This window comes from Cavia porcellus, unplaced genomic scaffold (genome assembly GCF_034190915.1).
Source record: "Cavia porcellus strain 051 isolate PalLab524CR breed Dunkin Hartley unplaced genomic scaffold, mCavPor4.1 scaffold_5, whole genome shotgun sequence".
Taxonomy (NCBI): Eukaryota; Metazoa; Chordata; class Mammalia; order Rodentia; family Caviidae; genus Cavia; species Cavia porcellus.
The window spans coordinates 74553167-74697345 of record NW_026947488.1 but is presented as its reverse complement, the minus strand read 5'-3'; the positions used below and the strand labels follow the sequence as shown (position 1 = coordinate 74697345).

At 38.5% G+C, this 144179-nt stretch overlaps 2 protein-coding genes, 1 non-coding gene and 1 pseudogene across 4 annotated transcripts; all 4 read left to right on the top strand.

Annotated features, from left to right (window-relative positions):
• The first annotated feature begins 34487 nt into the window (after positions 1-34487).
• On the top strand, positions 34488-69401 carry Ankub1 (ankyrin repeat and ubiquitin domain containing 1). The gene is made up of 6 exons (XM_003476771.4): positions 34488-34779; positions 36081-36224; positions 48419-48635; positions 61507-61621; positions 63378-64313; positions 68363-69401. The coding sequence occupies exons 1-6, from the start codon at positions 34687-34689 to the stop codon at positions 68490-68492; spliced, it is 1635 nt and encodes a 544-aa protein (XP_003476819.2). The 5' UTR covers positions 34488-34686; the 3' UTR covers positions 68493-69401.
• A 13529-nt stretch (positions 69402-82930) lies between these two features.
• On the top strand, positions 82931-97367 carry Commd2 (COMM domain containing 2). Of its 2 annotated transcripts, XM_003476770.5 has the most exons (5): positions 82931-83087; positions 83177-83254; positions 83899-83981; positions 84615-84788; positions 96955-97367. In XM_003476770.5, exons 1-5 carry the CDS (start codon positions 83021-83023, stop codon positions 97150-97152), a joined length of 600 nt encoding a protein of 199 aa, XP_003476818.1. In that variant the 5' UTR covers positions 82931-83020; the 3' UTR covers positions 97153-97367. The 2 variants fall into 2 exon arrangements, with proteins under 2 accessions (XP_003476818.1, XP_023415834.1); XM_023560066.2 differs by lacking the exon at positions 83177-83254 and having other exon boundaries at positions 82953-83087.
• Positions 97368-133558: 36191 nt separating this feature from the next.
• On the top strand, positions 133559-133662 carry LOC111753535 (U6 spliceosomal RNA). Its single transcript, XR_002788315.1, has one exon. It is a non-coding gene; the product is annotated as a U6 spliceosomal RNA (small nuclear RNA).
• A 488-nt stretch (positions 133663-134150) lies between these two features.
• On the top strand, positions 134151-134269 carry LOC111753526 (5S ribosomal RNA; annotated as a pseudogene).
• Positions 134270-144179: the final 9910 nt, after the last annotated feature.

Sequence of the window (144179 nt, the reverse complement as noted above, 5' to 3'; positions counted from 1 at the left end):
GTATGAGGCAGACAGAACTCCAGCCAACTACAATGAAAACAGATCTACACTGAAACATATAATAATCAAGAGCACCAAAACTCATCACAAGAACAGAATATTAAAAACTGTCAGAGAAAAGAAACAGATCACCTATAAAGGAAAACCCAGTAAAATCACAACAGACTTCTCAACACAGAACATCAAATAAAGAAGAGCAAGGAGCAAAGTATTCCTGAAATACTTTTCATAGCTAGACTTGCATGCTTTCCCTATGGATAAGTATTCCTGAAATACTTTGCCCTGAAAGAAAATAACCTCCAACCCAGATTCACATTCCCATCAAAACTATCTCTCAAAATTAATGGAGAAACAAGATGTTTCCATGACAAAGAGGAACTGAGGGAGTTTGTGACCACAAATCCAACCCTACAAAAAAAAAAGAAGGACATTCTAGAGAGAGAAAAATCATACCAGGATTTCAGAAACAGTGGCAGAGAGGCCTCAATGAATGGGGCAGACAGTGGAATGAAGGAGAAAAGTAGAAACCAATGGCAGAAAAATAGCATAGCAGAAATGAGGCACAGAAGGTTGGCTCTAGTCTCTAACATAGATGGCCTTGATACACTAACAAAAAGAAACACAGGCAGAGTAAATCAGGAGATGAAGTCCAAGAAGATGCTCTTTATAGGAAATACAATTAACCTAAAAGAGCGTTTATGGGATGAAAGTCAAACATGAGAAAACAATGCTCTATGTGACAGGGAACCAGAGCGTAATAGGGGCACCTAATCCAGCACCTGCAGATAGGTTGGAAAGACATGGTACTTTGTGCAGTAGGGAACTATTCAGCTATAATGAAGGAAAATTTTGAGGCCTTTGTAGATAAAGGAATACAACTTAAGATCAAGCCCAGAGGTAAAAATGTTCAGAACCACTTAGGTAAATAGCAGGTTGCCCCCCTAATCTAAAAACTAAAGGAATTAGTGGGACCCAAAATGTACAATGCACCCTATGAAAGTGAAAGGGAAGAAACTGTCTAAAACTGGAAGGCAGAGTATATTATTAATAGTGTATCAGGATTTAAAATCCACATTAGTCTCACCACTCTGTTTAGCTGGATTATATTCTGTTCCAGTTTGTCTACCTGTACTAGATTTGGGGACACAGACAGCTGTCCCAAACATAGCAGGATATATTTTGGTAACCATTCTCAATTTCCTATTAACTTAATCTGAAGCCCTGTATAACTTACACTGTTTTATCATAACTGATCTTATTTAAATCTGGTTTGTTAGATCATTGCTTTGTATTGACTGATTTTATTTGAATCTCTTATGATTGATAGTATCAAGTCTGAAATATAGGCAACTACACTGAAGATGACAAGATTCACTAGGATACCCACTCTGGTTTGACTATTACCTGCTTTTGAAGTCTCATAATACCTCTAATGTTTTGTTTTTATTAATATTGTTATGTACTGCTATGTTCAGTTATACCATCCCTGATGATATAGACAATTTTATTGAAGATAACAAGAGACAACACAGTAACCATTGTAGAGCACCTTGTACTGTGGTTTTATATGACTTTTTTGTTTCATGTTTTTATAGGAATTTGTTTTGTTTTGTCTTGCTTTGTTTTGTTTTTCCCTCTAATACAGAAAGGATAAAAATACATGTAGATACTCACGCATGTGTAGAACTTATAAATGGGTTATGAATTAAGCAATGCATAATGAAATGAACAACCATTTTGAAGAAAAAAAAACACTAAGGTACCCAGTGCTGATCCTATAGTGTCATAAATCCAGCAATATATTATTCTTCGTTTAGAGTGATTTTATCCTGTTTTGTTTTGTTTTGTTTTGTTTTGTTTAATTTCAACATACATGAAGGTATGGATAGCTATTTTGAAGAGAATGAGAGACACTATGATAGCTATTGTTGACTTTTCTATTGTCTGGTCATGAAGACCTAAAATACCTTCCTCATCCTTTTTAGATCAGTTTTATACTATGTTGCTTTATATAAATTCTCTATATGTGAAGACATGGACAACTATTTGGAAGAAAACAAGAGACAATATGATAGTGAAGATCTCTTGTCTTGCTTTGAAATTTATGTCTCTTACATTGCTTTCTTATGATCTGTTTTGTTGTGTTTAATTTTACCCTCTTTAAAATAAAAAATAAATAAAATAAATTAAAAACAGAAAGCAAGGCCTCAAGATAAAGTTGCATAGCTAGACTTGCATGCTTTCCCTATGGATAAGCAGATCATGAGATTTCAATGAGATTATAGTATTATGGGTACTACCCAGTCCCTTAAACTGTGAAATGCATGAGACACTTGGGAGAGAGACCAAGATCCAAGCATTTTTCAAAGGTTCCTATTTTAGAAGTCACAGATCAGCCAAAGTTAATGATGTTACCATATACCCTTGTTACACGACCCCCTTCCCAAGGGCATCTGTGTTAGCTAAGTAGCTATACTTGCAATCTTATAGGTTGATTTAGTTTGACTCCTGTGGTACCCACATCATGACTTTGCTGTCAAAAGCACCCCAATAAGATTTGGGATGTAACTCAGTTCTTGCTTAGCATGCACAAAGTCCTAAGTTTAATCCCCAATATCCAATAAAATAATAATAATAATAATAATAATAATAATAATAATAATAAACAGTACCCCTGACAAAGGGCTTCTGTGGAAACCAATGTGGGACACTTGCTGTCTCCCATGATCTATCTCTCAATAAACTTTTAGTATTTATAATCTCCTTTGTCCTTGGAATTCACTCTTTGATTTCAGGAGACATGGTATCATCGACACATTGAGAGTTTCATTTCTCCTACCTCATTTTGCATCCCACCACTGTAACTGTAAGGAGGTAAGAGTTTGGTTCTATTTTATGACACCCCTAAATATTTTGACTGCATTATAGACTGTGTTCATTTCAGTTATCAAAGCATGTCATGCATTGTTTGCTGGTTGCTGCTGCCTTGTTTAGTTGTTTGAGCCATGTTAAAAGTTGAGAGCAGGTGGGCCAAAAGGAGAACGAAACACTAGCCCTTTATAGTGTGTGAGCTGAAAGACAAGAAGAGCCAAGGTCCCTTCCCTGCCTCATGTAAGTGACTGGCTGACCCTCAGAAGCACAGGCAGAGAGGAGAGCTATTGAGGTAAACTACTACTTAATGCTTATAGTGTCTAATGTTTTACTGACTTCACAGGCCTAACGCTGGTACTCTGAGCATCTATTTAGAGGATAACCATATGTAATATACCATCTGTGGGGGATCTACTTTTGAAGGTGGTAGTAATAGTTAATTCCCTATTACCTTTTTTTGAAGTTCTTTATAATTTTCATTGTTTTATTTGGTTGGGTTTTTTTTTCTGTTTTGTCTTGTTTGATTTTATTAAATCTGATGGCCTGGGCAGCTATTTCAAAGATAGCAACATATATTATGGTAGCCATTTTCAATTTACTATTGTCTTGTTTTGAAGTCCTGTATTGCTTTCTTTGTTTTCTTTGTATTGGTTCTATTCTGTTGAGTTTTGCTTGATTTTACTATGTATGAAGGTATGGGTAGCTGTTTTGAAAACAAGAGGCATTATGGTAACTACTGTTGAATTGCGAATAACTTGTTTTGAAATCCTGTGTCATACTGTTTTGTTTTGATTGGCTTTATTCTGTCTTATTTTGCTTGGTTTTATTCTTTACAAAATAAAACTTACAATAGAAATTTGGCAAAAGGGAAGATTGTGATATGTTTATATTTAGGTTTCCTTGACAGGACACTATGACAGCCATTTTTGACTTCTCTATTGTTTACTTTTTATTTTTGCAGGCAAGTCCTTACACTGCTATTTGTATATGTTGCATTTAGACTTGTTTTTATACCAACTACTGGGTTTGCCTCTATCCCTTTCTTCACACCTTTGGTGGTAATGAGATGGCTTGTTCTACTTTAGATGGTTTTGAGAAATGGCTTTTTAAATTTCTAATTGTTTTTGCAACTTGCAAAAGTGTGTCTGAGAATTCACCTAGAAGTTATGGGACGGGTTTTAGAGGTTCCTTCTCTTGGAGATGATTGTTAGTAGTGTATCAGGATATGCTAATGTGCTTCCCTCTGGAATTCAGAATCTCTATGTTTCATTTCCAGTTTGAAACTCCTGAATCCCCAGAAAACAAATGCTCATCTATAAGACAAGCAAAGATAGGCATTCCTTTACATAGACTACATAACCCCAACCCCTCAGTTTGAAAGCAAACATAATGCATGTTCATCCAAAAGGCAAACAGGAGAGTTTAGCTTGAGCTGCTTGCTACCTGGGCATTAGCCTGTCCTGTGACAGGCCAGAGAGAACCTCATTCAGATTCTTTGAATGTTAATCTAATTTTCAGCTTGGTAATATACTAGGGACCTGGCCAAGAGCCCTGACTGCCTGTGCTAAGGATATAGCAAGAGGATAAAATAAGAAACAGAGACAAATTTAGTAATATTTGAGTGACTGGAAAGTTAACATCTCCAGATGGGCCATGAGTGACTCTCTAAAACACATGCAAATACCATGTTGTTTTTCTGCTGTGAGTAACTAAAAGTGTAAATAAAGATGAAGGAGGATAAGAGATGTTATGTAATAGGAAGAAAGTGTCCAGATAGGGAGAGGAAAAGAAGAGGAGCAGGGGAAAGAAAAGAAGATAAATATAAAAATAATGGGAAAAGAAGAAAAACATGGAGGCAAATCTTTATAAATGGGGAAAGGAAGAGACATTAAGGGGAAGGTATATGAATGGATAAAAGAGCAACACGTTTTACCATGTACAGGTACAAATTCTGTACGATGAATGTGATCACTGTGTACATATAAAACATACAAAAAATTCTGACTGAAAAAAATTTAAAGATAATATGAAAAGTGTTTAAATGGTATTATTTGATTCTCATGAGTTATCTAAAGCAATTATTAGGATACACTGAAGTTAGCTATAATTAAAATGTTCAGCACTCCATGTCTAAAGCAATAAGGTTTTCTTAACATAGTGAAATGCTCTCATTATGCTTACGAAGCTAGATTTAAAAGCAAAGGTTATATACTGTAGAAAAGTAAATTTCTTGTGTTCTCATTGTTGGGCTTTTGGTTACTAAAGCGTGATCTTTAAAGAGTTAAAGAGTTCCCTGAAATACAGGGTTTTTTTAAAATTTTATTTAAGGAGAAAAGAAAAAAAAACAGAGAAAGGGTACAAGTTATACAGATTTGCAGAAAAAAAATGAACAGTAGGAAATCACTAGTTAATGGATTACATATTGTCATCTTAGAAATAATTGTTCAAGTCACACAATTAAAGCTTGTAAAGTGGACATTCCATCAATGATACTGCAAACAGTTCTGTTCAATGATCCAATAAAACTCTGTGATATCATTTTCTATCTTATACACTTAAATATACATGCAGTTATATAGTATAGAGCACTTTCTTTTCCTCTCTTTTGTACAATGACTATTACACATTTTGGGTTTCATTGCTCCCATGGTTCTTATTACTTTTTTGGAAGAGAGTAAAACCAAATATGACATAACAGAACAGAATCGGTCAAGTCAAAAGGGTGGACATAATAGATAATGTGAAAACATAATACAAGGTGATCAACAATGGTTACCATAATGCCTCCCGCTATCTCTAATAGAATTGCCTATATCGTTAGTTACAATACAATTGAACAAAACAGTAAAGAATAAAACCGACAAAACCAAAACATTGGAGACATTGTAGGTCTTCAAAAATAGATAAAAGTCAACGAGAATGGGCGTTATAATGAATCTCATTATCTTCACAGCTGATGCCTAAATTTTCGAACCTGATACTATCCAGCAAAACAGAATAGGGGAACATCAGTTAAAAACCAGATGGTGAGAGCAATACAGGGCTTTAAATCGAGGTAATGGAAAGTCAAAGTGGGTTACTATAATATATCCTGCTATTTTTTTCCTTTAATTAAAAGGATAAAAATAAAAAAGTAAATAATGGAGTGGAGATTGAGATAAAAGAGGGCATAACAATGAAACAGCACAGATCAAAACATAACCATTTAAACAGAATAGTGTTTCACCACCAGATAATCCTGACCTAAAAGTAGTTACCATATTATCTCTTTCCTTGAAATCCTTGAGTACAACTTCGTATACTGTAGCATTAAGTATATCAAAACAATGTAAAACCATTTAAGAGAATGACAGCATTACAGAGTATTTAGAATCGACTAACAGAAAATGAACAATGGTTTCTGTATAATCTCCTTGTCTTTAAAAGGTTTTTGCTTATACTATCATACATAATAAAATCCAGTAAGATACAACCTATTTGGACCATTGGAGACAGAAGGACAAAAGCTAGATGAGACTTCAAAACAAGATGATACTAAATCAGTATTACCTATTAAGATGTCATTTTCTCCAAAATAGCTGTTCCTATCATCCAATCTTCTCTGCCTCGTTTCTGTTGAGCTCTTATTCTGTCAGTAGCTGTCAGTTTGTCTTCTTCACTTTGTTCTCTGCTCCATTCGTTGTGGCCTCCCCGCCACTATTTCTGGATTCTTTGTATTTTTCTTTTTTTAGAATATCCTGCAATATTCTCTGTAGAGTTGAATTGGTGGTTGCAAATTCCCCCAGTTCCTCTTTATCCTGGAAGCACCTTGTTTTTCCATCAATTTCCAGGGACAGTTGTGCAGGATATCTCAATCTTGGCTGGAGATTATTATCTTTCAAAGCTTGAATTATTTCCCCCCACGCTCTTCGTGATTTGATGGTTTGTGCAGAGAAATCTGCTGTAATTCTGATGGATGCTCCCTTGTAAGTGGTCTGTTTCTTGTCTCTGACAGCTTTTAATATTCTGTTCTTGTATTGAATTTCTGGAATTTTTATTATTATATGCCTGGGTGTTGCTCTGTTTGGGTTGTAGGTAGCTGGGGTCCTGTATGCCTCATACATCTGAGTATCTTTACCTTTTGCTAAATTAGGAAAATTCTCCTGGATTATTTCTGTGAGTAGCTTTTGTAGTTCATTTGTTTGTGTCCCTACTTCTTCTTTTATGTTCTTAATCCTTAAGTTATGGATCCTCTTATCATCTTCTTGTCTTTGTATTATTGCTGTTTGTTTCTTTGTTATTTTTAAGAAGTTTTTCATTTCATTCTCCCATATTACAAGTCTGCCCTCCAGTTCAGATAGTCTGTCCTTAGTTTCTTTCAAGCTGCTATGCCAGTCTTCGATAGACTTCTTAGTTTCTTGGTAGTCCCTTTGAACCTGCTTCACGTATTCTATGCTTTCCCTGTTTTCTCCATCAAACAATTCTCCCCTCTTTTTCTGTTCTTCCATTCCACCATCTGTTTTTTCTTGGGTGGTGCTTAGCATTTCTCTAACTATTTTGCATACTTCTAGCTTCAGGTCGTTGATAACTTCATTCCTGAATTGGTCTATGAGGCTCTCTATATGGCACCTTATGTGTAATGGTGCGGTGTCTGCTATTGCCTGTTTCTCAGAATTGGGGGCCGAGGAGCCTTTCTTGTTGCTGCCTCTTCCCATATTCTCTGTTCCTTATATATGCAAGCTTATATTAGAGGCCCAGCTTCTCTCCCTGTCAGCCACAGCCTGATCGAATTTCGCCGGTTAGGTGTTCCCACTCACCGCTGCACACCAGGCAGCCTACGTGGGGCCCGCCCCTCCCGGCCTCCGTCGGGCTCTGGGATCTGGGTTGGGCCAGCCTACGGGGTCCGCCGGCAGCGACACGCAGGCCAGGCACTTTTCACCAATCCCGCCCGAGAGGGGAATGTGTGGCTGGAGTCGCCACCGCACCCTGCTCCCGCAGGACTGCCCGGGCCCAGAAAGTCCGCTGGAGTCAAACTGTGGTGGAGTGTCAGTTTCTCTCACTCACCTCGCCACAAGTCAGAACATGCCTCCCTGCCCGTCCTGTTTTCGACTCCGTTCGCAGACTCCCGTTCTCAGAGTTTCCGTGCGTCTCTCTCCTTGCCGAGCCGATGTAGAGGCAGCCAGCCACCGCACAGCGGGAAACCCAAATCGCAGCTTCCAATGGCGTGGGGTCCAGCCTCAGCAGCGAGGCTTTTCTGTTCCTGTTTTAGCACCAGGACTGCATTCCAAGTTGGTTTCTCTCAGCCGAGTTCGTTCCTGAGTCAGCAGAGCATAACTCCACCTGCTTATGTCTCTTTAGTCCGCACCATACCTGGCTTCTGAGCCTCGTTTTCAGAGAGCCTCCGGTAGTTGCTGTTATCTGTCCGCCATGTTCTCCTGGAAGTCTGAAATACAGTTTTTTAAATATGAGCCAAAAATGAGTTTTCAGAGAAAAATCTCATTTTCATACTCAGACTTTCTGTCATCTCTCATCTGTATAAGTGTGCTTGATGCCACACAGATGCTGGCCCCATGAAGTGGAAGTGTCACACAGCACCTGTACAGACAGCCTGGCAAACCCCTTTCCTATGACCCAGAACTCTCCAAACATCCTAATGCTTATTAATGTATGAAAGTGTTTTTCCAACACAGGTATTTTTTTGTGCCCATTAGATTACAAAGTTTATTAAAATATACAAAACAAGAGTTAAAGTGTACTGGAATTGTAGCCTATAGAATGATTTCAGTAATCAGTTCATAATTGGTTAAACAAACAACTATTTCCTTAGTTGATGACAGAACATATATTTGGAAATATATGTAGACATCTAAAAACAAGCAACGTGACGAGTCTGAGATTTAAATTAAAGGTTATAGAGCTAACACTACATAAGTTAATAAATACAAAGTAACTAATAGGTACTCTATTAATGCAATAAATGTTTAGCCCATAAACATATAAAATGATCAAAATTTGATGACTCTTTAAACTAACATTTAACATGATCTACATCTTTTGGTTTTGATAAACAAACATTCTGTGATTGTATAAATGATACCACTACGTTGGGTAATAAATGTACTTGTGATCATTAACACTGTTTTCTAAATTTATGATCTATAAAATATTCTCAACCTTATCAATACAGTTATGTCTTATAAAAGTTGTCTGAAACTTTTTCTTAAGAGTAAAAACTACATATATGTGAATATTTCTGTATGGCTGTGATAGAAACTATTTCTGCCTCATGGTATATCAAGTAGTATAGAGTAATACCTCAATTCACAAACTCTTCTGTGTGTGAAAAATTAGACTCACAAATAGAAGCAATCAACAAACATTTGCTTCCATTCATGAACACAGCATTAGATGGCAATCACAATTGAAGACATCTTTCCTGCATGAACATTAGTGCAGCCACATTCCCCAGAATCAGAAAATGAATTAAGTTCATGAGACATGGTAACACCCTACTTGTGTTTCCAAAGTGCTCAGACCTTCAAAGATACAGAACTGATAAAACATCTTATCACATCATGACTCCTAGCTAAAGTTATTTATGATGATAATGTTTTTGAACTGAAGTATCTGACTATCCCTTAATCATATTTCAGTTATTTGGGATGAAATGTGCATGTCTCTCCAGAAGGAGACAGCTAAATACATGATGGGGGCACTGTTTCAAGGCTTGTGATGTACAATTGTTATATGTATATCATGTATGTATTGAAGCACTAGAGATGCATAAGCATGCTTTCATCCAGGCCACATCACTCTGAAAATTAGAAGTTAGACAGTAATAACATACCAAGTACATCTCAAGACAGGGTTGTTTTGAGACAGGAGCTCATAGTATAGTTTATACTGACCTTGAACTCACGATGTAGCCCAGCCTGGCCTGGAAGTGCTAACAATTATCCACCTTTCATCTCCAGAGTGCTGAGGTTACTTCCAAGAACCAAACACCCAGTTTAAGTGGATTCTTCCTCAATAGCACTCTATCATAGAATAACAAATTTAGGTAAAATTTCTTTATGTCATTTAATAGATCATAATTAGATGAAGACAACTGAATTAAAAGTTATTGACTCTAACATGAACAGTTAAGTCTAGTTCAGAGTTAAAAACAAAACCTAAAAGTTATATTAATGTAACCATGATTGCCATGCCAAAATTTTATCTTGCATTTAATCTCATGTTTTCTTCATAAATCTTTGTCATTGTTGTGTTTAACATAGTACACAGATTAAACATCTAGGACAGGGCCAGAGGTTTAGCTCAGCAGCATAAGTGCCTGCGTGGCAAACACAAAGTTGTGAGTTGGATCCCTGGTACCAAAAAAAATCTAGGACAACCATGACTAAAACATAACAGTTCCTTGACTATATTGTATTTTTAAACTATTATTCTGGGTGCTCAAGGTGTTTCAAACCAGAGCTAATAAGCTAACTGGACTAAGAGGAAAACCAATATTTTTCTGCTTACCCTCAATGTCAACAGGGACCCTGGACATAAGGGGACCATTCCTCCAAGATCCAACAATTTTGATGAGATATCCAACTTTCTGAACTGAGAGATTGTAGGCACCTGGGAGACAGGAGTCAACCAAGGTACGTGGGCCAGAAAAGAGGTCATCAAAGAGAGAAATGCCCCCCAGAGTTCCATGAGAAACCACATAGTCAAGCAAAATCATGACCTATGTTGGAAACTAACACTGACAGAGGAGCTTAGAGATTCTGTAGATGGTTCCAAAAGTAATGCCTTGATAGAATGACCTTGGTAGAGATCCAGAGGTTAATTTTGATGAATGCAGGTCTCAGTTTGACTTGGTCTTGAACATCCAGCTAATAAGGTATAACTAAAGATATACAAAAGTTTTGGTATAAAAATAAATACTATATATAAAAAGGGAGCTCTAGTCAGTTACCCCTGCTGGCAGTTTTCAGCTACACCTGTATCTGATCACTATTATGGTTCAATGAGGCTAAAAAGCTAGAGTGGAAGCTGTAGAGCTTAGTAAAAGTCTCATAAATTTCTTAGGTAAAATTGTCTTTCAAAGCTACTAAACTCTTAACTTTCTTACACATAAAACTGTAGGTACTTATGACAAAGAAATGTCAGACTTATAGAGCACCTCAATCAGTACAGATAGACAGATCTAGGAGATTACAACTAGATCTAGAAGGTTACAACTGCTACTTCAACTCTTTAGTTTAGTGTCAGGACAAGGCTGGTTTTCCCAGTCTTCCTTTCCATACTACTACCCACTCTTTGGTCATACAAATTTTAACTTCTTGAAAAATCTGTTTATTCTCACCTAGACCTGCCAAACTCCACTCCTTCATGCTGATGAGCCAATGCTATGTGTGATGAACTTGTGTTATTGAGCTCTACTAGATGCATCCTCTGAAGACACTCCATAAGCCACAATATGGCTTCTATCCAATACCTACTAGGTTAGTTGTCTGTAGAGAGCTATTGATTATAATCTCCCTTGCACCAGCCCTAATCAGCTCCAACCAGCTAAATTGAAACAGTATCCATTCTCCACTAAATGCACTTAAGGAAATCTCTTGGTGGGGGTATGGGCAGTTATTAGATAGAAACTGATAAATAGTTACAGAGAGGTTGGGCTCTCAAGGAAATCAGTGAAAAATAAAGACACAAGAGTTGTGACTGGAGGTACAGCTAAAGAATGCAAAGCCTCAGAGTCAAAATGGCCAGACTTGCATATTTCCCTAAATGATTATCAGAACATATGACTATAGTGGGACCATGGAGTAATGAGAACTGCTCAGACCCTTAAACCTCGATAGGCATGAGACACCCAGATGAGGGACCAGTGTCCAACCCTTCCCTCAAATGTTCCTGTTTTGGAAGTCATAGATATGCCAAGGCGAATGTTGCCAGATGTACACCCTTGCTACATGCCCCACTTCCCAAATGATCACTAGTAGCCATGTGGCTATACTTGCAGGCCTAAAGGTTGATTACAGTATGACCCATGTTGTAACCACATCATGACAGTTCTGAGTAAAATAACCCTGACCTAAGGTCTCTTTGGCAATCCACTTAGGACCCATCCTGTCTCTCAGGATCTATTGCTCAAGAAACCTTTCCTAGTCTTTACCTCCTCTGTCCCTTGGGATACACACTCGGCATATCTGATATATGCAGACATTCACTATAAGTACTGAGATCAGTCAGAAATGTTAAATTATTAAAGAAAATAGCATCACAAAGATAATGCAAACCCATAAATGTATGGAATAGACTAATTATTAAAAGCACCAAGTAGAAATTCTGGAAATGGCTTTAGAGAATTTTGGCCAAAGAGGAAGAGTCTGTTTCTTTGCTGAGTTCCAAATTAATGAATAGATTCATTTTCATCAGACAGTAAGTGAAAAGTTCAGAACACAAAAGTTTATTTTCAAGCAGTGGAGAAATAGTAAACAAAAAGTCTGTCAAAATGCAAAACAAAAGTTCTGTTTTGTTTGATTTTATTATGTCTGATGGTTTGGGCAGCTATTCTGAAGATAGCAAGATGCATTGTGGTAGCCATTGTTGATTTTTTTTTAAATTTTATTTCAAGAAAGAATGAACAAAACAGAAAATGTGTAGAAATAATACATACTTTCAAAGAAAAAATAAATAGTAAGAAATCACTAGTTGATGATTACAGATTGTCCTCTTACAAATAGTTTTCAAGATACTAAAGTGGAGCATATAAAGTGGGGATTCAAACAGTGAGACTGCAACCAGTTCTGTTCAACAAAAACTTTAAAATATGGTTATCACTCCTATACACCCAAACATACATGTAGTTATCTATATCTTCAATTATGTTGATATTGAAAAAACCCAAGCAGACTAATATCACTCCGAACAAAGAATAATACTATTGCTGGGTATCACATTATGACATTCCAGGATCAGCACTGTACTGGGTACTGTAGTGTCTCTTTTTCTTCAAAGTAGCTGTTCATTTCATCATGTGTCATAATATCAGTTCTCATGCACACATGCACGAGACTTAACATGTATTTCTATCCTTTCTATGTTAGAGAGAGAAACAAAACAAAGCAAGACAAAACAAAACACATTCCTATAAATACATGAAATGAAAAAGATGTATAAGACCATTGTACAAGAAGCTCTACCATAGTTCCTGTGTTGTCTCTTGTTATCTTCAATAAAATTGGTTATATCATCAGACATAGTATAATTGAATATATCAGTACATAACACTATTAATAAAAACACAACTTTGTATATAGTATAAGACTTCAAAATCAGGAAATTATCAAAGCTGAATATATATTGTAGAGTCTTGTCATCTTCAGTGTAGTTGCCTATACTCTCAGACTTGATACTATCAAACATATCAGTTTTGAATAAAATCTGTCGATACCAAACAGCAATCAAAAAAACAGATTTAACTAAGATCAGAAAAAACAGTGTAAGCCATACAGGGCTCCAGATAAAGACCATAGGAAATTACATATGATTATGTGCTATATTCTGATGTTTTTGGGACAGCTGTCTGTGCCCTCAAATCTAATGCAAGTAGACAACTGGGACAGAATAAAATCTATCTAAGCATGGTGGAGCAAAAAATGTGGGTTTTAAATCCTGATACACTATTAACAATATCTTCTGCCATCTTTTTTAAGTCTCTCCCTCCCCTTTCACTTCGCCAGGGTACACTGTGTATTTTTGGGTCTGCCCAAGACCCTTGGTTTTAAATTGGGAGCGGTGGGCAACCTGCTATTTACGTAAGTGGTTCAGAACCTTCTCTCTCCTGGACTTGATCTCTAATTGTATTCCTTTACCTATTAAAGCCTGTCTTTCCAACCTATCCACAAATACTGGTCTAGTTGCCACTATTACTCTCTGGTTCTCTGTCACATAGAACATTGTTTTTTCATATTTGATTTTCAGTCCATGTACTCTTTTTCATGTTAATTATATTTCCTATAAATAGCATCTCGGTGGACCTGGCTTCCTGATCTACTCCACATGTGGTTGTTTTTTTAATTTAGTGTATCAAGGCCATCTATATTAGAGGTTATAACCAAAGTTCTCTGCCTCATTTCTGTTATGCTCTTTTTTGCCATCAGTTGTCTGCTTATCTTCTTCATTCTGTTTTCTGCTCCATTCATTGAGGCCTCTCTGCCACTGTTCCTGGAATCCTAGTACTTTTCTCTTTCTCTAGAATGCCCTGCAATATTCTCTGTAGAGTTGGATTGGTGCTTGTGAATTTCCCAAGTTCCTCTTTGTCTTAGAAGCATCTTGTTTCTCCATTAATTTCTAGAGACAGTTTATCAGGGTATATCAATCTGGGCTGGAGGTTATTTTCTTGCAGGGCTTGGAATATTTCACTCCAGGCTCTTCTTGACTTGATGGCTTATGTCGAGAAGTCTGCTGTTATTCTGATGGGCCTTCCTTTATAGGTTACCTGTTTCTTGTCTCTAACAGCTTTTAATATTCTGTTCTTATATTGAATTTCTGGGATCTTGATTATTATATGCCTGGGTGTAGCTCTGTTTTGGTTGTAGGTGACTGGAGTTCTGTATGCCTCATACATCTGCATATCATTTCCTTTTCCTGTGTTTGGGATGTTTTCCTTAATTATTTCTGTGAATAACCTTTGTAGTTCCTTTGTTTGCACCCCTGCTTCTTCATTCACATTCTTTATTCTCAAGTTGTAGACCCTATTTTCATCTTCTAGCCTTTGTATTGTTACTTTTGTTTCCTTGTTATTTTTAAAAAGTTTTTCCTTTCAGAATCCCACATTGCAAAACTGTCCTGCAGTTAGGATAATCTATCCTTAGTTTCTTTCAAGCAGATTTGCCATTTTTCCATAGAGTTTTTAATTTCCTGGTAATCTCTTTGAATCTGCTTCATGTATTTTATATTTTCTTTATATTCTTCATCAAATGGTTCTCTCCTTTGTTTGAGATCCTCCTTTCTTCCATCTGTGTCTGCTTGAAGGGTGCTTAGCATTTCTGTTATTAATCTTCTTACATCTTGCTTTACTTGGCTAAATATTTAACTTTTGAATTCATCTATGAAGTCCTGGAGATATCTCTTCATGTCCACTGGTGCCATATCTGATATTGCTTGTTTGCTGTTCTCATTCTCTTTTGCCTGTCCTGAGTCAATGTTCTCAGGGTTGGCCCCTGGGGACTTTTTGTTGTTACTTCCTCTTCCCATCTTTTTTTGCTCCTTCCAGGAGGCCCCAGTTTCTTTCTTTGTTGGCTACAATTCTTCTGAAGCACACTGGCTAGGTGACCCTTCCCACTGCCATGTGCTAGTGAGTTGCAAACAGGGGCAGCATATGCTGGCCCCTCCCCCCTGGATCAGTCAAGCTGTTAAGGCCTGCACTGTCTTACTGTGCACCACCTCCCCTCCAGGTCAGTCAAACTTCTGAGGCTTCACTGTGTTAGTTTGCACTGCCACCATTGGGAATTGACTTTGGATAAGCTATTGGGTCTCAGCCAGGTCACATGACCCAGGCCAAGCTTACTCTACCAGTCCCATTCAGGAAGGGAACAACTGACTGAAGGCACTGCTGCCCCTTGTACTTGCCAGTCCTGTCCAGTCCCAGAATATCCTACAGGAGCCCCCCTTTCTGTGGAATGGCTCCACTCCCATCACTCATCACAGGTTGATGCTGGCTCCCCATCAGCTCAGCTCTCCATTCAGCTCGCTGACCCCCTATCTCAGTGTAACTGCACCTCCAATGAGTCAAAATGGTGGGACCTTGGACGGTTCAGCAAGTTGCCCGATGCAGCGGGAGCACTGCACATTTAGCTGTTCCAATAATAGCACTGGGACTGTATGCTTGATTGGTTCTTCTCACCTTAGTTTCTTCTTAGGATGAGAGAATTCATCTTCCTCTGTTCAGGGCTCCCCACACTATATTATGTTGAATTCTAAGTTGACTATCTCAGGGAGCCTCTGTTGCAAGTTGTTATCTATCCACCATCTTTGCTCCACCCCATAACAACCTAGAAGAAAAGAGGCTTATTTTATCTCATGGGTTCTTCAGTCTGTGGTCATTTGTTTCCCTTTGTGTCTGAAGATGTGGTGAAGCAGAAACTTGTGCTAGAAGGTCATGAGGAGACAAGCTGCTTGTCTCAAGGTAACTAGAAAGTAGAGAGAATGAGAGCCTGTCCATTGTTGATCTCTTAATACCTTGCTTTGAAGTCTTATATCACTTTCACTGTTTATTTTTGATTGTCTTTAATCTGTTTTATTTTACTTGGTGTGATTATCTTTAAAATAAAGCAAGAAAAAAGATGAATGCAAAAAGTGCACTAATTATTGTTTTACATGTGGAGATGACATGCTTCTGTCACTTTATTTGAAAATTACAGATGTGATTTCAACTGTTTTCTTTTTTTATTTAGGGCACTGAGAGGCAGTGTTTCTCCATTTCCAAACAAATATGTAAAATTATCACACCAAAATATATATGATAGGATGGAAGAAATCATAAGAGAGCCAACTGATACAATCACTTTGCACAACAATTTGCCATTATCTAGTAAGACTAAAAGAAAATTTTATATGACACAGAGAAAATAATGCTAAAAATACAAAATACACCCATACTTAAGCATGTCACAGTTCAATTAAAAGGGAATGTCCTTTAGTAAGTGAGACTTAATTCAACAAGATGGGTCACTGGGATCATCTAGGGAACACTACATTCTTCTGTACCTCTCTGCTGCCTTTATGCACCTCTCTGGTTCCTGGCAGTTTTCCCCTCTTGTGCCCTTTTGTCATACTATTTTTATCCAGAACCAGACAACAATAGTGGAGGTCTCTGAAGCCATGAGCCAAAATAAATCTCTCCTCCACAGATAGTGCATGCCAAGGGTCTACTTACAGCCACAGGAAAGTACCCAATACCATTTCCAGTCACCATACCACACTGATAGTCCTAGTCAGAAAACCCAGATAAGAAAAAGAATACGAGGCCCTTACATCAGAAACAAATAAGAAAACTTGCTTCAGTTTGCAGAGAGCATGAGTCCCCATTAGAAAGCCTAGAGAATCTACTGAGAAACTTGTAACTAATAAACAAAATCAGTTAAGTTGTAGGACACATACAAAATGTTTCATGTCTACACACTAACAATTTACCACCCCCAAACAACAACAACAAAAATCCTATATATAATAGCATCACAAAGAAAAAATTGTCAGGAATAAATTTAACCAAAAATTTAAAAGATCTGCACACTAAGTATTTTAAGAACCCAGTATACAAAGAGCTATTCATGTTCAAACACTAGAAGAATCAATATTGTCAAAACACCCATCCAACCCAAAGCAATCTACAATTTCAATGCAATTGCTCAACATTGCAATAGAATTTTCCACATGAAAATATGAAAGTTCTAAATGATCATGGAATCCTTGGATACTTTGAATAGCTAAAAGAATCATAAGCAGGAACAAAGATGGAGGTCTAACACTCCTGGTACTAACTTACACTACAAAGCTTCAGCAATTAAAGCTTTTCCATTGTGGCCAAAAATGACACCTATGGTTCAATGCAACAGAACAAGAACCCAGAAATAAACATATTCTTGCATCAGCAACTATTATGTTTGATACATTGTGTCAACTTGATCAGTTTAGAAGTTTAACTGAGAGACTCAACAGGGAACCAGGGTTCTTACATTGTAAATATCTTCATCCTGTGCAAAGGGGAGCAAGGAAATTTTGTGAGTGCTACACCCATCCTGGAGGGGTCTAGGGGTGGCCTGTGTACAATATTAAGCAGAAGAAGAGGTTTTGATTTTGTTCTGGCTGCTTCCTTGAAGTGTTGCCTGTGACATGTTAAACTGCCTTGGGACAAGCTGATTATGGACTGGTGCCTCCAAAACAATGAGCTAAATAGATCTGTCTTCCTTCATTTTGAGTACTTGGTATTCTGTCCCAGCAATGAGAACAAAGTAACGAAGATAGATTCTGGTACCTGAGGAGTGGGGTCATTGCTAAGGACTACACCTGACCATATGGTTCAAAAGCCTTTGGAAATGGCTATGGGAAAAGTTTGGAAAGGTTCAAAGATGTCACCTGAAAGAGTGGTGCTGGAACAGATTAGCCTGTTGTGTAGAGGAGATTCTCATCAGAGCACAGGAGACCAGATGGCTGATAAAAAGTCTGCCAGTAAAAACCAGGATTAGGAGGTTTCAGCTGAAAGAAGAACTGCTTTGATTGTTGGACTCCACACGATGTATGTTATGGGTAGGCAGAAAGTCTGTCTGCATTTTGCTCATGTCAAGACACTTTTCCTAAGACTAAGATTAAGAATAGTGGACTGATTAATCTGGCAGAAGAAATTTCAAGGCATTCAAATGTTGATACTGTTGCATGGCTATTGTTGGGGGCTTTTAGCCAGATTTATGTTTCAAGTCAAAAACAAGGAGTCCAGTAGGATGATTTAAAACATTGTGAGTTTGGCCAGAAATCTATTAACTCCTGTAAAGATAGAGCTAAAATCTCCATTGCTGAGAAGGAACAGAAGATAAAAGGTGACCTTGAGACATCCTAGGAAGCAATGGGTCTCCACCCTTTACAGCCTCAAAACTGCAAAAGCAAAAAAAACTTTTCCCAAAGCAGAAAACCGTAGATCACCAGGTTCCAGAGAGGTGATGGAGGCTACAGGAGGTCCCAAAATGGCAGTGCACCAGACTTCAGAATGGCAGCAACATAGAGAATCTGTTCCTCACAATCAAGTTCAGAGAGCTCAGTGATCTAGGCACTCCATCCCTACAGCCAAGAAAGAGGAGAGCCTGGTTACTTCAGCTAGCAGTAGACCTCAGCATCATTCATATGGTACTAGTTTTAGATGCATATGGAATGCAAGGGTTCTGAGGTTCTACCCCAATTCCAGAAGGCATGGGATGCCAAGCGGTGTGCTACTGAGAGGGCAGTATATAAAGCTGTGAGTATGAAGCCAAAAGTGTATATTCTCTTTTTCCAATATATATTCACTTACAAAACCATATAAATGTATGTAGTTCCTGGCCACAGTGCACATGTTTCTCTTCAGAACCTGTACTCTATTCTCTTTGAATGTGTACTTTTAAACCAGTGCCTAATAGACCTCCCTTTGTGCCTTTTATGGATGTACCTTCAAACCATGGTACTATATTTCTGTGACAAAAGGCATCAAGCCATAACTTATTATTTTGGGCACTCAATATGAAGTGATGCACAGAAAATGAGAGAGATAAGAAGGAGACAAAAAGAGGAGGCCTTTAATGTGGGCATGGGATTTTATTATATGTGATAGTATAAACAAAATTTTTTATGAACCATTGTTCATTTTCTGTTAGTTGGTTCTGAATACCCTGTAATACTTTCATTCTCTTGAATGGTTTTACACTGTCTTGTTATGTTTGATACTATAGTGTATGAAGGTATACTCAAATATTTCAAGGAAAGAGACACTATGATAGCTACTGTTATGTTGGTTTGTCTTGTAATAAAACACTATGTTGCTTAAATTGTTCTGTTCTGTCCTGTTTTGTTATGTCCTCTTTTATCTTAATCTTTTTTTAAATAAAAATTTTTTAAAAGTCAACAGCCTTCTTGTACACGAATAAGAAACTCATTAGAGACAAATCAGGAAAACAATACTTTCACAATTGCATCCAAAAAGTGAAATACCTAGGAGTCAGTCTAACAAAGCATGTTAAAAACCTTGGCATTAGAAACTATAGTAGTCTGAAAAAGGATATTGAAGAGGATATTGAAAAATAGAGAAATATCCCATGTTTGTGGGTTTGAAGAATCAATATAGTGAAAATGACCATACTTCCAAAATTGTTATACAGATTCAATACAATTCCAATCAAAATTCTAATAGCATATCTCACAGTACTAGAGGAACCAATCCTACAATTCATTTGGAACCTGATTAGGCCTAGAATAGGAAAGGCAATTCTGGGCAACAAAGGGAATATCACAATTTCTGACTTGAAATTATACTACAGGACTTCTGGAAGAACATGGCAGATAGATAGCAGCAGCTATGGAGGCTCTCTGAGATACCCTGCTTAGAATCCAAGAATGCTATGGTACGAGGAGTTCTAAGCAAGGGGAGATACAACCTGCCGACCCAGGGATGAACTAAGCTAAGAGAAACCAACTGGAAATCCAATCCTGGTGCTATAACAGGAACAGATAAAAATCTCAGCACTGAAGCTAGAACCCATGCCACTGGAAGCCACGATTTGAATTTCCTGCTGCCACTGCTGCATCCAAATCTGCAGGGCAGGGAGAGAGATGCGCAAAAGCTCTGAGAGCAGGGAATCTGCAAATAGAGTTGAGAGTGGGACTAGCAGGGAGCCCTACATCGACTTGCAGTGAGTGAGCTGAACAGGGATCCTTTCATAGAGTAGGAGGCTCCAGCAAAGGACATACTGGGACTGGGCAGACTTGCCGGAACAGGGCGCTGCAGTGACTTCAGGCGCATATTCCCCTCTCAAGCAGGATTGGTGGGGAGTGCCTGGCCTGTGTGACGCCACTGACTAAGACCCAGTAGACTAGCCCAAACAGGTCCCAGCACTTGGAGGTGCACCCTAGCAGTGAAGCCTTCAGTAGGTTTACCTGGAGGGGTGGGCCCAGCAGAGGCTGCCCAGGTCTGTGTCTCCCTAGTATACTGCAGTGGGCAGGAACACCTAGCCAGCACAATTCAAACAAACTGTAACCAAAAAAGAGAAAAAAAATTGAGCCTCCTACATTCACTTGTATGGAAGGAACAAAAAGTATGGAAAGAGGAAGCAACAAGAAAAGGTCTTCAGTCCCCAATCCTGAGAACACTGATCCAGTAAAGGGAAATGCAAAGGAAGACAGAAAACATGCAATATCAGACACAGCACCAATAGACATAAAGCGATATCTCCAGAGCCTCATAGACGAGTTTAAAAATGAAGTATTTAATGAAATAAAGCAAGATATAAGTAGAATAGTTATAGAAATGCTAAGCACTGCCCAAGAAAAAAACAGATGGTGGAATGGAAGAACAGAAAAAAAGGGGAGAATTGTTTGATGGAGAAAATAGAGAAAACATAGAATACCTGAAACAGGTTCAAAGAGATTACCAGGAAACTAAAAACTCTATCAAAGCTGGCATAACAGCTTGAAAGAAACTAAGAATAGATTATCTGAATTGGAGGGCAGATTTGTAATATGGGAGCATGAAATGAAAAACTTCTTAAAAATAACAAGAAAACAAACAGCAATAATACAAAGGCTAGAAGACGATAAGAGATCTATAACTTAAGAATTAAAAACATAAAAGAAGAAGTAGGGACACAAACAAATGGACTACAAAATTTAGTATCATCTTGCTTTGCAGTCCTATCAAGCTTTTATTCTTTTGTCTCCATCAGTCTTAACAGGTTGTATCTTATTGGATTTTATTATATGTGATAATATAAGCAAAAACTTTTAGAGACAAGGAGATTATACAGAAACCATTGTTCATTTTCTGATAGTTGGTTCTAAATACCCTGTAATACTGTCATTCTCTTGAATGGTTTTACATTGTCTTGATATGTTTGGTGCTACCATATACAAAGTTATACTCAAAGATTTCAAGGAAAGAGACACTATGGTAACTACTTTTATGTGAGGATGTCTTGTGGTGAAGCACTGTTTTGCTTAAATAGTTATGCTTTGACATGCGCTGTTTTGTTGTTATGCCCTCTTTTATCTCAGTCTCCTTTTTTTAATTATTTACTTTTTTATTTTTTTATTTTTAATTAAGGGAAAAATTAAAAATAGCAGGATGCATTATAGTAATTTGATTTCCTATTAACTTGATTTGAAACCCTGTATAGCCCTCACCATCTTGCTTTGACTGATTTTCCTCTATTCTGCTTTGCTTGATAGTACCAAGTTCGAAAGTATAGGCAACAACTGTAAAGACAATAAATAAGATTCATTATGACACCCATTCCAGTTGACTATTATCTTCTTTTAAAGCCCTATAATGTCTCCAATGTTTTGGTTTTATTCTTTACTGTTTTATTCAATTTTATTATAACTGATGATATAGGCAATTCTTTTTAAGATAGCAAGAGGCAGTATGGTAACTGATCACCTAGTATTTTGTTTTTACATTATCTATTATGTCCATCCTTTTGATTTGACTGACTCTGTTCTGTTATGTCACATTTGGTTTTACTCTCTTCAAAAAAAAGTAATAAGAACTGTGGGAGTAATAAAACCCAAAATGTGTAATTGTCATTGTACAAAAGAAAGTTCTCTAAAAAAAACTGCATATACATTTAAGTGTATAAGATAGATAACCATATTACTGAGTTTTGTTGGATCATTGAACAAAACTGTTTCCAGTCTCACTGTTTCAAAGTCCACTTTAGATGCTTTAATTTTGTAACTTGAACAACTATTTCTAAGATAACAATATGTAATCTATTAACTAATGATTTCCTATTCTTTATTTTTTCTGAAATTCTGTATAACTTGTACCCTTTTCTGTTTTTTTTTTCTCCTTAAATTAAAAAAAAAAAAGAAATTATACTACAAAGCTACTGTGATAGAAACAGTTGGTACTGGCAAGAAAACAGACCTACAGATCAATGGAACTGATTAGAAGGTGCAGAAACAACTCCAGACACACTAAACCACCTTATCTTTGACAAATTTGCCAAACACATTCACTGGAAGAAAGATAGCCTCTTTCATAAATGGTACTACAAAAACAGGCTTTGCACATGACAAAGAGTACAGTTTGTCCCGTATCTTTCACCATTAACTAAATTAAATTCTGAATTAATCAAGCGTCTAAATATTAAAACAGAAACATTAAATGTTCTGGAAGATAGATTAGGTAAAACTCTTGAAGACATTGGTGCGGGTAAAGGCTTTATGAACACAATGCTGATTGCACAGGAACTGTCACAAAGATTCAAAAACTGGGATCTGATGTTATTGAAAAGTTTTTTGCACAGGAAGAGAAACCACCAACATAATAAAGACACAGTCCACAATGTGAGAGAAAATGTTTGCCAGCTGTTCCTCAGACACAAATTTACTATCTATCCATCTTCCCAGATTTAAAGGCCCAAGCCAAAAAATGGGCATCTAAGATGCATATACAATTCTCAGATGAAGAAATACAAACAGCAAATACATATATGAAAAAATGTTCAGCATCACTGGTCATTCAAAAGATGCAAATTAGAACAACACTGAGATTCCACCTCACTCCACAAAGAATGACAGTCATCAAGAAATCAAGCATTAACAAATGCTGGAGAGGCTGTGGGGAAAAAGGGTCACTTCTCCAACAGTAGGAAGAGTGTAGACTGGTGCAACCACCGTGGAGATCAGTGTAGAAATGCCTCAAAAACTAGGATCATAGGTCCTATGTTACCCAGCTATTCCCCTTCTGAATATATTCCCAGATGTTGTTGCATGCCATTGTTCAATATTCCACTGACTATCATTTAAAAAGCTTTTCAATAGCAAACCCAAGAATATTAGCCTCACTAAAGGTATGTATGGCATAGAGTACCTTCAGAAGCCACAATATCTTCAGGAAAAGTGGCAGTTTAGAGACAAATAAGTGAAAAAATTTGGCAGTCAAGATAAATCATTCTAGTATTCCTAAACTATGATATCACACAGATCAGTGCTTCTCACTCTTCATTATGGCCAGAGCCAATAATTTCCATAAAGCTAATAGCTCCTTCCTAGTCAAAGTATAGACAAGGAGTTTGTTAGAATTGAATATATCGGCTCCATAAATCTACCTAATTCGAAGTCACGTGTAAAAAGGTCATCAAGTAATTCAAATGCCCATTGCAACAAATTTTTAAACTTATGAAAATAAAGCACAATTGTACATTTTAAAGGGATGTTTCAATTCTTTCCCATTACAGTAACACTGAGCTGTTTTTTTGTATCTAAAGATTGCATTTAAATTGTAAGTTTCCTTTGAGAACACAGACATTTTAATTATTAAAGCTGATACACCTAATGTAAGCATTATTGTAAAGGACTGAAAATCAGGAGACATTTCATGATGACACTCTTTACCATGTGACATAAACTTATTACTGTTTTGTACTTACCATATTATGCCATATGTCATAGAACATAAATCAGGAAATACATTTAAATTAATTTTTAAAATTTTATTTAAAGCAGAAAAAACAAAACAGTAAAAGGGTACAAGTAATACAGAATTTCAAAAAAACAGTAAGAAATCATTAGCTAACAGATTACATATTGTCATCTTAGAAATAGTTGTTCAAGTTACAGGATTAAAGCATACAAAGTGGACATTCAAACAGTGAGACTGAAAACAGTTGTGTTCAGCAATCCAACAAAAACTTAGTAATATGGTCACCTATCTTAACACACCTAAACACACTTGCAGTTGTATCCTTTAGAGCACTTTTTTTCCCTCTGTTTTTTACAACAAAATTTACACATTTTGGGTTTTATTACTCCCATAGTTCTTATTACCTATTTTTGGAAAAGAATAAAACCAAATATGACAAAACAAAGCAGTCAGTCAAAACAAAGGATGGACATGATGTAAAGACAGAATACAAGGTAATCGACAATGGTTACCATAATTCTTGCTACCTTAAAAAGAATTCCCCATATCATTAGGTATAATAAAATTGAACAAAACAGGACAGAACAAGACTAATAAAATCTAAACTTTGGAGACATTACAGGACTTCAAAAGAAGATAATAGTCAAACCAGAATGGGTGTCATAGTGAATCTTTTGCCTTCAAAGTGGTTGGCTATACCCTCAGACTTGATACTATCAAACAGAACAGAGTAAAATCAGTCAAAATAAGATGGTGGGAGCAATACAGGGCTTCAAATCAAGTTAATAGGAAATCAAAAATGTTACTACAATATATCCTGTTTTTTTATTTTTCCCTTAATTAAAAAATAATAATAATAAAATGAATAAATTTTTTAAAAAGAGGAGATTGAGATAAAAGAGGACATAACAATACAGGTCAAAGCATAACAATTGAGCAACATAGTGCTTCACCACAAGATAACCCGACTTCAGAGTAGTTACCATAGTGTCTCTTTCCTTGAAATATTAGAGTATAACTTTGTATACTACAGCATCAAACATATCAAGGCAGTGTGAAACTTCAAGAGGATAAAATTATTACAGGGTATTTAGAACCAGCTAACGGAAAACAAACAATGGTTTCTATATTATCTCTTTGCCCATAAAAATTTTTGTTTACACTGTCACATATAATAAAATCCAGTAAGATACAACATGATAAAACCAATAGAGACAAAAGAACAACAGTTTGGTGGGACTTCAAAACAAGATGATATTAAATCAGCACTAGCTATTATGATGTCATGTTTTCTTCAAAATAACTGTTCATATCATCACAGGCAATAATATCAAACAGCCCAGATTAAAACCATTCAAATTAATAGGTGAAAACTTTATAAGGCTTCAAAGCCACATAATGGGGAATCATGATTACCACATACTTTTATATATTTGAATCATTACTTACAATAGGGAAACTATTTGGCATTTATACATGTGAGTTTGATTTATTTCATTTATGAGTATGGACTCAAGCTGCATCCATTTATTTTTAAATATCTCAGTGTAATCATTCTTTATAGCTGAGTAGTACTCCACTGTATAAAAATACCACAACATTTTATATCCATTCCTCAGATGATGGACACTTAGGTTGTTTCCAAGATCTGGCTATTACAAATTGTATTGCTATAAACATGGGTGCACATATATCCCTGTGGTATGATGCTTTCATTTCTTCTGGAAATATGCCTAGAAGTGGGAAAGCTGGAACAAATGGGACTTCCAATCCCAGCTTTTTGAGAAATCTCCAAACTGACCTCCACAATGGTTGTACCAGTCTACATTCCCACAAACAGTGTAGGAGAGTTTCTTTTTCCCCCACAACCTCTCCAGCATTTGTTGTTGATGGTTTTCTTGATCCTGGCCATTCTTTCAGGAGTGAGATGGAATCTCAGTGGGATTTTAATTTGCATTTCTCTAATGATTAATGATGATGAACATTTTTTCATGTATTTATTTGCCATTTGTGTTTCTTCATTTGAGAACTGTGTATTCATCTCAGATGCCCATTTTTGGATTGGATCTTTGAATTTTGGGGGTCTGATTTTTTATATTCTTATATAAATATATGTAAATATGTTATATAAATATATGTAAATATGTTCTAGACAGAAGTCCTTTGTCTGAGGGACAGTTCACTAAGATTTTTTTCCAGATTGTGGGTTTTCTTTTCACTATGCTGGAGATTTCTTTAGACATGCAGAAATCTTTTAATAAGAGGTGATCCCAGTTATTGTTTCTAGGAAGTATTTCCCGTGCAGTTTGAGTCCTGTTCATGAATTCTCTACCTACCCCTGTGTTTTCAAGGTTTCTACCCAATTTGTCTTCCAATAGACTTAGTGTTTCCATTTTAATATTCAGATCTTTGATCCATTCAGATTTTAATTTAGTACATGGTGATAGGCATGGGTCTAGTTTTAGTTTTTGGCATATGGAGAGCCAGTTTGTCCAACACCACTTATTAAAGAGACTGTTGTACTTACTTCCAGTGAAACTGTTTGGCTCCTTTATCAAAGATAAGGTGGTCCAGTGTGTTTGTAGTTGTGGTTGTATCTTCTAATCTATTCCATTGATCTTCGGCTCTGTTTTGATTCCAGTACCATATTGATTTTACTCCAGTACCAGTATAACTTCAAGTCAGGAATTGTGATGACTTCAGCCTTGCCTTTGCTGCTTAGAACTGTCTTTGATATTACAGGTCTCTTGTTCCAGATGAATTTTAGGAGTGATTTCTCAAGATCTATGAGGAATGCTGATGGTATTTTTATTGGGATTGCATTGAATCTGTATAACAGTCTTGGGAGAATGGCCATTTTCACAATATTTATTCTTGATATCCATGAGCAAGGGATGTCTTTCCATTTTCTGAGATCCTCTTCAATTTCTTTTTTCAGTGTATTATAATTTTCCCTGCATAGGTCTTTCACTTCTTTCATGAGGATAATTCCTAAGTATTTCTTTTTTTTTTTTTTTGGTTGCTAGTTTGAAGGGTGTGGCTTTTCTTATTTCTCTCTCTGTGAATTTGTTGTTAGTGTAGAGGAATACTATTGATGTTTGAGTACTGATTTTGCATCCAGCTACATTACTGAATTTATTTATTATATCTAAGAGTCTTTCAATGGAGTTTAGGGGGTATTCTATGTAAAGTATCATGTCATCTGCAAACAATGATAATTTAATTTCCTCTTTTTCTATCTTTACCCTTTATTTCTCTCTGTTGTCTAATTGCTCTGCTAGTATTTCTAGTACTATATTAAATAGGAGTGGTGACAAAGGACATCCTTATCTTGTGCCTAATTTTAAAATAAAGACCTTCAATTTTTGGCCATTTAGTATGACACTGGCTGTTGGTTTGTCATAGATGCTCTTTATTATATTGAGGTAAAGACCATCTATTCCAATTTTCTATAAAGTTCTTATCATGAATGCATGTTGGACCTTATCAAAAGCTTTATCTGCATCTGTAGAAATGATCATTTGATTCTTACTTTTGGCTTTATTGATATTGTGGATTACATTTATTGATTTACGTATGTTGAACCATCCCTGCATTCCTGGGATGAATCCCACTCGGTCATGGTATATAATCTTCTTGATGATTTGTTGCATCCTATTTGCCAAGATTTTATTGAGGATTTTTGCATCTGTGTTCATTAGGGAGATTGGTGTATAGTTCTCTTTTTTAGTTGGGTCTTTCTCAGCTTTTGGTACTAGAGTAATATTTGCTTCTGGGAATGACTTAGGAAAGGTTGCTTCCCTTTCAATTTCATTGAAGAGCTTGAGAAGTGTCAACATTAGGTCTTCTTTGTATTTCCTGTAGAATTCTGCAGTGAACCCATCTGGGCGTGGGCTCTTCTTTGTAGGTAAGGATTTAATTACATTTTCAATTTCATTAATAGAAATTGGGTTATTCCGTAGTTTTACATCTTCTTGACCTAACTTTGGTACTTCATGTGTTTCTAGGAACCTGTCTATTTTTTCTGTGTTATCAAACCTATGAAAGCAGAGGTTTTCAAACTGGGTGTTGATGATCTTCTGCAGTTCTACAAAGTCTGCAGTGATTTCTCCTCTTTCATTCCTTATTGTATGAATTTGAGCTTTTTCTTCTCTTTTTTAAATAAGGTTGGCTAGGGGCTTATCAATTTTATTTATTCATTCAAAGAACCAACTCTTTGATTCATTGATTCTTTGGATTGTTTGCTTAGGCTCTATTGCATTAATTTCTGCTCCAATTTTTATTATTTCCTCCTTTCATTGGGCTTTGGGCTTGACTTGCTCTTCTTTTTCTAGATGTTTGAGGTGTAGCATCAGGTTATTTCTTTGTATTCATTCTGTTTTCCTGATGTGGGAACTCAGTGCAATAAATTTTCCCCTGAGGACAGCTTTCATTGCATCCCACAGATTCTGGTAAGTTGTATTTATATTTTCCTTTGCTTATAGGTATTGTTTAATTTCTTCTTTAATTTCCCGTGTGACCCACTGATTACTCAAGAGTGTGTTATTCAGTTTCCATGTGTTTGTGGGATTTTTGCAGTATCTTTTATCGTTAATTTCTAATTTCATGGTGCTATGATCCGATAACATGCATGGGATAATTTCAACTCTTTTGCATTTGTTTAAGTATGTTCTATGGGCTAATATATGATCTATTTTAGAGAATGTGTCATGTACTGCTGAGAAGAATGTGTATTCTGATGTTGTTGAATGAAACACTCTGTATATGTCTATCAAGTCCATTTGTTCACATGTGTGATTCAGTTCTGTTATTTCTTTGCTGATTTTCTGTCTGGTTGATCTGTCCCTTGGTGTCAATGGTGTATTAAGGTCTCCTGTTATAATTGTGTTACTGCTAACTTGGTTTTTCATTTCTGTTAATACTTGCTTTATGCAACTGGGTGCTCTGGAATTTGGTGCATATATATTTAAGATTGTTATCTCTTTTTCTTGAAGTTTTCCCCTAGCCAGTATGTAATGACCTTCTGTATCTCTTCTGATCATTGTTGATTTAAAGTTCAAATGTCTGCGAACAGAATAGCTACCCTTGCTTTTTTTTGGGGGGGGGGGTCTGTTGCATGTAGTATTGTTTTCCAACCTTTGACTTTCAGTCTGTGAGTATCCTTTTGGGTTAAATGGGTTTCTTGTAGACTGCATATGGTTGGATGTTGTTTCTTGATCTATTCTGCCAGTCTGTTTCTTTTAATTGGTGCATTGAGACAATTTACATTAATGGTTATAACTGTTATATGTTGGTTTATTGTTGACATGTTATCTTTCTGCTGTTTCATCTTTATCTTTCCATTCTGTTTGTCTGCTCTGCTTAGTGGTTTTTTCCTAAGTGTATCTAATCTGTCTTTCAGTATTCTTTGCAGGGTCAGCTTGGTGATCATGAAGTTCTTTGGTTGTTCTTTGTCAGAGAAGTATCCTATATCTCCATCCATTTTGAAGGAAAGTTTTGCAGGGTACAGTTTTACAGTCTAGGTTGGAAATCATTTTCCTTTAGCATCTGGAATACTTCACTCTTCTTGACTTTATTGTTTGTGCTGAGAAGTCTGCTGTGATTCTGATAGCTTTTCCTTTATAAGTGACCTGTCTTTTGTCTCTGACAGCTTTTAACATTCTATTCTTATTTTGGATTTCTGGGATGGTGATTACTATATGTCTGGGTGTACTTTTATTTTGGTTATGGCTATTTGGAGTTCTATATGCTTCACTAATCCTGATGTCAGTTTCTGATTTCATGCTTAGGAAATTTTCAGCTATTATTTCTCTAAATATCCTCTTGATGTCTTTTATGTCATCCCCTTCTTTTTCATTAATCCCTATCAATCTTATGTTGTTTTTCTTTGCATCATTTTGCAGTTGTTGAATTGTTATTTCCTGATTCCTTGTTATTTTTAAAAGATCTTTCCTTTCCTGTTCACTAGCTGCAATCTTGTCTTCAAGGTCTGAAATTCTATCTTCACTTTCATTGAGGTGGTTTTTACAGCTTTCAGTGGAATTTTTTATTTCCTGTATATGTCTGTGCACCTGCTTTATATATAATCTGTTTGTTTCTTATATTGCTCATCCAGGGATTCTATCTTTTTGTTTAGTTCCTCCAATTTTTTAAACTGTGTCTTCTTTAGATATATGCAGCATCTGTTTCATTTCTTTTATCATTTCTTCTTTTACCTGGGAGATTATTTCTAGTTTGAATTCCTTTAAAGCTTCCCAAAGTTGCTTGTTTATTTCAGTTGCTGTTATGTCTGATATTTGAGGTGTATGGCATATATTTTCTTCTATGTACATCGCACCTAAGGTTTCTTTGGATGTGCTGGAGGTTTGAGATTTTAATTTGGTCTTTTGTTTTGTCATTTTCCTATATTTCTGTGTTTCAAGTGTTTTGAGTATTATTCTAAGGCTTCCTCAGGATCTGTTGAAAATATCTTCTATGCCCTCAGCTCCTGGGACTCTGGCACCCAGTTCTCCCTTGATTGATAGAGGGTCACTGGGGGTGGAGCAGGCTGGCTCAAGCCCAGCCTCTGGAACCGATGGTGCCTGCCTGCTTGCTTAGCATTCCATAGCCTGCCAAACACAGCCAGGAGAAGCGAGACTGATGCCAGCTCCCTGGACCTGCAGTACTGCTCCATTGTAACTGGAAGCCAAGAGGTTCCCTGGCCAGGGCCGAGAGAGGGTCTCAAACTAGCTGGGCTCAGAGGAAAGTGCATGGGACACTTACGCCAGGCCGCCAGGCCTGTGGAACCGGTGGCGTCCCCCTGCTTGCTTAGAACTCCACAGTCCACCCAAACTCATGACCTCTTGCTTGCCAGACAGGTGCTTTCACCACCCTTAAATTAATTTGAGCTTGTAATTATTTCAGTCTTTTAGAGGAAACTAAAGGATTAAGCAATAATGGGGAGAATGCCATACTTAGGCAAAGAAATAAGACTTGAATAAATATTTTCCATCTTTGAAAGCCAGGAGAGATTAGACAGCAATAATATTAGTCACTGATTGTACCATCCAAATTTTTCTACGCCTTTTATAAAGCTTATACACATGTCTTGCTTATTCCTAATATCTTATTTATAAGTGTAGTATTTTCTCTTTTTTAGTTAACTGCTAATTTCCGACTTTGAATGCTTGTGTTTCTTTATTTTGCTTTGTAGTGACAGGGCCTTATTTTGTAGTTCAGGCTGAGTTGGATGCACTATATACCCCAGGCTAGCCTCAAACCCACAGCAATCTTCCTGTCTCAGCCTGTTGAATACTGGAATTACAGGCATGCACTACCTCACCTGGCCTACAAATATAGTATTTTCTTTCTTTGTTCTTTATATCAGTTCCTTAAAATTTTCTTTACAATACCTACTTAGATTACTTCATTATTCATAGTCACAAGAACTTCATTGCCATAATTTTCTTTATCATCACATCTCCTATATTGAAGATAATTTTCCTTATTCTTCCAACTTTTATCTCTCATCAAAAATTTTTTGAGAACATATGCTTAAGCAAAATTAAAGTAATTTATCAAGTAGAGATAGAATAGCTCAAAAAATTCAAGAACAGTAGAAACCAGGGGATGTTGTCTCTTTGTTCCTTGTCTTTTATTTTGTTGTTGTTGTGGTGGTGGTGGTGGTGGTTAGCTTTTGCTGCCTCTCAGTCATGGGAGAAAGCTGACTGAGTCACAATCTCTAACTTCCCTCTTACAGTTCAAATCACAAAATCATGTTTTCCTTCAGTCCAAAAAAGAAGGATTAAAAAAAAAACCAATAAAAGGATTTGCCGGGCATGGCGGTGCACTCCCGTAATTCCAGCACTCAAGAGGTCATTGCAAATTTGAGACCAGTTTAGGCCACAAAGTGAGCCCAAGACCAGTCTGAACTGCATAGCAAGTGAGACCCTATCTCAAAAAGACAAAACAAAACAAAAAAAAAAGTATTTGATTGCTTAGTTCTTTGAGTGGAACAGTTGCTCAAAAGGGAAGTCTACAATAGTGTACAAAAATGCAGGTATAGTGCTTAAGATATAGCTCAGCAGTAGAGCAGTTGCCTAGCATGCATGAAGCCCTGGGTCTAATCCCTGCACACCAAAACAAAACAAAACAAAACACCCCACAAGTTTCTCAATAAACCTGCAGAGGACAAGGGATTTAGCCCAGCAGCACAAGCAACTGCCTGGCATGTATGAGGTCATGAGTTTGATCCCCAGTACCAAAAAGAAAGAAAGAAAGAAAAAGAGAGAGAGAGAGAGAGAGAGAGAGAGAGAGAGAGAGAGAGAGAGAGAAAGAAAGAAAGAAAACAAAAAAAAGAAAAAGAAAAAGAAAAGAAATAAATATGAAGGGCTCGGTGTGAGACCTGAGTTCAATCCCCACTGCCACATAAATAAATAAATAAATAAATAAATAAATAAATATGCAGTTTGGAAAGCTACAAATCTGTTAGTTATCATTTGTTAAAACATACAAGCTTCTTTAAAATAAGCTTCTTTAAGATAAAGATGTAAGATGAAGCTATCCGGTGGGAGAGCCTGAGACAAAGGTTTGGATCCATGTCAGTTACATGTCAATACTGTTTTGGAACAACTAGAAATGGAGAGAGGTAATCAGGCTTAAGAAAGAAAAAGAGCTGGCAGAAGATGCAGCTAAAGTCCAACTGTAGCCAAATGTAAGAGGATAATCAGCTGAGTTGTTGTAACGTAAGATAATAGGGTGGACCTTTGGCAGTCATTTAGCACACAGTCAGATAGAAGGTCCCTAAAGTTTCTGGCAAGGTGGCTCTCATTAACTGAGGCCAGTTTTTTGGAAAATAGGTTGTGAGTGTGAGCCTTTAGCAGTCGACAGCTACAACAGCAGCAGAAGGTAGGTAAGAAAATGTGTTGTCAAGGCAACAAAACATCAACTACATCCTGCATCACTACACTTTCTATCAAAATGAGGCAGCATAAGAAGTCATGATGATGTTGCAAGGCATGTGAAAATATGAGACAAAGAAGAGTAATCGCTATAAAGAACTCCTTTTACCTTCTGTCTGCTTCACATTTGCTCAAAATTTTTACTGTTGAAACTCAGGCTGGGAATCAGAAGAGAATCAATCAACCAGTTATCATTTACTGAACATGTCTTACGTATCTCACATGACATTAACAGCTAATTGCTGTTAAGGATAAAAATAAAAATAAACAAAACCCACATAACAAACAAGCACTAATTTTAAAAATGTTTTTAAAGAATAAAAAGGAAGGCAAGAGGACAGTTCTGTCCTAGGTCAGGACATATTTCAGAAAGAAAGCAAGATTTACACGTATGAAAAGATAATCCAACATAAGTACATTAAATCAAGAATATCTGTTAGGGTAAACCAAGGCACAGTTGAGGCCACTGAGACAGGCAGAGTTTAAGCAATGTGTGAGGATTTATTGCAGATCCTGTCATTAGCTGAGCCAATGACAAAAAGACCATTGAGCCTGAGCAAGGTGTAAGAGCACATTTTATAGAGAAGCTTATAGGGGAAGGAGGCATTGCTGAGAGGGATGCAAAATTGTGAGTCTCTGAGTAGGAGGGCTAAGGCTAGCTGATGAAGAGTGCAGTGCTGTATACAAGGTTTGCTGGCAGGCACAGCATGTGTCTTGTTTCGTAGGTTGAGCTCTTTGCAGGCTGGGCTGCTTGGGGAAACTGCTGGATTACTGTTGTTGCTGTGCTCCTGCAGGTGTAAACAACACATCCGCTTCAGTTTATCTCTCTTGGCTGGGTTGGAGTCTACTCCAAGACCTGACAGTATCCTCTGAGGATTTCAAAAGAGAATATTTTGATTTCTACTAAAGTGCTTACTCTATAAGCTTGAGTGATAGTCTTTAATATCTTTATTCTCATATTGACGTGGGTTTGAAATACTACTTAACAACACCAAAGAAATAATATATGTGTATTACTGTTTAGCTATTCAGCAGGTTCCATTACACAGGGATGAGAAGAGAAAACTATATTTGCTATTTGCCTACACATTCATCTCTCTGGACATGTGAGTATTGTATCCCACGGAAGGATTAGAAACACTGCCAGAGAATAAGTACACAAAGTCGTTATGGAAACCAGAATACTTCAGCTCAGAGCTATTTACAGAAAACTTTCAGGCTTAAATCATTCCATGTAATCAACTCTGCTTTGCTTCACCCTATGTCAGTACACACAAACAAAGGTCTATTTTTAAGGGTTCTCCAACCAGCTGTATGTGAGGACACATAAATTCAAGAGTAAGGGGATGGTGCTCACACCACCAAAGTGTTATTTATGTGTAGCATTTTTATATCACACATTTGAGGCTTGCTCACACTTGCCTCAACCATTGTCAAGTATGCAGTTTCCGTAATACAAACAGCACGGCTGTTGACTGTTGCCTTCAGCAGAGAAACGTTTCCTCCAACACAGCTGCTGCCTGTGCTGCCCAACACTATGACGGTGTGGAACTGGGTCTTCAGAATCCCCCAACTCACCTTTGAGGTTAGACAGTGACAGCAACCTCTGGCTGTTTGTCCTTAATTGCATATGGGAACTTTTTCCAGCTCCCTGGCAGGATCTTTCATAAAGGAGATTTTTTCTTTCTTTTTTTTTTTATTTTGGTTCTGTTTTGTTTTTGATGAGGTAATTACATGATGAGGATTTTCATAGCTTTTGAAGGATCATTTGAACCATTTGATGTTTCAGCCAATGAAACTGTGGAAGCTCTCAAGCTGAAGATAAAGGTATGTACTTTGTTCTTGCACCACTGAAATGTGTATTAACTCTCATTACTCACTGTACTTTAGAATGTACATAGAATAGAGATACTATGTATGCACAGGTAACCAACATGATTTGAAAAATAGGACTATTTGTTTATACAATAGATTGATAAGAATAGAAAAACATTGGAGGGGTTAGACCAGAAACCAAACTGAACCAGTGAAGTCTTAAGGAGTAAAACATTTTGCTTCTTTTTAGGAATTTGTAGGATGCTCATGGGCCATATAATATTACTACAATTTTTTATAAGAGGATAAAAACGTGACTCTAACTTTAGGCCACGCAAGTGGAGTGTGCCTGTTGTCCAGTGGATACCTTATTTGATAAGCAAATGAATATAAAGAACCAAAGGGTTCTGGAGGCAGAGAGCACTTTACCAAACTTGTAGGCTATTCCAGAGAAAGTGGTAACTCAAAGAAGTTGCCTTGCCTAGAATCATAGCCCCAGAATATAAAACAACTTGGGAGCATTCATTACCCTTATCAATTTCTTAAAATCATATCCACCATAAAATAAAAAATGAAGCACAGTATTTACCTTCCAACTACAAGTTACTAAACTTGGAGTTTGTCATTCCCGTTTACTGAGGAGCATATATTGAGTCATAGTTACATGACATTTTGTAGATTGCTACAATTTTGATCCAACACAAGGAATCTTAATTTTCATGTGTCACGTATCCTATTGGAAGTTTAGAGAAGCCTATGAACTACTTCTCAAAATGTCCTTAAATTCACAAAATAAAAAATGTATAATAAAAAAGATAGTTATATGGAAATATAATTTTCAACTAATAATAAAATTGTGATATACATAGTAGCATGGGTCATAGAGCTTTTTATTAACACATTAATGAGTTTTAGCAGTCCACTTAATAACTGTCATACTGTCAAAGCAATGATCATTATAAATAATATTTTGAGGTACATACAGTATCAGTAACGTGACCTAAAATGATCTGTGATTCTTGTGGATGACAAAGGAACAACTGACTACTGTGACTTCTCTTTGCTTCTTAAAAAGAAAATCTTAATTTCATTTAAAATTACTAAAAGTTAATATGTAGATTTTTCCACTTAAATAAATTCTGTCTTTAAACTTTTGGGAAGTCTATAGATTCTAAGTTAATGCACTAAGTCCTCTTCCTTCCTCTTTATTCCAAAATTATTATAATGATCAGAGGAAAAAGAGAGGAGAGACTGATTTCTAGTACAGCAGTGTGGCGATGAACTGTTTTCATAATATCCTATTCACTCTTCAGGATTATTTCCACATTCCTCTCTCTGAGGACATACGTGGCAGGCACTATCTGGAGTTAGTGTATGCTGGAGCTGCTCTGAGGAACAGCTGGAGTCTTGCTGATATTGGGATATCTTTTTGTTCAACTCTCAAATGCTTCGTTAAGGTATGATGGTCAAAATAATATTTGTCCAAGATGTCTGTCTCACTTTGAATTAAGTTGTGCATAACCCAACTGAAATAATTTCATGAATTAGGGTTTTACTTTCCTGCCTTCTCTCTTCCTTGGAAAACTCACTCTTATTCAAGCTTTGTGCTATGGGGGGAAGTAAGACCTGTAGACTGGACACGATTCCTCCTTTGCATTCCTTCTGTCCTCTCTCTTCCCTATTCCCTACCCTGTCATCACAGAGCCTACCACAAACAATATTACAACAAGACCAAGACCAGTTCTAAGAAGAGGACTAGGTCACTCCTATGGAGCCAAAATGAATGAGGCTGTAGTATAATAAGGGAGAAGAAATTCTTAGTAACAATCAGAATGATGGGGAACTTTCTGTACCCCAAATCTAGCGAAAGTAGCCATGTAAATTATGTATACATACAACAAAGGTAGCCTTTTCTTTTTTTTTAAATTTTATTTAAGGAGGAAAAAAAACAGAAAAAGTGTACAAGTTATAGAGAATTTCAAAAAAAATAAACAGTAGGAAATCACTAGTTAATTACATGTTGTCATCTTAGAAATAGTTGTTGAAGTTACAAAATTAAAGCATGTAGAGGGGACTTTCAAAGTGACACTGCAAACAGTTTTGTTCAATAATCCAACAAAACTCAGTAATATGGTTATCTATCTTATACACTTAAATATATATGCAGTTATATCTTTTAGAGAACTTTTTTTTCCTTTTTTTTTTTTGTACAATGACAATTACACATTTTGGGTTTTATTACTCCCACAGTTCTTATTATTTTTTTTTAAGAAAGTAAAACCAAAATGTGACATACAAGGACAGAGTCAGTCAAATCAAAAGGATGGACATAATACATAATGTAAAAACAAAATGCAAGGTGATCAACAATGGTTACCATAATGCCTCTTGTTATCTTAAAAAGAATTGCCTATATCATCAGTTATAATAAAATTGAACAAAACAGTAAAGAATAAGACCAATAAAACCAAAACATTGGAGACATTAGAGGACTTCAAAAGAAGATAATAGTCAACCAAAATGGGCATCACAATGAATCTTATTGTCTTCATAGTTGTTGCCTAGACTTTCAAACTTGGTACTATCTAGCATAACAGAACAGAGGAAAATCAGTCAAAACAAGATGGTGAGAGCAATACAGAGTTTCAAATCAAGTTAATAGGAAATCAAAGTGGGTTACTATAATATATCCTGCTATATTTTATTTATTTTTCCCTTAATTAAAAGGACAAAAATGAAAAAGTAGATAATAAAGGAGATTGAGATTTAAAAAAGAGGGCATAACAACAAAACAGTGCAGATCAAAACATAGCCATTTAAGCAAAATAGTGTTTCACTACAATATAATCTTGACATAATAGTAGTTACCATAGTGTCTCTTCCCTTAAAATCTTTGGGTATAACTTCGTATACTGTAGCATCAAACATATCAAGACAATGTAAAACCATTCAAGAGAATGACAGAATTACAGGGTATTTAGAATCAACTAACAGAAAATAAACAATGGTTTCTGTATAATCTCCTTGTCTATAAAAGTTTTTGTTTATATTATCACATATAATAAAATCCAATAAGATACAACACATTAAAACTGATGGAGACAGAAGAACAAAAGCTTGATGGGACTTCAAAACAAGAGGATATTAAATCAGCACTACCTATTACAATGTCTTGTTTTCTCCAAAATGGCTGTTCCTACCATCCAACCTTCTCTGCCTCATTTCTGTTGAGCTTTTTTTCTGTCACTAGTTGTCAGTTTGTCCTCTTCATTTCACTTTCTGCTCCATTCACTGTGGCTGCTCTGCCACTGTTTCTGGAATACTGGTATTTTTCATTTTTAGAATATCCTGCAGTAATCTCTGTAGAGTTGAATTGGTGGTTGCAAATTCCCTTATTTCCTCTTTATCCTGGAAGCACCTTGTTTTTCCATCAACTTCTAGGGACAGTTGTGCAGGATATATCAATCTTGGCTGGAGGTTATTATCTTTCAAAGCTTGAATTATTTCCCCCCACGCTCTTCGTAATTTGATAGTTTGTGCCAAGAAGTCTGCTGTAATTCTGATGGGTGTTCCCTTGTAAGTGATCTGTTTCTTGTCTCTGATGGCTTTTAATATTCCATTCTTATATTGGATTTCTGGAATTTTGATTATTATATGCCTGGGTGTAGCTCTGTTTGGGTTGTAGGTGGCTGGGGTCCTGAATGCTTCATACATCTGAGTATCTTTATCTTTTGCTAAATTAGGAAAATTCTCCTGGATTATTTCTGTGAATCACTTTTGTAGTCCATTTGTTTGTGTCCCTACTTCTTCTTTTATGTTCTTAATTCTTAAGTTATAGATCCTCTTATCATCTTCTTGTCTTTGTATTATTGCTGTTTGTTTTCTTGCTATTTTTATGAAGTTTTTCATTTCATGCTCCCACCTTACAAATCTGTCCTCCAGTTCTGATAATCTATCCTTAGTTTCTTTCAAGCTGTTATGCCATCTTTCAATAGAGTTTTTAGTTTCCTGGTAATCTCTGTGAACCTGCTTCACGTATTCTATGTTTTCTCTATTTTCTCCATCAAACAATTCTCCCCTTTTTTTCTGTTCTTCCATTCCACCATCTGTCTTTTTCTTGGGTGGTGCTTAGCATTTCTCTAACTATTCTACTTATTTCTTGCTTTATTTCATTAAATACTTCATTTTTAAACTCGTCTATGAGGCTCCAGAGATACCGTTTTATATCTATAGGTGTCGTGTCTGATATTGCATGTTTTCTGTCTTCATTCTCTTTTGCTTTTACCTTTCCTGGATCAGTGTTCTCAGGATTGGGAACTGAGGAGCCTTTCTTGTTGCTCCCTTTTCCCATACTTTTTGTTCCTTCCATACAAGCGTATGTAGGAGGCTCAGTATTTTTTTTTCTCTTTGTCTGTTGCAGTTTGTTTGAATCTGCTGGCTAGGTGCTCCCTCCCACTGCAATGTACTAGGGAGACACAGACCTGGGCAGCCTCTGCTGGGCCCACCCCTCCAGGTCAACCTACTGAATGTTTCACTGCTAGGGTGCACTGCCAGGCACAGGGACCTGATTTGGGCTAGCCTACAGGATCTTAGTCCACGGCGTCACCAGGCCAAGCGCTCCCCACCACTCCCACTTGAGAGGGGAATATGCGACTAAAGTCACTGCAGGGCTATGTTCCAGCTAGTCTGCCCATTCCCAGAATGTCCTCTGTTGGAGCCTCCTAGTCTATGAAAGGGTCCCCATTTCACTCACTGCAGGTCGAGCCAGTCCCGCTCTCAATGCCGTTTGGGCCAATTCCTGCTCTCAGAGCTTTGGCCCGCCTCTCTCCCTGCCGTGTGGATTGGGATGCAGCATCAGCAGCAGGAAATTCAAATCGCGGCTTCCAATGGCGCGGGATCCAGCTTCCACACTGAGATTTTATCTGTTCCTGTTATAGCATCAGGATTGCATTTCCAGTTGGTTTCTCTCAGCTTAGTTCATTCCTGGGTCGGCAGGGTAAATCTCCCCTCGCGTGGGACTCCTCACGCGGCACCACTCCTGGCTTCTAAACTGGTAATCTCAGAGAGCCTCCGTGGCTGCTGTTATTTGTCCGCCATGTTCTCCCCAAAGGTAGCCTTTTCAATTTATAGAGTGTCCTTAATCATTGGTGTATAACTTGAAATCCATGGATGCACTTTAAGAACTCTACAAAAGAGGAGAATCCAGGGCAATCTGAACCAGGGCACACATACACATCCTCTGAGAGCCTCACTGCCACGCCTCAAAAAATCGAGGAAACCAAGCATCTCCTGTTCACAGCCAAAGGGAAGGATGCCAGGTCTGTCAAGATAAAGAGCAAGCATAATGTGAAGTTCAAAGTTCAGTGCAGCAGACATCTTTATACCTTGCTCACCGCAGATAAAGAAAAGGCAGAAAAACTAAGCAGTGCTTGCCCCCAGGTTTGGCGATAAAGGAGCTGAAATAAGCCTGCCAAACTTATGGGAAGTATACTAAAAACTTCAAAAAAAATAGAACTCTGCAAAAGAACTTCAAAATTGTAAAAGATATAAATTACATGCCTACTTATTTTCTGGAAACTTTACCCTTATTTGCAACCATTCTTTCTAAGTTTTCTCTGATACGTTATGCTTTCATTGTCATTTGACTCTAGAAACTTTTCTCTTTCTTTCCTGATTTCTTCTGTGGCTAATTGGTTACTGAACAATGTATCATTTTAATTTCATATGTTTATTTCATTTCTGTGGCTCTTTTGGCTGTTGATTTCTAGCTTCATTTCACTATGATTCAATAGTATGTAGTAGAATATTTCATTTCCTTTGTATTTATTTAAGCATACTTTATGGCCTAAGGTATGATCTATTTTGGAAAGAGTTCCATGTGATTTTGATAAAAATTAGTATTCTGTTGTTGCATAAAACACTCTGTAGGGGACTATTAAGTTCATTTGATATGGTTTAATTCTAATGTTTGTTGATTCTTTTCTGATTGAGCTCTCCAGTTGTGTGAATGGGACATTCAAATCCCCACTGTGATTGTATTAGTGTCTGTCTGTCTGTCTGTCTGTCTTACTAACTGCAGAACTTTTGTTTCATGAAACTGGGTGCACTAACATTAAGTGGCTAGATATTTACAATTGTTATCTCTTCCTTTCTTTTCTAAAATGCTGTTTTCCAGGTCTCTCGATTCCAGATTTCAGAGAGGCTGTATTTTTCCTGTTGATCTTTACTCTACTATTTTTAATGTCCTCTACAAGAGATACTCTCAAAAATCTTGCAACTATTTTTTTCAAGTGACTCAAAGAGATTAAGAGCTGCTGATCTAAGAAACATTATTCTGTACTTTTTCTTTACTTCAAATGAATGCATCAGCTGCAAAGAACATTCTATTTCAAATGGGGAAATTATTTTCTCATTTCAGCATTAAAAAAATCTTTATAATAGTCAACATTATAATATGTCTCTTATATGTTTTATTGATTCCTAAATGAATATTTAAAAGAAATGTTTTCCAATAGTAAGTAATAAAGACAAGTCACAAAAGTCATTGCATGAGCCTGTTTACATAAGCAAAAACACCCCATTTATATGTTTTAGTATTCTATAAGTATTTTTCACTGTTTTGTTTTCTTGAAGAATGGTTAAATGATCAAAAAATGAAATTAAAATAACTGATTTTTTTTCTCATTTTCTAACTAAGCTACTCAGAAAACCACCAAATTCTATGTTCCTTCTTAAAAGCTTTATGTAAATTTATTTACATATTATGTTTTTGGTATTGCACAGAATAAACCCTCTAAAAATTTCTAAAGTTGTCTTATGTCAATAATAACATTTAAGTATGTTATTGTTTACTTGCTTATTGGTATTGGTATAAATTGGATGCTAACATTTGAACTGGTTGGAGATGGTCATAGATGGATCACTGTTCATGAATATAGATAGGAGTGTGAGTAGAGTACTTTAATTAAACTCAAGAAAATTTTATTATTTAAAATAAAACTTCATGTTGAACTAGGTAGTATATTGCTATGATCTTATTTCAAAAGGTTAAAAAAGATGAACAGTAAAATGTCCCCCACCTCTGGCCTCTAATTTCTTTCCCAGGAGCAACATATTTCATAGGTTTGCTTCTAAAAGACATATAAATTTTTCTAATAAGGTATTATCCACCACCATGTTATAACTTTGAGCTGAAAATGCTAGTGACACAAACAGAATGAAAGGTAAAAGAATTTATTCAGGAGAACCAAGGCAGAATACAATCATGAGCCTTAGGGCAGGACAACATATAGGATTTAATTAAAAACTCTCAAGTGCCATAGAAATCTTATTGGACTCCATTTTGCTTTATCCAGTAGAAAGACATTTAGAGACCTGCAGTACTACTTTTAAGAAGGCAAATAATTCATACTTTAATCTGAAGAAAGAGAATGTTGGTTTCTATGCAACTTAGCTCCTGTCCAGGTTAGAAAACAAAGCAGGCCTATTCCAAAAGTCCACACTACTCACACTATATATTCCATGATAATAGTAAAAAGTAGTCTTACAATGACAAAAATACTTCATAATTCATATTTCATTTTCCTAAAGACTGGAATTGTACTACTTCTATACTATTTGATATATGTCAGGTAACCAAATGCTGCTTTCCAAATTATGTTCCTGCCTTATTTCATAATTAAATGTGTACACATTTAAGTAGCACCTTTTCTCTTTATGTTCAACTATAGCACTTTGTGCAAGTTAATTCTACCTTCTGAGAATCTAGGAAGACTAGTCTTTTGATTTTTCTTTGTGTAATTCAGAAATATCATGATGTGAGTCAAATATTTTTGCAAAGTTTTCTTTTTTAAAAAATGGTAAAAAAGATATATTCTGTAGAATAAACCCAAGATATTTGTTTTCTTTATTTTGCTTAAATTTGTGTGGATTACAAAGTCTTGTTTGAATGAAAAGAGGGAAGGGCATTACATAAATCTTGGCTTGACGAAGTATGGTCCTGGGAGGTTGAGCAAAGATGGTGGATAGATAACAGCTGGCTACAGAGGCTCCCTGAGGTAGTCAATTTAGAATTCAACATAATACAGAGTGTGGAGCCCCAAACAGAGGGAGATGAATTCTCTCATCCCAAGAAGAAACTAAGATGAGAAGAACCAATAAAACATACACTCCCAGTGCTATTATTGGAAAAGCTGTTCCCGCTGCAGCGGGCGAATTGCTGAGCCATCCAAGGTCCCGCCACTTCGACTCACTGGAGGCGCAGTCACACTGAGGTGGGGGTCAGCAAGCCGAATAGACAGCTGCCCTGGCAGGGAGCCTGCATCGACCTGTGGTGAATGACGGGAATGGAGTCATTCCACAGAAAGGGGGCTCCAATAGATGACATTCTGGGAATGGGAAGGACTGGCAAGTACAAAGGGCAGCACTGACCTCAGTCAGTTGTTCTCTTCCTGAACGAGATTGGTGGAGTGAGCTAGGCCTGGGCCATGTGACCTGGCTGAGAAGCAATAGGTTATCTGAAATCAATTCCCTACTCAGCAGCCACAGTAACCACACTAACACAGTGAAGCCTCAGAAGTTTGACTGATCCAGAGGGAAGGCAGTGCATAGTGATACAGTGCAGGCCTCAGCAGCCTGACTGATCCGGAGGGGAGGGGCCAACATATGCTGCCCCTGTCTGCAACTCACTAGCACACTGCAGTGGTGCTTCAGAAGAATTGTAACCAACAAAGAAATAAACTGGGGCCTCCTGGAAGAAACAAAAAAGATGGGAAAAAGAAGCAACAACTAAAAGTCCCCAAGTCCAACTCTGAGAACACTGACCCAGGACAGGAAAATACAAAGGCAAATGAGAACAGCAAACATGCAATATCAGACACAGCACCAGTGGACATAAAGAGATATCTTAGGGACCTCATAGATGAGTTCAAAAGTGGAATATTTGGCCAAGTAAAGCAAGATATAAGAAGATTAATAAAAGAGATGCTAAGCACCCCTCAAGCAGACACAGATGGAAAAAGGAGGAACTTGAACAAAGGAGAGAACCATTTGATGAAGAATATAAAAAAATATATAGAATACATGAAGCAGATTCAAAGATATCACCCAGAAATTAAAAATTCTATGGAAAGATGGCAAATCTGCTTGAAAGAAACTAAGGATAGATTATCTAAACTGGAAGAAAGGTTTGAAATGCGGGATTATGAAAGGAAAAATTAAAAAAAAAAAAACAAGGAAACAAGCAGGAACAATACAAAGGCTAGGGGCTGGAGATTTAGCTCAGCAGCATAAGCACCTGCCTTGCAAGCAGGTGGTCGTGAGTTGGATCCCCGGTACTGATTAAAAAAAAAAAAAAAACAATACAAAGGCTAGAAGATGACAAGAGTATCTACAACTTGAGAATAAAGAATGTGAATGAATAAGCAGGGATACAAACAAAGGAACTACAAAGGCTATTCACAGAAATAATTAAGGAAAACATCCCAAACACAGGAAAAGGAAATGATATTCTGATGTATGAGGCATACAGAACTCCAGCCACCTACAACCAAAACAGAGCCACACCCAGGCATATAATAATCAAGATCCCAGAAATTCAATATAAGAACAGAATATTAAAAGCTGTTAGAGACAATAAACAGGTAACCTAAAAAGGAAGGCCCATCAGAATAACAGCAGACTTCTCAACATAAGCCATCAAGTCAAGAAAAGCCTGGAGTGAAATATTCCAAGCCCTGCAAGAAAATAACCTCCAGCCCAGATTGATATACCCTGATAAACTGTCTCTAGAAATTAATGGAGAAACAAGATGCTTCTAAGACAAAGAGGAACTTGGGAAATTCACAAGCACCAATCCAACTCTACAGAGAATATTGCAGGGCATTCTAGAGAAAGAGAAAAGTACTAGGATTCCAGGAACAGTGGCAGAGAGGCTTCAATGAATGGAGCAGAAAAGAGAATGAAGAAGATAAGCAGACAACTGATGGCAAAAAAAAGAGCATAACAGAAATGAAGTAGAGAAGACTGGTTATAATCTCTAATATAGATGGCCTTGATACACTAAATTTAAAAAAAAAGAACCACACGTGGAGTAGATCAGGAGGCAGGGTCCACCGAGATGCTCTTTATATAAAATATAATTAACATGAAAAAGAGTACATGGACTGAAAATCAAATATGAGAAAACAATGCTCTATGTGACAGAGAACCAGAGAGTAATAGCGGCAACTAGACCAGTATTTGTGGATAGGTTGGAAAGACAGGCTTTAATAGGTAAAGGAATACAATTAGAGATCAAAACCAGGAGAGAAAAGGTTCCGAACCACTTAGGTAAATAGCAGGTTGCCCACTGCCCCCAATTTAAAACCAAGGGTCTTGGGCAAACCTAAAAATACACAGTGTACCCTGGGGAAGTAAAGGAGAGGGAGAGTCTTAAAAAAGATGGCAGAAGATATTGTTAATAGGGGGCTGGGGATTTAGCTCAGTGGCATAAGCACCTGCTTCGAAAGCAGGCTGTCGTGAGTTCGATCCCTGGTACCGATAAAAAAACGAAAAAGCCAAAAAAAAAAAGGTATTATTAATAGTGTATCAGGATGTAAAGCCCACATTATTCGCACCACTCTGCTTAGATAGATTTTTACTCTTTTTTTGATAGATTTTATTCTGTCCAGTTTGTCTACTTGCATTAGATTTGAGGGCACAGACAGCTATCCCAAAAACATCAGGATATAGCACAGTAATCATCTTTAATTTCTATGGCCTTTATCTGGAGCCCTGAATGACTTATACTGTTTTATTATGACTGATCTTAGTTAAATCTGGTTTGCTTGATTGCTGTTTGCTATTGACAGATTTTATTCAAAACTGATATGACTGATAGTAGCAAGTCTGAGAGTATAGGCAACTACACTGAAGATGGCAATACTCTACGATACACATTCTGGGTTGTTAACTGCCTGATTTTGAAGTTTTATACTATATACAAAGTTGTGTTTTAATTAATAGTGTTATGTACTGATATATTCAATTATACTATGTCTGATGATATAGCCAATTCTATTGAAGATAACAAGAGACAACACAGGAACTATGGTAGAACTTCTTGTACAATGGTCTTATATGTCTTTTTCATTTCATGTATATATAGGAATATGTTTTGTTTTGTCTTGCTTTGTTTTGTCCCTCTAACATAGAAAGGATAGGAATACATGTTAAGACTCATGCATGTGTAGAACCTATAAACAGTGCATGAGAACTGATCTTATGACACATGATGAAATGAACAGATACTTTGAAGAAAGAGACACTACAGTACCCAGTGCTGATCCTGGAGTGTCATAATGTGACACCCAGCAATAGTATTATTCTTTGTTCAGAGTGATATTAGCCTGCTTGAGTTTTTTCAATCTCAACATAATTGAAGATATGGATAACTACATGTATGTTTAAGTGTATAGGAGTGATAACCATATTTTTAAGTTTTTCTTGGATAGTTGAACAGAACTGGTTGCAGTCTCACTGTTTGAATCCCCACTTTATATGCTATACTTTAGTATCTTGAAAACTATTTGTAAGAGGACAATCTGTACTCATCAACTAGTGATTTCTTACTGTTTATTTTTTCTTTGAAAGTTTGTATTATTTCTACCCAGTTTCTGTTTTGTTTATTCTTTCTTGAAATAAAAATTTAAAAAAAGAAATCAACAGTGGCTACCACAGTGCCTCTTGCTGTCCAGAATAGCTGCCCAAACCATCAGACATAATAAAATCAAACAAAACAGAACTTTTGTTTTGCATTTCGACAGACTTTTTGTTTACTATTTCTCCACTGCTTGAAAATAAACTTTTGTGTTCTGAACTTTTCACTTACTGTCTGATAAAATGAATCTATTCATTAATTTGGAACTCAGAAAAGAAACAGACTCTTCCTCTTTGGCCAAAAGTTCTCTAAAGCCATTTCCAGAATTTCTAATTGGTGCTTTTAATAATTAGTCTATTCCATACATTTATGGATTTGCATTATCTTTGTGATGCTATTTTCTTTAATCATTTAACATTTCTGACTGATGTCAGTACTTACAGTGAAAGTTTGCATATATCAGGTATGTGAAGTGTGTATCCCAAGGGACAGAGGAGGTAAAGACTAGGAAAGGTTTCTTGAGAGATAGATCCTGAGAGACAGGATGGGTCCAAGTGGATTGCCAAAGAGACCTTATATCAGGGGTATTTTACTCAGAACTGTCATGATGTGGTTACAGCATTGGTCATACTATAATCCACCTTTAATCTTGCAAGTATAGCCACATGGCTACTAGTGATCATTTGGAAAGTGGGCATGTAGCAAGGGTGTACATCTGCCAACATTCGCCTTGGCGTATCTATGACTTCTTTCTTTAAGTCAAATTTTTAAAAAAAGACACTACAGTACCCAGTGTGATCCTAGAGTGTCATGCTGTGAAATCCAGCAATACTATTATTCTTTGTTCAGAATGATTTTAACCTGCTTTAGTTTGTTTAATCTCAACATAAATGAATATATGGATAACTACATGTATGTTTAAGTGTATAGGATTGACAACCACGTTACCAAGTTTTTGTTGGATAGTTGAACAGAACTGTTTGCAGTCTCTCTGTTTGAATTCCGACTTTATATGCTCCACTTTTGTATCTTGAACAACTATTTGTAAAAGGACAGTATGTAAACATTAACTAGTGATTTCTTACTGTTTATTTTTTCTCTGAACGTATGGATTGCTTCTACCCAAAAATAAATAAATAAATAAATCTTGGCTTGAGGTAAATTAGGTAATCTACTACCTCTAAATATACTTTTAAAAGTCATTATTTTCCCGTTTCTTTGCAAAATATCCTTTGTTTTCCTTTTATGATAATGTAGACACATTTGAAAAAGTAAATGGTGATGACATAAGAAGAATGAGGAAAGAACTTGCGTTAGTTTTTTCTTCTTTAGAAAAGAACACTTACAGAAACCACAAGAAATATTTTCTTTGGTGCGCATGTCCAAACTCTAGGAACCCAAGAGTCGGTCTAGCTAATACTGTTGTGGATGACTGTGCTCCTTCATAAAGCACAGCATTAGGCATTACAAAAGCCTGGAGCTTTGTCCAACATGCAGAGGTGTTATTACATCTGCACGCTTCGTTTTAACTTCTGTTATGTTTTCTTTTGTCACTTTTGTCACAACAGTGCCTAGCATAGCACCTAGCACTATTGGAATAAGTGTTGAATTAATGAGTTGATTAGACAATGTACAAAAATCAACAATAAACAGGAGGAGGAAGACACAGCAGAACAAGGGATAGGGAAGCAGGGGAGGGGCAAGGAAGGAGGCAGAGGGGAGGAGGAGGAGAAGCAGGGGCGGGGCAGGGGCAGGAGAAGGACAAGGATAAGGGGAAGGGGAAGGGGAAGGAAAAGTCTCAGAACCTCGTCAGTCTCCTTCATGTCACTCAAAGCATGGATACTCAGCCTCCTCAGTCAGGAAGCAAGCCTCAAAGCAGGAGAATTGAACTGGCCCTTGTTCTCACCTTTTGCAGTCCTGGCCTGGGCGTTGGAGCCATGTAGAGCACTCCCTGAATATTTGTTCCCAGTCCCGACCTGCAGACAATGAGTGTCCACTTTTCTCCCTGCTTAGGAAGAAGAGAAGCCTACTCTCTATGTGTTCAACGCTGTAACAGAAAAGATGATGCCAATAATTGAGGACATTTCCCTTCTTGCTAAAAAGGTGTCTGACCTGAGAACACTGATTACTCTGAGATGTGGCTTCCCTGTGAGCGTCTACTGTCTGCGGACCCCAAAGGGACAGGAGATGTATGACTGCAATATGCTCAAGGACTACCGCACTGACATGGGTACTGTCCACTGCCCTGGACTCCAGCTGGTACTCAGCACCAGGGTTCTTTGATACCAGGTTTTGCAGACTGTCATGAGAAAACAGAAATCTAGATTTTAAATGCAAACAGTTAACTTTATTCACTTATTTATTTTAAAATATTTAATACATTTACATGCCTTAACCATCAGAAGTAGGAAAGTAGTGATAAGTCACGTTGTCTCTCACCCTCCAAGCACTCAGTTCCCTCTCTGAAACCAACTCTCCTGGTTAGGAAGATTTAAAAGCAAGAACCCTTCCAAATTAAGGCACAACAAAGAAAGGAGTTGTTTCTAACTGAAACTACTATAAGGACAGTATGGTTGTAAATTTTCAACATTGCTTTTGTGTCTGGTTCTGTGTAGTAAGATTCAAAACAGGTCTCATATCCCAACTAGTCTGGTTCTCAGAGCAAAACTTAGACCACTTTATCTTTTGCTCTTTCAAGTTATATTTCAATCAGTTGTAGAAGTAACTTTAAGTACATGCTCTTTTCTCCCTTGTAATGCAAGTGATAGTATACAATATACAATATACGTTCTTTATGAACTGTGCTTAGTGCCACGACCAGCACTTCTCTTGGTGGTGGAGGAAGACCCAGAGAAGATGGGAAAATAAAGAAAAAAGGAAAGCTGAAATCAGGTGGAGCCCTCTTTCTCCTAGAGAGAGGAAAGGAACTACTCCCCCAAAGCAGTGCATTTATTTATACATTTCACAACTTAATGTCACATGACATTTCATTTCCTACTAACTTGCATTTATGGCAACCTAAGGACTTAATGTTTTGGGGCCTAGAGTCACTTGTTTCTGTGGTTTACCCAGGGCAGTTTATCTCTTCCCCACAGATGTGGTCAAATTCCAGCTTCAGCCACTCCCAACTGGTTAGTACAATCTCATTTTTAAACGTTGCCATTAGAATAAAATAGTTTCATGTATGGTGCTGGAGACTGAACCCAGGACTTACCAATGATCTATATTCCCAACAAGTTTTAAAATTTTGAGATAGATTCTAAACCACTAAGTTGCACAGGCTGGGCTTGAACTTGTGATTTTCCTGCCTCGGCCTCCCAGAGTGCTGGGATTACATGTGTATACCATCATGCCTGGTTAAATAATCAGCCTCCTAAAGTCCTGGGATTACATGTGTACACCATCATGCCTGGTTAAATAATCAGCCTCCTAAAGTCCTGGGATTACATGTGTACACCATCATGCCTGGTTAAGAATGATTTGTGTGACACCAATGATGTGAAGGATGAAAAGTTGCCTTAGTAGATTGGCATTTACTGCAATGGGCAGATTAGAAGAGTAGTGCAACAGGAAGCCTAGCTGAAGCAGATTGAGGAGGTAATAGAACGCAGGCTCATGCACTGTGGCACAGGAGAGTTTTGAGAGAGTGTTAACCTGGTGGCACATGGTATGAGATAGAGGAAGGAATGAAGAGAGACTAGAGGCAGGGTGAGATGCTAGCCAGAACTTATAATCATTTCAGCATTAACTAATTCCACTAATGATAGAAGAAATGAATAAGACAAATTCAGGAAAAACAAGAAAAAAATTCATGCTGGATCACACCGTGCTCAAGAAACAGAGAACAGGAAATGTTCTTTGGATCCCAAGCTTTAGATTATGAGGAAATTCCGATAGTACTGTATTAAGTTACTCAACTAGCCAGTAGCTGCTCAGGCCTTGAAACCAGGGTTTGTTCGAAGGTATCTCTACCAAGCCCATGGAGACCTCTTGCACCATTTTAATTCCTTTTGTTGGTAAGAAAACTGAGGCTTAGAGAAGTTAAGCAACTTGATCAAGATCATACTGCCAAAAATCAGTAATCACATTCACAACTGGGTTCTTTCCAGCAATTTATGTTGCCGTACTAGCATGCCTTTATTGATTCCCTTTAGTTCTGATCAATGTATTATTTTGTTTCCCCTGAGAGGGGAAATTCAAGTCAAAGAAATTGGCTTCCACATTTAGGAATAAAAAGCCTAAATCAAAAGAGAGGGGAAAACAAGAAAAATCCTAGATCAGATAGGCAGATACTGGCCCCCAGGAGTATGAACAAGGAATCCAGAAAGTTGGAAAACAGGGAACATGCAAGAAAAGGAGGAGACGATGCCTGGAATAAGCAGTTTTGTTCCCATCTGTTTTCTGATGTGGCCTGGTGTGGTAGATGAGTTTGCAGGTAGAGAGTAGGAAAATGAAAATTTTCAGAACTCACACAATTTTTTCATCCCTTTTTTCTAAGTCAAAAATGATGAACAGAGAATTAGAAGGTCCAGGTCCCCTGAAGTTTAAGTCTCTTTGGTTCTATTGATTTTTCAGTGATAAGGCTGGGTTGTATTTTCTGGGATAAGATGGCATTTTTCAAGTAAATTCTTATTTTTCAACAGAATTCCTAAGCTGATGAAGAGATTGAGCATATGACAAATAATCAGACATAGTGATGCATGCCCATAATTTCGGCACCCTGAGGGTTGTGTCTGGCAAGTTGAAAGCCAGCCGGGGCTACATGCTGAGTTCAAGGACAGCCTGAACTTCATAGTGAGACTCTGTCTCAAAAGCAAAAAACAAAAATTTAAAAAAACTAAAACATTTAAAAAAACTAAAACTAAAACATTGGTGTTACAAACCAATAAGGATGAAAAGATTAGCCAATAAATGATACTTGAACTTATTTAGAAATTATCTGGATATTCAAAAATTTGGGCTTACAAGAAAAATCATAGGTTATTGTCTTTATTCTTTGAAAAATTAGAGCTGCTTTATTGCAAGATACTGAATTAGCAGTTATAATATCCACAGTTAATAAAAGACAGATAATTAAAGTAGAATAAAGAACAGGGCTGGAGGCAGTGCCCTCTATTGTTAAGGAGGATTGAGCTAGGGATAACTGAGACCCTGTAGCTAGAGAAGGACAGAAGGACCAGGAAAAGCTCACATGTAGACATCCAGTAGAGGAACCTGAATAAGGACCTTGAATAAGTCCCACTGGTAGGGGTGTCAGAGCATACTGGTGAATCTGCAATTGACAACTAGTAAAGCCAAGTTGATAAGGACAGAAAAAAAGTGTAATAAAGTAAGGGTGGATCACAGCAATCCAAGGTCACATGAATGCCAAGGTTTATGATAGAAATGATGCCATGAGAAAGCAGACAGGCTAACAGTAGAGAGGGGGAAGTCATACTAAGAGATAGGAAATGAAATCCTGGGCCTGTGGGGGAGAAGAGGACTGGCTCATGTTGAGAAATGCCTTGGTTCCTGGTATGGTTTACATCAAGATGTCCCCTAAGCCCTCATGAGACCATAGGCAAGACCTTTGGAAAGTGATTGGATTAGGACTGACTTGCTGTTAGGAGGTGGGGCCTGGTTGGAAGAGGCAGGTCACTATGGATGTGACCCTGAAGGTTGTATTTCCCTTCCTGGCTTTCCTTTGACATTTTATGCACCTGTCTACCATGCTGTGAGCAGCTGTTCTTTCCATGCCACTCTGCCACACCATCCTGCCTTGGAGCCAGGTGACTGGATTGAAACCTCTACAAACTGTATGCCCAAATAAACCTCTCCTCCTTTATTCATGGGTGTTGGGTACTGTTGTCTCAGTGATAAGAAGGTGATTATAATAATTCTTTATATAGACCAGGTCTAATCATTATGTTTCTATACAATAAATCTCATTTTCCTGAAGGATTTTTGCAACACAAGGGCATAACTAAAACAGAATCCACAACACTCTATGAAACTTGATGCATTGATTCAAAGAGAGCCTTGATAATATTTGCAAACTGGCAATTCTAAGACAGAAATATATGTTCAGTGACAAAGAGTTCCAAAGCATATGTAGAAGCCAGAGGAAAAGCACCTTAACTTATTTGGAGAGGAAAGGGGTGGATATAGCCAACGAAATCTTTCTGGAAGAAGTGACAACAAGGTTGCGTCATAAGCTATTAGTAAGACAGTGTGAGGGAAGGAGTCAAAGAATCCAGAACTGTCACCAAGAGAAGAAGCCTCCAAGATCAGAAACAGAATTTGTGCTTGTAGAAGTGCAGGGCTAGAAGGGCAGCACACAACCATAGGAGCTTGGGACAGGGGCAGAACTTCATTCAACTATACTGTATTTGGTGAGCTCCATCATGAGCCAGGCACCACTAGAGAAAGCAAGTAGAGTGGCAATGTCCCTCTTCTTAAAACTTGCATTTCATGAGGGAACTAAGCACCTTTTAGAAAACAGAAAAACGTCTAATTTTAAATATTAGTAAAAACTATGGAATGAAGACAATCTGAATAAAGGAATACAAACTAATATAATGAAGTAGGAGGAAGATATCTTAGATAGTTGGCTGGAAAGGGGGATGATATTTAAACAGAGACCTGAAAGAAAAAAAAAGAAAATGTTGAGAGGTTTTCAAGTAGATCTAGGTGAGAGATTATCTATGCCTAAAACGGGGTGGGGATAGTGAAGCAGCAAGCAAGCAGAGGTCTTCAATACTTACAAGAAAACTTGTCAGACATATGCAATTGTCTAGAGGTAGGACAGGCCATCGACTGCAGGATGGATAAGAAAGATGTGGTATTTTTATACAATGGAAAGGTACTTGGCATAAAGAAGGATAACCTCGGGGCTCTTGTAGGTAAATGGATGTAACTTGAGATCATGTTCATGAGTGAAATGATTTGGACTCACATAGGTGAACATCGTGTTATCTCCCTAGTATAATAAAAAATGGAAGGAGTTAGTGGGATCCAAAATGTACAGTAGATATTGTGAAGGTGAAAGGGAGGAAATGTTTAAAAGGGGAAGGTGGTAACAACTGTTAATTTCCTATTATCTTGTTTTGAAGTCCTGTATCTTTTTTTTTTTTTTTTTTTTTTTTTGGTACTGGGGATTGAACTCACAACCTTGTGTTCACCAGGCAACCACTTGAGCCACCGAGCTAAATTCCCAGCCCAAAAAATGATCACTCCTTTTGGGATTTCTTTGGGGGGGGGTTGTTTTTTGGTATCTGGAATAGAGCTCATGACCTCGTGCTTTTCAGGCAGGGGCTTATACGGCTGAGCTAAATCCTCAGTTTGTTTGGTTTTATTCCGTTTTGTTTTGTTAGATTCTATTATGTCTGATGGTATTGGCAGGTATTTTGAAGATAACAAGTTTTATTATCATAGCCAATGTTGATTTTTTTTCTTTTTTTATTAAAAAAATGTATTTTAAAAAAGGGGGGATTAAGATGAAAGAAGACATAACAACATAACAATACAGGCAAGGTTGTTATCCATTTCATCACAGGATAACCTGACATAACAGTAGTTACCATAGTGTCTCTTTCCTTGAAATATTTGAGTATCCTTTCATATACTATCAAACATAACAAGACAGTGTAAAACCATTCAAGAGGGTAAAAGTATTACAGGGTATTTAGAACCAACTAACAGAAAACAAACAATGGTTTCTATATTATCTTCTTGACTATAAAACATTTTATTTATATTATCACATATACTAAAATCCAATGAGATACAACATGATAAAACCAATGGAGACAGAACAACAAAAGCTTCATGGGACTTCAAAATAAGCTGATATTAAATCAACACTAGCTATTATAATGCCTTGTTTTCCTCAAAATAACTGTTCATACCATTACAGACAATAAAATCACATTCCAAAATAAAACCATTCAAATTAATGAATGAAAACATTATAAGGTTTCAAAATAATATAATAGGGAATTATGATTACCACATACTTTTATGTATTCTTAGCATTTCTTACACTAGGAAAACTATTTGGTGTTTATACATGTGAATTTGATTTATTTTGCTTATGAGTATGGTCTCAAGCTGTGCCCACTTATTTATAAATATCTCAATGTGGTCATTCTTTATAGCTGAGTAGTACTCCACTATATAAAAATACCACAACTTTTTTATCCATTCCTCAGTGGATGGACACTTAGGTTGTTTCCAAGATCTGGCTATTACAAATTGTGCTGCTATAAACCTAGGTGCACATAAATCACTGTCGTATGATATTTTCAGTTCTTCTGGGAATATGCCTAGTAGTGGGATAGCTGGAACAAATGGGACTTCCAACCCCAGCTTTTTGAGAAATCTCCAAACTAACCTCCACAATGGTTGCATCAGTCTACACTCCCACCAATAGTGCAAGAGAGTTCCTTTTTCCCCACAGCCTCTCCAGCATTTGTTGTTGGTGACTTTCTTGATCCGGGCCATTTTTTCAGGAGTGAGATGGAATCTCAGTGGGATTTTAATTTGCATTTCTCTAATGACTAATGATGATGAACATTTTTTCATGTATTTATTTGCCAATTGTATTTCTTCGTCTGAGAATTGTGTATTTATCTCAGATGCCCATTTTTGGATTGGATCTTTGAATTTTGGAGGTCTGATTTTTTTTAGTTCTTTATATGTTTTAGACAGAAGTCCTTTATCTGAGGGACAGTTCACTAAGATTTTTTCCCAGTTTATGGGTTTTCCTTTCACTATGCTGGAGATTTCTTTTGACATGCAGAAACTTTTTAATAAGAGGTGATCCCAGGTATTGATTCTGGGAAGTAATTCCCGTGTGGTTTGATTCCTATTCATGAATCCTTTACCTACCCCTATGTCTTCAAGGTTTTTACTCAATTTTTCTTCCAATAAATTTAATGTTTCTCTTTTAATATTCAGATCTTTGATCCATTTAGATGTTAATTTAGTACATGGTGATAGCCATGGGTCTACTTTTAGTTTTTGGCATATGGAGAGCCAGTTTTTTTTAACACCTTTTATTAAAGAGACTGTCATTCTTCCAGTGAACGTTTGGCCCCTTTATCAAAGATAAGGTGGCTGAGTGTGCTTGTAGTTGTGGTTATATCTTCTAATCTATGCCATTGATCTTAAGCTCTGTTTTGATTCCAGTACCATGTTGATTTTATTACATTTGCTTTGTAGTATAACTTCAAGTCAGGGATTGTGATGCCTCCTGCCTTGCCTTTGCTGCTTAGAATTGCCTTTGCTATTCTAGGTCTCTTCTGGTTCCAGATGAATTTTAGGAGTGATTTCTCTAGATCTATGAGTTATGTTGATGCTATTTTTATTGGGATTGCATTGAATCTGTATAACAGTTTTGGGAGAATTGCCATTTTTACAATATTTATTCTTCCTATCCATGAGCAAGGGATGTCTTTCCATCTTCTGAGATCCTCTTCAATTTCTTTTTTCAGTGTATTATAATTTTCCCTATATAGATTGTTCACTTCCTTCATGAGAATAAGTCCTAAATATTTCATTTTTCTAGTTGCTAGTGTGAAGGATGTGGCTTCTCTTATTTCTCTCTCTTTGATTTTGTTGTTAGTGTAGAGGAATGCTACCAATTTTGTGTACTGATTTTGTATCCAGCTACATTGCTGAATCATATATTATATCTAGGAGTCTTTCAATGGAATTTTGTGGATCTTCTATGTAGAGTATCATGTCATCCGCAAACAATAATTTAACTTCTTTTTGTATCTTTACCCTTTTATTTCCCTCTCTTGTCTAATTGCTCTGGCTAGTATTTCCAGTACTATATTAAATAGGAGTGGTGATAAGGGACATCCTTGTTTTGTGCCTGATTTTAAGATAAAGGCCTTCAGTTTTTGGCCATTTAGTATGATACTGACTATTGGTTTGTCATAGATGGCCTTTATTATATTGAGGTAAAGACCATCTATTCCAATTTTCTGTAAGTTCTTATCATAAATAAATGTTGGACCTTATCGAAAGCTTTTTCTGCATCTATAGAGATGATCATATGATTCTTACTTTTGGCTTTATTGATATTGTGGATTACATTTATTGATTTACATATGTTGAACCAACCCTGCATGCCTGGGATGAATCCCACTTGGTCATAGTATATAATCTTCTTGATGATTCGCTGAATCCTATTTGCCAAGATTTTATTGAGGATTTTTGCATCTGTGTTCATTAAGGAGATTGGCCTTTAGTTCTCTTTTTTAGTTGGGTCTTTCTCAGGTTTTGGTACTAGAGTAATATTTGCTCCCAGGAATGACTTAGAAAGGATTGCTTCCCTTTCAATTTCATTGAAGAGTTGAGGAGTGTCACCATTAAGTCTTCTTTGTATTTCTTGTAGAATCCTGCAATGAATACATCTGAGCCTGGGCTCTTCTTTGTAAGTAAGGATTTAATTACATTTTCAATTTCATTAATAGAAATTGAGTTATTCAGCAGTTTTACATCTTCTTGACCTAACTTTGGCACTTCATGTGTTTCTAGGAACCTATTTCTTCTGTGTTATCAAACCTTTGAGAGCAGAGGTTTTAAAAATAGGTGTTGATGATCTTCTGTAGTTCTACAAAGTCTGTAGTAATTTCTCCTTTTCATTCCTTATTGCATGAATTTGAGCTTTTCCTTCCCTTTTTTAAATAAGGTTGGCTAGGGACTTATCAATTTTATTTTTCTTTCAGAGAACCAACTCTTTGATTCATTGATTCTTTGGATTGTTTGCTTAGTCTCTATTGCATTAATTTCTGCTCTGATTTTTTAATTTCCTCCCTTCATTTGGCTTTGGGTTTGACTTGCTCTTCTTTTTCTAGATGTTTGAGGTGTAGCATCAGGTTATATCTTTGTATTCATTCTGTTTTCCTGATGTGGGAACTCAGTGCAATAAATTTTCCTCTGAGGACAGCTTTCATTGCATCCCACAGATTCTGGTAAATTGTGTTTTTATTTTCCTTTGCTTATAGGTACTGTTTAATTTCTTCTTTAATTTCCCGTGTGACCCACTGATTACTCAAAAGTATGTTATTCAGTTTCCATGTGTTTGTGGGATTTTTGCAGTATCTTTTATTGTTAATTTCTAATTTCATGGTGCTATGATCCGATAACATGCATGGTACAATTCAACTCTTTTGCATTTATTTAAGTAAGTTCTGTGGGCTAATATATGATCTATTCTAGAGAATGTGCCATGTACTGCTGAGAAGAATGTGTATTCTGATGTTGTTGGATGGAATACTCTGTATATGTCTATCAAGTCCATTTGTTCACATGTGTGATTCAGTTCTGTTATTTCTTTGCTGATTTTCTGTCTGGTTGATCTGTCCCTTGGTGTAAATGGTGTGTTAAGGTCTCCTGTTATAACTGTGTTACTGCTAACTTGGTTTTTCATTTCTGTTAATACTTGCTTTATATAACTGGGTGCTCTGGAATTTGGTGCATATAAGTTTAAGATTGTTATCACTTTTTCTTGAAGTTTTCTCCTAACCAGTATGTAATGACCTTCCTTCTGATCATTCTTGGTTTAAAGTTCAAATTGTCTGCAAACAGAATAGCTACCCCCGCTCTTTTTGGGGAGGCAAGTTCTGTTGCATGTATTATTGTTTTGCAACCTTTGACTTTCAGTCTGTGAGTATCCTTTTGGGTTAGATGGGTTTCTTGTAGACAGCATATGGTTGGATGTTGTTTCTTGATCCATTATGCCAATCTGTTTCTTTTAATTGGTGCATTGAGACAATTTACATTAATGTTATATGTTGGTTTATTGTTGGCATGTTATCTTTCTGCTGTTGCATCTTTATCTTTCCATTCTGTTTAATTGTCTGCTCTGCTTAGTGGTTTTTTCCCAAGTGTATTTAATCTGTCTTTCAGTATTCTTTGCATGGTTGGTTTGGTGATCATGAAGTCCTTTAGTTGCTCTTTGTCAGGGAAGTATCTTATTTCTCCATCCATTTTGAAGGACAGTTTTGTAGGGTACAGTTTTGCAGTCTAGGTTGGAAATTATTTTCCTTTAGGATCTGAAATAGTTCACTCCATTCTCTTCTTGACTTTATTGTTTGTGCTAAGTCTTCTGTGATTCGAATAAGTTTTCCTTTATGAGTGATCTGTCTTTTCTCTAACAGCTTTTAATATTCTATTCTTATATTGGATTTCTGGGATGGCGATTATTATATGTCTGGGTGTAGTTTTATTTTGGTTATGCCTATTCGGAGTTCTATATGCTTCACTGATCCTGATGTCAGTTTCCATTCTCATGTTTGGGAAATTTTCAGCTATTACTTCTCTAAATATCTTCATGACATCCTTTATGTTGTCCCCTTCTTTTTCATTTATCTTTATCAAAGGTATGTTGTTTTTCTTTGCATCATCTTGCAGCTGTTGAATTGTTATTTCCTGATTCCTTGTTATTTTTAAAAGATCTTTCCTTTCCTGTTCACTAGCTGCAATCTTGTGTTAGAGTTCTGAAATTCTTTCTTCACTTTCATTGAGGTGTTTTTTTACAACTTTCAATGGAATTTTTGATTTCCTGTATATCTCTTTGCATCTGCTTTATGTATTTTGTTTGTTTCTTATATTGTTCATCCAGGGATTCTACCTTTTTTTTAGTTCCTCCAATTTTTTAACTGTGTCTTCTTTAGATATGTTTAGCATTTTTTTCATTTGTTTTATATTTCTTCTTTTACTTGGGAGATTATTTCTAGGTTGAATTCCTTCAAAGGTTCCTGGAGTTGCTTCTTTATTTCAGGTATTTCAGGTTTATGGCATATATTTTCTTCTGTGTACATAGCTCCTAGGTTTCTTGGGATGGGCTGAAGGCTTGAGATTGTATTTTGGTCTTTCACTTTGTCATTTTCCATATTTCCATGTTTCAAGTGTTATTCCAAGGATTCCCCAGGGCCTGTTGGAAATCCTCTTCTATGCCCTCAGCTCCTGGAACTCTGGCCACCCAGTTTCCCGGATTGAGAGAGGATCACTGGGGGTGGAGCAGGCAGGCCCAAGCCCTATGGTGCAGGTTGAGTGTGGCAGGAAGCTGTGAAGTTCCTTGGCGGTAGGAGTGATGATCCCAAACTCCATGGTTCAGGGCGTGGTGTGGGGAAACTCATCACAGGCTGCTCAGCCTCTGGAATTGAGGACACCAACAGGGCAGGGACACCAGAGTCCGCCAAGCATGGCAGGGAGCTGGGCAATTGTTGTAGGTGGGCTAAAGACCCAATGAGCTGGTCCAGTGCAGCAGGAAGCTGCAAAGTTCCTTGGCCAGGCCCCAGCGAGGATCCCAAACTCCCTAGGTTCAGGGGATGGTGTGGAGAACACTCACTGCAGGCCCCTCAGCCTCCGGAACTGAGAGCGCCAGTAGGCCAGGGACCACAGAGTCCACCAAGCATGGCAGGGAGTGGAGCAGTTGTTGCAGGTGTGCTCAAGATCCACTGAGCTGGTCCAGTGCAGCAGGAAGCCGCAAAGTTCCTTGGCCAGGCTCCAGCAAGGATCCTAAACTCTCAATGTTGATTTTCTATTACCTTGTTTTGAAATCCAGTATTACTCTCGTTGTTTTATTTTAATTGGCTTTATTCTGTTTCATTTTGTTTGGTTTTATTCTCTTTAAGATAAAATTTTTAAAAATAAGTTCTAGATGCAGGACTGGAAAAACCAGGAAAAATGAAAAACATCTCCTTCTATCTCCAAGGTGGAAGGTATTTCTAAAAAAATACAGAAAAGATAAAATCATTCTGGGAATTTTCTCACTTAGGTTGTAAGAAAAAAAGAAGTCCACTTGGGACTGAGAGGGGACAGGAGTAGTCATTTAGGACAGTGGTAGTACCCCCAGCAAGGAGAGTCTGGAGCTGGCATAGAGTCCTGCATTGGAGACCAGAGCAGCACACAAATGATCAGTGGCCATTAGTGTCACTGAGGGATTATCAGTGAACTGGCCAAAAAGTAGTAGTGAGCATTACCAAAGCATTACCAAGACTGTGTGGCAAGTCCTGAAGAAGCTTTTTTCTCCTTGATGCATGCATGAAAAAGATCTCTAAACCAGTAAGATGAGTTCAAGTACTAATGATAAAGGAAATGAAGGCATTAAACAAGGCCATTAGAAAAATAGTAAGGAAGGGGAGGAGGTAGTGGCAGCAGAGATTGTTCTGGCAATGATGCCAAGTGAGATCCTCTATTGAGGACATGATGTTTGTGTTTGAAAGGTGAATAGACCCAATCTTGGGAAAATGTGGACCAAGGACCTTTCAAACAAAAGAAATCATAAATTGTTAGGTCCTAAGATATGACTGGACTTGGTACATCTGGGGACGGTGAAAGGTCAAGGTGACCAGAACATAGTGCATGAGGCAGAGTGGAGAGGAGTGAAAGAGTTGGGGCTGGTAAGATAAGAAGGAGTTTGAGTTTCCTCATCAAGGAATGTGTAAAGTAAAAAGTGGGAAGGCTGAGGAGAGATTCCTGAAAAATGCCAGAGGAAGTGAAACCAGGCAAGGGTCGATTTTTGAAAGTCTAGTGATAAATTCTTTTCTTGGGGGACTCTAACTCAGGACCTTGCACTTGCCAGGCAGGCACTTGTGATACTAGCTATATTACCAGCTCTGGTGATAAATTCTCCAACATCAGTGAATTACTTTTGTGATCATCAACAAAATAGCCTCTATTTCACAATGGGTAGAATAGGTAGATTAGATGGTAAGCATCGCTCAAGGCCATCACAGTTCACTCATAAACTACGGCCCAAGTTTATGGGCTGCCAGTTTTCTTAGTTTCCTCTTCCAATACAATGACTTTAATTTACACGGTAACATATACCAGCATCGAATTATTGTCCACAAAACTCTTTCAAAATAGCTGAAAAACACATTTCAGCTTTAAATGCACTCACTGAAGAGAGGAGAAAACGGAAATCACAAAAGCTAAGTGGGTTTTCTCAGCCAATAAACCCCTAAACTAAAAAGACCAGCCCTCTACACTTAGCACTGTGAATCTAGCTTAAGCTTCAGTTAGGGAAAAATTATCATTAGGAGTTTTACCAAACCACAGTGATAAGATTAAAATCATAAACTACCTCTCTTGACCCACAGGTACAACCCTTCGCTTGGATGTCTGGGATGGATGGAAGGAATTTCTGATGGGCTGTCTCCTTGGGCAAAAACTCAAAGTCCAACGATATCTATCAAAAGAAGGACCAGTTCTCAAGTATGATAGATAAAGCAAATATTGCATTAATTTAAGTAATTTCTTGCTAAATTTGTATCAAACCTTGATCCTGCCATTTGTTCTAGAGCTGGAATGCTTTTCCATTCCAGGGCCAATTTGCAGGAAACAAACAGACATTATTAATAGAGACATTTGCTAGAGCAAGACACCAAGGATACCATCAGGGCCAACAGCCCTTTGCTGATGGGTTATAACTCAGGTATATTTCCCTATGGAAATACTAATTAAAGAGGTGACCATAGTTGGTTTGAGATATGAGACTGTCAACAACACTTCTGAAGCCTGTCAGAATAAGTATCTTGCCACTCCACTCAGATGTTCTTAAAAAGCACTTGCCAATTGAGTGCCTGAAAATATTAGCCACCTCTTTCTAAGTTCACAAGTTTAGTTTTTTAAATGTACTTCATATACGCCTTCACACTTGTATCATACATGATGTATAATATGTGGCAGAGGAGGGAGAAACCTCAGAGAGGCAGGGGAGCATTTTAATGTATGATTTCAGTCAGCAGCTTTGCAAATGCCTATGTTGAGCTTTAGATTTTTACTCAATGGTATTTTGGAACAGTGCCCCCTTGTGTGTAATTGAATCAAGTTTTACAAAAGCCCAGTCACCACCAGTATCTCTAAGGGCTCTAAAAATAGCAAATCAAAAGGATGGTTTCTACAGTCTTAGGAAATTGTCAAAAAAATTTACAGCAGTCTCTACTGGGGGATAGTGATGATTCTTTTTTTAATATTATGAATCTAAAGAAATTGTTTGTGGCATTGTTGCTTTTAGTAATCTTTAAATGTAACAAATACTGCGTTACATTTACTGCCTCTTTTTATACTTAGATTGCTCTATGGATGAGAAACGCAGTAATGTTCAAAAAAGACAGAGTTAAGAGAATGTCACTTCAAGACTAAAGGACATTCCATCTGAATTGTAGAGTGAGAGGAAGTGGTCAGGGACTAGAAAGATAACTGTAGAGACCAGTTCATGCAGGCCAATAGACAAATATAATAGGATCTGGCCTTTATCTTTCAAGAAGGGAAGAGACACTGGAGTGAGGGAAGGGTTAAGATGGGATCTGCATTGAGAACATAGCTCTGATCTCAGCGTGACAAAGAGAAGCAGACAGAGACAGACAAGAGACAATGGCAGCCCGAACAAGGTCTATCCAGGAGACCAGACTGAAAAGATGTACTGGGGCAGCAGAATCAATCAGTGTAGGTAACAAATTAGATAACGGGGAGAAAATGAGAGAGAGGGAGAGTAAAAAAGACAATGCAATAAATGGGAGATCTACCTGACCAGGAAGAGAACCCCAGAAAATCATCAAGTTTGGGGGAAAAGATGAATTCTGTGCAAACCGTCCATGTTTGAAGGAAAGATGTAGCCCAAGAACTCCAACACAACCAGTTAGAATTATTTACATGTGCATAGTAGAATAAAGTATATAAGCAGGACCTGTGCAACATATGTATGTGGTAATAAACCTCTTCTACAAACATCTTAAAGGTAAAAGTTAGGAAGAAATCAACAACTTAACTACTGTGTTTTGAGACTGAGGCTATAGCTCAGTTGCACGGTGCTTGCCTGAAAAGCATGAGGTTATAAGTTCAATTCCCAGTACAAAAAAAAAAAAAAAAAAAAAAAACTCCTGTGTTTTGTCAGTATCTAGTATATCTCCATTTCTCTGTTTGTTCACTTACTAACCCTTCCCCCTACACCTTTGTTCTACTCATTCAGGTATCAGAAAAGAGTAGCCCTGTACATCTCCGCCTTTTACGGCTACATTGAACTCACAGAATGGGCCCTGAAGCAGGGTGCACGGCCACACGAGGCAGTCGGTGTTCACCCCTATCGAGCATGGTGCCATGAAGCCCTTCACACTGATGTTTCTAAATGCCCCGTACATGCCGCTGCAGAAGCAGGCCAGCTGTTGATCCTGAAGGCCTTTGTCCACTGCAGCGTTCTGTGCCTGGAGTGCAAAAATGCAGCTGGGCAAACCCCTCTGACCATCGCCTTCAAACACAAACATAAAGACTGTGTATTGTATTTGTTGAGTAAAACGTGGTCCACGGTTTCTTTTCTGAAAATTGCACTCCCAATGAGGATTTACATTAAAATAAAACAGTGGATCCTCAGAGCCCAGAGTCACAGCCTTCATAAAGGCCAGTTTTGCAAATCAAGGGTCTTTGGGGCAAAAGTTGGAGATACTGTGATGGTGGATGGCTTCACCACACCAAAAATGACCTCCAAGAGCTGGCATAAGATTGGGAACCAGGATTCACAGAGCACCTTGGGCAAGCTACCACCTCTCAAGGCTTACACTGCAAGCAAGAAACCTGCTGATTCTTTGACAGTTTCACAGAGGGACACCAGGGAACAAATTGTCACATTTCCTCCATTAGCGGAGGCAAATAAGTTCTCTGACTTACAAGGACATCAACAACAATATCAAAAAGAAATTACTGCCACAGCTAGGAGAAAAGAAAGGCTTGTGAAAAATAAATATCTTCCTCAAGTCCCACTTCCTCCAGTTTCAAGTGTGGGATATTCACACCCATCATTTTACTATGCAACACCCAGGGCTGACTTACTAAGGTCCTCCTTGGAATCTTTCTCAAAGTACAGTGGGAGGACTCCAAGGGAGAATGCAATCTACTACTTAGCCATGGCAAGGTAGTGTCTCTCTCTCTCCTTCTCTCCCTCTGTTTCCCTCCTTCTCATTCTTGTTTTTATTATTATTTTGGTTTTTGAAGCATGGTCTCACTATGTAGTTCCTAGCTGGTCTTGAACTCACTATGCTCCCCAGGTTGGCCTCAAATTTGCAGCAGTCCTCCTGCCTCAGCCTCTTGAGTGCTGGGATTACATCCCTGCACCAGCACATCTGACCAATGTTTTCTCTTTAAACATATGTTGGCAAACCTCAAATGAGACAGGTCTAGGACAGAGAGGATTCATAAAGCCTACAATAACAAAGAGAGCAACACAAGTTTTTCTGAGGCATCTGTCCCCAGCATCAAGGATCTCAGTATGCTTAATTGTCTAGGAAAAAGTAAACCAGTGTTATAGAACAAACCAATCTATATAACAATTTACTACTCAGGCTTTCAGGAAGAAAGGAGAGTCATGATGGAATGGTATCAGTTAGTTCTATTGCCAATGCTAATTTACTTTTTGAGTCTAATAAAAATCTGTGAACTGTTATAGTTAAAAGTAGAAACTTGAAACATGGAAAGGAGACATCAAAAGTGTCATAGAAAACTTGGTGACATAAAATGATGAATGATGCAAGTGGAAGAAAAGAAAGGAACAATTTCATAATGAAGTCAACCCTAAAGACCAGTTTTTATTTACTAAGCAAGATGTATGGGTGGGAAGGAGGTTTATATTGGATAAGATGCTAGAATTGATATTGTAAGTTTAGTGGGAGTCCGCTGTCGTATTTAAAATTTAAACAAGAAGAAGCTGGGGAAGCCGGGCATGGTGGCTCATGCCTGTAATCCCAGCACTCGGGAGGCTGAGGCAGGAGATCTTGCAGGGTTCAAGACCAGCCTGGGCTACAAAGTGAGCTCAAGGCCAGCCTGTACTGTACAGCGAAACCCTGTCTCAAAAAAAAAGAGGAGCTAGGGATATGGTTCAGCGGTACAGCACCTGCCTAGCAAGATCTTGAGTTGAATCCTCTGTACCAAAAAAACAAAAAGTTAAGAAATGGGCTTTTCGGGCACATTTATTTCCATCAGATAAATTTTGGTCATTAGATTTCACTGAAAACAGAACACTCAGATTGGATCTTAGGTCCTATCTATTACTTAAGAAATATTATTAGCTTAAAGAGGTATAGATTGCTGAGTAGCTTTTCTCCCCGAGTCCAAATAATGAGAGAGAAAAAAAAATATAAGCTTAAATAAAAAAAAATATATATATATATAAGCCTCGATCATTTTATTTGTCTTTCACTCCTTTTTCAGCTCGGTTGTCGCCACCTAGTGGTGAAAGACACTTGGGGCTGTAAAATGTAAAATTTAACATCCAGGGCAATGAATCCAGAAGGTGAAGACGCCGCCTAACTGTATTGTTTTAGTCTTCCTAATTTGGAGACTCTTGTGACTGAAACGAATAAAAAATCATCTAAATTCTAGAAAACTACTATGAAAATGATTCATTTAAGTTGTAAGCCAGTTGTGGTGGGTACAGCTAGAATCCTGGATAGAACCTGAATAGCTCAGTCAGAAAGATCTTAAATTCGAGGCCAGCCTGGAATACACAGTGAAACCTTGTCTCAAAAAATTATATTGTTCACCTTAAAATCAAGCTATAAACACAAGAAAGGAAGTATGATTTGTGGCAACAGACACAGATTTAAAATAAATTTTTTTGCAAACATACAAGTGCTTCAGTGGTCCAGAGCAGCGATAGGCAGAATGGAAACATAGAACAGTACATTTGTTGTTTGTTTTGGAGGTCACACCAGGCTCTCAGGCTCTACCACTGAGCTACATCTTCAGTCCAAAAGTATGTGTTTTGAAAGTGGGTGTGTGTATCGTTTCAGATGAGAAAGGCTTCCAGTGTCTATAGGGTGGAGTTATAAAACATAGAAAAATGCATAAGAAATACTAACAGCACATGTACAGTATATTGAGTTTTTACATTTGCATATGCAGTAGCCAGGTAACCAGGTATAAACTTTTTCTAACAGACACCCCAAAATTTTCCTCATGCCCCCCATCAGTCCCTTGCAGGGATCCTCCCTACTGCTAAAGTATGACTAGAAACTGATCTTCCTCACTGCCTAGCATCTGATCTCAATGGTCATTATGTGGCCTAGAAGTCCACTTTAGTGAAGTTTCCAATGTAAGGGACTGGTGTGGAAGGTGGAGCGTCTAAGTGGACTGAGAATAGATGGTCATCCCAAATACTGACTCTAATGGGTTGTTGGGCTCCAGATAAAAGTACAGCTCTGTGTTTTATTTTGTTTTTAAACCAAGGCATAGCCTTTTTCTCACTTTTTGTATTCCTAGCACCCAGAATATGCCTGACATACAGGAAGCACTCAATGAACAGTTTTTGCCTGAATGCAGATAAGTTAGGGTTCGAATGCCAGGGAGACGATGATGATTTCTGGGCTGAGGAGGAACAAGAGTGTACATCAGGATGGAGAGGGTAGTTTAGATTAAGTCAGGTAATAAGGATCCTGAGTAATCTCAGGGTTTAAGAGTCGATTTTATGAGCAGCATAGATGGATGAACTCACTTTAGAGGACCCAGGGAGACACCGCTATGGAGGTAAAGCAAGGAGTTAATCCAGAACACAGAGTTAGAGCAGATATACAGGGATCTGGTTCAAATGTTTGAAGCACGAAGGTATTTTTAATGCAAAGCTGCTCCTCACAGTTTGAGTGGGAGCCCTTAGAAAATCTACAGGATTTTGCCAAACAAAAGTGGTGATAATTTTTAAAAAAAGTGTGATAATAAAGGAAGGAATCCAGATAGAGACAGTAACAGGGTCAAAGATAGAAGTGCTTAGGGAAAGACAAGCAAGAATTAGTTTTCAAGAAAGAAAGTGGATTTGCAAAAAAGAATTTTAGAGACTAGGGAGAAATTGGCTGGAGATGAGACTAATCAGGTACATTTCACCTACATAAGAAACATCTTTATGCCCAAGCAGAGAGTTTGCTTCTTATTCCATTTTCCATGAGGTATGCTGTGTACTTTTTTTATAAGGTAAGACATTTAATTAGTTTTTTGTTTGTATTTTGAAGACAAATTTGAAGATGTATCATAAACTGGAAAGAGTGAAAAATGTAAAATAGAGTTAGGAAACAGCAATAAGAGAAGCAGGAGATAATAAATACTTAGAATATAATTACAGTAGTAGTCAGAAAAGAGGGAAAGTACCAAAAGGGTATTTCTGGGCGATAACCTATGAAATTTGATCGCCAATTGGGTATAGAAGTAGAGAAAGGAATTGGGTGTAGAAGTGGAGAAAGAAGTGGAGAAAGGAAAATAATTGAGTTTTGGGTCCAGTTGTGGAATGGTCCATAAAGTCCGTGTGGAGATCCATAAAGTCCATGTGTCAGAATAAGGATATCGTGAGCGGGGGGACAAGTTAAGGAAGAGGATAAGAGATATGTCAAGTTACAGCTTTATTCGCTAACTGGAGATATAAATTTTAAGAAAATTCAAGACCTAGCAGTCACAAATATGGACATTGAAGCAAGGCATAAAGAACCCTCCCAGGATAAGGACACAGAGAAGAACGGAGGGCAAAATCTTAGAGGACCCCAACATTTATGATGTACAATTCCTCTGTAATGAAAACATCTGCTTCCTATTAAGTAGGACTAATCATAGTCAAATTCTAACATAGTCAAAAAAACCTCCAAGATTTTCTCAAAGAAAAAGTCTAATGGATGTTTTGATGACAAGTGGTTACAATATGCAATATACAGGAAGGACAAAGAAGTTTCAAGCTAGAAAATTTTGCAAGCTATTAATAGATTTTCTGTTTCTAGTTGTAGATTTCAAACTACTAGTGTTGCCTTGGAAACACATCATTCTCACAGCATCAAAAGGAATTGATTTTCAAAGAATCTCATTTCTAGTTCACATCCTACCCACATAATAAGACAAACTAGCTACAACTACAAGCATCAGCCTGAATATTTTGATCCTTTCAGCTATGCATAGGGATAAGACTAACCCTCGTGGTGTCTTATTTTCTTCCAGTGCCTTTAAAGAGAAACGATGGCTGCAACAGTTAGAAATAGCAAGAACCCTTGCCAAAAAGAGCATTTCTAACCTGACAACCCAGGGCAGTCTGACAAGATGTGAAAACCTTCCAGAAACTGTGCTTTGAAAAGTCATCATATGGGTTTGGGGGTTTAGCTCAGTAGCACAGCACCTGTCTGGCAAGCATGAGGTCCTGAGTTCTCTTCCTGTACCCCCCGCCAACAAAAAAGAAAAAAGAAAAGCACGATAATTCACTCTGAACAAAGACTTGATCAAATAATTTCCAGTTTCAAATGTTAACATTTCTAAAGCTCTCTCAGCTCTAATGCTTGCATTCTAGTGCTATAACCTCAATGGGATATTTAATGCTTAGCATCATGTTTTCTTGGACTGCATTATCCTCAGTGAAAGTGTGGGGCTTTTTTAAAATATAGTTGGAGGCAGAGTCATAAGAAACTGAAGATAGTAGCTGACTACAGGTTAGGATGGAGAGTGGGAAACAAGGATGAAAGAATTATTGTTACTTCCTTGTTTTTCTAGACTTGTTTTAATGAGTGGGGGGTTTTAAGTTATGTAAATGTAAGACACAATGAAAAAATGCTTCAAATTCTAGGGTCAGGGATTTAGCGCAGCGGCGTAAGTGCCAGCCTGGCAAGTGTGAGGTTGTGAGTTCAATCCCCCATACCAAAGAAAAAAGAAAAAAAAAAAATGATGGCATAGTAAGAAAAAATTACAGTGTTAAAAAATTCTACGTAAGAAAGTTGTAATGAGAGTTACAAATACCATCCAGATGTTATGTTTATCTCAACACATCTTTAATTTCTCCTAAAACACGACCTCCTATTTTTTTAAATTGAAGTAAAATTTACATGCAGTACACTCCATAGATCCTAAACGTAATATTCAATGAGTTTAACAAACATATATCTGTATAAATAACTCCTAAATTAAGATGTAAATATTTTGGTTATGCCCCAGAAAGTTTCTTCAAGCTCCTAAATCCAACCCAACACCTATAGGCAAATGTTATTCTAATTCTGCCACCACAAATAAGATTTACAAGTCACTTGTTCACAATTGTATCTAGATTATTTTGATAGTCTTGATGCTTTGAATCATCTAATTGTTGCATGTATCAATAGTACTTTTTTATTACTGAATAGTATTCTATCGTATGAATAATGATAATTTGTCTATCAATTCTATGGACATTTAGACTGTTTCCAATTTTGACATAATATAAATAAAGTTTTTACAAACATTAATGTAAAATTATTTCTCTGGATATATATGTTTTGAGTAACTTTGTTCAAATACCTAGGAATGGAATTGTTAGGTAATAGGGTCAATGTACATTTAAAATAATAAGGATCTATTTAATCATCACCCAAAGAGATTTTATCATTTCACACTTCCATTGGTAATATTCAAAAGAGCCGAAGACTTAGCTTAGTAGTACAGCACTTGCTTAAAATACCTGAGACTCTAGGTTTGATCCCCAACACTAAAAAGCAAAAAAAAAGCTCTGGCTACATTACATCCATCATAACTTTTACTGCTTTCAGCATTTTTTTAAATTTTTAATCTTTACCGTTGAGTGATGGTGAATGTTTTAGAGTCTTCCATGACATAAACAACTCACTGTGGCACACATGATGTAGTTTCACCATCACTGTAGTTGGTTTGAAATCACATATCATGGTGGTTTTAATTTGCACTTCTTTGACAACTGTAAGAATGAAAACTATCATGAGGTAGTGATCCACTTACATATCTTCTTTCATGAAGTATCAAGTTTGCCTATTTTAAAAACTGGGTATTTTCAATTATTGGGAGTTTTGAAGGTTTTTTACAAATGTATAATACAAGTTCTCCATAAGATATTTGCACTGTGCATATTTTCCCCAGTCTGTAGCTAATTTTTCATTTTATTGGTGGTATCTTTTGATAAACAAAAGTTTTTTACTTCAGTTTGTGTGTGTGTGTTGATGTATGTGTATTTCTCTAAGTAAAATATACACATATCTTCACCCAAAATGAGCCTGGTAATCACAAAAACATAATAAATAACTTCTGGGAATTAAGTACAGCAAGAAGAGAAAAGCATACATTTAACTATTAAACATCCTTTGATATTTGTTTAGCAGAATACAGGTCAGCCCCCAGGATTCTGCACTTGACAGACACACCCAAGCTGGTGATACTCAAAGAAAAAAAATTTTTTTTAATTTAGGTAGTTTCCCATACTACATTCTTACTTTAAGTCAGCTGGCCAGCAGGCACGGTTTTCCAACCCCCAGGAACAGATTTTTGGCTACCAGACACATGAAAACCATTTAAAACATGAAAATCAAGAATCTCTCTAAAAGAAAGAATACAATCACATATCAAGAGGTCTGCTTTCAGCAAAACCGAAGTAGCAAAGCCAACCACAGTGATGCATGTCTGTAATCCCAGCACTAGGGAAACCGAGGCAGGAAGATCATTGCAAATTCAAGACCAGCCTGGGTTACAAAGTGAGCTCAAGGCCAGCCTAAACTGCATAATGAGACCCTATCTCAAAAACACACATATGCAAAAAACATACTGAGATAACACTGATTTCTTTGAATTCAATGCATAAATGGATCTCAGTACAATGTGTTCTAAATAAATAAAAATAGAACTGCTCACCTGACAGATGCAGCATGTTAATAGATAAACTCAACATGCAATGTGTCAGGTCAAAGATGAATTAGAAAAAATTAATTTAAAAGGGGAGATGTCTCCTGATTATAAATACTTTTGATAGGCCTTGGCTCCCCAAAACCTCTAAATTGTCTTAGAGTTAATTCAGTCAGGTTAATAGTTAATAATACTGTTCAAATCTGTGGAAGTCTTTAAAACTAATGATTATGAGAAGGTGGTGACTTGCTAGGTAGCTAGGTAGAGAGCCTCTCTGGGAAAAACAGCTCAGACACTGGAATTTGACAGCATAGACAGGGCTGGATGAGGGGAGAAGGATTTTCACGACCCAGGAGGAAACTGAAGAAAAAAGGAGATGAAGGAAAAACGTGGGTGGAGGGCTGGAGCTGGACGTGCTCACTGGGACCCATCCCAGCGCTGTGCTGGAAGCACTGTTTGGGGTCTCACGATCCATGGTCGCTCTGAAGCTGCCGTAGCCACGGATAATGGGAGTTGGTGGGAGGACGTGGCTCAGGAGGAGTGGAGCCAAGGTGGAGAACTGCATTAATTATCAGTGAATGCTGGAAATTAGGTTCTGTGGTGGGTGTGTCTGGCTGGAAGATATATTGGGGTGGGGCACAGCCCTGTGCAGTGATGGCTTCAGTCAGCAGCCACCAGCTCAAAGCGAATGGGTGGGACCAGCTTGGGCTGAGTCATGCCCCTAATCAGGACCCAATAGCCAGGGATGAAACTGACCTGACCCTGAGATGTCTGCACATCAGGAACTAACGTGGTGAAGGCACTCATCAGTTAATTGGCTCAGAGGAAAGGGGCCAGCCCACAGCCCCTGTGTGCACCTCAGTTAACAGCACACTGGAGAGGGCAGCAAGCCCCCAGCCAGCAGGCTTCGGAAAAACCTTAAGCAATACAAAGAGGGCCTTAGACCTCAACCACACACCTTTCTGAAAGAAACCAGAAACATGACAAGAGAGAAAAATAAGAAAAAACCTGCAGCCACTGACCCTGAGAAAATAAGTCTCGGAGAGGTAAATACAGAACAGATCCAGTGCAGCAATCATGCAATATCGACCACAGCATCTGCGGACATAAAGAAATACCTTCGTGACTTCATAGATGAACTTAAAACTGAAATTCTAACCTGAGTGAGGCAAGATATAAAAAGATTAATAAAAGAAATGCTAAGCCCCTCTCAAGAAGACACAGATGGAAGAATGGAGGAACCCAGAAAAGGAAGACAAATCTTTGGTGAATAATATAAACAAAATCTAGAATACATCAAAGAGATCCAAAGAGATTACCAGGAAATTAAAAACACCATTGAAAGCTGGCAAAATGCCTTGACAGAAACTAAAGTTAGGCTTTCAAAACTTGAAGATAGATTTGCAATGTGTGACCATGAAAGAAAAGACCTCTTAAAAATAACAGGGAACCAGAAAGTAATAATTCAAAAGCTAGAAGATGATAAGATGATCTATAACTTAAGAATAAAACATGTGAGTGAAGAAGCAAGAGTAACCACAAATGAATTACAAAGGCTATTCACAGAAATAATTAAGGAAAACTTCCCAAGCATAGGGAAAAGAAATGATATCCAAATAAATGAGGCATACAGAATTCCAACCAACTACAACCAAAACAGATCTACACCCAAATATATAATAATCAAGGTTCCAGAAATCCACCACAAGAACAGAATATTAAAAGTGGTCAGAGAAAAGAAGCAGATCATCTATAAAGGAAAGTTCATCAAAATAACAACAGACTTCTCAACACAAACTATAAAATCAAGAAGAGCCTGGGGGAAAGTAGTCCAAGCCCTGAAAGAAAATAACCTCCAGCCCAGATTGATGTACCCTGGAAAACTCTCTCTCAAAATTAACAAGATGCTTCCAAGACAAAGAGGAACTGTGGGCCACCAATCCAACCCTACAAAAAATAGTGAAGGACATTCCAGAGAGAGAGAAAAAATACCAGAATTCCAGCAACAGTGGCAGAGAGGCCTCAATGAATGGGGCAGACAGTGGAATGAAGGAGAAAAGTGGACAAATAATAGCAGAAAAATAGAATAGCAGAGATGAGGCAGAAAGGTGGGCTATAATCTCTAATATAGATAGCCTTGATATACTAACAAAAAGGAACACAGGCAGAGTAGATTAGGGGGCAGGATCCATCAAGATGCTCTGAATAGGAAATATATTCAACCTGAAAGAAGGTTAACAAACTGAAAGTCAAAGATGAGAAAACAATGCTCTATGTGACAGGGAACCAGAGAGAAATAGAAACAGCTTGTCCAGCAGCCACAGATAGGTTGGAAAGTCATGACACTTTTGTGCAGTGCAGAACTACTCAGCTAGAAAGAAGGAAAACTTTGAGGCTTAATTAGTAAAGGAATAAAGCTCAAAATGAAGCTCAGAGGTAAAAAGGTTCAGCACCACTCAGATAATGGGTTGCACCCCGAATCTAAAAACTAAAGAAACCAGAGGGACCCAAATTATACAAAGCACCCTGAGAAAGGGAAAGGGGAGGAATTGCCTAAAAAAAGAAGGCAGAGGACATTGTTAATAGTGTATCAGGATTTAAAAGTCACATTAGTCTTATTGCTCTGTTTAGTTTGATTTTATTTTATTCTGGTCTGTCTACTCATACTAGATTTGAGGGCACAGACAGCTATACTAAAAATAGCAGGCTGTACTACGGCAACTATCCTTAATTTCCTATTAACTTAAACTGAAGCCCTGTGTTACTTACATTGTCTTATTATGACTGATCTTATTTGAAGCTGGTTTGTTAGACTGCTGTTTTGCCTTGACTGGTTTTACTCGAATTTGGTATGCTTGATAGTCTAAGAGTAGAGGCAACTACTCTGAAGATGACAAGATGTGATAAGATACCCATTCCGGTTTGATTATTAACTGCTTTTGAAGTCCTACAATGTGTCCAATGTTGTGTTTTTATTAAAATTGCTATATAATGCTATGTTCAATTATATTATGTCTGATGATGTAGACAATTCTATTGAAAATAATGAGAAAGCATAGTAACTACTGTAGGTCATCTAATACTGTGGTTTCATATGTCTTTTTCATTTCATATTTTTCTAGGAATTTGTTTTGTTGTCTTGTTTTGATGTATTTCCCTATAATACAGAAAGGATAGATATAAATGTAGAGATTCTCATATGGGAAGAATTTCTAAACAATTTATGGGAACAGATTATATAATGCACAATGTAATGAACAGATACTCTGAAGAAGAAGAAACACTAAGATACCCAGTGCTAATTCTACAGCATTATGACATAAAATCTAGCAATACTATTATTCACTGTTCAGAGTGATATTAGTCTAGTCTCATGTTTAATTTCAGCATACATAAGGATATGGACAGCTACTTCAAAGAGAATGAGAGGCATTATGGCAGTCATTGTTGACTTCCCCAATGTTAGGTCTTAAGGACCTAAAAAGCCTTCATCATCCTGTTATTAGATTAGTTTTATAATGTTTAGTATGTATTCAATATGTGTGAAGATGGGGACAACTATTTGGAAGAAAACTAGAGACAATACGATAGACATTGAAGATCTCCAGTGGACTTGCTTTTGAAATCCATGTTTCTTAAAATTGTTTCCTTATGATCTGTTTTGTTCCATTTTGTTATGTTTAATTTTATCCTCTTTAAAAATAAATAAATAAAAATAATGATTACAATCTAAATTCATCCAGGTAAACATAGTACAGACCTGCTCTGAAAAGCAACATGTAACACAAAGATCAGACACTGCATCATTCTGTAAGGTTAGTTCAATTGAACAGGTTCATTCTTCCTACAGGCACCTCACCTCTCAAATCGCAATTTTTATAGGAAATGGCAGATTTATTCTATCTGAAGGCTTAAAAGAAAGTGAACTCACAACATACTTCCAGGTTCAAGTATTTTAAGAGCTACTCACCCAAAGATACAACCCAAATAACCAAAAAATGAAGAAAATATCTAAAACACGATACAGACTTTTAGAGTCCTTTCAGATACAAGGCAGGGAAAGGTGGTAAGTAGAAAATACCTAGGTCTTCAGTAAGTCACTCAACTGCAGGGTGGCAGGCAGATCCTTTCCGCAGCTCAGGGACAGTCACTAAGTCTGCTCACTGAGGCACAAGCCCTCAGGTCCTGAGCTAAGGAAAAGGCTCCTTCTCCTTCTCTTTTTTTTTCATTCGGTTTCCCCTTTCACAAAGGTACCAAGGACACTTGTCAGGCCTTGTTTTCACTGCAGCTGCTCAAGTTGAGGACAATCACCTGAGTGAAGTTAAGGACCATGTTCTAAGTATCCCAGGGATGTTGTGATTTTTCAAGGGGCTTCTGTTAAGGTTAGCTACTGGTCCGATACAGGAGGGTTGCTCCAGGTAAAGACTAATTTCACAGGGTAATGACTATTTCCCAATGCAGTAACTGCTGCCCTTCTTCAGAGTTCAGGTCACACTAGAATACAATCTGGTAGAGACCCCTGAATTACGTTCTTGTGTGACTCCCGTCAAGAGGCTAAGGAACTGAATAAAATCTATCAGAATGGTCTGCACCTCATACTTGCAGCCATCACAAAACTCTTTCCTAGTGAATTTGCATGTGGGACCAGCCTGGAACCTCCAAATGAAGAACAGTACTTGAAATTCTGTGGGGTCAACACATAGGTTTTTGCAAAAGTGCCATGCCTTCCTCCAAAACTGCATCTCCTGCCCAACTTTATAGTGCCTGAACAGATGGAGGAACTGCTCTGTGAGTAGGACTTCATCATTAGCGTTGGACTTCAGTCCAGCAGCCCCAACCATGTTGGCAGCTGACAGGTCTCAGTGGCAACCTCTGCTTTTTTGGTCCCATTAACCCAGACATCTCCACCTACTCACCACAGGGTGGCACCTGTTCCTCACGGTGGTGGCTTGCCCCTTGCCTGCTGTGTGACTTGCTGGTGGGGTCCCAGCCTCCATTCTTGCTACCCAGGCTCAAGGAGAGATTACTGTACTTGGAGACACACAGACTCATGGTAGTGGTGGTCTGACTCCTAGAGTGGACTGCTCTGGATCTGATGCCCTCACTGCTGCTGGCCCACATACTTTCACATGCTATTGTTGTAGAAAAACCAACATCAAACCAAATGGAAGACTCTTTGCACCAAGGAATCTAGAAGGCAACATTTATTATGCTAGCAGGCTAGTGGGACCAAGTCCAAATCCCTGGCCATGACTAAGAGTGAAACAGAAACTTGTATACATTTTGTAAGGAGGAAGTGCAAAAGCTGATAGCAGGCTATTATATGGTGGGTTACACACATTGTTATTCAAGTCATTCTAAACAGATTTACTTAAAAGGAATTGTTTATCATAATACAGAAACATTCTGGGAAAGAAAGGAGGGGATTTCTTGTGGGAAAAGCAGGGTTAAATGTGTCCTTGATTGGGTCGGTCTGTTCTGGGCCTGAAGTCCTTAAGCAAGTAACACAACCAAGTTTACTCAGTGAATTATCTGGATGCAGACAATCAAGGCTGACTGAAGTTAGCAGGCTAGCGATGTGTCAAGCAGCAGGAGCATGATTTCAGCTCTCTAATTAATCTCTGGCTTTTACTATAAAATACCTATAAGTTTGCTATTCTATAAATTTTCCCCAACACCATCAGGTAGCTGGGCAGCATGGCAAATGCTGCTTGGGAGGCTAAGGCAGGAGCATCTCCATGAGTTCAAGGCCAGCCTGGGCTACCTGATGAATTTAGGGTCAGCCCAAAATACATAGCCAGAGCCTATTTCAAAAATCAAATCAAAATAAAACCATGCATCAGCCAAAGAAAGCAGTGAATAGCTGCTCTAGAGATTCCTGAATTTCCTTTCTGAAAATGATGGCGACCCAGGGAGTCCAAACCACTTGCTATCCTTATTACTAGGCTACCTCCCTTTACTAACATCACTTTGTTTCAAAAGTTTTTAACTTTAATAAGATATAATTTATCTTTTTATTTCCTGTGTAAGAATTCTTTGCCTACAACGCATTCATGAAGCTATTCCTTATGTTTCCTTCTGGCAGCTTTATAGATTTTAGCTTTTATGTTGGGTTCATAATTTATCTCAAACTCTGTGTATGATAATCACTATGAAACAGAAATCATTTTTTCCATTACTTACCTAATTATCCTTGTAGGTATTGTTGAAAATAATTATTTTCTCTCACTATATTTACTTTGGCTCTTCTGTGGAAAGTCAGTTAGCAACATACTTTTGGACTTATTCCAGATTCTTTATACTATCTCACTGATCTCTTTACTTACCTTTTAACAGTACCACAATGCCCTCAGTATGGTAGTTTAATTAGTCTTGAAATCAGGTAACATGAATCCTTTGACTGTTCTCCTTTGAGTTTTTAAACTGTACTCGCCATTCTCTGTTTTGAAAGCCTGATGGGATTATGATTGAACGCAACTGATATCTTAAAAACAGTAAGTCTGATAGCCCAGGTTGTATTTGTGTACTCTATCTATAGCAGGAGTGACTCCCTACCATACTTTGGATGTGGAATGGTCCCCACTTTGTCCTCTGCTCAGTGCAAGTAGGAAGTAGTAGCATCTTGAAAAGAAACTACTGGGGAAAACTCAGGTGCATGGGGGATGCCCTTCAGACCGATATTGGAATCCTGTCCTCTGCCTCTTTCTCTTTTTTGCTTCCTATTCATGAGGTGAGTGGTTTTGCTACATCACACACATCTCACCATATGTATTTCTTCACTGCAGGGCTACAAGCACCAGGATCAATGGATCACACAGTGTAAGCCAAGACAAATCTTTTCTCTACGTACAATGATTATCTCATGTATTTGTTACAGTGACGGAAAATTAATGTAGTTCCCATTTATTTAAGTCTTCTTTAATTTTATTCAGTAATATCTTTCAATTGACCTGAAAAATCTATTGCATTTTTCTATATATTCTGATTTTGATGCTCTCCATTAAGACTATAAGATAGATTCTGGGACAACAGTCAGAGGCACCTAAGATATAAAGTCACTCTTGAAAGTACTTCTGAGTTTCTAGCTAGACAGGAGTTTGGAGCACAATGAAAGCAAATATAACAGACAGTGCAGATATGGTGCTAACGAAATGTTGTAGGAGGGTAGCATATGCATAGGTGTGAGCATATGCTCAGAGGAGAGAGGATTCATGGGGCAGGGCAGAGGTTTGAGGTGGTTGGTGGCACTGTATTTCTTAACCTGGGTTAATAGGTGTACTCAATTTGAGAAAATTCAACAAGGACTGTAATACGCACTTGTAATTTTTTAAAAAGAGAAATGGAAGAATGGAACAAAATCTCGTGAGCTGATGGGTGCATTGATGCCAGCCTCAGACAGCCAGCACTGCATCACACTAGTGTCCCCTCGACTGCACACTGAGCCAAATCAAGGCTCCTTACAAGGTGCTAATGTTTTATGTGTCATTGAGATACATCCAGGAGAAAGCCTCGTGAAAAGATTCTGGAATCATCATTCTTAAGAAACAGAAAGGAGTATGGGAAAGCATGAAGGAAAGGGAAGATGACGAGCGAGAGGAAGAGAGATGAACAAGATGCAAGTGTGAGAAGACGTGACTACGAAGCTTCTCTGCTAGGATCAATTGGAAAAAAAACTGAGTATTCATTCTTCCTCCACCTTGTCCCTGAACATAAGACAGAAGAATGTATATACATACAAAGTTACAGAATTGTAAGGGACTACAGCTAGTATGTTCAGGATATCCTAGGGTATTTATTCTGAGTCTGAATCCTAATGAAACTAGAGTTAAGTGCCATTTTCTCTGTTTCCATCTCTAATTTCCATGTTTCAGGAAATCACACTGCACTCTCTCTCTTCTACTTTACTGTCATCTCTCACAAGTCAAGGAGGTTGTTTCATTGATCTCCACATTGCCACAGCAGAATATGTGCTTGAACTTTCAAGGAACTGCTCAATAAATGTATGAATTAAAAGAATGTGTTCTGGGATGATCATAATGGAACTCTCAATTATTTGCACATAAAATCTGATTCTAAATCATGTATAATGGCACACAGCTGTAATTGCAGCTACTTGGGAGGCTGAAGAAGGGGAATCACATATTCAAAGCCAATCGGGACAACTTATTGAGAACTTCTCTCAAAAAAAAGTTCTGGGGAGAAGCCAAGCCCTCCCTGCAAGTCAGGTCACTGAGGGAGATCTGGAAGCTAGGTTTTTCCCATGAGTCAGCACCATTTGTAGAATGCAGGATGGGAAAACAAGGAGCCAACAAGGAGCCAAGCCCTCCCTGCGAGTTAATGCCATACAGGCTGCATACCAGACGCCAGCCCCTTCCAGAGTGTGGGCTGGGAGACAAGAAGAGTCAAGGTGCCCTCTGCCCCCACCCCAATAAGTGGCCGGCTGATCCAGAGAAACACAGGCTGCAATGTAAGCTATTGAGGTAAAATACAACTTAATGCTTGTAATGTTTAGTGTTTCACTGACTTTGCAGGCCTAAAGCCAGCAGTATGACCATTTTTCAGAGGATAACAGTATGCAATGTACTATCTACAGAGGATCTCCTTCTGAGGGTGGTGGCCATTGTTTATTAACTACTATTTTGTTTTAAAATAGTACCATTTACATTGTTTTGTTAGGTTGGGTTTTATTCTGTTTTGTTTGATTTTATTAAATCTGATGGCCTGGGCAGTTATTTCAAAGATAACAAGATATATTATGGTAGCCATTTCAGATTTACTATTGTTTTGAAGCCCTATGTTGTGTTTATTGTTTTGTTTTTATTGGATCTGTTCTGTTCTGTTTTGTTTGATTTTTACTATGTCTGAAGCTATAGGCAACCACTTTGAAGAGAACAAGAGGCATTATGGTAGCCATTGTTGATTTCTTCTTTTCTTGCTTTGAAGTCCCGTGTCACTTATGTTGGCCGTATTCTGTTTTATTTGCTTGGTTTTTTTATTTTTAAAATAAAAATTACAAAAAAAGTTTTGAGGCATATCTTAACTGCAGTCTCTGGATCCAAGCACAGGAAAAACTATCTGCTCCTTAAAATCCTTCAGTTTCCAAATCTTTAAACTGATTAAATTCTAAGGTATTTCTCATTGAAATGTCAAAATAAATTACTTTATATGAATTTATTCATTTGACTATAGATTATTTTAATTTATTCATCAGAGTCCTGTACAGTACAAAATGGCAATCTTTAAAATACCTTAGAGATTAAGAGGCTAAAACATACAAAAGCAACTTGTTGGAAGTCACATGGAGAGTAACTGTCAGAGCCAGGTTTGCAATTTAGGCTTTATTTTCATTCAATTAATTTCTCTAAACAAGTACATGACTTTTGACAAACATAACCTTTAATAACTACTTACAAAATGGTAACTTGTACCACTATGCAAATTATCTTGGGGCATTTTTAAATAGCTTAAACATAGTATTTAACAAACATTAAGCTGTTCTTCCCTGAATGTAACTTGATTTCTTGATCACATTTTTTGCACAGTCCATTTTTTTTCTCTTTTTTCTTTTCATTTTTCCTCCCTTCCTCTAGGATCCCTGTTTCTTTCATTGAGAATTGAATCTTGGCCTTCATACTGAGCTACATAATCTGCCCTCTGTAGATTTTTCATTTTTAGTGTCTTAATCACTAAATTGCAAGGCATTGACTTGTGATCCTCCTCCCTCAGTCTCTCAGAGTATTAAGATTACATTTGTGTACCATCACACCTGGCCATCACACTTGGCTCTTACTCTGTTATTTCTTATTTTCACGTTTACCTCCCCTGTCTCCACTGTAGTCCCTGAGGTTACAGAGAAGAGTCATTTCAAAATGACATAATAAAGCAGAAGGTCATTTCAGCATTTTTTTGTGAGACAAGATTTCACTAAGCAAGTTCAGGCTGGCCTTTAACTCATTGTGTAGCCCAGGATGGCTTCCAACTCGGAGCAATAATCCTGCCTCAGCCTTCAGAGTGCTGGGATCACATATGTGTACCACCACACACGGCCTCAAGAATTCTTTTCCTTTGAATCAGCTGGAACTGGTTCTCACCGTGTTTTCAGGATTTCTTCATTAATAAATGAGTTCAATAAAATCTGGTATGTGTTCATTACATACATAGAAGGATCCTGACTTTTCTGAAAATTATTCAATAGACATTTTTTAATAATGTATGTATGAATAAAAACCTCTCTAGAAACTGTGCCACTAATTTGTTGCTTAGTAATTTACAGTCTAAGCAAAAACCTCTGTGTGTGTGTGTGTGTGTGTGTGTGTGTGTGTGTGTGTGTGTGTTGAGGATTCAATAGCTAACTGATAGGTTCAAAGACTTCCTTTTTGTAGCCAAGTGGAAGAAACCATATCAGTAAGATGTAAAGGATAAGGAAGACACAGAAAGAGAAGCTGGGAAACTTCCAATTCCACTTCTACCTGGGGGACTCAAAAGTATAGAACTGTCTCTTGATGGTCAGATAGTTCAATAATAGAATATTTGGCTAAGATACCGATGCCCAGGGAATATTCCCACACACTTAGATATAAAAGACAGATGTAAAGACTGTCTCTGTCTCTGTCTCTGTCTCTGTCTCTGTCTCTGTCTCTTCCTCCCCACTTTTCCTTCTTCCTTGTCACCAAAACTAAGGAAAGAGACGTGGAGAATCATATTCCTATCAGTTACTATCCGATCTCTTCTATTTGAACCAAATAGGTGAGTAGAGAGCCAGAAAAGGAACCAAATTCTCATACATCTTCAAAACATAGAAATAATGACATCGTTCTGAACTCTACAGCCTTCGGTTATTTTTGCCATCATCATATTTACTCTAATTTAGAATCAGTCATAAAACTTGTTACAGGACCTGGAATATTGGTCAGAGGTGGAGTGGGTATTTTTAACATATTTAAAGCCCTATTTAAATCACCAGCAGCTCAAAAAACTTGTTATGAAGCTTCAGTTTTGCCATGCATGGTGACACTGGTCTAATCTTTGCACTCTGGGAGGCTGAGGCAGAAACCTCACAAGTCCAGGCCCAGTTTGGGCAATAGCAACTATAATGAAACTGTATCTCAAAATAAAAAAATGGACTTGGCATGTAGCTCAGTGCCAAGACCTTGAGTTCAATCACCATCAGTACCGGGGGAAAAAAATTTTTTTTAATGCCTTCAGTGTTCAGCCTGGCGTGTAGACAGTTGGCCTTCGGAGCAGGTGAGCAAGGGATCTGATCATCAGCTGTCACTGGTATTGCCACATAATCTTTAAAGCTTTGTTTCCTAACTTGTAATTTGAAGATCATACATATGGAGAGTGTTAAATGAACTACATTAACATACACAAGAGATCTGTGCAAACTAATAATGTTACAAAAGTTTCAGTTCTTATCTGTTTCTTTAATGGAAACAGTAATGAATCTACCACCTAAGTTTCTTACGAACTGAGAGTGAATTAATTAACAAACATTACCAATATTTTGTGTCTGTGCCTTTTTGAGTCAGGGTTTTGCTGACTCAAAGTTCAGGCTGGCCTCGAACTCGCTGCGATCCCCCTGCCTCGGTCTCTCAAGTGCTGGGATTACAGTTTGCACCAGTACACCGGTCACATTAAAACATTGAGGACGCAGCACTTTAAATTGTATCGCTATTATCCAAGAATTTTCCATGAGGAGGCACGTCAGATTTTAAACACCTTTTCTTTTCGCTCAAAGGCTTACATTGTGCACTCCCGACGTGTTTGCAGGATGACTAAGAATAGGAAGAATCTCCAACTCCCACGTAACCCTGCGCTCCACCCCACCCCGCCTGCCCCACGGGCCGCCTCCGCGCGTGCGACGGCTGCAGCCCGGAACCCAAAGCCTGGGCGGCTGCGGCGCCCGAGCCTCTTTGCGGCTGGACTAGGGTGCCGGAAGTGGAGTGGGCGGGGTCGGCACCTCCAGGCGGAATCAGCCTGGCCGGGAAGATGCTGCTGGACTTGTCCGAGGAGCATAAGGAGCACCTGGCTTTCCTGCCGCAAGTGGACAGCGCCGGTAAGCGAGCGCAGGAACCGTGTTCTGTGGGCCGGGAAAGACGCCGCGAGAAGCGCCGAGCGCTCACGGCCTCCCGACTTCCGTTGCAGTGGTCGCCGAGTTCGGGCGGATTGCGGTGGAGTTCCTGAGGCGAGGATCGAACCCTAAGATCTACGAAGGCGCCGCCAGTAAGAAGGGCAGAACCCGGGCTCTGCAAGCTGCGTGCTTGGAAGTGCAGGCCGCTCTATGTCGCCCGAGGAAGGGACTTTTGCTTGTTCCCATTGCGATAGATTAAAACCATCAAAGCTTCTCGGTTGTTGGTGCTAACCCTGCCTGCTCCCTAAGTGGTTGAGATTTTCAAAGCGTATATTACTGGTTTCTTCGTGTTTAAACTGAATGTACTATCCTCTGCCTTTCAAAAGTATTATGATGCTTAACAAATAACTGTGTGCCAGAGGCTGTGGAAATACAGGGAGCAGGTGCGGACATCATGCAAGTGATTGTTTAATATTAACTGCCCAGACAACTGAAGTATTACGGTTTTCCTCCGGCTGAGGGGCGAACTCTGGGATTCAGTTAGTCCCTGTTGAGTTCCTCTTCTGCAGTGGGCGGAGTGCTGCTCCCACAAGTCTGCGTTTTGTACACAGTTGAGGGGCTGGAAATACGGAAAGCAGCTGGCAGGGAGTACAGAGAGAAAGCAGAAGGTTCTGGCCAGCTTCGTCTTTTGTACTGCAGTGTTTGAAAACGTGGAATAATTGAAAATATTTTAAATGGGAGTTTGAATAAAAGGGTAAATATCGCAGAATGATTGATTTATTTTTCCTTCTCTTAGGAAAACTCAATGTGAGTAGTGAAACGGTCCAGCATGGTGTGGAAGGATTAACGTATCTCCTCACTGAGAGCTCAAAGCTTATGGTAAGGGCTTCTGAAAACTGCTCTGTATTATCTGGATCCTTTTTTTTTTTTTTTTTTTCTTGTAAAGTTCATTGTGCCCGGGCTGGGGGTATAGTTCAGTGGCATAAGCCCCTACCTGGCAAGCGCTAGGTCATGAGTTCGATCCCCAATACAAAAAAAAAAAAAAAAAGTTCATGATGCTCTACATTGTAATTGTGGCAGGTACCTGTATATTTTAATAATGTTGTTAATGATGTAATTACTATTGTGAACAATACCTAAACAGTTACTAGCATGTGCTAATATGAATCCCTCTTGCTAGTATAAATTAATTTGTATTCTGTGTAATTCTGTATGCTGTCAAACCATATGCCATAGTGTATGTATACTAAGAGAAGGAAGAATGAATTGATTCTTTGCAGTTTCTGTCATGATGGAAAATAGGAGGCAAAACTGAGCATATCAGTTATTTCCTTTTGTACTTTTAAAAATGTTTGTGTATCAATAAATCAGGTTTTGAAATAGTAGACAGTGGTTGTCTTTAGGAAATTTTGTAGTCAAAATTAGGGGATATTATATACATCTTTTGTGTAACATTTTAGCATTTACTAGCCAAAGATACAGCTTGATCTGTTAACATTAATTTACTTTTAGATATCTGAACTGGATTTCCAAGACTCTGTTTTTGTTTTGGGATTCTCTGAAGAATTAAACAAATTATTGCTTCAGCTTTATCTGGACAACAGAAAGGAGATCAGAACTATTCTAAATGAACTAACACCTGACCTTCCCACTTACCATAGCCTTGAATGGCGACTAGATGTACAGGTATTTATTTTTTAATGATAACATAGAATGTAAGAATTGTTTAAGGTTTATGTCCTATTCGTCGTATTCTTTACCACCTTACTGAAGCTGTGTTTTGAAATTTTCTGGGTTATTTAAATGTTAATTTTCAGGTCATTTCACAAATTATTTTATTTTCAGTATGTTCAGTCTGCTTAATTTGCAGTTTTTAAGAACTTTGCTCTGGAAAAGGAAATGAGTGCATACGTTGTCAGTGATGCTTAGCTTTTAAAAAAACATTTCTCTTTAAATATAAAATCCCTATAGGAAAGTGCACACAATGAAAACCCCTCTGAAACAGGCACGGCCGTGGCCAGTACTCCAGCAGCATCCTCCCGTCCATTAGTGCCCCTTTTTACTTTCCCAAAGGTAACCAGCATCCTGCTTCTAAAATGTACTTTTCCTTTCTATACATGGAATATTCGTTAAATGTTCTTTTGTATCTGGCTTCTGTTGTACATTATTTTTGTGAGGTTGATCTTTCAGTTGTTTTTAAAGCCACATAAGTAAGTAAGAGGAAAAACCAGGCTCACTGGCATGCACATGTAGTCCCAACCACTCTGGAGGCTGGGGCAAGAGGATCTCTTGAACCTAGAAATTGGAAACTAGACTGGGCAAAAGAAGAGGTCCATGTCTCTAATAATTAAATAACTACAAAGAAGTTTTCAGACTATTTTTTGTACCTCTTTATTAAGCAGTGAAAGATAAATTAACAAATATTTATTGAATGTCATCCCATTTGAATTAGAGATGTACTTAATGTCTTGGGACACAAAAGGACTACCTTCTCAGCTGAAAAAGATGTTATCATCTGATAGGAATATTATTATATGTTTTCAAAACAACCAGTAATAAAGATAATTACAAGATTTTGACTTGGAAGAAGATAATTGCATAAATGAAGGTGCCAACTGAATATTTCTAAAGCAATTGCATGTCCGCATATGGTTCCATGTGTTCTAGCATGATTCAGTAAAGCTTTAACAAAAAGGTGAATTTTGGAAGGATAAGCAGATGGAGAAATCTAGACTAAATGTTTTTGGCAGAAGAGGCAGCATAAGTTGTAAAGACCCATATGAACAAAAATGAGCATATGAAAATGTGGTACACTCGGTTAGTGTTCAAACTTCATTGTGTATTAGAATAACCTGGGAGCTTCAAAATAATGCTAGCATGTGTGTTCTACCCCCAGAGGTTCTGATTTATTGGTATAAAGTTTGGCTCAGGCATCAGAATTTTTAAAAGCAGTATTACCTTTCACTTAGTATCACTGTGCAATAAGATTTGTGAACCAATATTCATGTGGGATTCTTTATAATTTGAAGTGAGATAAGATGGTCAAAATGAGTGATACACTTTAGACCTGACAGAGCAGACAGTAGAAAGTCCTTTTAGATTCTTTTTGTCTTTTTGTGGCAAGGTTTTTCCTATGCAGTTCAGGCTGGCCTTGAACTCACTGTCTAGTCCAGTCTGGCCTTAAACTCACAGTGACCCTCCTGCCTTAGCCTCCCAAGTGCTGGGATCACAGGTATGCGCCACCCTACCTGGCTCCTTGTAGATTCTTGGATAAGAAAGTAACAGTAAGGTAGTCATTTAGGAAAATTAACCTAGCATCCTCCGGCAGACCACAGTGAAAGTGGAAATTAGAAGTAATGAATGCCTGGCAAGTGTGAGGTCCTGAGCTCAGGTCCTAGTATACTTACACTCACACACACACAAAAGAAGGAGGAATAAAGAACTTAGAATTTTAGACATTTTTCCCTCTATATGAAATGAATTTTCTTTCTTGCAGTTACTTCTTGACTCTATTCTTTGTTACCCACATTAGGTCTGTTTAAATCAGGGCTCAACAGACTGGGTTATGGGCCAAGTCTGATCTGCTACCTTTAAAGTTCCATTGGGACACAGTCATGCTCATTTGTTTACATATTATCTGTGACTGTTTTCAAAGTGCAAGGCCAGAGCTGCTAGTTGTACTAGCAGCTTTATGATCTTCAAAGCCTAAAATACGTTATTATCTGGCTCTTCACAAAAAAACGACAACAAATTTGCTGACTTTGCTTTCAGTGATGCCTGTCTCTGGCAGAAATTACTTGTGCTGCCACTCAACTACAGTTAAGTCCTGATGGCTTGGTTTCCTGTGGCACCTGTGTTTTGTTGAAAGTTATTTCCCTCAAACATACCCATTTGCTACAGTGAACTGTAAACTCTTCAACAGCAAGGGTCTTGCATGCTTTATATATTCTTTCTCCAAAGCCTCAGAATCTCATAGATGCCCTACACTCTTAGTTGTTTGACTAAGAAAGGCAAAAATCAGAAAAAACTCACCCATTTCTTCTACCACATCTGCCATCCTGCCTGCATTAACATATACTTGCTGAAGTGGGTGTGGTGATATACATCTGTAATTCAGGACGTAGAAGCCTCAGACAGGAAGATCACTGTAAGTTCAAGACCAGCTTGGGCAACATAGTGTATTCAAGGCCAGCCTGAACTACATGCAAACCCTGTCTCAAAGAATAAATATATATATTGCTCTGCTTTCACTCCTGCTGTTGTTGCTGGGATGCCCGTGCTCTTACATATAAACAGCCTCTTGCCTTGTACAATGTGACACATCCCTATTTGCCCACATGCGGACATAGTTCCAGCAGTTACTCCTTAGGTTTTCTACATATTTTTGTTGCTTCTGTACTAAATCATTCCCTCAGCACATAGTCAGTAACCCAGTTTTGAGTCCATATAGTATTACTGCCATGTTTTTTGTTTCTTTTACATCAAAACTCTGAAACTGTTACCTATCTTTAAAGTCTTCTGCTTTTTCTCTCTTGAGCCCCCTCTGGTTAGGCTTCACTTTTACCTTTTTTTTTTTCTTTTGAAATAGAATTTAACTGCAGTTCAGGCTGGCCTTGAACTCACAATAATCCTCCTGCCTCAGCTTCCTAAATGCTGGGATTACAGGCCTGAACCACCACACTTGTCTTTATCATTATAGTTATAAATTAATCAAGGCCATCCAGGTATGATGGTACACGCCTGTAATCCCAGCACTTGGGAGGCATGGCCAGAAGACCATTGTGAGTTTGAGACCAGCCTGGGATACAAAGTGGGCTCAAGGGAGACTGAGGCAGGAGGATCATTGTGAGTTCAAGACCAGCCTGGGTTACAAAGTAAGCTCAAAACCAGCCTGAATTGCATAGTGAGACCCTGTCTCAAAAAGACAAAAAAAAAAAAACCCACAAAAAGTAATCAAGGCCATTGCCTTTTAGTGTTCATGTCAATCTGTATATTAGCAGCACTTTTTATTGCTTGAAATTATTTCCCGTGGCTCTCAGTCGGCCTCATATGCCCTCCTTCTTCGTCTCCTTTGTTGACTGTCTCATCAACCTTTAAATATTGGAATGCCCAAAAAGTCAGTTTGCAGGCTTCGTACATTTTTATTCCCCTTCTGACATCTAATTTTGTGACTTAAAAGCTCCCTGTAGACTTGGGGTTCCCAAATTTCTGTTTTAGCCTAGTCCTGTTCCTCAGCTGCCATGTAGTTGAAACCTATTGAATGTGGGTGTTGGATTGGTGTTAAATGCAATAGAGTAAAATCTTGGACTGTTAGTAACTTGTTCTGTGAATGTTCCACACGATATATAAACATTCCTACTACACTATAGTTTGATAAACAAACAATGTCTTGTAATACAAGTAGCATGTGATGCAGAATGTCACAACTGAGCCGATGGTTCTCTCTCTCGCTGCAGAATTGTGAGTGATTGGCACCAGTGTTCAGGTGGTCAGTCTTAGGCCATGGTATTTAGTAGAAATCAGTGATTTTTCTGAACATTGGAAGGTGTCCATAAATGGCACTAGTGTATTTTTTGTCACTTCAAGGCACCTGTTGACAGTCTTTTGCTTTTCCATACAAGGTAAGTTTAGGAGTGCTTTGCTTCACTCTAGCTCAGGGTGCCTATAGATGCAGTCTTTTTCCTCTGCTGCCTTATTGCCAGCTACATTAAATACAGTGTTTATGAGTTTATTAACACTGTACTGTAGTCAACATCTGCTGAGCATATACAGTGGCTCCTCTGCAGAAAAAAGTTGAAAAGAACAGTGGTAAGGAAATGATTACAGTGGAAGAAGGAAATCATCGAGAAGTGTGAACAAGGTATGTAAGCTGCTGAAACCACAAGATTTTATAAGAAGTCTGTGTTGACCATTTGTATGATATTCACGAAGAAAGAAGAAGTTAAGGGGGCTAGATGCAGCAAAAGGAGTCATGAGAATATCAAAGCCATAGCCACAAGTTCTGGAAGATGTGCAAAAATTGCTTCTGATTTGGATAAATGAGAAGCAACCAGCAGGTGATACTGTGACCAAGGACTTTCTCTGTGTGAAGGCAAAGCCTCATATACTGATCTCATAAATAAACTGCCAAGTACATAACAGGAAATGAAGGCTTTAAGGCAAACAGGATGGTTTAATAGCCTTAAAAGAAGTAGCTTTCATAGGATTGTGAGACATGGAGAGGCTGTGAGTTCAGATGCTAAGGCAGCTGTGGCATTCACTACTAAGTTCCAGAAGCTCATAGTTTCTGAGAATTACCTGCCATTGCAAGTTTTTAACTGCAGTAAGATGGAAATTTTTTGGAAAAGTTGCCAAGGAGGACTACATTACAGAAGAGAATGCAATGCCTGGTTACAAGTTCATGAGAGACCTTCTTACCCTCTTGTTTTGTGCTATTGTTAGAGGGGATTTCAAGGCCAAACCCCTGCTTGTGTATCATGCCAGGAATCCACAAGCCTTCAAGAAATGCAAGGTTCAGAAGAGCCAGTTAGACATTATGTGATGGTCCAACAGCAAGGCTTGTCACTCGCATCTTGTTCATTGAGTGGAGAAATACCTCTTGGATAAAAATCTGCCACTCAGAGCCCTGATGATTATAGATAATGCTTCTGCTCATTCTCTAGGCTTTGAAGATGACAACTTATGTGAGGAAATGAAGTTCATTAAGGTCAAGTTCTTCCTCCCAACACTACTCCAATACTCCAGCAGGTCATTTAGAACTTTAAAAAACTTCTCACCGAAACACTTATTTCAGTGAGGCTTCAAGGTGACTAAAGGAACAAACTACTGTCTGAGAGTTTTAAAAAAGTCATTTCCATATCACAAACTGCCTCATGATAAAGATAAAGCCTGGAATGGCGGTCACCAAAGAACCTTCAGTTCTGCTTAGAGAAATTCTGCTTAGAGGGAGCATGTGAACAAAAGCTGCCAGTTATTGATGAAATTGTGTCCTTAAGAAAGACCAGGACACAGGAGGTGAATGAAAATGACATTCAAGAACTGGTAGAGGAACATGGGACTGGAGCTGACTACCAACAAACTGTTGGACCTGCATTGCAAGCAACATCAGGAAGTTATGGAGGAGATGTCATCTACAGAGGAGGAGGGGAAAACATAGAGGTTTCCCTCACTTTAAATGAGATTAGAAAAACGTGTAAAATGTGGGAAACAATGCTAAAATTTTTAGGAAAGCACTATCCAAATACGGGGATAGAAGTGGGAACAGTGAATCTGTTTAATGACAATGCAATGTCACATTTCCATGAAAATCCAAAAGAAAGTAAAAATAAGTGTCATTGGATAGGTTCCTTGGTAAAACTACACAAGAAGAAAAAGATTCCATTGAGCCAATAGAAAAGCAGTGATTCTGTTAGTAATGGTGAAAGCCATCTGTGCAGGATTAACTAATGGTTAACTTGTAATACCCCGCCAAATAGTCAGTGTGAGTCTAGGTATGGAAGGCCCACCTGAGAATTATTGCCACCACCATTAAAGGAAAACTGGAAAGGCAGATGGTATGCTGTTGATTCTCCTGGAGAAGCTTGTCACACTGGTTTTCCTGATACAAACTCAGTTATTCTCATCATGAGTTCCAGTCCTTGCTGTCACTGAGGATGGCTGCAGTTCTCTTTGGGGGAGCTCTGGTCCTTGCCTTGAGCATCACTTTGTGTCTTCAGTACAGATCCCTCGGCCTGCTGGCACAGATCCTTCACCCCCTGGCACAGACCTTCTAGCTTCCACCACTGACCTTCGGGCCTAGTGCGGATCTTTAGCACGGACTTCTGTGAGATACTGCCGTGGGCTCTAGGCTGTGAGCTGGACTTGTGCCTGACATTGTCATGGGATCTAGGCCTTTTGTTGGGTTCTTTGGGTCTCTAGTGCATGGACAGATCTCTTAAAATCTCTGCATTTAACTTTTTGAGTGAACATTATAAAATAATGCTATAAATTATGTGTCTTTTATTAACTCTATTCCCTTGCAAACTGTGACCACAACATTTTCCTACATAGTAACCTTCCTCTCTCTCATCTCCCTCACACGAGCCACAAAAGCTTTCAGAAATAAGTGATTAATTGGTTTTTCTTTATATTTTGTATTTTCTTTATTATTTTGTATTATATTTCAGTATTGTAATCATTTTTACATGAATATTTTTGAGTTATGGAACATGATTTATTATGGGGAAATTCGCTTCGATATGCAAGTGCTTTAGATTACAAGCGTGCTTCCAAAATGAATTATATTGACAAGCTAAGGTTCTGTATATTCAAAACTGAGTCCTGCTTTCCTCACCCCCTTTTCCTCAAACTCTCTTTTCCCAGTTTCCCCCATCTCAATTGATGATGTCTGTTCTTTGGTTAATTGAGGTCCAAAATACGTGCAACTGTTTTTGACTCATTTCTTTATCCTTGATATAACCCATCCACAAATCATTTTCCACCTTGAAAAGATAGCCAGTCTCATCATTCCTTCAACTATTTGAAAAATGGTGACTTTCACACCAGAATTACAGTTTATAGCAACTCCTGAAAAATTAGAACTTCAAGCAGTACTGGGGCCACAATCCCACAAGGCATTATCAGTTCATGCTGCGTTGAATTTACAGTGATGACAACTTATTTAGTATGCAGTTTGTTAGTACTTGAGAGTGCTTTCTCTGATGATTGGTTGAAAGGAATCACTGGATGCTCCAGTGACTGTAGTTTCTGGAAAGAATAACATAATACACTATCACAGAAAAAAAGAAAAATATTAAATTGGGACCATCAAGAGTGTCAGAATTAGAAAGATGAAAGACTAAGAATTTGGATAGAAAAACTGTACCTTTCATACTAGAACTTCTGATTTTAGAGTTGGGACTGGGTGACTGGCTTAGAGAAGTTATCCCATTGACATAAATATCCTAAGGGCTATACAAAAGATCACAAAAAAGATGGTTTTTATTTACCCTCCATTTACCCTTTAATGCATCCATATTGTCTATCATGCCATTTATTGAGTTTCTGGGGTATAACAGATCTTGTAAACGTTCTAATATGGTCTGAACAATGTTCTCCCAAAGCCTGTGTGTTAAAGCTTAGCCTCTAACACTCAGCACTCGGGAGGTAACAGAATTCCTGGGAAATGGGAAAGCAGGTAGATCGTTAGTGCCCACCCTTTGGGGAGACATGGGATGCAGCCACTTAGTACCTTTTTCTTTTGCTTCTCAGTTGCCATGAGTTAAGCGACTTTGCCACGTGATGTTCTATCTTGACTCAGGCCCAAAAGCATGAGGGATAATCAGTCTCAGATTCAGACTTGAAACTATGAGCCAAAATAAATCTTCCTTCCTAATTACCTTTAGCATTGTTTCACAGTAACAGAAAGTCAACTAATACACATAGCAATGGGAAAAACATCATATTTGCCTTTAAGCCATCATAGTCTGATGAAAAGAGACTAAAATTAAAAATCATCTATTGGGGGCTGGAGATTTAGCTCAGCGGCATAAGCGCCTGCCTTGCAAGGAGGCAGTCGTGAGTTCGATCCCCGGTACCGATAAAAAGGAAAAAAAAAATGAACTATTATAATCAAACCTGATATATACCTGAATAGGCATAAATATAGGATATGATATTAACCAGACTATTGGCTCTCCAAAGGCAAATACTGTGTACCCAAAATAGTACCCAGCATGTAATAAGCATTCAGTGCCAAATAGAGTAGATGTTTATCTATCATGTGCTGAGTCTTATGGTTATGGCAAAAAAACAAGACAGTTGATGTTCTGAGCTACCTAAGCAGCAGGTCATGTGAGGGAGGATCACGGGAAGGAGATCACTGTGGTTAAACCTTTACATTTAGGTTCTTTCATAATAACCAGGTAGTGATATAGGGATGATCATGGGTCAGCAGTAATTTACCTTCTAGATCATTATCTCTCGTGTCTCAGGGTGTCCCCTGACTTTAAGCCTTTTTCTCGGTTTGATTTGGCTTGATTTGGTTTGAGTTTTGGGGGGATGGTTTCAGGGCACTGAACCCTGGGTCTTTACATGAAGCTATATCCCCAGCCCCTACCCCCTCCTCATTTTTGAAACCATATCTCTAAGTCACTGAGGTTCTCAGACTGGACCTGAACTTGTGATCTTCCTCAGCCCCTAAGAGTGTTGGGACCACAGAACAATGTCACTTCGGATGGCTTTCCAGTAGCTTTTACCGGTTTTTTTTTTCCCACTGCATTGATATGATTTAAGTTTCTCCAGTATTTTAGAAGTTAGAAACTAAGAAACCAAGTTTTCTAAATTTAAACTCAAGAGCCAGGTGTGGTGGCACATACTTATAATCCCAGCATTTGGGGCTGAGGCAGGAGGATCGATGCAAGTTCTAAACCAGCCTTGATTTCAAAGTGAGCTCAAATCAGCCTGAACTGAACTGCATAGTGAGACCCTGTCTCAAAAAGACAAAAAAAAAAAAAACCTTATTTACCAGTGAAATGAATTTGCTATACTAATACAATGTCAAATGTAGTTTAAGGTTAAGATTAAGGGTATACTGAGTGACTGTTGCCACTTACTGTGAAATGTATTTCAAAGGTAAGGAAATTACTCAGAAGCCGGACATGGTGGCTCACGCCTGTAATCCCAGCACTCAAGAAGCTGAGACAGGAGGATTACTGTGAGTTCAAGACCAGTCTGGGCTACAAAGTGAGTTAAAGGCTAGCCTGAGCTGCATAGTGAAACCCAGTCTCAAAAAGACAGGAAAGCAAGAAACAAACAAACTACTCAGAGCTAGTTGAGTTCCTGAGTGTGTTAGTTGAAACTACTACAAGAGATTTTTCACTGGAGTGGCTTCTTCTCTTTGTAGAAAGAAGGCATGTCATATGAGACCAGCTAAGTAGCTAGAAAAATAGTATCAAGATATACCACCTTTTATTTCTGAATAACTGAATTGTCTCATGGAGATAGTGAATGGATACTCACCATCTAATTGTTGTGCAGTTGCTTTGGAAAACAAACTAATCATAATTTAGTTTCTTGTAGGACTATTTCTCTAGACTTCACAAATCATTAGCACATTATAGCATCATGGTGCCTTATTAATAATATGTATAAATTGAATCCATACAGGGCTGTTGCAGAAGAATGTTACCTTTACCTTTAGGGTTGGTTTATTTACAATTGCATCTGTTTCCTTTCCTGCTCAAGTTATTAAGTCCTGAGACTTAATAAAGGGCTAAATTTTTTAGAAGAGTAGTTAAATGAAACTTAATTTATGTATCCTGTGACCTACTTGATGTTTTTGCCAGATACGTAGCCCTTCAGACTAAATATCTTTCCTCTAACTTCCTTTATAGTATTTTAGCGTTGCTGTTATTGTGAAGTTTACAGGGAAGAGGATGGAGCTTCATCCCTGTTAAAAAATAACTTCTTTGGATTGCAGTGATACATGCCTGTAATTCCAGTTACTCAGGAAGCTGAGGCAGAAGTATCAAAAATTTGAAGACAGCATGGACAACTTAGTAAGACTCTGTCACAAAATAAAACTTTAAAAGAATTGGGATATAGTCCATTGATGGAGTGCTTGCTTAGCCTGTATGAAAACCTGGGCTCAGTCTCTATTATATTCCCACCCGAAGTCCATATCAAGAATTATGTGGGCACTGTTCTTCATCCTGTAGTACTGAAAGTCATTCAACCTCTTAATGAGGAAAATTAGTTCTGATCATGTCTTGGTAGGTATTTGCTGGGATGTTCTATAGTTTCCAAATTTTAAAGAATGATGTACTTACCATTAAATGTTCTTAATTATCGTATTGACTAAAAATTGAAGCATGGTTTGACTTTGTCTTTCAACAAGAACACAGATCACATACCCAGACAACTTCAGTTGCTTTCTGACTGTGTAAATATAGAAGAAAAACAATGTGTAATTAAATGAGTAGTTTTTTTCAGTCATAGGTTTTACATATTGTCATATCTGTAATTCCTGTATTATACAAATGATCATAGGTACTTAACCTTATAAATACTATTTTATGTTTATAACCAAGACTAACTGTTATTTCTAAGTTACTTAGGAACATTCAATTTTACTTTTGATCAGGATCTTGGGTTCTTTGGGAAGCCCAGATCACCTAGAATTATTTGAAAGAATTACTCTGTTTTTACCTTAAGTTAATCCTGGACTCTTACGATTAGATCTGTTATGTTTGGGAGTCTCTTCAAGTTGTCTTTTACCAGGACTCTTAATACTTTTTTGTTGCTTCCTTGCTTCCTTGCTTCCTTCCTTTTTGTACAACTGAAACTTGTACAATAAGTTTCAGTTTCATCTTACGTAATTTCTGTCCCTGGAGTTAGGTGTTACTTCAGAGTGATCGCGGTTCCTTTTAATGGAGAACAGTCTTTAGAGAATATAGGTGTGCTGGGGTTGAATACCATTACCTTCAAATTAGTCACTGCTGACAGTTGTAAGGTTTTTTCCTTTTAAAGATTTAATATTGCTTTGTTAAAAATTTTAGAGTATATTATACAAACCAGAGATTTTTTAGTTTAGGATCTGTACCTGGGAGTAGGCTTACCATGACACAAAGTGGTTTATCTTCCCAGCTGCAGTGGGCCAGGGTTCCCATAACCATCATCATTATGTTGCTTGATATAGACAACTTTTTTAATTTTCATTGGCCTGATAGGTGTAAAAATGACATTTCATGAAGTTTATTGACCATTTCTCTGATATATATAATAAAATTGAACATATTTTTTATGTTTCCCCATTTGTCTTTTTTGAAGTAGGTATCTACTTCCAAGTGGTATCTTTGTTCATGAACACTTACTTTTATTTGCAAATAATTTGATCTGCAAACAAAAGCATTTGGCAAAATTTTGTTTTTGTATGAGAACTCTGCATTGGGTGACAAACACAACCATGGCCATCCTTTCTGCATTAACACAAAAGATGTAGCCATCTGTTCCAGAATTGTGGATAGATTAAGTTCATCAACGAAAGTACCACAGTACTAATTTAGACCTGTATATTTTGAGTTTTGGTATGTTTTTTCTTACAACATCAGATTTTATCATACATTTTAAGTTCTAAAACTTTTTAGTTATATGCTTACTATAAGATATCTTCTCCCAGTTTACGTCTACGTTTTTTAACCATCAAAGCATCCTTTGAAGAAAATTTTTTTAAGTTAACACAAGTGTTACAGCTTGAATCTAGACGTCCCCCTAAGCCTCACGCAGTCAAAGGTGGGGCTTTTTAGAGGTGGCTGAACCCAGAGTGTGTGATGCCCTGGGTGTGAGTGCTACCCGTTAGCTGGCTACCCTGGATAGAATATAAGGGATGGAAAGAAGACTGCCTGCAGCTGCTGCTTGCTTCGCTGCCTTCTCCTGCCCGGCTAAACCATGGACTGTTTCTCCCCTGCTGTTCCCCTCTGCCACGCCACCCTACCGTAGAGCCAGCCAACTGTGGACCAAAACCTCTACAAACTATGAGCCAAAATAAACTTTCGTCCTTTAACTTAGAGTTCACATATTTTGTCTCAGCAATGAGAAAAGTAACTAAAACAGATTTATCAATTTTGTCTTCATACTTTGTGCCTTTTGTGTTGCATATGAGAATTCCTAGTATAAGAGTTGCCAAGCTATAAATCTTTCTGTATCTTGAGGTTTGTGTATATTTTCAGTTTTTCTTTCCAAAGATTTTAAAGTTTACTTTTCATTTTGAAGTCTAATTCATCTTAAGTACGATTTTTGTGTATATTGTCAGGTAATTATATGTTCTACATGGTCGTTAAATAAGCGTTATGCTCTTATTCCTTTCAAAATCAAGCTTGCAAGCAGAAGTCTCCGGCAACAGATTAAACCAGCGGTGACTTTCAAGCTTCACCTTAATCACAATGGAGATCACAACACCAAAGTTCTGCAGACAGACCCCGCCACCCTGCTTCATTTAGTGCAGCAGCTGGAGCAAGCACTGGAGGAGATGAAGACAAACCACTGCAGGAGAGTGGTCCGCAACATCAAGTAGAACCTGCTCTGAGATTTTCATCCTTTAACTCATGTGAATCGCTGGTATTTAAGAATTACTTCTCAAAGTGAACTCTTTGAGTTGGCTAGAAAGGAGCCTGTAGTGCTCATACCTTGTGTATATATGAATCACTATCTTGTTTTTGGTACTTGTCTGCTTTATTATTTTCCTCCTTATTGATCAACTTTGCAAATAAAATTTACAATGTAACACTATTCAGAATATTTTTAGACTTTTTTACTTTTAAAAACATTATGATATTAAAAGCCACAGAATAAAGTATGATTTTTATAATGCGATACTTGTTATAGGTAGTTTATGCATTTTTTCTTCATGTCATGATAATGTGTATAATATTTCCCATGTTGCCACGTTTGAGTTGTCATGGATAATAGGTTTAAGTAGTTCTTAAATTTGTGTCACTGTATATTTTATTGATTTCCTCCCATACTCAAAGTAACTAAGAAACATGCTATCATTTATAAAGTGTATATAAAAGTAATCCAATCAATTATTGATTATCTAGATATGAATTTTAGTCAGTTTTTATAATTTTGTTTAAATGAAACAAAAGTGGGAAGGAAAGCCATCTTTTTATTCATAAGCTTGATTTTTTTTTGTTGTTGTGTATTTAGGTAAGTAAAAGCTGCTGGCCTGAAAAACTCACAAACTGATTTTTCAGGTCAACCTGAGAGTACAAAGAGACAATATTAGATTTAGGGAAAATAATTATATGGAATGGTAGAAATGGGTATTTAGTCTTAACCTTTGTATCCAGGGCCTTATCTTGGTATTTTTATCCCTATGGATCAACCTAGGAAGGCCTTTAGAACTTTTAAACTCTTCAGTTGTACCCTTGGCTATACTAACACTTTGCCTCTCAAAAATTTTGGAGATTTTCAGTGGGGCATCGTGACACACACCTGTAACCCATCATTCTGGAAGGCTGAGACAGGAGCCCAGCAAGGACAGTGGATTGAGCTAGCAAAACTGTCCAGAATTAACCAAGAACTGGGAATGCGGCTTAGTATGGAGACCCTGAGTTCAATCCCCAGTACCATGCCCCCCCCCCACCAAAAAGTGATTTTAATGTCAGAGTGAAATATGTCTTTCCTTATAGAGCACAAAGAGACTAACAGGAAACAGGCCAGTGGCCAAAAAGCATGCTGGAAATTGCCATGGATTGTCCCCTGCAGGCGACCCTTTTCCTACAGCTTGTATGCGCCGCAGTTACAAAGCAACTGTGTTATCAGATGTTAGCAAACTGTAATCAGATATGTTTAATTAATTATAGTGACACCTCAGTTCACAGAATTCTTATATTGACAACCTCCAACGAAAAGGAACTTTATGTATCACATGAATCAGCACATGTCACTGGAGTGAAACGCAACTTGCTCGCCAAGGTTATATGATAAAAGGAGCTCTTAGAGCTTCGCATTTTTCCACATTTGAAGGAAAATTAACGAGGCTGGCCCCACCAAGACTGAAATAATAGCTCTGTCGCCTCAGTAACCCTTTCTCCACCTCAATCCACTCTTCTTACCCCAATCAAAACAAAGTGTGTAAATCTTCTTATTTACAGTATTTATTTGACCCAAGCCTCCTGGCCTTTCACTGTAGTCTGTTTCTATGGTGTATTGGCTTCTTCAGCTTTTGGGCAGAGGGTAAATTGAGAGCAGTCTTCCTACTTTTGAGGTCTGAAGCTAAATTCTTAGTACAGTCACTCATCAAATGAGCCCCTTTCATTTCTTGCTCAAACACTGCACACTTTACGGACTCCTCTGCTTATGTTTTATGGCATATTTGATATTTTTGTAACTTATATATAAACAGTTTTCTACAAACAATCACTGTTCTCATGTCTAATGTATCCTGACTCTGGATAATGTGTGTCTACATCTATAACTATCTAAAATTTTACTGAAGCTTTCTGGATTATAAGCATTCTGTTTTTTAAGATTGGCTGATACAGGGCTGGGGATTTAGCTCAGTGGCATAAGCGCCTGCCTTACAAGCAGGCAGTCGCGAGTTCGATCCCTGGTACCGATAAAAACAAAAAAGACCAAAAAAAAAAAAAAAAGATTGGCTGATACATGATCAGATTTGAGAATTATGTCCTTCATGTCTCAAAGCCAAAATAGCAACATCTGGCAGCAGAGCTGTAAGCACATATTAGTGTATGTATCAGAGTTTACATACACTTGACTCTTTGGAACGCTGTGTAAGTATTTCACAAAATTTCAACAAATTTATTTTGTTATTTTTATTTCCAGCTAATAGGAAGACTGATAAAGTTGCCATTAGAAGACAACAATCTTAACAATAAGGAAAGTTTGAGGAACTGTGAAGGAGGTGTGTAAACGATGCGTGGGTGGAAGCCTTTAAAGTGTGTAACCTTTAGCAGAATAATTTTGTGAAGCAGTGAAGAAGTTGGTCTGGAAACCTGGAGAGGAACATTTGAATTTAGACTGTGTAGTTTCTAATGGATCCTCAATGCACTGAGAAGTCCTTAATTTCTTCAGCTCTGAAAGACAAATCTTAAGATTACCAACAGTAGGCTTGCAAGGTTTAAATGAATCAGCGTACACAGAATGGTCAGCAGAGTATTAACTTTCAAAAGTCTTCAGTAAGTGCTGGACATTACCGAAAGCGTTGTGTGCACAGAGGGTGTTATCCTGGGGCCTTGTATTATATCCAGTATAGTCTGTGAAACTGGAGGACAATGTTAATTCTGGATGATAAGATAATGGATATATCTTTCGTTTTAATTTCTATAATGAATCCAAATACTTCATCATATGTAGGAAAAAAGGTTTATAAACTCCAAAGGAAAGAGAAAGGGAACTTAAATCTTATCTTTATACAATATTTTCATCCAAATTTTTAATTCTTCGAGTTACAGATCTCCAAAAAGCTCAGCTTTTGAAAACTTATTTAAAAACTCAAATTACTCAAATAAACAGACTGAGAATTTTATATATAGATTGTTCTGAAGTCCTTTACATTTTTCCATATTAGTGAAAGAAGCGTGGGAATCTCACAACTTTTATCTAAATCAGTTTTGTTCTATGCATTACATCTAAGCATAAAATTACCCATGTTATTTTTAATCACCAAAGGAAAACATACAACACCACTTTGTAATTTCTCGCAGCCTTTATGGTGAGGAAGTTGTGTCAGCTGTTGTATTGAAGTCTTCTTATGATTTATTCACTTTTCTCTGTACTTAACTTTTTTAGATATGTCTGTGATTAAATCCCTTTTTCACTTAGTCTTCTAGAATTTCCATAACCATGTTATTTTTGTGCCTTTCCACCTACAAACTTGCAAATATTTCATTAGAATATCCATTCCACATTGCTTCTAACTTAAATATGTTCGCTTCTAAAGCCACCATGCTTTAAATGAACTATTTTGTTCAAACTGGAAGTTTCATTAGAACAGAACAAACACAGCTTCACCATGAATGAGATTAGTTCAGTCAAATTTACCAGTTTTGAAAGTAATATTTTATTGAGAAAAGCAGAATAAACCCATTATTTTTAAGCCTTGTAAAACATCCTATCAAAATGAAAATGTAGCACTAAAATATATGTTTAATTCATCAATGAAGCTTACTGGACTTTAATGTTTTTAGAGCTCCTTTTTGCCCAGGAATTGAAACAATTTAAGTATTCTTGATAGTAGTAAGTTCATAAGATTCTACATAGCATAATATGAAAGTAAAGTAAAGTATTATTTCCTTAATGACCTTAAAGTGAAAAGGAACATTAGGAATACAGAGAGCTGTACTGATGTACGCTACACCATGACTTTTACTGATTGTTGCTATTCTGAATCCAACTTTATAAAATAAACTTCTATAGTTTTAGCATAAATTGTGTTTGTTATCATGAGAAATGTTACTAATTATATGGCCCTATGTTACTGGACCTTCAATCAATATTTTTTAGTTAGAAAGGACTACTCTTTTCATTTTCCTCTATTGTGTAACAGTCTGCCCAGAAATGAGCTTTAAAAAAAGTTTTTTTTCTCCAACCATGATAAGGTCTTCTATCTGCTAATAATTTTTTCACTCTTTACTCACACTGTCTATAATCTGCCTACCTACGTATGGTATTGTATTGATAGGGAAAAAACATCAAATTTTGAATCTAGCTTTTTTTTTTTACACATGGTCCAGATTCAATTTTGTTAAATATTAAGTGCTTAAGAGTGATCCATGTGTGTCGAACAAAGCATAAAGTCTTAATCTTCCCAGAGTTTAGTATGCTTATGCTCTCAAGCCATTCTATCCTCTAAAATAGTTTAATCCATAAGCTCATTAGGCTGCAGAAAAGGATCTCCTGAGGGGTTTATTTTGAAGGTGGGGAGTTCCTCTAGTCTTATGTCTGCTGGCAATGCTTTCACTGAAACTGTACCACCATCCAGAAAGCAAAGCTGTAATATGATTTAGTGCCTGGGGTTGTAAAGTTTTGCCGAAGAAAGCTTAAGTCAGTACAGTGCTAGGGAATATTTGGACCTAGTTAGGATAGCAACAGTTATCTTTTCTCCATTTCCACTGAAGTGGGGTTCCCTGAGGTAACCAGAGGTGTGATGGGAAAAGCAAATTGAGTTCTTTTTCACCTGCATGCCAATGTTGTGATTGTCATAAATCCAATGAGAACTGGATGCCTGTGGTTTTAAAGGAATGTGCTTAGTTCACAGAACGAAAAGGCTTCTCAGTTAACTCAGAGAATAAAACCACATGATTAAAATTCAGAGAATGAGGAAAAGAAAAATAGAAATCTGAGTTTCACTAGGGCAACTATAGACGGTTAGGATATGATTTCCTGGCATGATGTGGAAAACATACACTATTCTAAGAAAATAAAAAATTCTTATAAAACTCAAGCAAATTTAAGTTCTGAAACATAATAAAAAGGGTCTAGATTTTTTTTAATACCTGAAAAAATGAGCAACTCACTGTGTAGTTGTCAAAAGGCAAAACTGATTTATCCTTTGGTATGAGGAATGTGAAACCTTTTTTTAAAATGTTTAGGTTTTCAAGGATATAATTATTGGGTATTCTATTCTATGCCTTTTCCTTCCACTCTTTGTCCTTGCCAAGACGTAAGTATCAAATTCCATGCCTTTCTTAGGCCCTTAGAACAATTTCTCTTCATGCCAAAACCCTCATTAAACCTCCTTCCCTTTAAAAAAAAATTGTTCTTACTGAAATACAAGTCACATAAACATAAAATCCTTTCAAACTGCACTATTCAGTGGTTTTTGATATGTTCCCCAAGTCGCGCAGCCATCTCTGCTATCAGGTTACAGCACACCCCTGAAAGAAAGCTGTTCCCACCAGCACCCACTCCTCATTTTCCCCTCTAGCCTGTGGCAACCATGAATCTGCTCTCTCTGGGTTTACTATTGTGGACATTTCATGTAAGTAGAATTGGACAAATGATGACCTTTTATGTCTGGCTTTTTTGACTAAGCATGTTTTCAAGGTTCATGAATATTGTAGCGTGTAGCTTTTCCTGCCATTTTTGTGATTAAATACCCCATTGTTATATTCTTGGTCTTATTGTGGAATTTATTACATTTTATGTTCAAAAAGAATCTCCAACAGATTTAGTAATATATTTTCTAAAATGATGGCTTTCTAAGAATTAATTCTCTTCCCAGATATAAATTAGAAGAGTGTGAAAGCAGTTTCTTCTTAGTCAGTTACTAGAAAGAAAAAAAAAAAAAGTGATTCTCCACTGGGTTAAGTGTTTGAATTTTTTTTTTTTTTTTTTTTTTTTTTGAGACAGGGTCTTGCTATGCAATTCAGGCTGGTTTTGAACTCGCAAAGATCTTCCTGCCTCAGCCTCCTGAATGCTGGGACTACAGGCATGAGCCACCATGCCCACCTCTGGGCTAAGTGTTTTATCTTTCTCAAAAGTTATACTAGGTAAAGAGTTTGCTGATGAACTGTTGAAACAGTTTAGCTGAAATCAACCCTAAGATTTTATTGTATCCTTTTTAATTTTAATTGAAGTATTTCTTACTAGTAACAAGTATTCTGACCAGGTATGGTGCTGAACATCTGTCATCCAGCACTCAGGAGGCTCATTGCAGTGAGTTTGAGGCCATCCTGGGCTATCTACTGAGTTCAAGGCTAATTTGACTTGAGCTATTTTGAGAACCTGTCGCCAAAAAAAAGTGTATGGGGCCTGGAGATTTAGCTCAGCGGCATAAGTATAAGTGCCTTCCTTGCAAGTGCGTGGTTGTGAGTTTGATCCCTGGTACCGGTAAAAAAAAAAAAAAATGTACTGTGAGCATTTTCCAGCTTTAGGAAATCAACTAATGATTTGTGTCTTCCAATATACATTTTGTATATTTTTCAAATTGGAAAGATAAAAATCACTTGACATGTTTTAAACTCTATAGAGAAATAAAGAAAAGGGCATTTGGCTAAGTGAGGTGGTACATGCCTATCATCCCAGATGCTACAGAGGCTACAGCAGGAAAAGCTCAATTTTGAGACCAGCCTGGGCAACTTAATGAGACTCTGTCTCAAGATGAAAAGGGCTGAAGATTTAGCTCACTGCATGTACAAGGCCCTGGGTTTAGTCCCCAGCGCCACACACACACACAGATAATAAGAAAGAAAAGGACACTTACTTCCGCTTTAGGTCACTCTTGACATTTCTCAACTAATTTTAAAATAGATATGCCGAGAGCTCCCATAGACACTTCTTGAAATGAAATAGTTGTAGCCAATTTCGTTTGGGGCTCTTGAGCGACTGGAGGACATACAAAAGTACATAAACAACGTAAATTCAGTGCATTAGATAGATGAAGAGCTACAACAAATAACAAACTCTACACAGATAAATATTACCAAGTGTAGTACAAATACATTAATTTTATAAAATTCCATACTTTGATAAGGTGAAATTTTTGTAATTGTTATGCATCTAAAAGTTGGGCATTGTTTTAGAACAAGCATGTAGAGTGCACAAATACATAGGTAGGCTTGCATGGCAGCACATGGAACTTTCTCCAAAGTAGACCACATATAAATCAATAAAGTATGCCAAAGTAAATGCAAAAGAATCAAAATTATACCATGCATGTTATCAGATCATAACACAATGACAGAAGAAACCACAGAAATTATGCAAACAATAGAAATTAAGCAATACATTCTTGAATAATCAATGGGTCACAGAAGAAATCGAGGAACAAATAAAACAGTTCCTAGAATTAAATGATAATGCCAGTAAAACACCAAAACTCGGCCAGGGATTTAACTCAGTAGCAACAGTGCTGAGCTAAACGCCTGCCTAGCAAGTGTGAGGTTGTGAGTTCAATCCCTGGTTAAAAAAAATAAAAATCACCAAAACTTATGGGACAGAAAGCAATCCAAAGAGAGAGGTTTATAGCCGAGAATGTCACATCAGGATAGAGTGAGCCTAAATGAGTAACTTCATGATGCACCTCAAGATCCTAGAAAAAAAAAAATCCAAATTCAAAGCTAGAACAAGGAAGAAAAATTTAATGATCAGAGCAGATATCAATGAAACAGAGACTACAATGAACCAGAGTTGGTTCTTCAAAAGAATAAACAAAACTGACAAAACCTTAACCAATCTTACCAAAACAGCAAATACCCAAATCAATGCATTTTTGGAACTAAAAAAGATGAAATCACAAAAAACACTACTGTAATCCTGCAGATTATCAGCAACAGCTTTACAAACTTATACATCAATAAATTATAGAATTGAAAGGAATGGAGATTCCTAGATACATACGAGTTACTAAAACTGAACCAAATATAAAACTGAATAATCCAATGACAGGAAATGAAATAGAAATAGTACTTTAAAAAAAAAAAACTACCAACTAAGGAACCTCCAGACCCTAATGGATTCACTGTCAAATTTTATAAGTTCTTCAGAGAAAATCTAATGCCAGTATTCCTCAAGCTCTTCAATGAAGTCAAGAGGTGGAGTAGTACTTCCACAGTCATTCCTGGAAGCAAGCATTACTGATTTCAAAACAAGGGTCCAACTAGAGAACCATAGACCAATCTTTAGATGGACCAATTTTTAGATGCAAAAGTCCTCAACAATATGTCAAACAGTGCAACAAATCATCAAAAAGTGCCTTGACCCATGTAGCCAGAGGGGCGAGGGGAGAGTAAGAAAAAACTGGACACATAAAAGAAAAGCTAGGACTCCGTGGGACCTGGCCTGTTTGATGGAGATGCAATGCCAGCCCAGTGCAGTCTGCGTCTTTCTTTGTACATAAAAAAATGAAAGAAGTGTGCTGTGAGTTTGAAAGTACAAGGTCTCAGTGTTTTGCTGAGAACACTGAAAGCGAAACATTCTCAGTGTTACCTGTGCTGTTAACAGGGAGGAGCACCAAGGCTGGACACCTGCTGGACTGGCTTTGCTCTAGTCCCAAGGAATTCACTGACCTGTAGCTCAGCCTTGTCTCAACTGCTACCCACCAAAAGGACCCACATTGTGACCAAGTAGACTTAATCCCAGAGGTGCATGAATAGTTCAGCATAGGCAAATCAATAAATACAGCGCGTTACATAAACAGAAGCAGTGACAAAAGCCACATGATCAACTCAAACACAGAGAAAGATGTTGGCACCCACAAATTCACAGTGGTTAGTTTTACATGCTTATCTAAGGGATCAATTGAGGCTTCAGATTATTGGTCACCCTTTTGAGATTTCCCATTATCTCACTGGGATAGGCCATCCTTTCCTACATACTAAGACTAAGGTTACTAAGTCTAAAAATGATCTAAGGCAGGATCCTTCTCAGCATAAGACTGCCACCACCCTCTGAGTCACCCAATAAATCCTCTCCTCAGTTGATCATCTCTTCAATAAATGGTGCTGGGAAAATTGTACGTCCACATACAGAACACTAAATCTAGATCCATATATTTTACCGAATACTAGACTAAAATCAAATGTCTAAATGTTAAGCAATCTTCAAGAAGACAAAATAGGTAAAATTCGTGAAGGTATAAGTATAGGTGAGGACTTTCTGAACAGAACCCAAATCACCCAAGAAAACAAGAATCAACAAGTGGGGTCACATCAAATTAAAGGGCTTCTGCAAAGCAAAGGAAACAACAGAGTGAAGAGACAATCTAAAAAATACTGGGCACAAGTTTTGCCAGTCGTTCCTTGGACAGACGACTAACATCTAGAATATATAAAGAACTCCAAAAATCAGAATCCCCCAAAAAGGAACCCAATCCCAAAATGACCATCTGAAATGAACAGACACTTCACAGAAGTACAGGTAGTCAGTAATTACATTAGAAATGTTCAGCATTGCTGGCCATTGCAGTAATGCAAATTAAAACAGCACTGAGATCCCATCTCATTTCAGACAAAAGGTCTGTCATCAAGCAGTCAAACAATAAAGCTGGCAACACTTCGGCGGAAAAGAATGCCTTCCACATTGTTGGTAGGAATATAATCTAGTACAATCAGTATAGAAATCAGTATGGGGATTACTCAGAATACTAAAACTAGAAATTCCGTTTGACTCAACTATTCTCCTAGATACCTTCCCAAAAGAGTTAAAGTCACATTACAGTGATACGTGCATACTTATGTTTACATCAGCACGATTCGTAATAACTAAGTCTTGGAAGTGGCCTACATATCCATCAGCAGATGAATGAATAAAGAAAATGTGACATTTATACACAATGTAGTGCTACTCTGCCATAAAAAGAGTAAACTTGAGTCACTTGTAGGAAAACAGATGCACCTTACAAATACAGCTCAATGGCACCGCACCTGCCTGGCAAGTGTGAGGTTATGAGTTGGAAAAAAGAAAAAAGAAAATAGATAACAGGAAATGAGGAAGTAGATCTTTTCAAATGGAAAAGAAGTCAATAAGTGGACAGAGCCAGGGATATAACTTAGCAACATAAGTGCCTGTCTGTCATGCGTGAGGTCCTGAGTTTGATTCCTGGCACCAAAAAAAGGGACAGGGGGTAAAGAGGAGAAAAAAGGAATGAAAAAAAAGTGACATGTGTTATATCCTGGTGCTAACTCCCACAAAGAATGTAATTGTTATGTAATGCAGGCATGCACTGACTTTTTAAAATGGAGGAAAGAAGAACAAATTAACCCATCTCTCTCCATTCCCATTACGAGTTTCCTGCCCGGGTCCCTGTTCCTGCTTCCGGTTCGCCCCTCTCCTGCCTGCTCTGACTAGGCCTCCCCTCTTCCATGCAAAGCCTCAGAATGTGGCTGCAGCCTTTCTAACCAGCCTCATCTCTGCAGCGCTCTCCCTTTTCCTGGCGATGTTCATTTAGCTGCCTCATTTTTGTGACACTGAACGCGAAGCTTGTATAACTTGGACCTTCCGGCACCTACAAGTTTCTAGGAGGCCCTGCTCTGAGCACACAGTGTCTCATGATGTTCTTACCGTAGAGCCACCTTTTCTGTATTGTAACATCTATGTTTTTATAAAAAGAAATATGTTTTTCTCTTCCTTTTTCCCTGGTGTTTGTCACTGGTGGTACATGGAAAGTGCCTGAAAAACACTGAATGGAGAAAGAGGAGAAGAATGAGGAATAATATATGAAGTACTGTACAAAACTTGCATACAAGATGGGGGGGGTGGACCATGGAGTATTACTCTGCCATGAAGAAGGATAAGCTTGAGACATTTCTAGCTAATGAGACCATACTTTCAAGTGAAATAAATCAGACACACATGTTTAAATACTGCATAAATAAGGACTAAAATTTGCATATATTTTGCTTTTATATCACACAAATATTTTACATTAATCTCAAATGTCAGCTTCTTTTATCAAATGGAGAGATACACTTAGGACATTTAACCTACAGATGTCATTGAATGGGCAAAGCCAGATTGTACTTACACTAGTAGTTTTCAGCCTAAATTACTCATAGGAATTGCATAGGAGTTTTTAAAAATTCTGATGTCCGTGTCCTGCCTTTACAGATTTTAATTTAATTGATCTAGGTTCTGATGTGCAGCAAAAGCTAAAATTATGACTGTTTCACCACAGCCTCTTCTCTGTGACTTGCTTTACTGTTAAGCCTGTCGAAGGACAAGGAATTCAGCCATCCAGATTAAGCAGATTCCCACTAGTGCTTCCAACTATCACTAAAGAGACTGAAACAATGAAAAATAATTTTTTTGAGACAAATGCCAGGCAAGCCCACTGGTAGTGTTCCTTTCACGCCATCTTGACCCAGTGGCCTCTGTACTGCCCGAGACCCCGTCCTTCCTGTTTCTCTGGCCTGTCTCTGCTGGTGTTGACCTCTTTTGCACTTCAGCCCTTCCAGTGACCAAAGATGGAAACAGGAAGTAGATCTTTTCAAATGGAAACGAAGTCAATAAATGGATAAGGCCGGAGATACAACTCAGTGGCATAAGTGCCTGTCTGTCACACGCGAGGTCCTGAGTTTGATTCCCGGTACCAAAATAAGTAGGGAGGATAAAGAGGAGAAAAAAGGAATGAAAAAAGAATCTGGAAAGACAACCCATCTTCATGTTGCTATTAGAAAAAGAATCTCAGACTCACTTTGATGTAACTGGTTTTGGTCACAAAAAACTGCTGAGTTCAAGAAGTTGAAATAAGAGCAGAATCCTCTTCTCAGAATTCACAGCAATCTGCAATAAAAATGGAGTCTTATGGAAAGGAAGAAGGGAGAAAAATCAGTGCAGATCATTAAATGTCTGCTATATTTGCGTATTGGTTTGGGCTACCTGCAGAATTTGATCACAAAACTATAGTACTATTTATAGTAGTATACTGTAAAATACATAATACTTTATTTAAGTGACCTGGATACTTCTTCATCAGTTCCCACAGTTGGTGACTAATAATAAAATATATATGATTATATTCATCATAATACTGTTTTGTGAGAAAGCACTTTTTTTTGTTTTGATTTTTTGAGACAGCGTTTTACTCTGCAGTGCAGGCTTACTTGAAGTCACTTATGTAGCCCAGGCTGACCTCGAACTCATAGCAATCCTCCTGCCTCAGCCTCACTAGTGCTGGGATTACCAGCAGGCACCACCACACCCAGCTGTGAGAGCTGTAAGAAAGAACTTTAAAACAGAAAATTTAATTTAAACCCTGCCAATGTTAGTTGCATCATATATGGCTTTTGTTTAGTGTCTCAGGTAAACAATGTTTTTGTGTCTCATTTTAAAAGGAAAAAAAAAAACAACTTAGATCCTCCTGAGAGTCTGATTTATACATTGCTACCCTCCTAGCTGAGTCACTAGCCAGGAAGATTGTGTTAAACTTTACTTTTTTATGATTTTAATCATAAAAGAAATACGATTTGCATTTTAACAACAAAGTCATCTAATTGTAATATAGGTCATGCCTTTTTCAATTATATATGCTAAAAAGAAAAAAATGAAAGAAGCCACACACAAAAAATTTCCCCAAAAAAAGTCTCCTCTCTCTACCTATCCCCCAGTGGATAACAACTCTCTCTAGTTGGAAATTCACAGTTTGAAAGCTTGCTCTCACGAAAACCCTTTGGATTATAACTTGGCTTTGCATAAAAGTTCCCCATAGACACACAATGTGCTAACCAGGGATCTGAGGCCTGCTTCTAGTTATGCTTCCCATTGCAAGTTAATTAATTGGCATTTGTCAGCCCTTAAAGTTTCTTGGAGTCTCTGTGTGCTGACATTTAAGTTTTTGCCGAAGACCACATTCCAGAACAAAGCCTCTGGCATAAACTGTCCTAATACTATGGATGCTGTCCTGTTCTGGCGACCAGCCATCCTTCAATCTACCTTCACCACACTCCTTTGCTTCAAGCTGTACTAGTAAAATCCATTTCTAAAAGCATAAAGTAGCACGGGTAGAATTTATTTTACAAATGCAATATGTAAACCTGTGCACAAATAACTGGCAAGATGGCGCATATCCTTAGAAATAGTGAAGCACCTTCAAATGTGTGCACCCTAGGGCTGTCATAAGAAGTGCTCTTTTAAGAACTTGGTAGGTAGCATGTGAGCTCTGAGTCAGTGTTAATCCCCCAAATTATTACAATCATCTATGGGAGTGGGGGACTTGTTCTGCAAGAGGCAGAGGATAGGAGTGACAAGGGGTTATTCTCTTTGATGAGAAACCAGGTCAGATGTGTGATCTTTAGAATGGACAGGACTGAAATCACTGGCGTTAAGTTAAGCAGGCTTGACCCACCCTCCTCATCCTGCTGCATAGATCCAAAACAGCTCGGTCATTTGCTACTTTACCTGTCTGCCAGTGTGATCAGGGATTCGCCTTGGCGTGGACAGTTGCCATAGGCTGGGTGTATGCACAGAGGAGTCTCTTAGGGAGCGCACTTCCCCAACCCACAGGCCATAAACTGAAGTGGGAAAAATTGTAACTCGGGGTGCACAGGAGGACATGGAAACCGACAGTGACTGGAGTGAATACAGCATTCACAAAACAAAAATTATGCTTAGAAACAAAATAGGTCTTGGTAATAACTCACTGTCCCTCCTCCATGTCTGATAGATTCCAATACTTCAAACCCTGGAAAGAAACTGCAGTGTAGGACTTTTTCTTTGACTCGTGACTCCTTTTCTTTTCTTTTCTTTTTTTTTTTTTTGTCTTTTTCCTTTTTATTGGTACTGGGGATCAAACTCACGACTGCCTGCTTGCAAGGCAGGCGCTTATGCTGCTGAGCTAAATCTCCAGTCCCGTGACAACTTTTCTTCAGTGAGTTTTGGGAGTTTGGGGACTTTTTTATTTTTTCTCTCTTCTCTGCTTCTTTTTTTTCCTTCTCTTATTTTGCTCTCTGTTTTTTCTTTTTTGTTCTTTTCTGTTATTTGTATTTGATTCTCTTAATTTTCTTTTACTCCTTGAGTATATCTACTTTGTTCTCATCTTTTATCTTCCAGATTTTATTTCTTTGATTTTCCCATCAGCTAGTCCTCTATCTTTACTAGCATTACTATTACTAACATTACTATTTACTAACATTACTATTAAGCTTTATTAATCTTTGATGGAATGTTTTTATTATTAATTTTTTCTATTGCTAATGATGATATAGTTTTTGCATTTAATAAATATTCACTATGGGTCAGTATTTGGTTTGTCTTTGTGTCTGTATTATAGACTCAGATTTCTATTGCTAAGGGTGGTACAGTGGTAGCTTTTACTGGTTCTTATGGTACATCAGTATCCGATTTGTCTTTGACTCTGTTATTGTTGCTGATTTTGCTGCTCTTGTCAGGCAGTGGTGCTGCTATTGATTGGTTTTTACTGTGTGTAAATTTCTAGTTTGTCTTTGTGTCATCAACAATATTGCTGTCCATTTTAGGAAAATAAACCAATTACACTGTACCCTTTCCTCCCCAAATTAACAGAGGTGAACAGATCTTGAGACTGAAGCAAAGGCCTGTAATTAGCCAAATGCAGAGCACATTGCTGGAGTATAGACAATAACGAAAAAGATCGCCATGTAAGCAACAGTCTTTTGAGTATCACTGTCTTGGAAGACTCCGCACTCACATTCCACCACCACCACCAACAACAACAACAACAAAAATAATAATAGAAACATGATAAAACAAGGAAACTAGCTCCCAATTCCCCAAAAAGCTGATATATGGGGCATTGAGAGGGAGAAAATCAAAGTCTAACAGCTGAATTATCTGAAATGATAATACAAGGGAGAAAAAAAATGAAACAACAAACAGATCAATAAGGCGACTAGTGAGCTCAAAGATGATAGAACAGAACAGATAATTGAGTTAATAAATAAAACGATCCATGAGCTCTCATACTGTTTCTCCAAAACTTGGACAGGCCTACGATGGCTTGAGGCCCTGCCCACTGCTCCACCCTGCCAAAGGGAGCCTCTGCCAAACTGGGGGGGCACTGGGTTCTGCGGGCAGGTCCAAGAGAAACAGCACCCGCAGGCACAGACGTGGCACCTGGCTCACTCTTGGCCTTGAACAGCCGAGGCTGGCCTCGAACTCAGCGATCCTCCTGCCTCAGCCTCCCAAGTGCAGAGATTACAGGCATGTGCCACCATGCCTGGCCACTTCCCTATTCTTTTTTTTTCTCTTCCTCATCGTATCACTTTGTTGCCTTCCCCACTCCTGCTCCCCACTTATCTAATGACATAACAGGGGACTATGTAAGAGCTCTAGAGAATAAGAATTAACCAGCACTACAACTTAAACAGTAGCATTCAACAGCTTAGAAAAAAATGTGAGCTTAGAAAAAAAATTGAGCTTAGAGGATCCAAATAAAACTGCTTAGAAGTATATTAAATGGTTCTTACAATCTCACAGCATCCCTTGATGTCTAAATATACTTCTCCCATTTGCATGCCTCCTTCCGCCTACACAAACACTCTCTCAATCCCCCTTAATGCTAGGCCTTTAGCTCACCTATAAAAATAATTCCAGCGGAGTCTGATATCCGCCTAGTTCTTACCCACTGACATTCATCTTCCGCACTTACTACTGACACTTCCCCTTCCTCTCTCTCCCCCATCTTCCATATCCCGGATGAGCCACAAATAGCAGTGAGGGGTATCACAAACGGTGAAATTATCAAAGTAAGCTTCAACTTTAATGTTGATCATTGATAAATCCAATAGATCCGTGGCTGAATCTGTTGATGTTATAACCACTAGAAAGTCTTTACAGCACAGTGACAGGATCCAACCCAGTTAAATGGACTAGTTTGAAGTAGTAAACAGTTTCTTTTGATAAATAAAGCCAAATAGACAAATTCTGTTCACTGCATTTGACCTTAACTCCTTATCTCACACACACACACACAGGATAATGAAGAAACAAGGAAACAACAGGCCTCCAAACACTCTCAACTCTCCCAAAGCAGATGCAAGTGAAACTGATGGGTAGGAAACCCAGCACCAGATAGTACTGTGTCCCAGCAATAAGGACACTGAGATTTTGTAATGTCAGTGCAGATGCATTGAGGCAAAAAACCAAGCAATTTTGTTATATGTAGGTTGATGGTATGTATAGTACCAAATTTGCAACTTAGGAATAGATTTTTGGTTTTTGTTTGTTTGGGGGTTTTTTTGGTATTGGGGATCAAATTCACAACCTTGCACTTGCCAGGCAGGCACTCATGCCTCTGATCTAAATCCCTAGACCCTAGAAATCGATTTTGTATGATTTCCCTTTTTCACTTATTTTTCAATATAAGCATAGCCTTGCTGATGATAACAATTTCTGCCCTTTCCAAAGTGAGGAGAATGTTACTCCTTTTATTAATGATAATATGAAATCTGAGAGGGAAACGTGAATGTTGACGAGATGCGCCACTTCTGGGTTAGAACATTTCTGAATATTCACAAGTTCCTGCTGTCCTGTTTCTCAGCCTCCATGTAGACACTTCATATCTACAAACCTTTATGTCAGCGCTTCAGACAACACACTCTCCTTCACCCCCACCCCTTCCCCGACCTGATCAAGAAATTAAAGTCTTTCAACATATTTGGTTCACATTCACAAATTAGTTGGGATTTCATTGACCCCATGTCCTTTACTACCTTGGGCACCAGAGGGCACACGTCTTAAATTCCACTTTGCTGAAAATCTTTTCCTCCTCACTGCAGGATTTTCGCTTCTGGATCTTCCAGCAACTTGAAGGTGTTTAAGGGAAGAGTTTAACTTTGCCCTCCTGACAATAACAGCTTGCTTGGTGACTCCCCTGGTTCAACACATCCACCAGAGAAATCCGGTAATGACTATTCAGGGGACAGGCCCCTTCCTCACTCTGCATTGAAAACAAAGTGTCCTTGTAAACAGTCTTCATAAACAATCCGTGCATCACTGTTTTGTTGTTGTTGCTGTTGCTGTTTTGCTGACTTCACACTGTTTATAGGATAAAGGCAGCCTAAAGTTGTAATCTACAGTCCAGCGCCTCTGAAGTTAGGTAATAGAAGTGAAACTGCTTTCCGAGGGTAAAAAAAAGCATCATACAATTGCAAAATAGGAAAATGTTAACAAGCAAGGTTCTTTACCTAATAAGTAATCAGTAAATGGCCCACAATACCTGGGAGCACATCTTCCAACACAGGAAACAGAGTTTCTGTTCTTTTTTGTAGCAGGAAGCTACCTTTATTGAAGACCACAGGGCAGTAGCAGGAGTAAGGAACACAAAGGCAAAAGAGGGTGAAAGGAAAAAGGGACTCAGAGTGAGGGCGGGAAAGGCAAAGGTTTGATTCTTACACATGAAGCTTTCACGTTTTCTTTCATATGCTTTCTCTATTGACTTCTTGTGTGAATATACTCCTTTGTTAAGCCTGTGGGTTCTGGTGGGCTTAACCTAAACACTCATTTACCCCCTTGTAAAATACTGTGATGTTAAAAATCTAGAAATGGAATGCAAAAATAAAATACAACTTTTTTGTTTGACTACCATAAGAAATCAAACCTGAACAATTGAGTAAAAAAAAGGTTCTGAGCAGAAATATCAAAGTATACATAGGTAGGTAATACCAAATAAGATAGTTTTTTTAACCATCTCTTGATCACAGTACATTTGCTGTACCTTTCAAATTTTGTACTATTTTTGGCTTTTGTTTTTTGGCTTTTGTGGGGAGTTGAGACAAAGTCTCACTGCGTACTGCAAGCTGGCTTCAAACTCACAGAGATCCTCCCATCTCAGCCTCCCAAATCCTGGGATTACAGGAGTACACCACCATGCCTGAATAGGAATATTTATCTATTTTGTTGTTGTTGTTGTTGTCATTGTTTTTGGTTTGGTTTTATATTGTTGTTTTGGTTTGGACTTTTTGTGTTTTATGTTCTGTTTTGTTTTGTTTTTATTTGGGAGTTTTTTGGTGCTTAGTTCAAGGGGTAAGGATGACATATTATCAAGATGACAATTTCTGGATTCAACACCAATAGACCTCATTTTATGTTGACCATTGTGTCAACATTTTCTTTGTGAGTAAACTTGAGACTAATTTTCCTAGAAAGATAATATTGTAGATGTTGATCAGATTCCCCAGCTAACCCCTACACCAAAAAAAACAGAGCAAAATGAAGTATTTTATCTCATTAATATACTGTAGTCCTCTATGGGATCCCTACCATCTTTCTGACTGTTATCTTTGCTATTTTTCTGTATATAACATATATTCATTGGAATTATTTTGAAGTACAGTATAAGTTAATTAATTTTTATAGAGCACTTTATTCATATAAACCAAGATGTACTTACCTCCTAACTCCTGTTAGAGCTCTGATCCTTATTGGATGGAAGATAAAACAGCCTCAGAGAAGTTAAATAACCTAGCAGATTTAGAAATTCAAGATATACATCATTATAGGGAAAAAACTGGGATGAGGTTGTTTATTTAAATGATCATACTAAAGTCTTAACGGTTTATGAATGAAAAGACGTTTGCTTTTTTTAAAAAAAATATCTAAATGAATACCAAGCACTCGGGCAATATATTGTGAACTTCAACTCCCCCAGCTCTACCCCACCTACAAAGCATGCATTTTAGACCTTCTCATTTCTCAGATTTCTCTTCCCTCTCCACCCACTTGCCCTGCTGACAGTCACTGCTCTTATAGACAGGATATGTGAAAGCTGTTTGGGAGTCCTTGTAGGTGGAGGGAAAAAATGTAGCCTTGGGCATCAGTCACCTCCTTCCTCCACTTATTTACAGCACAGCCTTGGACCTTGAGCAAAGGCTCCAATGGGTCTCAGATTTTAACTTTGCAAACGCCATACCGATAATGTATACTCTTTGAAATTATTTTGAGGAACAGACTAGCTAGCATTTAGGTTGTCCAGGAAAGGGACCAGCTCTTTAGTAGTAAATTCAATGATGTTTAGCAATAAATTATTTCACCATTTCAGTTGTAGTTTAGAGTAGCAAGGGCGGTCAGGGAGATGAGTGTTAACTGTGCCATAGGATTCAGCTCTTGATTTGGCCTCAGAGTAATTGATATTTAGAGTTTTTTATTTCTTGTTCATAAAGTTCAGTAATATACAGGTGAGGTACACAACTAAATCTTGCAGCTCACCCTTGCCTTTCTTCTTGATATAAGATTTTGTAAGTATCCAAAAAACACCTTGGTTCATCAAGAAGTGGGATCATATATCATAATATAGAAATTGTCCAAGAAGAATTCATGAACAAGATAATGTTGGGAAAATCACAAATTGAGAACAGAATATGTAAAGATCCACAGCTACAAGAAAACCCTGGTTTAAATAAATGTAAAACTTTTATTTTCTCTATCTACTTTTGCCCTTTTTCCTGTCAAGGTTTTCAATAATTTTAAATTTAAGTTTATAAAATTCTACTTTCTTTCCCTTTTCTTTCTGTTACTTTAACTTTATTCAAAATAGTGTTTAAATATAGAAATATACACCCATCATATCAGGAATAGTGCTAGCACATTGAGAATACAAGAATGTGCAGAAAAGCCAATCATGGTCAAGAAGGCAAGCAACGATGAATAAATAAGAAAGGTAATTTTAGGGAATGTTTTGAAGAAAATAAAACAAATATGACTGTATTAGTCATTGCCAGTCACTGAGACAAAATACCCAACACCTACAATTTAAACGAGGTGAGGATTACTTTGGCTTAGTCCATCACTACTTGGCTCCAAGACAGAAATAGCATGGCAGAGGGCAAGACAGAGAGGCAAGTTGCTTACTGGTGGCCAGGAGACAGAGAGAAAAAGGAAGAGCTGGAAAGAATACTCTCTCCCTAGTCACCATCCCAGTGACCTGCCCTTCCAACCATGCCCACCCCCAAATGGGAGACTTTGGGGCATCCGAACCATAGCAATCACCAGGAGTAACTAAGGAGCTCAGTGGATTGGGTGGACAGAGAAGCCCTGTGTCAGGCAAAAAGAGCTTAAAACCAGGGTGATGTAGAATGAGCCATTTAAAGAGCTGAGCGATATGGCTGGGTATGGTGACACACACTTGTAATCCCAGCACTCGAGGGTAGGGGAGTACAGCAAGTTGAAAGCCAATCTAGGCTAACAGTGAGCTCAAGGCCAGCCTGAACTACATACCAAGATCCTGTCTCAAAAAACATACCCCTGGGGGGGAAAAAACAGATTTGAGGGATGCATCTTTTAGACATGCATATAGCAAATACCACGCCCAGGCTTTGTTTATGAATTTGACCTCTTGAAGAAAACAGGATGGGATGAACTTGTCACTTGCAGGGGATGGAGACAGAGAAGTTGCCCAGGGGCCTTTAACGAAGGACCTCATAGACCAATGGTAATTTTTAGGTTTTTTATTGCATCTTTTAAAGCATAGAATTTACTTCAGTGATCTGCTTGATGCTCTAAGGAATCAGCTGGGCTACACATGAAGGCCAGAGTGCTGATAGAAGAACTAGAACCACAAGCATCAGTAGGAAGTCACCAGTGCGACATCCCAGACAAGGGAGGACAGAGGCACAGTAGAGAAGATGAGAGATAAAAGTCTAGGAATCTGTTGCAGAAGAATTACCTTGATGATGGATCAGATAGAGAACATGAGGAGAAAACTGGACCAGGACTCCCAGGTTTTGATCTGAGCAGCTGAAGGCACAGCATGGCTGCTGAGGTGATAAAGACTGGATTTTGGTGAAGAGTGTATAACAAGACTTAGTTTCACGTGCTTATTTTTGAGATCCTTTTTAACACCTAAAATAGAGCTGTCAAATTGTTGCAGGCAGCTGAGCTATTTAAAAATATTATAGGCAGTGAAACATGGTTAGGTCCTCAATGGAGCCAGTGCAGACACCTGGCAGCTGCCAGGGAAGCTGATGCCTCCTGCTATGGGCCAGGCCTCAAGACAAAAGACCATACAAATACACCAATATCCTGAGAATTGATACCGTAAATAGTTCCCATCTCTTAAGAAAGTGTCACTGCTCTGTAAGAATGCCCACTTTCTACATGACTTGCTTCCCCATTTGTCCCTAATGTAATCAATTTTACCTGAATCATTGACCTTATTGGCTAACTATACTTCTGTCCCACCTTATGCCCATCTGCCTTGTAAGTTCCCAGTCTTACCCACCTTGAACCCATGCTTTTACCCTATAAAAGTCCCTAGAAAAGACAGAATCCATGGCAAACTGCTCAGGACCTCTTCTGTCTCTCTTCTGACGGAAGCTTGCTTTCTCTCAATAAATATATTCTTTGCTTCCCCTCCATTGTTCCTAAAATTCATCCTTTGGTTTTAGAGAATGTGAACTCGTGGACATGGTAGGTTGCGCGTTTCATTACCCTATATCATTTGGAGGTACCACCAAGATCACTGGGCGAAGGGGAGAGTTTGCTTTTGCTTCACAGACTCTGGACTGGGACTCATTTAGGTAACAAATTTTTATGCTTCAAATTTTGCTTTGTCTTTGCCAGTTGTTTATAACTATTTGTGATAATTGCTTACTATTTGCCCATTGTTTTTAATTGCTTTGTCTCATATAGTTTTATTAAAATAATGTAAATCTAAATTAAAATGTACAAAATTTATAATGAAATTTCTTTTAATGGTATATTATTATTTTGTTCTTATACAAGTTAAATTTAAATTGGTTGCTAAAGTTACTGGTACTCCTTGCTTGACTGTATTTAGAAAATAGCACTAGAAAAAAAATATTAGAACACCTCTGACAGACTTTAATATAAACTTCTATAAAAAGATTCTCTTAAATGGAAATCTAGCTCAGACTTAGAAAATATACATGCCTACAAAATAACTGGGACTCTTCCATCATTTAAGCATCTCTAGGCTGGTGGCCCACCTTTAGACTTCGAGGACAGGTTTCACTGAGACAGACTGGCTCTGATCCTCCTCTATTCTAGAGGAAATGTCAGGCCTTTTCTCCTTCAGTTTCCTAAGTTTGACTTTACTTCTACTCATTTCCACTTTGTACTTTCCTTATAGAGGAATGTGAAGCCAGAAAGAACTCTGAACTATTCAAAACTTTTGCTTCTTGGGGCTGGGTGTTTAGCTCAGTGGCATAAGTGCCTGCCTTACAAGTGTGTGGTCATGAGTTCAATCCTCAGTACTGATAAAAAAGAAAAAGACCAAAAAAAAAAAAAAAAAAAAACCTTTTGCTTCTTAATTAAGCCCATAGAAAATGAACATTTGCTAATGCCAAAGACAGGGAAGTCATCTTAGATAAAGGACACATACCCCATCTCTGGGTCAGATGAGATATTGATCGGAATTGTGCCCATCCAGGAGAGCACACATAAAGAACCGTGTCCTGGCTCAGTGTTCTGGGCAAGTCTCCTTTGGAGATTAAACCTGAGACACAGCGGGGAGAACCAGCTTTTGTGTGACAAAGAAGCTATCCTCAGAAGCAGCACACATGGGACCTAAACACATTAGAATAAGGAGGCTCTCCAACCTCTCAAGTTGTGGACTTTAAAACCTGTATTGTAAATTCATAGAGCAGTAGGTAATGATCTTACTCAGACTTTTAACTATCCCTTATGGAATTTGGACACACTGTGGTAACTCTGCCAGCTAATTAATCGCTCTTATAGCAGTTGCCACCCTCAAAAGCAGAGGACAGGTTCCTCAGCATTAGTTTGGTGAATCCCCATTGAAACCAGTGGCCAATGGGGTTGATGGAACGTTGACAAGACAGAAAGCTGGATTCCTTTCTGAAGGAGGCTGATCTCTGGTTATCTGAGCGAACAGAAACTGAGAACTGAGGGGTCCTGGCCAGGGAAACTCTCTGGTGGACACCCAAAAGTTCTTCAGTGAACATTTGCTCATGACCACTGAAAATCTCCACTTTTCTATCTTTATTTCTAAACTTTTCAGTGGATTTTAAAATCACTTACACTACCTTCCCCACCTTCAGAGATTAGACTGGGGTAACTAACAGTTGTTCACACTACCTGCTGCGTAGTAGGAAAGGATTTCCATTTGTGCCTCACATATGTTAAGTACAAATAAATAGCCTTTTTCTTTTCTGTGCCTTTACCAGCTGGTAAAACATGATTGCTAGATGATTTATGAATTTAACCTGTGAGCTTCAAAGATATAGAAATTTAAATGAAGTATAGCCTTATCCTGTTACTAGGAAAGATTACCTAAATAATTAAGAGGGAGATAAATGCCTGGAGACTCCTTTGCCCAGTGCACAGGGCAAAGCTCCTCAATTGATCTACCTATCTCTACATCGTACTTCCAACTCACACCTTTTAACATATGTTCTCTTCCAATAAGCAAAGTAGTTTATTACAAAGCTATACTTCCTTCTTTAAGCATTCCTTATGGAAGCAAAGTTCATGAGCTATTTGGGAGGATAGGATTGTATGTCAGATGTAGAGTGGATAGACTGACCTAATCTATCTTCCATTTTCTTCTGAAGGCCTTCACCAGCTCTGGAGCAGTGTCAACCCAGGGGTGCCTAGGGATTATTTAGCAAATAGGAATAAAAGGGAACATCTTGTTTATCTCCTTTATTTGCATAATTAGATAGCTCAATATCATTTATAGCTTAGTATTTCTCTGCAGGATTGCATGGCCTAAGATCCTAAGTTCAATTCTCAGGTACAAAAAGGTTTCATACTTAGTCTTGCTTCTATATGACAGACATGGGCAACACAATGCCAAAGCCCCTTACTCTTTGTGAATGCATTCTTAAGCACTGCAAGATGTTCAACCCTTCCATGTTGAATAAGAGTCAATTGGTATTTCTCTGCAAAAGTGCATGGCCTACCTACCCACTAGAGCCAAAGTGGAATACAGAGGGAAATATTAATTATGATGTTCTTTTACAACTAAAAATCATACTGTGAGAAAGACAAAAAATGGTTAGAACTGCAGTATGTTAAAATTTTCTTTCCATTAAAAAATAATTCTTATATATGCTGCAGGTATAATTATAATCCTTATAAGACCACTCCCATTCATAGGTCTCTTTCTCTCAATGACTTAAAGCAAATTAAGCTAGAACTAGGAAAATTTTCAGATGACCCTGATAAGCACATTGATGTCTTTAGAGGATTTACTCATATATATGAACTAGATTGGAACGATATATTTGGAGATGAATATCATATTGTTACTTTTAGAAGATAGACATAAGATAGACAGCCAAGGGAACCACCAATCCCCACTGGGGCACAAGCAGTTCCTACTCAAGACCCCAAGAGGCCTGACAACAATACAGGAGTTGGGTCAGGAGACATTTTCAAGTATGTATTCTTTTTTTTTTTTTTTTTTTTTTTTTTTTTTTTTTTTTTTGTCTTTTTTCTTTTTATCGGTACTGGGGATCGAACTCATGACTGCCTGCTTGCAAGGCAGGTGCTTATGCCGCTGAGCTAAATCCCCAGCCCCTCAAGTGTGTATTCTTGAAGGTCTAAGAAGAACAAAAACCAAGCCTTCTAGTTATTTTAAAATGTCAGCTATTTCTCAAGGAAAAAGTAAAAACCCTCTGACTTCTTAGATCATTTATCAGAGACAATAATAAAACATATGTCTATAGGTCCTGATTCGATAGAAGGACAGATTTTACTTAAAGACATGTTTATTACTCAGTCAACTCCAGACATTAGAAAAAAGCTACAAATAGCCTTTGCTCCAGATAGTTTACTGGATACTTAGTAAAAGTTGCCTCCTGCCTATTTTATAACCATAATGAGGAGGAAGCCAAGGAGAGAAAACAAAGAGACCGAGAACAAGCAGCTGCCTTTGCGCATTAAGAGAAACGGACCCTAAGTCTGATTCCCGGGACACCAAGAAAAATTCAAAGACAACACAGACCTGCTTTCACTGCCATAAGCCAGGTCTCCTTAAGAGGGACTACACTCAGAAGCCCCCCGGGCCATGCCCCGACTGCAAAGGTGACCACTGAGGTCAGACTGCCCTCTGAGGCCAAGGCCCCAGGGTTCAGACCCATCCTATCAGTTGGTCCAGCAGGACTAAAGAGTCCCAGGATACTCGCTCCCTCTCCCTCTGGCCAGACTGTCATCTCTACAGAGGAGCCCGGGTAATCATGACTATAGAGGAATTGTTGGATACTGGTACAATCCTCTCGGTCCTTCTTTTCAATCCTGGCCTTCCTTCTAGTCACCACTCCTCAGGGAAAGGAGTCACTGGCAAGAAAGTAATTTGTTATTTTTCACAACTCTTAGGCTGTAACTGGGATGGTTTTCTTTTTACACATTCATTTTTTGTTATGCCTGAAAGTCCAGTTACCCTCTTAGAAAGAGAGATATTTTATGTTTAAATACTGTGATATATAATCTCCCAGGTCAGGTATGTTGCCTTCCTCTTGTGGAGACAGAAATAAATCCTGAAGTATGGACAGTAACGGTAAAATACATAGGACAATAAATCCACAGGACCAAGTATCTCAATTAACATGGACTGTGCTGCCCCAAGGGTTCAGAGATAAATAGTCCACATCTTTTTGGACAAGTGCTTTCCCATGACTTGGCATGTTTTGAGTTTTCCAGGTCACAGTCTTGCAATATGCAGATGACATACTGTTATGCACCCCCTTGGAAGAGCTCTGTAGCCAAGGCACTTGTGCTCTGCTAAATTTTCTATCAGACAGAGGTTAAGGTCTCTAAATCTTAAGGTACAACTTTGCTGTCTTGAGGTAAACTATTTAGGCCTCATCATATCCAAAGGGACCCGAAGGCTAGGAAAAAACAAAAATTAAACCCATTCCCTCCTTCCCACAGCCCAAAACTCTAAAACAGCTAAGGGAATTCCTAGGAGTTACAGGTTTTTGCTGCCTTTGGATACCAGGATTTGGGGAGATTATACAACCCCTCTATCAACTTATAAAAGAGACCCAGAAGACAGATACTCATATTTTATGCTGGGAACCTGATTCACAAGCAGCATTCCAAAAGCTTAAACATGCACTTTCTGAGTGCCCCTGCCCTGAGCCTACCCACTGGATACCATTTCAATTTGTATGTAGATGAGAGGAGAGGCAAGGCTTTGGAAGTGCTTATAAAAAATCTAGTATCTGCTAACAATCTACAGGGTATCTGAAGGACAAAAGGATGGTCCGCTTGCCTTAGAGCTGCAGGAGCTGTAGATCTCTTATTTGCCAGAGGCAACCCAGCTGACTTTAGGCAAAGATCTCATTGTATATACATCTCACCAAGTGGCAGAACTCCTTTCTTCTAAGGGAAGTCTATGGCTGTCCAACAACCGACTTCGTAAATACCAGACTCTACTTCTAGAAGGACCAGCCATTCAAATAAAGACACGTTCATCCTTAAATCCAGCCACCTTCCTGCCATAACAGAAAAAAAAATTGAGTTTGATAAACATGACTGTGAACAGGTAATTCTTCATACAATTGCAGCCAAAAAAGACTTATTAGACACCCCGCTTACTAACCCAAGTTTAACCCTCTTCTGTGATGGCAGCTCCTTCATAAAAAGTAAAAAAAAGACAGGATCTACAATAGTAACTTTACACCACACTCTTAAAAGCACCTCACTGGCTCAGCTAGCAGAGCTCATAGCTCTGACCAGAGCCTTACAACTCAGCAAGGGACAAAAGGTCAACATTTATACTGATTCTAAGTATGCTTTGCTAGTATTACATGCTCATGCAACCATATGAAATAAAATTAGCTAACAGCCAATAGATCTCCTATAAAATATAAGGAGATAGATGATCTTTTATTACAGGCTGTCCTTTAAAACTGGGTGGCATTAGATGTTCCAACAGCAGCACAGGGAGTCACTTGTACAATTGTAAAAACTGAACACTGTGTATATATTTTTGATTCTTCTGCTAATATCTCAGTAGTGATTTAAGATATTAGATAACAAATCAATGACATGTGAGATTCTAAAATTCCCTAGACTTTATTGTTATAAAAATTAATTCTAGTTCCTCTTGGAGGAAATCTTTGTTAACTATACTCATAATAGTTTTATTGATTTGATTCCTTGGCCCATGCATCCTTGATTCTTTGGCTCTGTCTCCTCCAGACTTAAAGCTGTGCACATACCCAAAATGAAAATGCCTGGTGTCTATCAAGGGCCTCTAGACAGGATCTCTGTGGAAGTACTTCTAACTACTGTTCAAAAACTGTGATCCTGTTCAGCTTGAGGCAGCTGGATTGGTCTTCTGTCTGTTTCCCCTCATGACATTTCAGGTTACTTCTTCAAAGGGGGATTGTTGCAGGTACCTGGGCTATTTAAAAATATTATAGGTAGTGAGATAGGGCTAGGTCTTTAATGGAGCCAGTGCAGACACCTGGCAGCTGACAGGGAAGCTGATGCCTCCTGCTATGGACCAGGCCTCAAGACAAAAGACCATGCAAATGCATCCATATCTTGAGAACTGATACCTTAAATAGTTCCCATCCCATAGAAAAGAGTCACTGCTCTGTAAAAATGCCTGCTTTCTAGTGACTCGCTTCCCCACTTGTCCCTAATATAATCAATTTTACTTAAACTATTGATCTTATTGACTAACTATAGTTATGTCTGACCTTATGCTCCTCTGCCTTGTGAGTTCCCAGTCTTCCCCCACCTTGAACCCATGGTTTTACTCTATAAAAGTCCCTGGAAAAGACAGAGTCCTTGGCAACCCATTCAGGACCCCTTCTGTCTCTCTTCAGACAGAAGTTTTCTTTCTCTCAATAAATATATTCTACTCTTCACTTCCGTTTTTCCTAAAATTCATTCTTTGGTTTTAGAGAACATGAACTCATGGACATAGTAGGTTGAGTGTTTCATTCCCCTGTATCAAAATGAGCAGTTAAATAAACATATGAGTCCGAGCTATGCACAGTGGTAGATACCTGTGATCTCTGGTTTTGGAGACCAAGGCTGGAGAATCACAACATAAAAATAAATGACACATGACAAAAAAATTAGTGTGTATGTAGATAGAAATAATTTTAGCTGGACGTGGTAGTGCATGACTGGAATCCTGGCATTAAGGCAGGAAGATTGTCATGAGTTTGGGTCCAGCACAGACTACTTAGTTAGTTTGAGGCCAGTCTGAGCTAAAAAGAAAGATCCTGTCTCAAGAAACCAATAAATAAATAAATAAATTTTTGGAGTAAAAGATGTATTGTTGTTAGCCCCTCTCAAAATATGCTGTCTTTGAACATAGGTTTCCCTTGGCTTTGCCACTTTCTGAAGCAGTACTTAAAGTTCTTTTTCCTGTCTTCAATCACGTTGTCATGGTTGCTTTGATCCCCTGAATCGATTCAAAGTATTTATCTTTCATGGTCATTTTGACTTTGGGAAAGAGCCAGAAGTCACAGAGTGCCAGAGGCAGTGAATAAGGTGGAAGAGGACACATCCTGGTTTTCCCAGCCCGCCTTCCTCTTGGCTGGCATTCAGTGGTAGCATTCATCATACTTTTTATCACACTCATGAAAGAGGACTTCCAGAACTGCTTCAGAAAGTAGCAAAGACAATGTGTCAGCTGTACTCAAATCTAGAATATTTTGAGGAGGATTTATGGCAATGTATCTTTTACTGTAATATATTTTTAAATTAAACATTCACCCTATTTTAGATCATCCTTTGTGTGTCTGTGTATGTTATATAGTTATATATGAGTATTAACTGGGAGAAAAAGAGGCTCAAGATGTAGTATACTGTCTTGGTTAGTTTTTACTTTTCTCTCATTGATGGGACAAAATACCCGACACCCAAAATGAAGGAAGGAAAGGTTTATTTAGCTCACTGTAGAGGTTTCAGTCCCTATTCAGCTGGCTCCCAGGCAGGGTGGCATGGCACAAGCACAACACTTCAAGGCAGCAACAAGAACAAAAGGGAACAAAAGCAAGCCTCTTCCCCTCTCCCACATTGTATCAGGCCACCCCTTACCCCATGGAAAATGTAGCGCGCTAAAAATCTTTGTGCCCCACTCTGCACAGGATGAGGGTATTTACAAAGTAAGAACGCTGCTCCCTACTGAGCTTCTCAGTTAAACTTCTAAACTCCTCAAGTTGACACAATGTATCAACCATAAGCTATACACAAAGGAAGAAAGAGCTAGGGTTGTAAACTTTTCAATTTTTGGATTGGAAATTGAACCATTTATGTTAAAAATACATGCACTGTATTAAGTGGTTACTATGTATCGGTAAAAGTATTAGCTACTGAGTATAGAGCAGTGAATTATATAGTATCTAGAGGAGGACACATGTTATGAAAAATTAAAGATACTTAAGAATAAGTTGGTGAACAGAGTAGAGTTGGCCCATGATTTTAAACAGGGAAGTTGGGAAGGCCTGGTTGAGAAGGTAAACTTTGGGCCATTTGCGATGTGACGAGGGAATAAACATGCGGAGAGCCGGAAGTAGCGGCCCAAGCCCAGCAGAGGCAAAGTGCTGTAACTGAGAACATACCTGGAGATAGACAAGAGACAGCCTGGAAAACACTGAGCCAGCTACTGGATAGATCCTCTGGGGCCCAGGGGCCTCCATCCTTATCTTTGGAGTCAGATGGACATGAGGGACACCACCAAAGACTGAGAGAAACAACCCAAGTTGTAGTTAGAAAAGTAGAGAAATGTGGTAACAATGGAACCTAAGGGAATGCTATGCTTTAGTAGTGAGAGACTGTCCAACTGATGGGAACAGGGTAAGCAAGAAGAAAACCAGAAGGGACTCTTGAAATTGCCCCCTTGGTGACTTGGTCAAAAGCAGGTGCAGTGGAGTGACCTGATTGGAAGCCAGCTGCTGCATCCAAGGGTAGAAGTCTGTAAAGCACACAGATGCATGGTCAGCTGTGCAGTCGGGTGTACACAAAAGCTGAGGGAGACTGTCCTGTATAAAATAAAGTAAGTCATCTGGGTATGGTGGCACAAGCCTGTAATCCTAGCACTCAGGAGGCTGAGACAGGAGGATTGTTGTGAGTCCAGATTGGGATACGAAGTGAGCTCAAGGGGCTGGGGATTTCACTCAGTGGCATAAGTGGCTGCCTGGCAAGTGCAAGTCCTGAGTTCAATTTTCATTATTCCCTGCCAAAAAAAAAGTGAGCTCAAGACTAGCCTGAACTGCATAGCGAGACCCTGCCTCAAAAAAACAAAAAAAAATTTTTTTTAATTGAAAATGGAAATAAAGTAAGTCTCAGTGCCCCATCACACAGAATGAGTGCATCTGCCAGTTCTCTTGGGTACAACTCCATGGCTCATATGGCACTGGGTAAAGCATCTGGCTAAGCTGGGCCACTGTCAGGCAGAATGGCCACACTACCAGCCTCAGCCATGAGCTCATCTTCATGAAGTCTAGAGAGCAGTATTAAGTTCTTCCTGACTGTTCACTTCCTCTTGTTTGTATAACTTCCCTATGTGTTAAGCAATGTGTAGGAAAACTCACTGGCCACTATATTTCCCTGGTTAGGCAAAGCACAATTTTGTAAGAGACTGATGCTTAATCTCGATGGTGAACCTGACTGACTCCATAGACACCTGGCAGACTGGCAAAGCACCCTTGCATGGGTCATGGGCGCATGACCTCAGGAACTGTATCCAGGCTCTGGCACTTTCCTCTCTGGTTCTTCTCCTTGTCTTCCTGCTTCCTGGATTCCATGAGGTTAGCAGTTTTCTTCTACAGAGCTGTTTCTACCCTGGAGCCCACCGGCCATGAACTGAATCCTTTCCTTTAAATTGTGTCTGGTATTTGGCCCAGCAACAAAGAGTAACTAACACAAAAACATTTTGGACTTAAAGCTATGATTTGGATGTGAAATATTATTGGCTATTGTTAACACATCCTTCTTTCTTCATTTTAGAGACTTGGTTTCTTATGAAAAAAATCTTTCCTGGGCATGGTGGCACATGCCTGTAATACCAACACTCAGGAGGCTGAGGCAGGAGGATTATTTCAGGTTTGAGGCTATCCTGAACTACATAGTGAGACTCTATCAAAAATAAAATAATCTTTAGGAAGTGATAGACGAGAGAAATAATTTCATGGTGCTTTGAGACAAGGGAGTTTAGGGTACTTCCTGACACACACAAACATTCTCCCACATTCCTGTTCTGGAAGACACGCTATAGAAGACGCTGACACTCGTCAACTCAAAAATGAAACAGAGGGGCCTGGGATTTAGTTCAACAGCATAAATGCCTGCCTGGCAAGCACGAGGTCATGAATTTGATTCCCAGTTTCCCCCCACCAAAAAAAGAAAAGAAACAAAGATGGATCCACTTGATTTGTATCACTTGAGGCAAGTCATGCTAGTAATGAAAGTAGAATTATTTGTTACAATTTTACAAGTGGTTTCATACAGTTTTTACTATTGTGTCAAGATCATGAATGTTGTTTTCTTTTTCTAGTGTGGGTATAAGACCTCTTGCTTCTCCCTACCACTCTTCCCTGTCCCTCTTCCTCCTAGACTCTGCCGGTGGCTGAGTCAATGCACAGTCATGTTGGGTGGAGTTAACCAGTGAAGTGGTCCTGCAACTGAGGAGTGAAATCACTTAGGCACAGTGGTTAAAAGAACAGATTTTGGCTGTGAATCTGGGTTCATATCCTGGCTCTGGTCTTTACTAGCTATGGCAAGTTACTACATTTCTTTATGCTTCAGTTTCTTGCTTTGTTAAAAGGGGTCACGTGACACGCTCTGCCTGGCAACCTGTTTGCTGGAGTCGCCTTGGGCTTTCTGTGTTCTCAGAGCTGGAACAGCTTGTTTATGTGGCTCGCCTTGGGCACTCTGCCTGTGTGATTGATCTGTAGCTTCAGGCACTCCCCACAATCCCTTGTCCAAGTCTCACTGGACACACGGCAACTTGACCAGGGAGGACACAGTGCTGGTCCAGTCTAATGAGAAGATGACCAGGATCAGTCAGATTCTTTCTTTTCAAAAATTTGATCAGAGAAATATAGAAATAAGCAACCATTTGGAAACATGCGCTAGAATGGAAAGGTCCAGTAGGCCTGGAGCCCTTTTGGCCACTGAGAGCCTTGTGTGAACTGAATGAATCCACAGAGAGAAGAGAAGGAAAAATAAGGCATCAAATGTACCATCAACAACCTGAACAACGAGGCTTGACTTTTGAGGGAGAGGCCTACCTCACTCTACTGTTAATGCTTTCAGGTCTGGTCCCCAGAAGGCCCAGCAATCCTCAGTTGTCTGGGAGAGACCACTGTGTATTCTTCCAAGAGAACAAAAAGCAAAAGATGCAGGAAGCAAAACTGTTTATGCAACTTAACTTAAATGGTTTTCTATTATTTGTAAAAGAACAACAATAGCAAAACTACCTTATTAAAATTGACAAAGGGCTTGAACAGACATTTCTTCAAAGAAGACATATAAGTAGCCAGCAAATGTGTGAAAAGACATTCAATGTCCCCAGTTATCAGGGAAACCCAGGTCAAAACCAGAATGAAATGTAACTTCATACCCCAGGCTGGGGATGTAGCTCCGCGGTAGACTGTTTGCCTAGTTTGTACGAGGTCCTGATTAGTTCCCAACACTGCAAAAACAAAAACACAGAATCACACCTGTTAGGATGGCTATTATTTATAAGGGAAGAGGTGAAATTAGGGAGAAATTGGAAGTCTGCTGATGGGAATGTAAAATGGTACGGTAACTTTGGAAAACATTATGAAGAATCCTCAACAAATTAAAAATAGAAATGGAATAAGATCCAGCAATCCCACTTCTGAGAAAATATCCAAAAGAATTGAAATGAGGATTGTGAAGAACTTTGTGCACTCCCATGTAATCACACTATCACAATAGCCAAGATGTGTTGTCAACGTGGTATGGATGGATAAACAAAACGCGGTATATTCTCACAGTGTGATCGTATCCCACTTTGACGAAAGTTCTGATGTGCTACAGCATGAATAAAACTTGATGAGATGGTAAGTGAAATAAACCAATCCAAAAAAAGGACAAATACTTATGATCCCACTTATACGAGTACCTAGAATAGTCAAATTACTAGAGAGAAAGTAGAAAGGTATCAGGGTTAGGAAATGAGGAACTGTTTAATAGACATAAAATTCTGGTTTTCAAGAAGAAAACAGTTTTGGAGATTATTGCATAACAATATGAATTTAATACTGGTGAACTGTACAATTTTTTAAAAGCACATAATAGATTGTAGCTTTTATATATTTTATTACAATTTTAAACCAACATGCAAATAAAACCAACCAGCCAACAAAACAAACAGAAAACAAAACAAAACAAACAACTCCAAAAATTTTGTCTTGCTGAGAACACAGTAATTCTATGTCGAGAGTGACAGAGAGCTGTAGAGAGGATACCGTTGGGTGAGGGAAACACGATTTAAGTCGCCAACATGTCCTGGTCCAGGGTTCTTTAGCCCAGCAGTGGACATGTCCAGACATCAGCTGGGACACAGGTCAGAGTCAGGGCTAGCAAGACAGAGGAGCAGCCATCTACCTCGGGATGGATTATGCAGAGAGCGGGAGGTTAAGACAGAGGAAGTCGGAAGATGTGTGCCACGATTCTACGGAAGGGCAAGGTGAGTGTGAGTGCCTGACCAGGAAAGGAAAGCTAGAGGTAGACAGGTGGTAGAGACGGCCGTGAGTTCAGCAATCAGCTTGTTAAGCTCAGGACTGCAGAGCACTCACTGGACAGCCTGTTTGGAGCCGGACTGAAGCCGAGAACCCGGATTACCTCTAGTTCAGATTCCCTCCTGGGAACCCCCGCTCCATCATCCCCAGTGCCCACAAACATACCAGAGGCCCCCAGAGTGTTCTGGGAAAGAGAATTACTTAACTTTGTTTAACTTAAGCTCACTTGACTGCCTTACCCTTTTGTTGTTTCATGGAACATTTATTCATTTACTGCAAATTATACTTTGGGGAATTATTTCTGATCTCTGTAGATATTTCTTTGTTCACAAAGTAAAGCAAAGAAACTGGTTAGATGTTTGATAGATCTGCAGATATTCGGTATATCCCTATTATCACCAAAACAGATGGTGGAAGCTTCCAGAATCCCAGGCCTGACCGGGGAACTGAGGACACTCACCCCTCTGCGTGGGCAGTGGGAGCACAGGCTGCTGGGGGTTTTGATCAAAGACAGCTTGCTCTCTTGGCTTTCTACCTACACGGCATGTGCCAGTAAAGCCTTGGCCCAGTTCCTCCCCTCGTTCTTTTTTATTCTCTACATTGGCTTCTTGTCATTGCTTTTCCATTTGCATAACTAATGCACACAACACAGAGTTCCTGCAATTTTACAGACAGCTGGCCAGCACTTCTTGGATGCTGATGTCAGGAAACATCTGGAAGAGAGCTAAAGTTACTGCAGGCTCCACTGAGAACAATGGAAGCACATTAATATGGAAAATTCAGCATGGGGGTGCATAAAATGGCTGCTAGGCCAGCTTGCAAAAGCCTTGTGCAAAACCCTATTGTATTTTGAACGTTAATATTTCTGAGAGAATGAGCAGAGATCCAGCTAAAACTGAAACGTGGTTACTTTCTTTTGGACCCCATAACTAAGCATTAAGCTTTTTTTTTTAATATTTGTTTGTGGTGAGGATTGAATTTATAGCCAATGTATGTCATGCAAGTGTTCTACTACTGCGGTTTATCTTCTGCTATTTTATTTTATTTTATTTTATTTTATTTTATTTTTGGTACCAGGGATTGAACTCATGGCCTAGCACTTGCCAGGTAAACACTTATGCGCTGAGCTAATTCCCTGGCCCTTTATTTTGTGATGAGATCTCAAGTTCCCCAGACTGGCCTCAAACTTGCAATTCTCCTGCCTCTGCCTCCCAAGTGGCTAAAATACAGGTATCCACAACCATGTCCAACAGTATTTTCCTTCCTGAAAAGTTTCCTAGAATTCTTTCCAGCTTGCTAAGAGTCTCATTTCAAAAAAACAAAAAAATCATGAACTGGCATTTTATTTTCTGATAACATTAAGCTGATCTTCCTCCTTCCTCCGTGTTCTCTTTCTCAACATATTGAGGTCTCATACACCTGTTTCTCCTGTCATTAAGAAGTCAGTGAGCTGGGTCCATGCTTGTAATCCTGGCCCTTGGAAGGCTAAGGGGTTGCTACAAGTTTGAGGCCAGCCTGAACCACATAGTGAATTCAGGCCAATCTGAACTACATAGCAAGACCCTGTCTCAGATAAAACAAAACAAAAACAGGAAGTCAGTGAGAGAGGATATATTGATATATATTAAATATTGTGAGAGCAATATTTAAATGTAATTTGGGGGTAGGGATTCTGAGGAATAAACCTAGACCTTTGCACAGAGGTATAGTCTTAATTTTTTTTGTTTGTTTTTTGTGGACAAGGTTGCTAAATTGCTAAGTTACTCAGGCTAGATTCAGACTTCTGATCCTCCTTCCTCTGCTTCTCAAAGTTTAGAGATTATAGATATGCACCATCATGCCCAGCAATAATGGTGTCTTTAAAAAATGATACTTATATTTACCTAAACCTGGTAGCACATGCCTATAATCCCAACCTCCCGGGAAACTGAGACAAAAGGGTCATAAAATTGAGCTCAGCCTGGGCGATTTAGTAACTTAAGAAGACCCTGTCCAAAATCAAAAGTGTAATAGATATAGCTCAGTGTAAGGGCCTAGGGTCGTTTCCCAGTGTCCAAAACAAACAAGCAAACAATCCATACAGCATAATAGCTAAAACAATGCACCTAGCACCTCCTCTTATCATGTGTAACCCTGGTAAATTATTTACTATAACTTAAAAAGTGAAATTGTGGTCATCATTTTTGTCTATTTGGATCATCGTGAGAAATGCACAAGCTAATTTGTGTTGGAAACGCTTAGTGGGATGCCTGACACACATTAGCTATCATTAGTGTGGTTTTGTTGATACCCATGGATTAAGAAGGAATCCCTGCTATAATTGATTTCTCAATCCAGCTCTCAAACATTGAGTATTTGCTTTCAGTCCCTGTCCTATAGAGCTATATCTGCATTTATAATTTCCCCTAAGCATTCCCCTAGAGCTTTGCTTACCATTTCATTTTACATGGTAGAGACTGAAAACTGTATCTTGTATCTCAGGTATGGATCCATATTAGCATCGATGCTGTCTTCCAACATTTGGATTCCTTGTCTTGACCCCTGCTATTACCACAGTCCAGGTTCAGTGCCTGCTTTATCCTTTTGAAGATTTGTTAGATTTTCTCCTGTCTCCAGGGTTCTGAAATCACATATTGCTGTGCTTTGGTGTTGATCTGTTTCCATCTATTGTATGTATGAGTATTTTGGGTGCCTTACCAGTCTGGTAGCTCATATGCACTAGTTTGAGAAATCATGTTGAATTATCAATTTGTCATGAGACTTTTCCCATGATTTTGTTTTATTTCTACTCTTCCTGAATCCCTGTTTGTTACACCATCTGACCTTCTGGACAGAGCCTCTGTCTTTCCTGTTGTCCTTTTCATTGTCATTTGGCGTGTGCTTACTTCGGCAGCACATATATTAAAATGGGGATGATATGGAGATTAGTATGGCCCCTGCACAATGATGACATGCAAATTCGTGAAGCATTGTCATTTGGCTTTCATTTCCTAGAGTTCCTCAAGTTTGTATCTAAACCATCTGTTACATTTGCTTTTCTTTTGAGCTCCAATTAATTGTGATAGGAGATTCATGTCAAGCCAACATGAAGTCACCAGTCAGTAATAATAACAAGGCTTATGTGTTGTATGTATTGTATATGCACCACTTAAAGATGCCTAAACATTAATCAGTCCAGACAATGTCACAAATTTCCTCAGTGACATCCCATTAAAGGTTAATGAGTTAGGTAAGAGTATCTTATGTATTAGATAGAGATGACTGAGTGATTTTTTTTTTTTATGAGATGACTGAGTGATTAAAAGAGCTATATTAGCCGGGTGTGGTGGCACACTCCTGTAATCCCAGCACACAGGAGGCTGAGGCAGGGGGATTGTTGCAAATTGAAGACCAGCCCGGGCTACAAAGTGAGTCCAAGGTCAGCCTGAAATGCATTGTGAAACCCTGCCTCAAAAAAAAAGACAGAGTCTACGACGGCCATACCACCCTGAACGCACCCTATCTCCTCTGATCTCGGAAGCTAAGCAGGGTCGGGCATGGTTAATATTTGGATGGGAGACTGCCTGGGAATACCAGGTGCTGTAGGCTTTAAAAAAAAAAAAAAGACAGAAAAAAAAGAACTATACTATGTCAAAATGGAAATTTAAGCATGTCACAAAAATGTCATCATGATTGTCATGCTACAATATTATGTATAGTTTTGTATGCTACAATATTTATATGGTTATGTATGGTTCTGAGTAAAATTATATAACTATTGCCTGTTAGCATTCCACAGAGATTTTAGAGCACCCATAGTTGTTAGCAAATAATGGTTCTATTTTATGTTCAAAGGTGCTTGATATTCAGATAAAATAGTAACATTAAGCTAACTGTTCTCACTGCAAAATGTTATGTTATTAACCTTCTCTCCTGATGTTCAACAACTGAGGTATGGAGACAAAAATCTAGAAAGATAGATGGGCTAAGAGGACAGCCAATATTTTGGCCCCAGCCCTCAGCAGTCAATGAGGACCCAGAACATGAGGGAACATTTTCAGGAACATCCTGCAACTCTGGTAGTTCTACAAACTCCTGATCAAGGAGATTGTAGGGTCACAGAGGATAAATGTGTGTGGTGTATAGTGTGCCTAAGGAGAGTGAACAGGAGAGAAAAATTTGCCAAGCTTTCACAGAAAGCAACTTGGTCAAGCAATGGCTATGACTTATCCAGATGGCTGACACTGACAGAAGAACTAAGAGGTGCTGTGCATGGTTCCCAGGTAATTCCCAAGGAGTCTTAATGGATCTGGATAGATGACAAGAGATTGATTATAATTAATACAGATCTCACTTTAACTTGGTCTTGAACATCTTGCAAAAAAGTGTAATACAAGCGTTATAAAACAATGCCACCGTAAATAGTAGCTAAAAGAAACTTAAATCACTAAAAGCTTCTAACAATTGCCAGCTACACTAGTACCTGACTACTATTATGAGTTAATAGACTGTACAAGGTTAAATTACTAAGTGCAGGAATTTAAAATCCTTGGATTGGAAATCTTTAGCCTAAACAAGTAAGTTCACTCAAATAAAAAGGGTTCAAGAATAAAAAGATCATCTAGAGAGTTCTCCAAACACAGCTTCTCTAGCCCCAACCAACTACCCATTGTTTACAACTATAAAACAGAAAAGAGGGAGATGTGGGGAGTAGATGAAGCTGAAGATCAATCCTGAGTGAGGCCAGACCAAGACTGATCTCAGGAACTCTGGGTGCCTGAGCCAAGCCACATGGGTAAGCTCTCAGGCTGAGAGGGTTCACATGAAACTCAGACCCCCAAGTGTATAAATAAATGCACTGCAGCCGTTGGAGCTTGCCTGCTCTTTCCTCTCACTCCTTCTCCCTCTCCCCCTGCTTCTTTGAACTTCCCATCAGAAGGGAGGGCTCTACCTGGCCTCAGTTTTCTGTAAAAAATAAAAAATAAGCTGTTAAGTTTTTAAATTGTATTTTAAATTTCTAACAGTTCTTTTTTGTTCTCTAGTGTTTATTTTTAATATTTCTGTTTCCCCACATATTTTCTCTTTTTATTTAAAAAGAATTAAACCAAGCAAAATAAAACAGAGCAAAGCCAATCAAAACAAACCAGTGTAAGTGACATGGGCTTCAAAACAATAGGAAATCAACAATTATGATTACCATAATGCCTCTTGTTGTCTTCAAAATAGCTCAGATACCTTCAGACATAGTAAAAATCAAACAAAGCAGAACAGACTAGAACCAATAAAAACAAAACAATGAATGCAATAAAGGACTTCAAAACAAAACAATAGCAAATCCAAAATGGCTGCCATAATATATCTTGTTATCTTTGAAATAGCTGTGCATGCCATCAGAAATAATAAAAATCAGAATAAAACCTAACTCAACAAAACAATGAAAATGATACAGGACTTCAAAACAAGATGATAGAGAATTAACATTGGCTACCACCTTCAGAAGGAGATCCCCCACAGATGACATACTGTGGACCGTTTTCCTATGATCAAACCACTGGCCCTAAACCTGCAAAGTCAGTGAAACACCAAACACCACAAGCATCAGATTGCATTTCACCTCAATAGCCTGTGTTTCTCGAGATCAGCGGATCACTTACAGAGTGGGGGATGTTGGCTCTTCTTGTTTCCCAGCCCTGGCACTGAAAAGATCTGGGGTTTGGATGTCCCCCAGGTGGTGGCAGCCTGCGCATGGCGCTGATTCGCAGGGAGGGCTTGCTTCTTGGTGACTTCTTGTTCTCTTCCTCCACAGCCTGCAAACGGTCTCCCCACACATTCTCAAGTCTCTGTTTCCTCTCTAGTTGTTTGCTTGTTTGTGTGTTTTGTCTCTAGGTTCCTTGGTAGAGGTTTTCCCCAGATGTCTAATGATCCTGGTCCTTGACTGGTATTTTAGAGCTGACGGACAGCCCTGTGCCATAGATAATGAAGTGTGTTGCTTTCACTATTTAGGGTGATCTGCCAGGCCCATTGCTGTGGGTGGTGGCGGGGGGCATTGGCTTTAGGTCACTTTTCTTGGTGTTTTATTTTGTTTTATAATTTCCCAAATTTTCCAGGAGAGAAATGTCGATTCTCCTTCCTACAGCGATGAGTTAGCTCTGGCTGCCAGGATTCTGGAAATTGAATATAAATTGAGGAGTATTGTTGGGGGTATACACCCGTAATTCCTGCACTCAGGAGGCTGAGGCAGGGGAATTGCTGGGAGTTTAAGCCCAGCCTGGGCTACAAAGTGAGTTCTATGTCAGTCTGAACTGCATAACAAAACCCTGTCTCAAAAAGACAAAATAAACAAACTGAGATTCTCAACACTCTATTATATAAATCTTTATTGCCAAATGTGGTGGCACATGCCTATAAACCCAGCACCTTGGAGGCTAAAGCAGGAGGATTGTTGTGAGTTCAAGACCACCCTGTGCTACAAAATGAGCTGAAGGCCAGTCTGAACTCTATAATGAGAACCTGTCTCAAAAAGAAAAAACAAATAAACCTTTATTATTTGGCACTGCCTCTTTCAGTACAGACTTGCCAGTTTATTCATATCCTATTCTGGATTACAGATTTTTATTGTCTTCTAGAGAATAAAACCTTAAGCCTTTTTGTTTAGAGAGGCAGTTAGGAGCTGGGAGTGGTGGCTGTAATCCCAGTACTCCAGAGGCTGAGGCAGGAAGATCATTGAGAGTTTGAGACCAATCTGGGCTACAAAGTGAGCTCAAGGCCAACCTGAACTACATAGTAAGACCCTGTCTCAAAAAGACCAAAAAAAGAAAATAAAAGAAGCAGTTGTAAAGTGCATTAAGGAGAGGGCTTTTCACATGGTCCTCCTGGATGTTGGATTGCTTCTTGGCTTCCACATTTGCTGATTTACAATTTATCTTTGTTTGTTAATTTGAGGGCACTGACTCCTAAAATTTTGTTTCTATCATTATTTCTTCATCCTTTTTAATATTTAAAAATCATATTTTAATTTTGTTTTGTTCTGAGACTGGATCTTGCCATGCAGGTCAGACTGGTCTTGAAATCACTACGTAGCCCAGGGTGGTCTTGAATTTGCAACAATTCTCCTGCCTCAGCCTCCGGAGTGCTGGGGTCACAGGTTTGCACCACCACGCCCAATTTAATGAGTATTTGTAAAAAGATATTCCTAATTTAATGATTTCTTTGGAAACGTTGCATTTTATTTGCCAGAAAGCAAACCAAAGTACTCTGATGGGATCCACTAGCATATCCTAGCATGGTTTTGTAACAGTATTCGTTAAGTTCTCACTGGTTTTAATATTCTGGCCATCATAGCTGCTGCGTGGTCACTGTTTCTATTTGTTGGCAGAACCCTCTTGGGCTGCTCAGCACCTTTCATGTGGTTGTGAATGTAAACAACATGTGTGCCCCACATGGGCTCTGAAATCCGGCTCGGCTGATCCAGTCCTCCACACACCACAGTTCTGCATCTCACATCCCCGTAGCACAGCTTGTGGTCTGGCTGCGCCCAAGAGAACGCTGGGCCACTAAAATTGCTGTCACAGGAGGCGCTGTATGCAGTGTGCACTTCACGCCGCACTTTCTTTCTGAGGAGTCGGATGTGAGTGGACTGGGATTTACGGTGGGTTGAAGGTGCTGGGGAAATAACAAGACTGGTGAGGATTTAGGTCCACAGTGCACGTTATCACCTTGTCTTTTTTAAAATTTATTTGTTGATTTGCTTGTTGGTGTTTTAGAGACAGGGTCTCACTGTGCAGTCCAGGCTGAACTTGCAGTTATCTGAGTGCCTCAGCCTCCCAAGCATTGGGGTTGCAGAACCCCTCACACATTACTCTAATTTTATGCGCTGAAGCAAAAATTCTCACAGCTGATAATATCCTTGCAGAGCTACTTGCAAAGCGGGCAACCCTGGCTATGTAAATAGCCTGAACGAGGAGGACACATAGCCAGTATCACAGCCTAACCTAGCAGGCAGCCCTTGCGGGCTCAGAAATGCCATAACCAGCCTGGTAAGCAGTTGGGAGGCTGAGACAGGGGGACCTAAATTTCAAGCCAGCCTCAGCAAGTTTTCAAGGTCTTAAAGTAAAATTTTAAAACAGATGAGAATAAGGCCATGGGTTCAATCCTTAGTACACACACACACACACACACACACACACACACACACACACACACCAAAATTTTAAAAAAAAAAAAAAAAACCTTTTGAAAAACCAAAGCATGCCTGCAATCCCAGCATTCAGGAGGCTGAGGCAAGAGGATCACAGTGAGTTTGACACCAGCCTGAGCAACACAGTGAGTTCAAATTTAGCCTGAAGTACATAACATGACCCTGTCTCAAAACACAAAAATAAAGCAAAACACTGCAGCCAAAAATCCAAACAAACCAAAGCTCCCAGCACTAGTTATTTCTTAGTGCCTTACCAGGATGTGACTCAGCGGTACAGTGTTCGCCTTGGTGTACAAGGCCCCGAGTTTGAACCCTGAAATGCGTGCACGTACTCACACACACCCCTCAATCCTGAATTCTCAGCACCTACTGTGAGCTAAATGGTTTACATCCATGGTCACATTTAATTCTCCCCCTTCCCAACAATTCTGTAATGAGATTGTTATGAGAATTTTGCACACCAAGTGTGGTAAGACTCTAAGAAGTTGGGTAGCTCATCTGAGGTTACAAAGTTGGTAAAGTTGACATGGAGTTAGAAAACGTGTTTTCAGGATTTTCTCCAGAGCCCAGTCTCTTTGACTGAGCCAGGCAGCAGTGGCAAGTTGACATCTCTAACACTCGTGCACTGTATAGTGTGCATTTGTGAATGCAGGGATGTTTCAGACAAGCTAGGAGGACACACATGTGTTTATTCTTCTTCACGTGCCTGATCCAGAATACAAGCATGTACCATTGTATGCTAGATGTCATGCCCCATCCAATCACCTTCCACCAAGGGTACACAGGTAACGGGCACCAAATGGCTCAGCAACAGTGCTGCTTGTTTGGACTGTCCCCACCCACAAGAGATGGAAAGGAACTGAAGCCTGTGACTCAGTCCTGGCGTTCATGCTGAATGACCCTCTGGAACTTGCCGTCTACTGAAGGAAACCCTTGTTGAAAGTCTTACATGCATCCAGTGTGGTTTTTCATTTTGGTTTTAATTTACTCGTTTTGAATTGTCTAGATGTATCCAAGAGTGACAAAGGGTGCTGAAATTGGCACCGTCTATCCCTGGCCCATCTAGCAGTGTGTTCCCTTCCCTGTGTTATCCACTGTGCACAGTTTTGTGTAATATTTCTAGAGGTACCAGTAACTTTAAATATATCATTTGTGCCTCCCGGCTATTGCTTTAATTTAATTTTTGTCTTTTCTCAGGAGTTGGAGCAAGAGAGGGAAGCCAGTATATATGCATACTCCACATTTTTGTTCCAGTTTTTACCCCCATTTTACTGATACCAACACTGAGTTCAGTAGCTACTGAGTTCATGAGCGGCTGTCATGACAGTACCCAAGAGAAGGAATGCTGGATGAAGAGGTTTCGGTTGAGGTCAGAATGCTGTGCTCAGTTTCAGACTGCTGTGTTTAAAATACTGGTGAGAAAACATGAGGAGACATTAGGTGAGTGCAAGCTGGAAAGAGCTCTCTGTAGAAATATTTGGGATTTGTTCACCTGTGAAAGGTAGAAAAAACCATGGGAATGAATGAGTCTGACCAAAGTACTGCCCGGTGAAAAGACAAGCAAGCTGAAGACAGACTCCTAGGATTACTGACTTACTTCTTAGGGCTGTTTCCTTCTTAGTCCTCGCTCTCATCAATACATTTTTGGGGAAAAGCATTTTAGTAACTATGAAATTTTTCCTCTAGTGGAACCAGGTTGCCTTAGAACTAACTGTGCCTGCTTCATTTACGAGTCGCAAGATTATCTAACCGGCTATGGAGATTGGGTGGTGGCAAAAGAATTCAGGCCTTGTTAGTATCTTTCCGACCTCTCCTTTCTGGGCTCTTGGGTGGACCCGACTAACAAGGAGTGTGCACATTCCCAGCCCCTTGTGTTCCTTGCTCTTTCCTCTCCTCAAAAGTCAGCAGCTGGTGGCGTGCTCCTATGATCCCAGCACTCAGGAGGCTGAGCCAGGCAGATCATTGCAAATTTGAGACCAACTTGGGCTGCAAAGTGAGCCCAAGGCCAGCCTGAACTGCACAGTGAGACCTTGTCTCTAAAAGACAAAAAAAAAAAGTCAATGGTATGTGCCTGGAGGGGCATGTGCCTTGGAAACCGGTGGACCTGGTTTAGAATAATACCAACTATGTCTTTAGGCAAATTACTTAATCTGTCTAAACATCTATTTTCCTCATTGTGTATCTGGTCTAATGATATCTCCCAAGTGGAGTCAGGATTGGAAATAGTTTGCAAAAACCCTCTGCACTAAACCTGATGTACTAGAGCTGTTGCTGTGGTTCGGAAATGGTTTGAATGTATCCCCCAAGGCTTCAAGTGCTGGAATTCTCATTGAGAGGTGAGAAAATGGAAACAGAGACCTACTGTGGCAGGTAGAGGTGGAGCCTTGGGAAGTGATGCGGGTTAGATACCATCATCAGAACAGAGCCCCCATGCCTAAAAGCGCTGGTGGTTTTTTATGCAGATGAAGAGATTATGAGCAACCAGAGGCGGTGTTCATACTCGTGTGCTCCTGTTTCTTGTGTCCAGATCCCTGTGCTGTATTGGGCCACTGCAGCACAGAGGTCATCATCACAAGTCCACCCATGACTCTGCAGAACCATGAGCTATATTGACTTTTCACTGTAAAGTTATCCAGCCCCAGGTAACTCCTTACAGCAATGAAAAACAGACTCATATAACTGCCATTGTTCTCATCAGACAGATTGTCTACTGAGAAGCATTTTTCTTTTTCTCCTTTCTGCAAAAACCACAGAGAATGTGGTTCATTAAAGAGTATGCTCTGAATCAATAAGTATAAAACTAACTTTTCCTTTTCTTTCCCTGAACTTTCATGTTACTGGGGTGGTGGAAGACAAATAAAACTCATAACCAAAGATATTAAAAAAGCAAACAAACAAAAAGCAAAAATCAAAAAACCTAGTATGGTAGCACATGCCTATAATTCTAGCACTCAGGAGGCTGAAGCAGAAGAATCTCTGAGGTTGAGGCCAGCCTGGGCTACACAGTGAGTTTAAGACCAGACCAGTCCGAACTGTCTCACAAAACTAAAAAAAAAGACAGACAGACCGAAAGAAAGAAAAGAATAGGTTGTCAGAGGCACATTTTTCTTTAAACAGATAATAATTTTAAGTTTTGCCCTCTAGTGTATGCATGTGTTATGTGTGTGTGTGTGTGTGTGTGTGTGTGTGTGTTACTAGAGATTGAACCCGGGGCCTTCACACTATTACATACTCACCCACTTTTTTATTTTGAGACAGGGTCTTGTCAAATTGCTTAATTGCCCAAGATAGGTTCAAACTTGTAATCTTCCTACCTCAGCCTCCTAAAGGGCCTGGATTACAGCATGCACCCCCATATCCAGCTTTCTTCTGGTTTTAGATCCTCTCCTGAGGTGGTATAACAGCCACACTGACAATTTGGGCCCTCGGCTCCACTTCCGTGACAAATCAGATGCTGGCCATTTCTCCTGGAAACACTGCTACTGTTTACACGGAACACTTACAGTAGTTGAGGCAGGAGGATCAAACATTCAAGCCCAGCCTGAGAAAAAGAAATTTAGTAAGACCCTGTCTCAAAAGTGTGAAGGCCCTGGATTCAGTCCCCAGTAACAACAAAAATAAGTATAACCCTGACAGCTCATGATATTCCTCTCCTTCCATCTGGCCTTCCAAATCTCTTCAATGTCATTATTTTCCTCCTGAAACAAGCTCAAGAAGTGGGAGACTGGGTGGCTGAATGACACAACTGGCTGTCTCTGCCACTCTGTTTAGACCAGCTGTCCCCTTGGGTACGGGAGGGTGTCCAGGGAGTTCGATGTGACCCTGACACCACTTGTGCAGGGGCGGCAGATGGCATCTCCTCCTGAATGTGGAGAAGGGATGCAGAAACCCTCTCCTGGATTCACCGTGCACACTTCTCATATCTCATTGCCCCAAACTACACCTCATGGTCATTTTAAAATTGGAGGACCAGGGATTTAGCTCAGCAACACAAGTAAGTGACTGTCTGGAAGCACAAAGTCATGAGTTCAATTCCCAGTACCAAAAAATATAAATAATAAAAAATAAAAATAAAAATTGTCATAAATACTGGCAAGGAATTCATAAATGTGTAACTGGTCCAAACAAATCAGGATACACCTCTAGCTAGGAACATGGTCATATTCCCTGAAGTAGATACAATCATTTCCTAACTAGACTCCCAACATTCTTTCCCTCCACCCACGCTCACCTTCCACCACTGCCATTCACAACCTAAAATATGGTTCTCTCTAACTTTCACTAGTTTTACCTAACCTCCAGAAAAATACTCAAACTTACCAAAGAATTTTGAACCATAGGATGTGAGGTAGGAATCCCTGGGAACTGAGAATTCCAAAAGCAACACCAGAAAGATGAGATGGACCCAGGACCAAACCTGTGCTCCACACTGAGCTACAGTCACAACCCAGCCAGACCGGCTTTAGCTCTACTAGAAAACATAGATATGTGATCTCACCAAGTATTTATTTTGCCTAACCAAATATGTAATATACAAAAATCTCCCTTGAAGAGCAATTTTCAAAATGAACTATGGGCTGGATACTGTGGGACATGCCTGTAATCCCAGCGCTTGGCAGGATTGCAGTAAGTTCGTGGGGCTGTCCCACTCATTATTCAACACAGGCTGGTCTTGAACTTACATTCATCCTGCCTTTGCCTCCTGAGTTCTGGGGTTACAGATATGTGCCACTATATTTGGGTACTGAGTATTGAAAACTTGTTTTAAGTGTAATGCAAAGTCTTTATTTCACCCATCTCAAAAGCACCTATCCTCCTCTTGCACGTCCTGAACCTTACCTTGGTACCTCCAGGTCTTGAAAACCTCTTGCATAGTTCATGATGTTGACTTTGGAAACCTTTCTTTCATGATCAAGCCACATTACCATGTAGGTCTTTCCATAAGGACAAGGTGAAGTTAGTTTGGAGCCAGCGTATTTGTGTCCCTACTTGAGTGCTCTTGTGCAGAACAACAGAGATGACTGTACTTGACTCTCCTTGAAAAGAAGGGCAACTATCTGCATTTTGGGTAAACCTGGCCCTCTCTCCATGTACTGATATATACAGAGCTGGAAAGCCTATTTTGTTTTGTCCCTTCAATTGGCTTTAAGCACTATAAATTGGGCTTGCCGAGGAACTGATGTGTAATCTCTAAAGCAAAGTGACAGGGCAGTGTTACCCCACTCACTGACTCCCCAAATACGTGGTTGAGCTGGGTGGGATGGGGAGCTATGCCCCGTGCTGTCACAGAGGTGCTCTCAGACCTCCTAGCTAGACCAGTTC

Bases quoted from the DNA above. Each gene is read 5' to 3' on its own strand.
- Commd2 (XM_003476770.5), top strand. From the start codon at position 83,021: ATGCTGCTGGACTTGTCCGAGGAGCATAAGGAGCACCTGGCTTTCCTG. The intron at 83,088-83,176 runs GTAAGCGAGCGC...CTTCCGTTGCAG, and splicing joins GCCGCAAGTGGACAGCGCCG to TGGTCGCCGAGTTCGGGCGG. The intron at 83,982-84,614 runs GTAAGGGCTTCT...ATTTACTTTTAG, and splicing joins CTGAGAGCTCAAAGCTTATG to ATATCTGAACTGGATTTCCA.
- Ankub1 (XM_003476771.4), top strand. From the start codon at position 34,687: ATGATGAGGATTTTCATAGCTTTTGAAGGATCATTTGAACCATTTGAT. The intron at 36,225-48,418 runs GTATGATGGTCA...CTCCCTGCTTAG, and splicing joins CTCTCAAATGCTTCGTTAAG to GAAGAAGAGAAGCCTACTCT. The intron at 64,314-68,362 runs GTAGTGTCTCTC...ATTTTCTTCCAG, and splicing joins TACTACTTAGCCATGGCAAG to TGCCTTTAAAGAGAAACGAT.